At 49.8% G+C, this 130068-nt stretch overlaps 2 protein-coding genes and 1 long non-coding RNA gene across 4 annotated transcripts; 2 read left to right on the top strand and 1 right to left on the bottom strand.

The window, feature by feature from the left end:
- The first annotated feature begins 14781 nt into the window (after nucleotides 1-14781).
- On the top strand, nucleotides 14782-28957 carry LOC142602271 (uncharacterized). The gene is made up of 3 exons (XR_012835935.1): nucleotides 14782-14975; nucleotides 23241-23424; nucleotides 27845-28957. It is a non-coding gene; the product is annotated as an uncharacterized LOC142602271 (long non-coding RNA).
- A 1770-nt stretch (nucleotides 28958-30727) lies between these two features.
- IGFBP2 (insulin like growth factor binding protein 2) lies at nucleotides 30728-93877 on the top strand. Of its 2 annotated transcripts, XM_075756976.1 has the most exons (4): nucleotides 30734-31270; nucleotides 87346-87569; nucleotides 88993-89133; nucleotides 91424-93877. In XM_075756976.1, the coding sequence occupies exons 1-4, from the start codon at nucleotides 30868-30870 to the stop codon at nucleotides 91589-91591; spliced, it is 936 nt and encodes a 311-aa protein (XP_075613091.1). In that variant the 5' UTR covers nucleotides 30734-30867; the 3' UTR covers nucleotides 91592-93877. The 2 variants fall into 2 exon arrangements, with proteins under 2 accessions (XP_075613090.1, XP_075613091.1); XM_075756975.1 differs by having other exon boundaries at nucleotides 30728-31270; nucleotides 88993-91574.
- A 3264-nt stretch (nucleotides 93878-97141) lies between these two features.
- Nucleotides 97142-122465, bottom strand: IGFBP5 (insulin like growth factor binding protein 5). The gene is made up of 4 exons (XM_075756977.1): nucleotides 121122-122465; nucleotides 102387-102613; nucleotides 102091-102210; nucleotides 97142-101678 (listed from the first exon to the last, which is right to left on the bottom strand). The coding sequence occupies exons 1-4, from the start codon at nucleotides 121450-121452 to the stop codon at nucleotides 101547-101549; spliced, it is 810 nt and encodes a 269-aa protein (XP_075613092.1). The 5' UTR covers nucleotides 121453-122465; the 3' UTR covers nucleotides 97142-101546.
- Between the last annotated feature and the right edge of the window lie 7603 nt (nucleotides 122466-130068).

Raw genomic sequence — 130068 nt, 5'->3', positions numbered from 1 at the left:
GGTGAACCTTCGGGGCTGCCAATTCGGCACGTTTCCTCAAAGCGACAGCAGGGGGGAAGGTGGAGATGACAGGGAAGGTGAAGGATGTTATGGTCAGGATGCTGTCAGCTGGCAATGCTGCGAGTGACCAGCGGGCGACACTGCTGCTCTGCTGCTCAGTGTTGCAAAGCTGCTTCTTGGCTACATCTTCTCAGCTTCCCTTCCCTTCCAAGAGTAAATTGGAAGGTTTCATAGTTTCCCAACAAAAGGGCTCACAATTTAAATTACTTCTCTACACCTACTGTCGCTTCTTGGCTCAGCGTTTCATGCTTTTCCCCCTAAAATAGACTGTAACTGATTTTAGACTGAAATGGGGCTGCACCAAAAGAGATCAGGAGGTAGAAATGGCATAGGGAGGTTGGAAATGGGAGTTTTATGATCACTTGCCACCTCTAACAGAGCTGAATTTGTGTCATTGCTCTGTCTAAACCCTCTATATATCCTAGGAGAATGTGTTGCATCAACAACTATATGATTTGGCCAGGTGACTCTCAAAATTTGTTGTTTCCTCTGGGAATCTAGGGTAAAACCAGGAATTCTTAGCAATTTTCCTTACTGCTTTCAATATACTTGTTGATGACCCTTAGTCAATGTGTTGGGTTTGCATGGCAAGGTTTTGGTAGTGTGGGGGGGGCTACAGGGGTGGCTTCTGTGAGAAGCTGCTAGAAGCTTCTCCTGTGTCTGATAGAGCCAATGCCAGCCAGCTCCAAGACGGACCCACCGCTGGCCAAGGCCAAGCCAATCAGCGCCTCTGTGATAACATATTTAAGAAGGAAAAAAAAAAAACAGTTAGAGAGAGCTTTTGTAGCCAGAGAGAGGAGGGAGAAGATGTAAGAAACTCTGCAGACACCAAGGTCAGTGCAGAAGGAGGGGGAGGAGGTGCTCCAGACACCGGAGCAAGATCTCCCTGCAGCCCGTGGTGAAGACCATGGTGAAGCAGGCTGTCCCCCTGCAGCCCATGGAGGGAGGATGAGGGGGTGTAGAGATTCCACTTGCAGCCCATGGAGGACCCCACGCCGGAGCAGGTGGAGGCACCTGAAGGAGGCTGTGGCCTGTGGGAAGCCCACGCTGGAGCAAGTTCCTGGGAGGACCTGTGGACCCTTGGAGAGAGGAGCCCACACCAGAGCAGGTTTGCTGGCAGGACTTGTGACCCCATGGGGGACCCCACGCTGGAGCAGTTTGCTCCTGAAGGTCTGCACCCTGTGGGAGAGACTCACGTTGGAGAAGTTTGTGAAGGACTATCTCCCGTGAGAGGGACTCCATGTTGGAGCAGGGGAACGATTAAGAGGAGTCCTCCCCCTGAGGATGAAGAAGCGGCAGAAACACCGTGTGAGGAACTGACCGTAACCCCCACTCCCCGTCCCCCTGTGCTGCTGAGGGGGGGCAGAGGTTGAAGCCAGGAGTGAAGTTGAGCCCGGGAAGATGGGAGGGGTGGGGGGAGGTGTTTTAAGATTTGATTTTATTTCTTATTCCTCTACTCTGTTTTGCTTAGTAATAAATAAGATGAATTTCCTCTCTAAGTTCAGTCTGTTTTGCTCGTGACGACAATTAGTGGGTGATTTCTCTCTGTCCTTATCTCGACCCATAAGCTTTTTGTTATACCTTTTCTCCCCTGTCTAGAGAAGGAGGGGAGTGATAGAGCAGCTCTGGTGGGCACCTGGCCCCCAGCCAGGGTCAACCAACCACAGTCAAGAACTTGGATAGAGTTGTCTTAGGTGCTGTAGAAGCAGAAAAATGCTGGCGTCTGTCTTGGAGGATGTGAGCTTATGGCGGTGTCTGACCCATCTGGAGTGCTACAGCTATGGGAATTGGAGGAGGGTTTGATGGCAATGGAGACTTTTGACTGTTCTGTAGATGTGGCTGAGCAGGTTGTTTGATCTTGGTTGCTTTTGAAAAGCAGGTGGGAAGGGGACCTCTTTCTCAGAGCAATCTGTTAGTCCCATGAGTTTCGTTTTGCAGGATCGAGGATATAACCCAAGGGGATGGTGGCTGTAATCAAAGTGGTGTGTCAGGTGCCCAAAGATGTTTCAGGAGCCAGAAGGAACTTGGAAAAAAAGTTGAAAGAACTTGGGCCAACCATCCTCATTCTGATTTTTCTGTTAAGCATATACCTGTTTCCAAAAGAAAATAATTGCTTTGGCTTTACCCTGTTTGTGCTTCCTCCTCCTTCCTGCTCACTGCCAGTCTGTTTGTCTGCAGGGGATCATGATGCTAAGCCTTGGGGGCACCCTTTGTGTTATGCCACACATTAAAGACTGTTGGGGCTTAGGTCTCCGGCAGTTGAGAAACCTCAGCCACAGGTGTTGACTGTCCCTTCTGTGCATCCTGACTTAAAGGTGGTGAACTCAGCCCACGTGCAGGTACTTCCTCTTGGCTTTGTGTCTGTCTTAGGGATTTGACTGTAATAGAGCCTGACAGTTATAAGTGATGGGCACCATATTTTAAGGAGCATATCCACTGTCCTTTTTAACTTCCATGAACAACAAACATCTTGACCTTAGGGTATGGTCAGCTGCCTTTGTCCTTGTACACAGCAGAGTGCTGCCCATTGCCTTCCTGAGTCCCTTCTCGCCTCTTCCTCCACGGTCCTTCCCAGGGAGATTCCCACTGGCACTTTGGAAACAAGAGTGACTGATGCATGTGAGTTACTTTCCTGGGGCAGATATATCCTGGGCTAGCAAAATTTTCTAGGTCTCTCCCTAGAAAGAAAGAAGTTTTAGTGATTAACTCTATTGCTGGCTTTGCAGCTCAGAGCCTTGGACAATGAGAGAATCAGCTAGTGATGGAGTATGATGTGTATCAGATCACCATCTGATGTTACATATTGTCCTAGCTTCCACCTGCTGTTCATCTCACCTGGACGTTCAGCAGCTCCCTGTGGGAAAACAGAGCATTGCAGAGCTGGTGGTCTAGCTCCCTCCCTGGGCAGGCAACACCTCTCTGCTTCCTGGCAATGCAGCATGGCTCACAGTTTTCCTTGGAGAAATGATTCCCCAAAGGATGCTACAAAGTGATGCACAGTGGCATGAGACTGAATGTTTCCAGTGGCTCGGGGTGACAGAGAATCGCATGTTTGGAACCGGTCCCAGTGCTCTGGAAATGGGCAGTTGCCATCAGTAACATAGCCTTCCTCTGAGTATTTGGTCCTTAGCGGATGTCTTTTGAGGCACGGAGTGTGGCAGAGTTGTGGATATGCCTCAGGTGCCCTTATTAGATGCCTGGATGCATTTTGAAAATGGCTGCTTAGAAAATGTCTAATTGCTATTCCACATATTCAAAGTGGTTTTTTTTCTCTTGACAAGGCTTTGGCATGCCTTGGATTGCTAAATATACTTTCCTGTTGCAAATTCTTGGCAGGAATCTGTGTAAGGAATCACGCCAAGCAGTCTCTTCAAATGTTAACAAGCTCATCGGTGTGGCTTTCCCAGCGCAGGGTTTGTGCTCTTTTTTTTTTTTTTTTCCACGCCCCATCCCAAAAAACCCCAACCCTTCTCCTTTCTGTATGGTGTTGCTCAAAGCATATGAACTATGGCGGCTCTGCAAGAAAGGATTTTTCTAACCAGAAAAAAGTGCTTGTTTTGTGTTCAGCAGTTTGCTGTCACTGTCCTGCTCAGCCTTCTGGGGCTCCTATTGAGTTGGGAAGTTTGGGTGCTCCTGGAAAACCTAATCCATTTCCTCTCCTCCCTTGCTCTGTCTTGCTTTTTCCTCTGTTTTTAGCACGTTGAACTGTATCCTTGCATGGCAATCATAGATTTGATGTCTCTCTCTCAGTAGCCTGTTAGCAAGTGAATGAGACTGTCATGCTCCCCTTTTGTTTCCCCACCCAGTGCTTAAACTGGTGCAGAAGCAGCCCTGGAGCTGGTGCCTACAGCCGGGCAGGGACCCGCAGGTCAGAGCTCCAGGCCCGGGCTGTCTCTGCCCCAGGCAAAGGGCACTGCTGCTCTGGCCAAAGCAAAGAAAGCAGGGAGAAGCCAGTGCAGCATCTCCGAAATGCCAATGTCTCCCTAAAATAAACCTTGTCCTGGGACTCTGGCATCCATGGATGTGTCAGGCTACAAACCTCCCTTGAGCTCCACCAGAGCCAATCTTGCATAAGTATCTGGAGAGCCAAAGGGCTGGCTTTCCCTCGACCTTTGCCCACCTCTTGTTTCTTCTCTTGTCCTCTCATACTCACCTCCTGACCCAGAGCAAGTACGGTGTTGCTGTGGGAACGTGTCCGAGCTTCCCAGCATGCGGCCAGCCCCGCAGGTCTGCACGCCTGGGGCTTTGCTGGTAGCGTGCCTCCACCTGATTTCTCAGGAGCCAAAACAGGTTGGAGCTGCCCTCGCCAGCTCTGCCGTGGTGTGCATGGTCACAGCTGCCCCCTGCCCCTGTGGCAGCAGAGGGAGAGCTGGCCCGGGTCTCTTATTTGTGTGCAATTACGAGCACAATATTGCTAGGTTACACCAGCTGAGGCTTTGGGCTGCACTTTTAAAATGTGAATTCTGTAAAAGATCCCCTCGGCTTTGCTCTGCCTCCAACGTACTCTGCTGGCCTTCAGTCATCTGACGGACACATCTTGGGAGCAAGCATTTGTGTTTGGGTTGGGGTGTTAGATTCCCCACCCTGTGCTCAGAATCCTACCTGCTCTTTGTGGAAAGAGCTCAGCGGGGTTGCGGGGAAGCTGCTGCAGAAGAAATTGAGTTGTGGGGCCACACAGCCTGTGTTCATCGCGTTACAGCCTGGGACGAGCAGAGGGCTGGAAAGCCAAGGGTAGACATTGGCACAGAAGAGGACATACTTGAGACAACTGGAAGGGTAGTCCAGGCTGTGTGATGACTCTTTACTCTTTCCCTAAGGTGTTTCTTGTTCATGCTCTCTCTGCTCGGAGTGTTGTGACTTTGGCCCACTCACGTGAAAGGGGCCTGTTAACCTGGAAAGTGGGGAACTGCTCCTCATGGATCTTGTAGCTCTCCTGTTAATGATGACTTTTTTTTGGTTTATTCACCAAAATGGAATGTTTTCAGCCTTGATTCAGTGGGCTTTTCCAAAGGGACCTCTGTCCACACCAGGGAGTATTTATTTATAACTCATGAGTTTTGTTTCAGGAATTTGCTCTGTGAGCCCTCTCCATTTCTTTGATTAAATCTCATCTTGTAAGAGGAACATTTTATTCTGCAGCCCTTTCCCACCCTGAGACAAATGTCCTGCAAGTTGATGCTTTGCTCTCCCCTTCAGGCAGTTCTGGAATGGCTCCAGTTCTTTGAAAGTGTGGAGAGAGAACCCAGTTCCTCCAAAAAAATATTATTTCATGAGATATGCTAAGTGGTGAACCAAGAGTGCACTTGCCTTTTTCAATGAATAAAGTTCTCCCAAGTCACCACCTACTACTGGGCCTCATATTTGAAGGGAGAAGTTTTGATGCAGAACAAGATTGTCTCCAATACCCTGGCTGTGACGCCAAATTGCTTGAAGATAGGATCGTAGTTTCTATCAGTCATGTCTGTTTCCATTTAAGCTGTTGGATGTGAAACTGTTGTTACTTTAATGGATTGGATTTGAGATTAAAAGGCAAATCTGTAAACGGAGTGTTTAAAAACCCTTAAATGCATAGTAGTCTCAAGTCATGCAAGGGAAGAAGGGGAACAAATAAATAATCCAGGCATTAAACAACTAATTTCTAACCTTAGTCAGCTGAAAATGTATTCTTCATTGTACATGAAGAATAAAAAAGAAATAAATGCAACTTCCTGTGGCAAGCAGAAGTGTTTATTCCAAAGGAGGTCAACCTCTGACAAAAATGTTGTGTATGCCATGATAGTCCATATGAACCTCAGAAGACGACTATGCTGGTACCTATCTAAACAAAGAAAATAGTCAAAGGAAAAGATAGGAGATGATAAACAATCAGACAGGTATGGAAGCCTAAAGAAGCTGGTTTGTGATCTGAGCCCATCAGCAGCTTGGCTGTTGCCAAAAGCTTTGATTTGGATTATTATACCAAGTCAGTGCTTGGCAGCTTGAGACAGTGATGGTTTTTACAGTGAGGACCTTAAGCAGTGATAAGTCATTTCACATTGCTCACTTGGAGAATCCAAGGCATTAGACATGGTGATAGAGCTGCCGGTTGTGTTACTTCTTTTATTTCCAAAGAGTGGAGATCAGTGATCAGAGTGGAAATCAAACTACTTCATTTGACCAGTGTACTGTCCTCCCCCTTCCCACTGTTTCCTTTTTCTGTGTGTTCTCACCTTACCTGCACCTTCCTGGAGCATGTGAGATCCTTGAGGCACGGAATATCTTTTTGGTTTGCCTATCTGTGGAGAGCTGAGCACAGAAGACCCTGCCCTCTGCCTTTTACCTCGGTTGTTCATCTGTAGGATGGAGATCACCCAAGCCTTTGAGACTATGTTTCAGGAGCATTCCCTGCCATCGCTGCAGGAAGGTGGTACCTTTGTCAAAGGGAGAACTTGACATCACTTGCAGAAAATAGGGGTTGCATGGAAACGAGAGAGACTCTGGCATGTGGTCTTGCTCTAAATCAGCTGCATTTTTAACATTCAGAAGCCAACAAAGATGAAAGACTCCTGGTCAACTTCTCTACTCCCTTGGAAAAAAAAATACAAAGACTTAATAAATATTTTGCATTAATAAATTCCACTTGTCTTAAAACAAAGTTTGCCAACTACCAAAGCAGGGAAAATATTTTACATAACTCTGAGTGCGACGTCTAAAAGGTTGCTATGAGCCTGGTTTGAACAACTCTTTCCACAACCCAGAATGTGAAGGAATGCTAAGCTTCTCCCAGGCTAGGACCAAGCTTGCGTGCATTTGTGTGCTTTTCTGCTGACTGGTTGGTTTTATTGCAGTGGAAGTGGCAGCCTGGCTGCTTTCTGGTGAGTGGAGTCCAGCAGGTGAGAGGTAGACCACAGAAAAAGAGATGAAGGCATGAACATGGCCCAAAAGCTGTTTGTGAACCCAAACCAATGATGTCCCTTACTGTGCTATGGGAACATTGCTATAAAAGGCAGGAAAAGCACAGCTGTCCACTATTATTGTGTTGTTATTAATTTTTAAGGGCGGTGGTGATTAACCAGTGGAGCAGATTCCCCAGGGATGTTTCTTGGTCTGGACTACCAAGACTTTCTGATTCTCAAGGCTGGGACTGAGCACTAGCTGTTCCTGCTAACCCTGACAGGGTCTATGTGATGATTTACATCATCCTGCTCTGCTTTTGCGTCAGGCTGCGGAGCGGCAGAGATCAGCTGTGGTGTCTAGGGGAACTGCAGAAGGTTTTTCTTGCCACTTGCAAGCCTTGATCTCGGTTAGCACTTCCTGGCATACGGAATTACGAATTCTTACAGGTGGTAAAGGGAGGGGACACTTGAGCCTGAGATGAGCAGGGTGCAGCTGAAATCTGCTTTCACATGACAGTCCCAAGACCACTCAGGATTTGGCACTCAGAGAACTCCAAGCCAAGCATGCTCTTTTGGCTTTGTAGGATGAACCTCACCACAGCTGGCCAGCTTCCCTCCACCATTCCCGTCAGACCTCTGCCAGTCTTAACCTAGGTTATCAGCTTAGCTTGCAGGAGCTGGGGTTGTGTCTCTGCTCAGTTTAAGTCCATCTTCTGGTTACCTCTGCCTACTCCCTTGAAGATGAGCTGGCTGCAGCTTTTACATGCTTGTGCTTCTCCTTGAGCCTCCCTTTGCCCTGGGCCATCTGCCGCCAGCCAACCTCTTGGAGGGGAGGAGGCAACCAAAGGCTCCCAAGTCTCTGTCAGTGCCAAGGCCAGGAAACGCTGTGAGTTAAAACACACAGAAAATGAGGGTTGCAGCAACTCTGGGTGCACAAGCACAATCTGGAGTTCAGTTCCTACAAGCACTGAAGCCCCCCAGCCCTGCTGCCTGCGATGTGCATGCCAGGAAGATATGCCATGGCTAGAGCCACATGGGAAGCGGCGATTCCCTCTTGGGACAGCATCTGAAACAGTTGACTAAGGATTTATCCTGAACTGGGGTGAAAATTTATTTGTGAATCCCAAACAATGTCTCTCGCAGAGCTGTGGGAATGTTGCTATAAAAGGCACGAAAGGCCCAGCTGTCTACTATTATTGTTTTCTTGTTAATTTTTAACAATGAGGGTAATTACCCATTGGAACAGTTCCCCCCTGGGATGTTTGTTGGTCTCGAGTATTTAAACTATGAGGTTCTCTGAGCAGAGACGTGTCTAGGGCAAAGTGTACATATAGCACCAAAAACCGCAGCGTCTTCAGCCATGGCTTGTGCAAACCTACTTTCAGTTGCACTGCAGCAGTCTGTGAAGGACGCGTGTGGCCAGACATGCTGTCTCAGCAGAGGGGTGTCATCTCCTGCTGGGGTGGCAGTCAGTCTTAGGAAAACCTGGAGAGTTGGGTAGCCCTGAGTGCTTGAAGTCTTTCTCAATTTTATTGGATTGGTATTTTACAGCAGAATGTCTGCAGTCAGACTATTTCTAGCCAGCCCCTAGCTAAGAACAATTAGTATTTGTTTTAACACCAATTCAGGCTCTTAGGAAAGAGTTTCAACAGCTAAAGGATCAGCCCTTGGTCACCAGGGGTGGTGGGTTTTTTGTTTTTCCCTGCCCTTCTCACCCTCAATATACTGTGCAAGTGCCTTCTCTTTTAGGAATCAGTTCTGCAGCAAACAGAGACTTGCCACTAAATCGTATCTCAGGGCAGAAAAGCGATGCCAAGCCAGTCTGTTGATTTTGTAATGTAGGACACAGCCCCCCTTGCCCTGCGTGCAGTCATGCACAGACTCCTTGGCATCTAATTAATAATTTGCAGTTAAGCAGCGACTACTTCATTGCATCATTTCAATGTGGTTGCCAAGTGGAAAATTGAAAAGCGAGAGAGAGCCAAAGAAACGACGACGACAACAACAACAACAACAAAGGTTTAAAGTTCTAGGAAATTTCACTACGTGAGGTCAAAATTCCTTGCATGTTCAGGGGCTGGGCTGTTGGCTGGCAGGCGCCTCTAGTTAACATGGCAAGGACCTTTCTCTTCAAAGCTCTGCTCTCCTAAAGCACCTCCTGTTTGACTGGAGTTTCTCAGCGCTAAAATGCACGTGTGTTTGGGGAGGGGGAGGACGTGGGGAGAATGCAGGACTAGGGCAGGTTGAAGAGAAGTTGAATGAGGGGTTTTCTTGTGATTGAGGAGGGGACAAATGCTCTTGGGGGATGGGGACAACAGACAAGGAAGGATGGTGAAGCAGAGTTCCCACAACAGGGCCAGAAAGATGATGGGGTAATGCAGCTAAGTGATTTGCACAGCAGAGGATATCCAAGAGTGGGCTTACAGTCAAGGGAGACCTGGTCCTAACTTTTCTGGATCTTGAGGAACACATCTTGCCATATGTCTCTCCTCCCAGTCGGACTGTGTTTGGCCTGTTCGTGGCACAAAAGGGCTTTCCTCTGGGTGGAGGGTTTTTTAGCGTGGCCCTGTTAGAAAACAATAATAGCAATGTCTCATGAGTTAGGTTTTCCACTCTTTTATGCTGCTAGCCTGGGGAAGAGCTGGGCCATGCAACATTGTTGGCATAGTAAGAAGTACCACAGCTATCAACAGCTGAACTGAGCGCTAGGGCTTTTTATGCTTCTTCGTGCCCGAGGTTGTCAGAGATGTGAGGAGACGGGGCCCAAGGGAAGGCTGGTGTTCAGAGCAGCTGATGAGCTGTTTCTGCTTTGCCTGCCTTTCTTCTGTCTCCTCTTCACGGAGGAAGACTGTAGAGGCATGTGCTTCTAACTCTTCCCATTTACAGCTGCAGTAGTCTTCATGAGGTTGGCAGCTCCAGGATCTGTGTGGCTGGAGACTAGCAATTGTCTGTGGGAGGCAGGCATAAAAGATCAGCAGTCTCAAAACCACGACCTATGAGGAATGGCTGAAGGATCTGAAGAAGGAAAGGTTTTTTGAAAACTTTTTTTTCTCTACAAAAAAAGAGTTTGCTGTAAGGTGAAAGAGCCTCATTGGTTCTCTGTATCTATGGCAGACCTGACAAGAAGCGATGGTTGAAACTGCAGCAGGAGAGATACAGGTTAGCTGTTGGTGGCCAGCATCTAGGCAAGTTGATCTGCTGGCCTTACTTTGCGTAGGGGTTGGAGAAGACACCTCCGGAGGTCCTCTCCAGCTTCAAAATTCTACAATTCTGTGACAGGAACAACTTTCCCACAGTAAGGAAGGCCATGTAATGATGAAGTGAGGTGATAGTAATGTCATCTTTGGAAGTTTCAAGTTGGAGATTAGTCAAATGCTTGTCAGAAGTGGCTTGGGTAGAGCTGGCACTGTTTGGAGGAGTGAAAGCAGACTGTGCTCCTGAGCCTTCTGGCTTTGGCTTTAAAAACCAACAGGTCCTACTTTTCAAGCACTGACATATGAGGGCATCAGGCTATGCATCCTCCGTTTCTGCTTGGAGGAGCTTGAGGCTTACAGATACCTGGCATCAGAAAAGATAGGGGAACCTGAGTGGTTTCATCAAGAAAAACGCTGTTTCCCTATGTTCACTCTCCTGGGTTGGGGGTTTTCTAGAGAGGGAAGGAACCAATGGTGTGGATGACTCATGGCCTGTTTCTAAAAGACCCAATAACGCTGGGTTGAATCACTGAGCAAACACAGGCAGAGCTGCAAACAATACCCAGAAGTCTTGGCCTCCTTCCTCCGCTCTCATTTCATGATTTTATTACTAAATCTAAACCTGGGGAGGTATGTTTAACATCATGACGTATCATCAGCCAGATCTCTTCCTCTTTGCCCTGAGCCTTTGTACATGAAGCAATGATGGGAGGCCTGTAGCTTCTTGCAGTGTCTTGCTTCTGTGGGATTCCCGTGGGCTGAGTGTGACTGAATGGCTGCGGTCCTGTGGATGAGAAATGCCTCACACCCTGCTGGCATCGAGAAAGGATTACTGTTCCCCTGTTAATGCATTTGTTTAATGCCCGTTCCATGAGGCTGTTTCTCAGGCTGTTTTCCTTGCAGTATATGTCTCTGTGTGTGCAATTAGCCAAGAGACATTAGCTTAATGACTTGTGCGTGTCTGAGTTAGGCCCACCCCCATCTCAGATTGCTGCCTTTTCCCTCACCTTTCTCCTGTCTGAAGACTTTTACTTCTTTGCAGCACAAACTGCTATGTCATGCTCATCCTGAGGGTTGGAGTCAAACAGTGTCTCTTGCTGGTCCCCAGCCAAAGAAACCCTGCTATCACACATAATTACCTCCTTGACTCATCATGACTTTTATTGCCCTCTCCCCCCTTTTATTTTTGTTTTATAAGTTAGATTTTTCTCTTTCGAAGCTATTGTTTCCAGCCCTGTATTCCCAGTGGCTCCAGAGGACTGTAGTGTATTCATGCAGGAATTACTGGGGCGGGCTCTGTGGTCTGTTTTGTGCGAGAGTTCGGACTGAGCGATCGTTTTGTCTCTTCTGGCTGGTTTCTGAGCTGATGGGTTAGGCAGAGGGAGAGAAATACCTGGCCAGCAAGCTGCATTGTTCAGGAGCCTGGTGCTGAAGCAGAGAGTCCTTCATTGAAATGTAGGTCATCAGTTCATTTTGATGAACTGATTGTCTTGGTCCTCTCAAGTGGTCCACAGCAGCTGGCTGAGCAGGTAAGATGAAGGGGACGTTGATCATCCAGTCTCCTGAATAGCCCTTGTGCTAGAAGTTTTCAGGACTGCAAGAGCATATGTCACAGGGAAATATCCATCTGCTGTTCTTAACTATCAGTAATGGAGAAGCCAAGTTTATTTCTAGGCTGAATTTGGCCAGTTTTGCTGCTATACCATGGTTTGCGTTATGGTGCAGTCTGTCGGGTTGAAGAGTCCCCATCTATCTGTTCTTTTCTCCATGTGCATAATTATTGCCTCAACAGCTGGGATTGTGTCATTGATGGGCTGACTGGTTCATGTCACACTTTCAGATTTGAAGTTACATCTCTGACCCTGTCCTCCCCCTCCATCTTCTGTTGTCAGTCATTTTCTTGCCCGTATATTTCAGCTCCAAAACTCAGCTCAACAAACATGTCTGCAGAGGGCACTGGTAAAAGACAGGCTCCTCTTTCTCCCTTCCTAGCTGGACTGAAGCTTGTGCTGGCTGAGCTGGCCAGCTTCTCCTCTAGGCACAAATGGATGAAGTTTCCAGGGCCACCAGTGTGGAACTGTTTGCAGTGATCAGACCTGCACAACAATATTTCTGGGAAGAAAGACAAGCAGATCTGGGTATCTTGTGGGCTTGCTAATAGGGAAAAGTATGGTCAGATAGTTCTTTTGAACCAGAGGTTGTTTGCCTAATGCAACTTCTGGTCCATTCCTCAAATGTGGGGTGCTGTACATTTTGGATAGCAGTAAGTCACTTTATCTGCACCTCTGGCTTTGTGAAAGGTTTCAGTGGGCCTGCAGAAGTGTCAATATCCTTTCCAGTTCCTCCTTCCTTGCTCTCCTACCCATAGGTAAGGTCCTTGAAGTCATCACCTGCAGCTCAGGCTCAGGAGAGACCCATACTCGCTCCCTTGAAGGGAGCTGAGGAAAAAAGGGGTGTTTGGGTGGACCATCATGGAAGACTTTCTCTTTGGGTAGGATGTGTATGCCATAGAGCCAGCTGTTTTGGAGAAAGTGGAGCAACAGGAAAGTAAGTGACAAATTCATACCTGTCATTGCTTTTCCTCACCAATTTGCACTTCCGTAGTAGATTTGGCAAGGCATCAGCTTCAGACTTGGCACCAGGAGGAACAATCCAAATTAATTTACCTTATCCCTGCTTTAAAAACTCCAAGATCTATCAGTTTATTGTCATCCTGGAAAGCACTGTGACATTTCTCTTATTGCTGAATACTTTATTCCTATTAAAAAGTGTCACTCATGATGGTTTTTGACGTAGATAGATATAAATCAAACACATTCCTTTCTTTGATTCAATTAATGAGCAGAAGGCGTGGGGAAATTGTTAAGCTGCTGAATACTTCAAATTAAGGCCTTCAAGAACAACAAATCCCTGTCTATAATGAAAAGAGCCAAGATGTGTCAATCTTGTTTAGTTACCTGGTTATAGGATGCAGGTTTCTTTACTGATGGTTTCAAAAAGAATGTGACAGGGTAAAAACATAAGAATACCAGATCCACTAGCTCCTATTGAACCAAACCTGTACGAACTATCTCATCAGTCATGCTTCTAATTTTCTTACAGAAATTGTTTTTCTATGATGAAAACCAGTCTTTTTTTGTGAAACTGAGCACTTCAACAGGGCACATCTCTCTGAGAATTTTTTTCCTAGATTCTTCATGGGAAACTGACCAAATAACCCCAACTCTGAGGTTATTTTCTTTTAAAATAGATTTATGGGCCTTTGCTGAAAGCCTTGGAGGTTTTATTTCTTCATCCTGAACCTGAGAAACATGTTAAAAAGAGGTCAAGGATAATGACATTTTTTAGCAGGGAAAAGCAACAACATTTTAACAACCTTTCTTCCTGACCAGCTTGGCTAATTTTTCATTAAACCACTGCTAAAATCCTTAAAGAGGAACAAAACCTCCAAGCATAGGTGGCACCAGAGCCAGCTGCCTGGAAGGTTCCTCTCAAAGAGCTTGGTGATGGTGCCAAAACCTTACCAGTCCAAGCTGACCAGCCTGACTCGTTTAGATGCCAGCTCCCGTGACCCAAGCCTTGGGGTTTTTGGCCCCAGTGAGATTCATTTGCACAGAGGTGAGAAACCCCAGGTTGCACATGAGGTCCAGTTTTTCTGTACTTCTAAGGGAAAGGGAGTGGGGATGGCCATCCTGGGAGATGGGCAAGGAAGCCACCAAGTAGGGACTAGATTCTGGTCCTCATCTGCTCTGTGCATCTTGCTCCTATAGAAGAAGGTCATCGCCATGCCCACTTATTAGGGCTTGGGTTTTGTTGAGCACATGGTCTTGGGTTTGCTATCTCTGGCTCTGCTTGCAGTGTCTCTCTGACCCTTGGACCAAACAGTTTCCACAAAGAAAAATCCAGACAAGTCCCATGAAAAGGACTCTTAGGTCTTTCCTCTTTTAAACCTTAAAGACAAAGCTCCATTTGGGCCTGTGGCCATCTTTAAATAATTAGAATTGTGTCAAAAGCTGCATTTATCCCTTCATTTATTGGACAAAATAGCCTGATCTCTCTGCCTTTCAGGTCTTGCAGTAAAGCTTCACAAGTGCTGGATGTGGCTGGCTGAGCTGGTGGTGTGCCTGGCCTCACTGCTGCCATGACGTTTTGGTTTATCAGTGAAGAAGCGAGAACGTTAGATGCACACAAATGCACCTGCGCACAGGTAATTCCCACTTCCGCAAACATCACAAGCCAGGTCACCCTGCCACCGCTGGGTTTTCTCTGTCAGTCTCAGAGGGATGGAAAGGGTAAAAGGGGTGCCCTGGCTGCAGCGAGCCAGGGATGGAGGCCAGCAGTCCCATGCACGGGCCTCCAGGGCTTTAACCTCCAGACCACAGTGCTCAGCTCCTTCTGAAAAAGGACAAAGCTGTTCAGCAAAACTGTGGAACAGGGAGGCTTGTGGGCTGAAATGAGTCCAAAAGACATATTAACAGGCATGAGAGGCCTGTGATGAAATAGCTAAGGTATTAATGCAGCCAGAGGCTGGTAATGAATACAAGAAATGCCCACGTTTACCCAAGAGGTCCCAAAGGTCTCTTGTCCAGAACATTGTGATCCTTAAAGGAATCTTAAGAAAGTTAAACCACAGGGTTAGGACTCCAGGAACAAAATCTGGGCTAGTGTGGTCTCTCAGCTGCTCTGACCTCTTGACTATTTAGACCCTCTTTAGGAACTTTGTGCTTTTTAAAGAGCATGAATATTATCTTCTGGGGCTTGTCACCCAGACCCCTCTCAGATGAGGGTACCCCTCATCCCTGTGGATGGCATGAGTCTCCCACTGTGCCCTGTGGCTGTGATGCAGGTAACAAAGCTTAATTCTCATTTTTCAGATGAGGCTCTGTCACCTGGTGGCAGGGGAAATCCTGAATTACCTGGCGATGTATGAAATGCCCTTCTAGTACTTTGCTATCTCTCTCTATCTCTCAGCTGCTGGAGGAAACTATGAGGTGCAGAACACGAGCCAGTGCAGGCTAAACTGCTATCATCGCAATTTGACCTTTGCTGCTTCTCCTTGTTGGCTTTTCCCATTGCTTCTTTAGTGCACTGAGGGCCTAGAGATGGTCCATCAGTGCTGAGCAGAGCTGGTCTGCAAGAAGATGGGAGCTGGAGGCTGATGAGAGCAGATAGTTGTTGGGTGGCTGAGCATCCCTGGTGCTGAATATGATGCAAACACTGTGGCAATGAGGAAACCAAAGCAGATTTGATGGATCTCCCTCTAAAGTTAATTCCAAACCACTGCCCATCTGACCTGGTTTTTGGAAGGGCTGAACCTGCATTTTAGGAGTCTTTCACTTCAGTCAGGCACCTTTTTGACCCATACAAGGGAAACAGTCCCACCATTGGTGTGGGCAGGTCCTGCCTGTCCCCAAGGCTGTACCCACACTGCTCAACCCATGTCTGGGTGTCCTTCAGCCTCTCTATCCCTGAGAATTTGTTCTTCTTTTGTACGTACTTTTTCCCATTCAGGATGCCCCACTGAGGAAGGGCTGCTGAGTGGAGGTCTTGTTGTACGGTACTGGGCCCCTTGGCATGAAAACACCACCATGCTGTCATTATTTTGTGCACCTGATGTGATAGTCCTTACAGCCGTTCTTTGCTTCAACCATTTACAAGCTCTGATTTTAGTCCAAAACAAGCTTCCTTGAAATAAAATAGTCATTTTCCAGTCTTCCTGTAGAAGCCAAAAGTATTTCAAGTTGGACTGGACTGGCCTAAACACAGGGTGGGGAGGGAGTCAGTAGGTTGGGGACATTTTAATAATGAAAAGAAGAATGTGAAAGGAAGGATTAACCGGGTGTTTTATGTGTATTTATTGAGTCAATTTATAAGATGCCTTTTGCAAAATATCTTTAGCGCTGCGTGAAAAACCACAAAGCAAAATATTTGAAAAATTTAGACACAAAGCCAGTGTGTCCCAGTGTAGAGCCAGGCAGTGGAGGAGAACCTGGCACCGGGAGCAGCTCTCTAATCACCAGGCACTGGCAGAAGGAGATCTGTGTCCGTAGGGCAAGGTGAGCCGTCAAGGGAAGGATCTGTTCCCTGTGGGCCAGCCAGCCACTGGTGGGTCTCTGTGGGCAGGACTGGGTGGCTCAGACCATAGGATCTCCTCCAAGTGGAGACTCCTGAGGTGAAGGACCTTGTTGGAGACAAGGTGACCCTGGCTGAGGCAGGAGGCCTGGAGGTGACCCATTGCGAGCCCAGCTGGTGAGCACACAGGCCCCAGGAGCCAGGCTGCCCAGATGGGAAGCACATTGGGGAGTGTAACCGCTGCTCCCCCTGTACTGCACGATCCCTGGCACTGCTGCCCCTGCACCAGTTTCAGGGAGAGGATGATTAACAGCCTGTTACAGTAATTTCACCTGGCCATGAAGAGAGCACAGATGTTTATGGCACAGTCTCTGTTATGGGATTTTCTTGCTTGCAATTGAAGGTCAGCACGAGTGTTGACTCTGGCATGCTGCCACACTGACGGCGCGTTCCCGTGAGATGTCTAGAGCTTCCCCTTCCAGCTGCAGGGCCCTGCTCAGCCCTGCCAAGGGGCTGTCGAGTGCCGCCCCAGGGTGGCTGCCTCCCCAAACCCTTTGGGAAGTGTGTGGGATACCTATGTGGTGAGGAGCACTGTAAAGAAAGCGGTTAACGAGAGTGCTTTGCAGTCACAGGTAGCTGGGTAAGCTCTTGAATGGTGGACTTGTTTTGGACAGGCATGTGAAAAATATTCTGTTGAGGGTTTAGCTGAATTAAAGAGCAGGTGAACTCAGAATGAATTACAGGACCTCCATGATGCACCTTTCTCAATCTTTTTTTTAAGGGTGACAAGGAACTGAAAATGGGTAGAGCAGAAAAATGACCATGCTGATTGCTTTGAGCCATACAAGATACATTTTTAGCATCTGTAGTGTAGTTAATTTCCTGATGCAGTATTTTTCCTGAAAATAGTTTACTATAATAAAAATGAAGGAATAGCATGCCCAGGGGACAGTGATTAATCTGCTGTGCACAAGGACATTTCTTCAGGGGAGGAAGCATACCCTCAAGATGAGGTTACATTGCAGGAAATACTGCTCACTAAAATGCCGAATGAAACTTATTTGAAGAGATAACTTTGTCTTACAAATCTAACTTGTGCAGTATCTGCTGTGGCTTAGGCTGGGGGAGATGAGTGAGATCAACAAAACATCGTGAGTGGGGTGGGCTTCATCACTTCCTTCCCTACAGTCAACCACTTTCCTCTCTTCCAGTGACGAGGAGAGTAAGATACTTAAAAAAAACCCAAGAGAACCAGCTCATAAAACTACATCTGTTGGCAGTGAGGCCCAAGGTAGGACTTCACTCCTGGTTTTAGCTCTTGCTTTTCTCAGCTGACTGGAGCTCAATGCACAAAGTAGTCCTTTAATTGGCTGGGACAATTACTACAAATAATAAGGCTTCAGGCAATCTCTGTTGCGAAAGTGGTTTTGTATAGGTGTCCCTTAAGAGTGGTCCAGGATCCTTCAGGTTGGCTTCCCAGTGGAAAGAAGACCATGGTGAAGTCAGAGGTGCTCTAAATGTGATCCATTTTCCTGATGTATGATCTGCTTGTCCACGTGTCGATCTGTTTGCCTCAGTCTTGGAAGAGAGGTAATAACAAGAATTATGAAGCCTAAACCTTCTCTTGGGATCCTGAGTGAGAAGCACGGGCTGATGCACCCACACCTCGGTGTGAGAAAGACAGCGTCACCTGGCTTTCTGTCGCATGGTTTTCAGGTATTATTTGGAGACTGTCCTTGCCTTGAGGACTTTACTAGCTAAGAGTAGAGCTGATTTACAGCCTGGGTTTTTTTTCAGAAAATGTGTGTGCCCAAAGCAGAGAGGCACTTGTGTGGAAGATGTTAGAATAGGAGCTGATACTTGGCACTGCTGCAAAGCATTGCCGGAGGAGCTGGTTTGCATGCAGGAGGATTTGACCTTGAACTTTCTCCTGCAGTTCAAGCCAACATCCTCTACCCCCTAGGCCTGAAAAATGTTCCTCCCCTTTGTTTTAAAAATACATTTGTTGTGTCTAATGTTTCTGGCTGGAGCAATGGTACAGACTTTTACCCGCAAAGCTATGCGGGTCAGGGGTGGGGGGTGATGTGATTTGTGAGTGGCTTTAGACTGAGGTCCCCAGTGCACCAGCAGAGCCGTTCTTTTCTGGGGATGGTTTATTGCCATCCCAGGGGACGGTGGCTTTATTGTCCCACTGTGAAGTACAGCTCTGCTAGACTTCCCAGGCCTACACTAGGCTGTGGCAGCCACAAGCTAGCTGTGGCATCCATGCTGCCAGTTCAAGACTGGGTTTGAAAGCAGATACCCAGAGATCTCACCTGCTCGTGTTCAAAGGACCTGCCAAAGGGCTCAGGCTCCGGGTGTCTGTCCAGGACTAGAGCACTGTCTCTGATCCTTCCAGAGCACATGAACCAGATGTTCATGTGTGAATAACGTGGCTAGCAGATGAGTCCCATTTTGGGGACAGGCTCAGGTAGAGTAGTCATATCCCCTGCGATTCCATGAGCTAGGTACAGAACAAGGCATGGGCAGAAGTGGTGATGGAGAGGGTTTGTCTGCCTGTGCTCTCAGAGCTGGGTGCAGAGGTTGCAGCCAGACCACCTGGTCCCCAGCCGGAGCATCTCAGCACCCTGGCCCAGCTGCAGACTTGTCCTCCTTGGGATCATGCACACGACCTCCTCCTCCCCAAGTCAGTCTAGACACTGGGGAAGTCCAGCTGCCTGCAAACACCCCATCCCACCAGCTTCCCGGACAAGCTGCGCTGTCCTGGCTGGCTTGAGTAATTTGAGAGGACTCCAGTGGAGCATTTGGCAGGCTGATGTCTCACAGTTCTTCCCAGTTCAGACCAATGTGGTGCACTGGTTTACCGAGCACTTCATACTGCTCACTGTGCTTTTGGCCTTCTTTGAGTAATGACTGTGTTTATTGGCAAAATGGCAACATGCGTGCGGTGACACCCTTTGTCCTCATGTGCGAGGTTACTGTCATGCTGGAGTGGGAGGATCTACTTGCTTTTGCAGGAGAAAAGTGGGTGTCGAGGGCAGCAATGGTGATTTTGCAAGCAGCAGTGTTGGGTATAGGAAGCTGCATGGTTGGGTCCCATCCCTGCCACACCAAGGTGTGTCTTCCAGTGAATTCCCAGCCGTGGGGGATCTGCCAGATGTCCTAAGAAAGACTCTACCTGTCTGGGAGGTTGCAGGCAAAAGAGTGGATATCATGGCACCATGTGGATTGCGCTGAGTTTGCTATCAAACCTCTCCAGGTGCTTATACTACCATTGATTTTTTTTTTTTTTGATGTGAATAGTTTGTCTAGAGAAGCTGCATTTCCCCACAGACCATGATTTAAACCTCGTGGGAGCTCGTGTGCAGGCTGCTGGTGGTGTATGTACACAGGAATCCTGGCTGGCTCCCATGCAGTTTCCTGCCCTGACCTGTCCCATGAAATTAAGAGATGCAGAAGCAGAAGATCTCCTAGGAGATCTTTTTGTGTTTATGCTCTGCTGTGTCGGGCTAGCCCACAAAAGCCATCGGGCTGGGGGTTGTTTCTTCAGTGGCTAAGTGTCTGGAGGAGTTTGAAAGTTGGACGTCTTCTCTTAGCAGCAGTTGTGCCCCTGTCTCCTCTCTACGGGGCAGGGCAGTCCTGCTTGGACAGAAGGATGGCAGTACCCTCCCGACATCCACCTCTTGCTCTCCCAGGCACATTAATGCAGCACTAAAAGCAGTGTTAACCTCCTTCAGAAAAACAGACACCCAACTCTTGAGAACCTGAGCTAGAAAAAGCTTGTTTCATAGAATCATAAAATCATAGAATGGTTTGGGTTGGACAGGACCTTAAAGATCACCTAGTTCCAACCCCCCTGCCATGGGCAGGGACACCCTCCACTAGACCAGGTTGCCCAAAGCCTCATCCAGCCTGGCCTTGAACACTTCCAGGGATGGGGCATCCACAACCTCTCTGGGCAACTGTTCCAGTGCCTCACCACCCTCACAGTAAAGAATTTCTTCCTTATGTCTCATCTAAATCTACCCTCCTCCAGCTTAAGGCCATTACCCCTTGTCCTATCACTCCATGCCCTTGTAAACAGTCCCTCTCCATCTTTCCTGCAGGCCCCTTTAGGTACTGGAAGGCTGCTATAAGGTCTCCCTGGAGGCTTCTCTTCTCCAAGCTGAACAGCCCCATCTCTCTCAGCCTCTTTTCATTGAGACATTGGGCAATTCAGAGAGGTACAAGTGGCGAGAGGACGACGTTTCTTCTTTTTTTTTAACTCACCCTCCATCACTTGCTGTATCCATCGCAGTTTCTAGCTCTGCCATACGCCTGTGTTCAGCTTTTCCCTACCCCCTCCCCTCGCAGTTCCCAGTGCATGCAGCCCTGCAGAAAGGCAGCACTGGACTGTAAAGGAGCTGACTTTAGCCCTGGTGCTCTGGTGTCGGGCTGGGCTGGCCGAGCTGCCGGCATCCGGCAGAGGGCAAGCGAGCTAAGGGAGCAATCCTGTCCCGGGAATCCCTCCTGCGCTGCTCACAGCGGGTCCGGAGCAGCAAATCCAGGTAATTGCTCAGGAAAGATCCTTTGGGATTGTTTTGGGCTCACAGCAGACAAGATCACATTATACACCGCCCCCCCCCCCCCCCCCCCTCTTTTTTCCCCCTCTTCACCTGGCTGCATCTTGCCATTTCTCCTGGCCAGTAACAGCATATTTTATTCTTTGCTACATTGGTGTCCTGATTGGTATCTTATATTCAAATTTTCTAGCTATTTTCCAGCCTTACTAATGTGGCCAGATACAAGAAGTATTTTTTTGCCTGGTTTTTGTTTCCTGTGTCTGTTTCCTGCTGTTTTGGAAGCCATCTTCCTCTTTTTCTTGGTCTACTTTGGAGCAGAAGCACTTGGATCTTCAAAGCTGATTCCCTGGAAGAGCTGCTGTTTCCCCAGCCTGCCTGCTATAAGCAAGGTGCAGTTCTGTCCAAGATGTGCACAAACATAGCTCAAATTGTGCTTGCTGCTCCTTTACAGCTATAGCGCATCCATACATTCACATTGTTACCTGTTACTGTTCTAGCTGGCAGGTATACAGTCCTAAAAGTGCTGCAGGACAGGAGAATTTTCCTAACCAAGTTCCCTTCTTTCTGAGGATGTGCACTGTTCACCCTTAGACTTGGCTGAGGTTTAAGACTTAAGCTTTAACCAGCAAATTAAAAAAAAAAAAAAAAAAAAGGCAAGTTTGAAGGGAAGCAGATATTTCTGTCGTCTTTTTTTTTTTGGGGGGGGGGCGGGGAGGTGTTGTTTCTTGTTTGGGATGCTCTCTTTGTTTTCAGGACAAATTAATGTGTGTACATCATTGAAGTGATTTAAAGTGTGGTTCAGTTCTCAAAAGACACTGCATAAAACCAGTACCAGTTGTGCATTTGCTTTCTTTAAAGGGTCAGAATTGGGCTGTACTTGCTACAGGCTAGGAGAGTCAAAAATGCTGGAGGAAATAATGTACTCATTTGCCTTTGAATGCCTATAGTGCACAGGCTCCTGGGTCTCTTAGGCTTCTCTAAAAAAATCCCAGCAATGACGGTAAGTAGGCTTTACTCCAGCTTACAGCTGTTCTGGTAGGTAAAAAAAGCGAGTAACAGGTTTATTGCCTAATATAAGGGCTGTATTTGCTCTTGACTGCTCCCCATACCCCCTTGCAGCCACACCAGCACCCGCCGGGACTGAATTGACCCATGGGAGAGGCAGATGCTGGAGGAGAAGGATAGATCCAGCATGGAGCAAGAAAGTGGATTAGCAGGTTCAGGCTGGGTGGATATCCCAAAAGCCAGGGTGTTGCATAGGGTTTGGAGAGGTAGATTTGCATCCTTTGTTTTAGAGCTGGTGGGTGAGAGAAAAGCTTGTTAGAGAACAGCTCTCTTTGGTGGGATGGGTTTCATCTGGACTCTATGAGAGACAATAAACAGGAAGTCATGCAATGACATTTTTATAGATCTGCTTTGCAGAGTTGGGCTGCTCTTAAAATCCAAATTTAGTTTATTTGAGTGGGAGCGTCCTCGGCTTTAATGTCCACTTGTTTTCAAAGCAACGTGATAGAGCTTGGCTTATGCAGCTATGATGTCCAGGCAAACACATGATGTGGCTCCATCCTGTTATCTTCCTAAAAGCCCCCTGTCTTTTCATTGGGCTACGTTGGTGCTTGTGCTTTGAGACTTTAGCTGTAGTGTTTTTGTGAAGGGTTAATTAGTAAGCTATATTCTGCAGCAGAGATTACTTCATTTTAAGGTTTAAGTAGCTTTGTCATCAGGCCAGTAAAATATTCTTGGAAACAGACACAGAGCTATAAGCCTAAAATCACGCTCTACTGCTGAGTGAGACACCAGAATCTTTAATAAAAGGTCTGGTTAATAACCAGCATGTGATAGCAAGCGATGAGGAGAGGCTGCGGGCTGGGTTTACTCAACCTGGAGAAGAGAGGGCAAGAGCTAATTGCTGTATTTGACTCTCCAAAGGGAGGGTTCATAGAGGATGGAGCAGGTCTCTTCTCAGAGGGGTGCCACAAAAGGATGAGAAGCAACAGGTACAAGTTGCTACGAGGGAAGCCCTGTCTCAAATCTCAAATGTTCACAGAGAGAGTGGCTTAGCCCAGAGAGGCTGTGGGATCTCCATTCCTGAAGATACACAAAATTGGACTGGCCAAGGCCCTGAGCAACACCCTCCAGCTCTGAAGGGGACTTCTGGAGGTCTCTGCCTCAAGCCTCTGCTTTGCACAGCATGTTTGCTTGTGCTGTGGGGGCCCAGGAGGTACTGGTTTGTGGGGTTACCTGGGGGCCTTTTCTTGGGCAGTGGTAGCCCACCTGTGTTACTTTTGCCATGCATTTTCTTTGGTAGGGTGTTCACGTCAGCAAGGAGGGGGAGAGCTTGTTAGTCCAGCTCCTTTTGTGTAACAGGAATCAGTGAGGATCCAGAGGGACAAGCCAGAAACAAGCAGTGATTCTTGGACAGAAGGTCCCAGAAGCTGTCTTGCTTGTGGGCTGAATGTCACTGCTTGTGTCCACAGGCTGGTACATATAAACATGCTGAAGAAATGCAGAGACTCGCTGCTGTGGGAGTGTCCTGCAAAGGGAAACCAACCTGCCAGGCTGCCTGGCTGTCTCAGCAGGGCTGCACCGGTGCAGGAGGACTCACCACGTACCTTGGAGTGAGATCATCCAGATCACCTCCTCCCACACCTGCCTTGACAGGTAGAGTGCTTTAAAGCATATGATTAAATATTGTGAGTTGAGGCCCTGTTTTTTTCTGCCAGCTTCTTGGTTAAGTACCATTATCGGTAGAATGGCTGTGATACTCTACCAGAGATGTTCAGGTGTAGCTGCCAGCAGAAAAGGACATTTTTATACGGGGTTGGTTGGTTCCTCAGTCCTTCTCCTGTGCCTTTGCTGAGGAGGGCAAGGGGCTGTGTCTGGAGGCAGAAAGACAGAGCTGGTGTTGCCCCAAGGTGCCCTACAAGTGGTCCCTGCCTTTACCACTGAGCAGGGACAGAGGTGGGACAGAGCTTGTCTAAGGCCAGGGGAGCTGTGGGGTGAGGACCTGTTTCTGCAAGATGCTCTGTCCCCTCAGCTCATGGCTTCATCTCCGTCTGCATTGGCCACATCTCCAGAAATGAGTCAGACCCAAGAGAGGTGCAGGCACAGGACCAGGGAGAAGAGACTGAGGAAATTCTTGGTTTAGGAGTTGGCAGGGGGTCAAAGGCAGCACAGCCCCATGTGCTCCCTAGTTCTGGAGTAGCTCCTGTTCCTCAATAGCCAGGAGGTTGCAGGGGCCTTGGGTTTCCTTTATGTTAGAGATAAATATCAGTGCACCTTCAAATACTTCTCTTGCCCTAGGAGAACTCCGTGCTCTGGGTTAAGAACTGAATGGTCTGTCTTGTCCACGGCCAACACAAGACTGTTCCCTGTATTTTTTCCAGTACTTGTTTTATTTGTCCCACGAGACGAATAAAGTTACTTCCCCGAGGAGGCTTTGACACAGGCAGCTAGAGACCAGCAGCTGGAGTCTTTTCTTGACATGTAGTCGCACCACACTTTCCTTTCCTTCATCCTGTTCCATCCGAGCACTTTCCGCAGGCTCGTGTAAGCAATCCCTGCTCCTCCTGGGGCTGCAGCCCCTTTCCACTCCATTCCTGCATGCAATGTTGTTACTCAAAGCAGTATCCCAGCGTGGTGCCTAGGAAAGAGCTGTTTTCTCTCCTGAGTAGGTTCTCCAAAGCTGTTATTACTTTTCCAACAGCAAATACAAAGCAAGTGGAAATGTTGGCTGATGCTGCTAATAAAATTCTTAAGCATCTACGTGTGCTTTGAAATGCTTTCATCCCGCTGCCCTGTTCAAGGGGTACCAGACACTGAGGGAAAGCCTGTCCATGTAAATGTCAAAGGGATCTTTGGGTTCTCATATTTGTCAGGGGGATCCTGCCCATTTCCTGTTCCCACTGTGTTATGGGGCTGGGAGGCAGTTCCAACCCGCTCTGAGGAGCTAGACCCTCTAGCATCTGGGCTTGCTGAAACAAAGGGATTTTGAGCCTAACTTTTATCTGGGGATCTAAATCCTGATGGAAACCAAGGGGCATGTCAGCAGACTCAGTAGGCGTAAGCAACGTAGTGGCTCTTACGCCTAGGCCCATGAGTTTGTGGGAGCACTCCTACCACTGAAGGGAAACCAGGTCTGAGTGGCCTGGAGAGGGAAGGTCTCTGAGGCCAGAGGAGCAGGTCCTCAGGCAAGAAGCTAGGGCTGTTAGTCGCCAAACCTAGAGAGTATTAATCCCTGCTCTTGATGAGTTTAGGGCGGGACTTTGTGATGTCTGAGAAGATGCTGAAGTTTTAGGGTCTTTGCAAAGAGGTGTCCTTCTGAAGACTGCAACTGGGAAACTGCAATAGAGAAACTGAGGGTAGTACCAGGTCCTTTAGCCACCCGACCCCCACTTCAAACAGAGATTTGATTAGAGTAGGAATATCTTTGCAAAGATGCGCTGCTACCTTGGAGTGAGATAAAGGCTCTTCCTTCCCCTCCCTCAGCTACATCTTCTTTGTCCTCGCTGGGTCCTCTTCTAACAGCAATGAACCCTGGTACCTGCTGAAGTCAAGGACATTCTCCACACAAATCCTCTCTGCTGTTATCATCCCTGTAAGCCGAGTCACTGTGCCTAACCAGCCTAGGTCAATATTTAACCCTTTCTGCATCACCACCTCTTGGTCAGCTGCTTGGTTTCAAACTGCTTTGTACACTTGAGACTAACGAAGGCATCTTTGAGGGATAATTGGGGATTATCCCTCCTTGGGAGCAAGGAGTTTGACTACCATAGTGTCCAAATCCACAAGCCTCTGCTGTGTTTGGCAACTACAGACCAGACAAACTTGTGGCACCCTGCCTCCCTCTCCTGCACCCTTGCCAGAGAGCAGTGGTGCCTGGGAGATGGGCAGGCATGAAGCACCTGGCCCCTGAGCCTGAAAACCACCACTGCTTTATGCCTTCCAGCTAGTGGGTGGTTTTAGCTCTGCTAATCTCTAATCAGCACTGGAGAAATCTAAACAAACTAGCCTGGACCACTCCAAAGCATTCCTAATTACTGGATCAGGCTTGTAGATAATGCTTTTAGGGCTGCTCTAAAAACATCTCAGATAGGGTAAGTGTAAAGAAAGTGGTCTATAATTGACCCTGCTGCTGACATCTGAACTCTGGCCAGGCTGATGCACCTGGGGAAAACAATTTGAGGATGGAGAGGGAAGCCTGGGGCATCAGGCAGGTTCAGACCTACCTCTGAGCATGACATATGGAGAAATAATACACAGCAGAGCTAAGGGTGCAGGTCAGAGCTGCAGGACCTCGCGGGGTACCCGTGCTCCTCACACTGGAGTGAGCCAATCTCTGGAGAGCAAGTGCTGGGGGGAGCATGAAACATGCTGGAGGAGTTGCGGGGAGGGGGGAGGACAAGAGGCTGAGGTGTAATCACAGGGCAAACAAAAGTGAGTCACCACCAGGAGTGAAGGCTGGAGGGCAGGGACAGGCAGAGGGTGTGCTGGAGAGAGCATGCAAAAACCCAGGTGGTGCAGCTCTGTCCCTGTCTTGTGTGGGAGCAGGGGGAGCGCTCAGAGCCCGCTGATTTCTCCAAGTGAGAAAACACGAGCTTTATTTCAGAGGAGAGCCATTCCCGCTTCCACATTCAACCCCTTGTGCTGACCGAGCCTGGTGGGTGAGCAAAATTTGGTCTTGCACCACTTGAAATTTTGCTCCCTCCTGCATGCCCTGCCAGCACCAGGTAAGGTTTGCGGCAAACCTCTGGGCACCTAACCCTGAGGAGGAAGAAGAGGTGATGCTGATAGAGCATCAACAGAAACAACAGCTTATTTCTGGGCCATTCTTTTGTTTCCTTGAAAGCTTGCCATTTTCAGTGCGCTTGCCTTGGGGAGCAGTTAGTACTGTGGGAGGCTGGCCCAAATGTGTCTCGCAGTGCCTCCTCCCTGCAGTTCCCTGCTCAGCTCACTCCCACCACCGTGGTTCGGTGGGTGAAGCTGCTGACTGGGGTGTCTGGAGTCAGGTTAAGTTTCATCCTCCCTGCTCCTGTGGCCGGGGATGGGGCAGCATGGGGCTGGAGCGTTGGAGACCTACAGCCCTACAGAGCGTGTGGAGGGGGACAGGGAGCCATTCTGCTCCCACTACCGACTCACCCTGACCGTGGACACATCCCCCTGCTGCTCCCCAGGAGGGATGGTGGTGAGGGAGGGCAGACCCCTGATGCATTTTGCTGTGAGTTGGTGGCAAGTCCCAGGTCCTATCCCCTTGGGAAACCTTCACTCATGGCCAAAGTCTGCCAAATCTCCAGGGAGAAAGCGGGATGCTGGCCACCAAATACTCACATGAGGTCCAGCACACATCCTTGCAGCCTTCCCTTCCTCATCACCTGCCCCTCACCCTGCTATGGCTGGGATATGGGAGGCTTTCTGCAGCCTCACCATAATGCACTTTGTGTCAGTCTACTGAAACTTTAAAAATAAGAAGACTGTTTTATTCTTCTTTCCTCTTCCCCCCCCCCCCCCCCCCCCCCATTACCCACTAAGCTAAAAATGAGGGAAAGAAAAATGCAGGAGGACACATTGTTTTCTCCTCCTCCACCCGGAGCTGTAAAATACTTCTTAATCATTGGGAGCAAGAGGATCTCTGTGCTGGGCCTCCACTTTTTGTTTGTGAGTTTATTTTTCCTAATTCATCCTTGACAAAGGACAGAGCCATAAAAGAATCAACCAGCACGTCTGTGGGAAAAAACTGCCCTGAAAAGGGTCGGAGGAATACTGTAGCATTTCCAAACAATTCCAAGGGCTAAAGCCTCTGTGAGATGCAGCTTCAGCTATAACTTGCCTTTCTAGGAACAAGCCTACATCTGTTTGGCAATGCCATATTTTGTAGGGTAAAATAAACCCTTGAGAACAAACAGGCCAGCTAATCCAGAGGGGTAAATGCCTGGGAACAGAGCTCACTTGTTAATCCTAAAACTGTCAGCAAAGGCCCACTGGAGAAATTATAGCTGGCCATGGGCACTCAAGCTGTTTTCCCTCTGCCTCCCTGCCTCCCCCCCATCCCCACAACAGCTGTAAAATCTTCTTTATTGTTCAGCTCCTCTCCCGGCCGAGGGCTGCAGCAGCCGGGGCAGGGGGAACATCTGATCCATTGTATCTGCACTGGTGTTATTGCATTGGTGACGGACAAAGAAAATGATGGCAACAAAAGAAGGAGAACAGCCCGAGCACCTACTAAAGAGGCATATGAACAGGAAATCCTGGCTCGTTCCCACATCTGAGCTGCGTACGGTTTCTTTCCCTCCAGGATCATTATGTTTAATGTCCTCCTGCAATTCAGGCAGCTGAGCCGACAGAGCCCCTTCCCTCCCCCTCCTCTCTCCCTTCCCTTCTCTCACCAGATTTTGAGCCCTCCCTGTGGAAAAATGATTTGCGCGCAAGCAGCCTGCACAATGGTGCTCATAAGGAATTTGCCCCTGCCAGGAGTTATTAATGGTACCCCGGTAAATGCCCCCAGCAAAACTGGTCGCTGCAAGCATCAAGTGCCTGTTGAAAAATCGAGTTTAAATCATCCCTTGGGGAATGACCTATTGGCCACCTAAAAAATGCAGGATTGGTTCGCTGTATAATTAAGTTCAGGCCATCTCTCGTGCTTACACACGCAGAAACCCAGATGTCAGCTTGGTACGAGTCAAAGTGCCGGGCTGCTTTTAAAGCACCAGCAGAAGACAGACCGTGGGGGCATAACATTTGCCACTGGAAGAAAAACCTGCGTTGAATACTTGGAATATTTAACTGACTGCAACAGATAATTAGCCAAACCCTCTTACACCTCCAAATATAGATTCATTAGTCATATGAAAATATCTCATTGGAACCAAATGTGAGTCATTAGTGAAGTCAACGGCGGATCATAAAAAAGGTACCGAGAGCCTCCTTCCCCCCATCCCTGAGAAGTTGTGAGAGTGCGGTGAAAATAATTCGCTCCATTTTCTATGGAACATCTGCTGGCAAATCTGTTTTAAAGGGAGGCTTTTGAGGGGCTGCTTGTGTGCGGCACTGTGCATCCCATTCTCCCACTTTGCGATTTGTGGGAGTAATGAATGCAAAGTCTGTGCTGGGCTGTTTTATATATATGTATATTTTTTTGTCGTCTTGAAGAAATTCCCTTGAGTCAGGCTAAAATTTGGGTTCTGTAATGCAAAAGGGGATTTTGTAATGTGAAGTGGAACAAAAATATCTTTGTTACTTGCTTCTAATTTCAGGGGAACATTTTTGTTGGCTTGGAGTTTCAGTGTCCCCTACACTCAGAGCAATGAGTGCTGCAACCAGCAATGAGTGCTGCTGCCACAGGGACCCCAAAACTAACTGTGTTCCTCCAGAAGTGAAATAGGGACGGTTAAAAATCACTGCCCAGCTTGAGCGAGGTGCAAACAAGCAATGGTACATTTTAAAAAATAAAGCAAATGGGCAGCTCTTCCGTGATGAGCTATCCGCAGCACGATGGGCAGCCAGAGAAAGAGACCATGCTTGCATAAACTCTTATAAAACCCAAGTTATTGCTTGGGAAGACCAGGAACCGGGATGGGACTGTGTGCTTGGTCCCAGGATGTATCACAGGGATTTCATGGAGCCTGCTGAACGCCACAGACTGTCATCCCACCCTGCGCTCATCAATCCCACAAACAAACATGTTGTTGTATAACTACTCCAGGGCCATGAGTAATCCTTTGCCGAAAGTTGTGCCTCACAAGTCATCAACAGCAGCATTATGCATTTTTCTTAATTTGAAAAAAACAAAACCAAAGTAACAAAAAACTGCAGCAGCAAATATTAACTTTAAATGCCCCAAAGCTGACATTCCCTCGGCTGAGGGAACACAGGCTGCCTCAGTGCCTGACTTTAACCATACGCACAACGATATTTACCGAGTTTTCCAGCTTCATTAGCTCGGTTGCATTCCCTTGGCTTTGTTGTTGTTTTTTATTAGTGAAAAAAGCCACCTCTATGTAATACGCCTTGTACTTAATATCCTCTGGGTAGCCTGTGAGAGTCGGGCAGCAGGGAGGAGGAGCGTGATAGGATTTGAAATGAGTATTTCACATCAAAACCGCAAAGCCCAGGGAGCTTTGCCTCTGCACCCCTAGTTGTACCCTGGCTTTTGGGCACCCTCCTGGGGCAGTGCCGCAGGGGAGGCACTGAGCCTGCTGCGGGCGGCTTTGGTCTGGCAGTGTAACTGCCCTGTGGGGAGCCAGGCTGGAGATGTGGGCAGCCCTACAGGCATGAAGCCCTGCATCGCCAAGGGGCATCACCCGACCTGAGGGTCCTGCTCCCATGGAGGCAGGGTGGCTTCCAGGCCCAGCGTTTGGTGGATGGCAGGACTGTCCATGAGCCAAGGTTTTACCCCCCCAATCCCCACGGTGAGACCTGGCCTGAAACCTGGCCTGAAACGTGGCTGCTCGTGCCTGGCCTGGCACTTCTGGGGCAGCAGGGTGAGAGTGGCCCCCCCACCTGCCTCCCAGCCCCCCTCTCGGCTCTCTCTGGGGGTGTGGAGATCACCCAGTCCATCCCCCCCAACCCCCAGCACTGGGTGTCCCTTCAGGGCAGGCCCCCAACCCTCTTGGGGGGTAGGATCTCCATCCCTCCCTGTACTCGGTGTCTCTGAGAGGCAGCCCCAATCCCCACTGTGGGGCAGGCCTCGAGTCCCTCCTGTGAGGCAGATCCCCATCCCCGTGGGGCAGACCCTGACTCCCACAGCAGCAGGCTCTCGCCCCGTGATGGTCAGACCCCCCATTTCCTCTTTGGGGCATCCCCAACCTCCTGTGCGGCAGCCCCCGACCCCCTCTGGGTCTGATGCCCTGTCCCCTTTGGGGTAGCCCCTCCTCTGCCCTCCGGGACAGCCCCGACCCCCGGGGGGTGGGGGGGGGGGGGGGGGGCGGGCACGGGGGCGGCTCTAGGACCCGGCGGCGCCGCGGCGCGCCCGGCCCCGCTCCGCTCCGCGCCGAGCCGCGCCGTGCCGCTCGGCTCCGCTCCTCTCCGCGCCGCGCCGCGCCGTGCCGCGCCGCCGGGGGGGCCGAGCGGCGTGTCCACCTGCCGGCCCCGCCGCCCGTCAGTCCCGCCATGGCGCTCGGCGGGGTCGGTCGCGGCGGCGCGGCGCGGGCCGCCTGGCCGCGGCTGCTAGTGGCGGCGGCGGCGGCGGCGCTGGCGCTGGCGGGGCCGGCGCTGCCCGAGGTGCTGTTCCGCTGCCCGCCCTGCACGGCGGAGCGCCTGGCCGCCTGCCCCCCGGCCGCCCGCCCGCCCTGCCCCGAGCTGGTGCGGGAGCCGGGCTGCGGGTGCTGCCCGGTGTGCGCCCGCCTGGAGGCCGAGGCGTGCGGCGTCTACACGCCGCGCTGCGCCGCCGGCTTGCGCTGCTATCCCGACCCCGGCGCCGAGCTGCCCCTCCAAGCCCTGGTGCAGGGGCAGGGCACCTGCGCCCGCCGCCGCGACACGGCCGAGTACGGCGCCAGCGCCGAGCGCCCCGCAGGTGAGCAGCGCCCGGCACCGCGCACCCCGCGCAGCCGGCACCGGGGACCGCGGGTCAGGCACGGCGCAGCGAGAACCCCGCGCCGAGGACGGGGCACCGAGCGCCCGGCGCGCTGCGTGCTAGCTAGGGACCGGGCACCGCGCACCGGCAACTGGGAACCGGCGACCTGATGCTGGGGACGGTGCGTTGTGCACCGCGCACCGGGCATGGGGCACCGGGCACCACGCACCCGGGACGGAGCGCCGGGGGCAGCGCCGGGGCAGCGGGGCAAAGGGGATCCTAAAGGGGGTCCTCCTGGGGCAGAGCGACCCCTCGGGAGGGCAGGGAAGGGGGATCCCTGCGGGAGAGGAGAGAGACTAGGGAGGGACAAAGGGGGCAGGAATGAGAGGGGCGCTGGAGGCGGGCAAGGAGCGTGAGTGCATCCCTGGGAGTGTGGGGAAAAAGGGGTATTTGGGGGTGCAGATACCCCGGGGTTAGAGAGTGATGTTTCCTTGGCACGGAGCAGGAACCCCAGGGTCGGGGTGTAATGAGGGGGGGATGGGGAGACTGCCCCGGGGGACGGGGTGGAGGTTGGTGTCTTCTAGAGAAGAAAACCCATGGGTGAAGTCTGGGGAGAGGCAGCTGTGGGGGAGTCCTTCGGGGAGCAGAGGGAGGTGGAGGTTCAGATTTGGGTTTGGTGGGGGAATAAAATCACCACGGAGGGTGGCGGATGCCCCAAAGATATAGGGAGAGGCGGCATGGGAGGACCATGTGCTGCCTGGTGAGAAGGGGGTGGCTGAGGGACTGCGGGGGCCCTGCTATGTGGGGAACCTGTTCCCTATGGCTACCTTCCCAGCAGAGCCCACCTTGGAGTTGGGGTGGCTGCTGCCGGCTCTTGTGGGGGTCGTGGCCCCCCTGGTCCAGGCACTGGGTGCCGGGGGAAGCGGAGCCCTGAGGATGGGAATGCCAACAGGCTCCTGACCTGTTGCTGCGATTGCTGTGGGAGGGAGCGCTCCTGGGGATGCCGATACAGCAGGGGTTTTATTAATAGTTCCTCTCCCTTGCGATCAGCTACAAGCTCGTTCCCTTTCTGTGGGATGTTGAAAATTGCCGAATCAGAGTAGAAACCAGCACTTTCTCCTTTGAAATCATCCCTCCTTGACTTCTGCCTCCTTGCTGGTTTTGCTCCCCTGGCTATGACTGGGGCTCTGACCCTGTTTGCATAACTAGTTCAGCAGCACGACTTTGAATAATTCCCTCCCTTCCCTCTTCTAGAGGCTTTATTTAAAAGCACTCTGAACCAGGCTCTTCCTCTTGGCTTCACTCTGCAGGAGGATGGGAGCGCAGCTGGGTACCTGCGCACACTGCTCCGCTCGAGGAGGAGAGATGGAGAGAGGGGGATGAAGAAAAATCATCAGCAGGGAAAACTTTTGCACGTTGCAAGCTGCTGCTTCCGTGCACCCAGGCTGCAACTGCTGCGGTCCCCACTCCTGTCCCCCCTCCTTTGCCCAGCTGCAAAGGGCTGTGGAGAGCTGGGAGTCTGGAGAACACGTTGATGTGAAATCTTGCTTGACTACAGAATATGAGTGTCAAGGGAGTGAATTTTACACTCTCCAGAAGAAGCCAAGGGCATTTAGATTTAAGGAATCTGGCGCTGACTTCCAGGCTTTTATGCTTTTACAAGAAGTTGGGGGGTGGGGGTGGGCAGAGCATTGCAGTGATGGGTCGAGGTGATTTTCTGAGTTAATGCTGCTTTTTTTTGCTTTTATGACCTTTATTTCAGAATTATGTTACTTCACTGAGTATTTTGCTTGATTTTATTATCTTTATTTCTTTACAATGGATGTGATTTATTTGACCATATCTCTGTGTGTAATACACACACGTAAATAGCACAGTTTAACGTATGTGGTGCTCTGTGATGTCCATAGGGGGTGAATAATAAAAATACTGGCACGTCCTTAACCAGCGTGATGTGAAACATGCAGCTGGAATATTCACAGACGATCATGTCTTGGCAGAGGAGCTTGGACATCCAGAAAAGGGTTTGCTTTCTTCAGATTACAAAACTTTTAACAGGTTGTTGTAGCCATTAGGAAAAAAAAAACAAAACACAACACCAAACCAAACCAAAATACAAAACAACCAAACCCACAATGAAAACAAAACCCGAACCTGCCAGCTTCACTTGATACTCTTCTGTTCAGGCTCACATTGTCGCTTCCATCTGCAGCGTGCCTGCAAAACATACGAGGGAGAGTTTGCTTTTCGTTTAAAGCAGTGACAGGGAAAGCAGTCTGGCACCCGAAAGAGCAGGGATTGGAATTCCCTTTCAAATGCTGATGTCAAGCTAGTTTCAAGAGTGCCCCTAGAGCAGGTTTTTGCCTGCAAAAGGCAGGTGTTGAGGCTCTTTTTTTTTCTTTCTTTTCTTTTTTTTTTTTTTTTTTCCTTAAATGTGCTTAAAGGTATTTTCCCTTTTTCCCCTTTCCAGCTTGAAAAAGGCTCCTTTGGTCGATTCAGGACTGGAATGCAGAGCTCGTGCTATTCCTAAATTAAGAGGCTGGCAAGTTTTTTTGTCCCTGATGAGAGGCAGAAGGATTGCCCAAATGAAACAAGGAATAAAACTCTGCAAATTCTCCTGCTGTGGCTCCAGCATTGTTTAGTCTTCCACTTAGGTCTGTAAAGCCAATCCTGAAATGGTTGTAGGCGGAAAGTAACATAAACCACCATGTAACTAGGAAGCAGGGGATGTTGCTCATTGCACAAGAGGCTTTGGGTATTTTGAAGATGTTGGGAATGTTGGAACAAAATAGCAGCAGTCTGTGGAAATCAGGCTGAGAACTTCTCCCCCCCGCCCCGGGAGGTGAGTCCACTAACTCCCGCCAATGGTGGGAGCGAGACAGAGGCTCAGCACCTCCAGGGATCAGGGCCTCTGAAATAGTTTCAATGCCACAGGACCACACTCTTTTACAGTTTATTTCAGGTCATCACCTAACGAACTTTATGTACTGCCGACTGGAACCGCCTGCGCTGGGGACAGAGGGTTGTTATTGTGCGCGTGAAGCTCGCAGGGTTCATGCCAGTCTTGAGTGTGTTTATTCTTTCAGCACCTCAGCGAGATCGGCACACTGTTTTTTGCAGATGGTCTAAATGATGTGCCCGAGGTCTGCCAGGACACAGGGAGCAGAGTGAGAGCTATCTGTACATCATGTTAGCAGTCTGTGTCTTGGCAAATCATGTCCCGGTCCCTGACAGCCGTCTCCTCTCCAAGCAGGTCTAGAGTGGTCCAGGACTCAGTGGGTCCTGGAGACACAATGTGCTTTGAGAGGCATTACAGGTACCATTGGGGTCTCAACCTCTCTGGTCTCAGCTGGAGGGTGGGGATGCTGCCTTCTGCTTTGGCCATCAGGAACTGGAATCATGGTCTTCTCCAGGTCTCAGCTGCAATGTCCTTCTCCCTTCCTTCTCCTGAGTTTAGCTCTCACCTTGTGTCAGAGTAGGCAAGCTCAGGAGCTAATCTTGCAGAAAGCCAGCCCCAGGAAACGAGTACATGGTTTTCTGTCAGATCAATGACCTCAACGGGCTCAAGGTGCAGCAGGGTGCCAGTGCTGCTCCAAGGGGGAACTTGTGCTAGGAGGTGGAGCAGGGCAGATCTTAGCAATGTCAGCAAATGTCCTAAATTGTCTTGCCCAAGTTATGAGAATAGCTGAAGAACATCTATTTTCTCCTAACGGAGACAAGGTTCTAGGAATAAAACTTGTTCCACTCTGAAAAAATTGGTTCTCAAGCCACTGTTCAAAGCTGATCAGTTAAGGGGTCTTTTTTCCCCTTTGCCAGTGCAGTTCAGTTGGGTTTGTAGTATTGTTTTGTTGTTGGCATATTTGTACTAATTCAGTGGGATCTGCCTCAGAACCCACTGTTGGCTATCGAGTCCTGCTTTGGAATCTCATTTCTTTATTAAAACAAATGTGGTTTTTTCAGTCCATGCCAGTGCAAAGTAAGCTTTCCGAATGGAAAGAGAGCTGTGCAAAGAATGCAGCCCTGGGCAAACTTGAACTTGCAGGGCTGGGGTCGCCTCATTCACCTGGTCAGGGACTCCACTTTGAACTCCCATGATATAAAAACAGCATCAAAATAGTTAACTGTTAAAAATGCAGCTTGTTTTAGCATCCAACTAAAATCCTTATTTGGGTAGCCCCAAATGCCACACATCCTTCCTTATGGGTCAAATGTCAAAACCTCCATTTCCCCTTGGGAGGCAGCTGCTAAAAGACAGTTTAATGTATTGTTCCAAAACACAGAAGATTCTGAGGTTGGAGGTAGCATAATATAAGTGGAATTTTAACAGCAACTTGAAAACCATGCCAGTAATACTATGAGTGCATTTTTCACATCCAGTGAATTGCCAGGAAGACTTCTGCTTTTCTCCTGCTTTTATAAGGAAATGAAGCATCCGTCATGATCTGCGTGTGCATGTGTGTATCTGTCCTTCTGCCCTCACAACTTCTGACCCGTCAGTCAAGTTGGCCAGATCTAACTCAGCAGTGGATGTCCTGAGGGCACTGTGTTGCTAAAAAGTGGGTGAGGGGTAGAGGAGAGCCAGGCTATGAGTGTCCCCCTCGTCCTGTGCTAGATGCCTTTTGAGGCAGAAGCACATGAGCAAGAGGGAGGTTAATTATGAGTGCTGCAACCAGGCGTTCAGCCTGGCTTATGCAAGCTTGGACATTCCTAGACACCAGCGAAGCCAACTGCAAGAACCAAATCCACAGCAGTGTGTTAATATAGTGGCTCTGCCTAGGATAAACTTTGCAGAGCTCCTTGCCTTAGAAGAAATTATGAAAAGTGAAATGCAAGTAATAACAGCTCTAAGGGTGATACATGAATGAAAAAACCACACAGTTCATCTGTCCTCGCTGCCTCTGGGCAGTAGGTGGACCAGGTCTTCAAGCTCCTTTGTGGCAGCTGTGTCTGGTCAAGAGCTAACCTGGTTGGGCCCTGGGCTGGCTGTCATCTGTAAGTATTACGACAATAAATAACACCTTGTGGAGCAGCTTCTTGAAAATAATGCTACCCCCTGCCCCAGTCCCACTAGAGTTTGCTGTGGTGGGGGTGATGGTGGTGTGAAAGTGGTCATTTGGAGGGAGGGGGAAGCCTGGGAAGATTTCAAGGCCCTGGCCCAAAGGAGAAATGTGTTTTCATGCTGTCCCTTGGCAAATGATCTGTTTCCTTCTTGCTCTTTGCAGTTGTTTCCTTTCCTCTGGGTTTCAGGCACACACTCGCTGAGCATGGTATTTGTCAAGGGAACAGCAAGAAGCCCCGTCTGTGAGAAAGTCCATGTCGTTTGTTTTATCCACATCCAGGAATTGAGCCGAGATAAACAATTTGGGAGGCAAAACAGTGAAAACTGGAATGCAAGAGGTGTGTTTGTGTATGGCTCTGTACTAGACCTGGCTGCAGTATTAGCTGGGGCTCATTTATCTGCCTGATGGGCAGCTGTCGCTGTTATCCACAAACACGGCTGGATTTGTGAGGGCAGGGTTTCATCCCAGAGGCCAGCAGCACTCCTGTACCTGCTTTTCTTGATCACATGTTCAGCACTAAGGGGCTAGGAGGAACTGTGTTTTCCCTGGTGGATTTTTTGTGTTTCTGCTTGGATTGGGCAATTCCAGCTTTCTGAGCATGGTCACATCTGCCTTCCCTGCTGGGGCTCTGATTCCTTCAGGGAGAATCTTTTGCTCTAGGCAGACAAAGAGGAAGGTCAAGGTAAAATGTAAAGATGCTTTTAAAGCATTTCTGTTACAAGAGGAGGGCTGAGCTTGGTGGTGTACTGAGTTTCCAGGTGTAAGAATTCCTGGTTTCTTTCCTTGAATCAGGATGAAATACGTAACTTCGATCCAGTGGCTGCTTAGCAGATCCGCTCCATATCAGAGGGACACAAAGCCATTGCCATTGCACACGCTTCCACCCATCTTCAGTCCTGGCTCTTCCTTGGGGAGGCACTGCCTGAATCAGTGCGTGTGTGACTGGTTTTGAGGGTGTCCTTTAGCAGCACATACTGAACACATTGGGCCTGGCTTTGCAACGTGTCCTTGCTGACTGTGTGCATCTGCCAGAAGAGGCAGGTTTGTCCTCAGTGGAAGAGTAAGGCTTTGCCTGATGGCATTGGCCTTGTGCAGAAAGCTGTGTTAGTGCCCCGTGACTGCCTGGGGAGGGAGGTGTGTTACGTGTGCCTTCGCTGTGTGCCGTGCATGCTGCCTCAGGGGTGCTGAGAGTGCTACGGGATTTGGAAGCTAACCAATGGTGCATGCTCCTCGTGTTGACTTGGGAGAGAAGGAAAAAATCCTTGCTGGGGGTCCTAACGTTGTGCAGATTATTCTTGGCTGCCTTTCATCCCTGCTGAGCTGATCTCATGGCAGTTGTGCCCCACTCCCTCCCTGTCCTGGGGCGCATCCTCGTGCTCCATCATACAGGTCCTTGGACCCTGAGTGAGCCATGATAGGGAGTTAACCCAAGCAAATCTTCACTTTTCTGGAAGGATGAGTTTTCTGCCAGTTTAGCAGATTGCAAATCCAGTCTTATTACTATTTCCACAAAGAACAACTGCCTTCAGCAGACCGAGTCTTTGCCTTTGAAACATCTTTGCCTACCTTCAGCAGTCACTGCCAGCAAGCTGGAAGGTGTTTCTCATTCACGAAGTGGCCAAGTGTGACCTCATTAAACGTGTGAGTTGACATCTAATTACAAGCAAACATGATGTGGTGGCTATCCTAGGCAAAGGCTTAAGAGAAAGCGGTTAGTGCACGGTTATCGGAGCTTTGCTGCAGCCCAGCATTTGACAGCTTGTTGTAACTGCATTATTGATTGTCTTCTGTTCGGTGTTTTGCCCCACACATGATTTAGCTAGATACCAGTGGGAAGATAAAGTCTCTTGCTGCATCAGCTTATGGTAGAAATAAATTGTTTTAGCAGGGAAAGGGTCAGTAATCACATGCCTTTCTTATGGACTGGAATACTGGGAAACATCAGGTCACTTTTATAAGCTTTAAACTATCCTTTGACATTGCAGCTTTTATTCTGAAGAAAGCTGCACTGTGCCTCTTGGCTGGTAAGGGAACAAGTTCGCTGCCTGGTGCTCTCTGTAGTCAAAGATCCCATTAATTCTGCCAGCCGCAAGGAATGATTTCTTGGTATTTCTTTCTGGACTGTAATTGAGAGTGACACAAAGCACTGGTGGGAATTGGACCATGTTGAAATCCCTGCTTTTCCTTACAATTTTCTGCAGATCAACCAACTCAGGTGGGATGAGGGAATTTCTAATGCTCTGCCCTTGAAATTAATAATGTCTCCAACACCTTACTGGTTGGAGGCAATTTTAGAGAGGAGTTTTTTGTGCCTCGTTTCAGCTTGTCCTTGTAGCCAGGTGATGCCTACAACAGTGATGGGCTGTTGCAGTCACTTGCATGGAGTCATCTATATGAGAGTCCTGTAGTCCTACAATGTCAGGAAAATTCATGAAGCTTTGCTCAGTATTTTTGCTCGAGACCACAGCAAGATTTCCTTGGTAAGATCTTGCTTTGCAGACTTCAGCCAAGGCAGTCTGTTCTCAGCTCTTCTGGCTAGTTGTAGAAGACCCAGTCCATGCTAGTGGACTGCTCTTGACTTGGTGAGAAGGTTGTCTGATAACCTTCCCACGTTTTCCTCTTGCTGTGTAAAACTAGAAGAGGGTGGACACCTGATGCCCACGTCTCAGGAGTGCTTGCTGTTCAGTCTGGGGGGGACTGGTGGGTGCAGTGAAGATGATTTTGTGGTTTGGAGTGTCCTCCAAGACTTGGTAACTCCAAAGATCAGATGTGTGTCCCCCAACATGACCTGTCTCCTATAGGGTAGGGAGTGCCCCGTATTTTAGAAGTCCCAAATTTTGCTCTCAAGGGGAGCAGAATAGATCCTGGGCATCCCCAGTGAAGGCAGAAGAGCAGAAGCAGTGAAACTGTCCAGAATCTGACCTTTTCTTGCATCTGGAAAGTTGCTCAGGGGTCACTTTCTGTTTGAATCCAGGAGGTTTTGTCTATGGTGCTCAGCACGCCGTTTCGCTGCAAGCTGAGCTGGGGGGAGACACAGGGTTTGCGACCGGCGCGATGGCAGCCCTCCCACACAGCCCATGTGGAAACACTCGTCTCCCGTTGCTTTCAGCGGGCGAGCGGCTCGCCTCCATCTGGTGCTGTTTCATCTGGCACTTCAAAAGCAAGCAGAAGTGGGGAGAGGAACTCAGGTTCAGTGAAGAGGAATGGCATCAGGAAGAGGAGGAGGACCGAAAGGGGTGGCCGGGATGGGACTCCATCCTCACGTGCCGTTGGAGCCCAGAGCTGGTGCTGGGGCTCTGCCCCGTAGCCCCAACAGGGATGTGGAGCTACCGAGGCTGTGGAGAATCCAAGGCAGCTGGCTCAGGGGCTCCCCAGGGTGCGTGGTTTGTGTCCTCCAGGTCCTGGCTGCTGGGAGAGTTTGGTGTGGAGGTTGTAGGGTTGGAGTGGTTGGCCACCATGGTGTTTCTGTTTGCAGTGAGGCTAACCCAACAGCCCCAGGGCTTTCTGTGGCTGTTTTTCGTTCCTTCTGGTCCTCCTGGCTCACCCTCCAGTTCCTGTGCTAAAGACAAATTCCAGTTATATTGGTGAATTATGTCTTGCTTCTTGGGGACCCTTGTCAGGGGTGCCGCAATCCACCCTCCACACGGTAGCTGCTTTGCTCTTCTAGGTTTGAAGCTGAACCAGTGTGAGGAAAATGCTGAGTGACAACACCACAACGACTCTTACCACTGCTTTATGAAGGTTGGAAGAACTGTATCAGGCTCCATCCCGGGCTCTAACAAGGCATCTTTTTGGCCAACGGGTCAAGGACAACATTCCTGTGGTGGAGCCTTCTCTCTCTCTGTACTACTGGTCTCCAATAGCCATTCTTTTCCTAGCGTAGTACCCATCACTAAGCAAGGGCCATGAGTTTGATACGATCCCTGATGTGTAGAGGGCACTTTCCTTTCTTCTGAACATCATATGAACCAAATTGATATAATTGCAGGGAAATCACTGCTGCACCATCTTGATCTGACTGTGGTGTGAATGGACAGATAAATGATCTGACGTGATGGAAAGTGGGATGGGGAGGCCTAAAGCAATGATTTTCCATGGTAGGGGACCTTTTCCTTTGGCCATGGTGAACAGCGCTGTGACCACTGCTTGTGCAGAGGTGGTTTTGGGAGGATTTTGTTCAGACTGTTAGAAATTAGGGTTGTTACAGGTAGTCCATTACATAGGACATTTGGGGCAGAAGGTCGGGATTTCTAGTGGTGTTCAGGGAATATTGCCATTCCTGGGACTGGATGGTGGGACAGCACTAGAAGTACTATTTAAAGGCTAACCCTCTAATCCATCACTGAATATAAAGATCAGTCCAGAACTGGGAGACAAAAACGAGACTAAGGCAAAATGGTGCCTTCTTACACAACAGGTCAGCTCCCTGTGGGTATTCTGAGTAATTTTATTGTTGTTGATTTTAGTGACTAAAATAAGTTTATTCCATGCTTTTTTTCCCTGCCAGGCCTCACAGACCCTGTCACCCCTATCTTGCAGGGAATGCGACAGATTCCATTAATTCTTGTGCATTATTGAGGGATTTCAGTTGATGAGATTCTTGCCTGGAATTCTCAGTGGAGGAGCTCGGCTTCCCACTGCCTGCAGATGGGACCTGAAAAGCTCAGCCTCCTAGCATGCCCAGCTGGGTGGTGGGAATACAACTTCTGACATCTCCAGGACAAGTTTGGTACCCTGCTCCCTTCAAGGCACCTGTCACTGAGAGCATGGCCAAGGCTGGGCAGGTGGAAACAGTTCGTTTGCAGAGCTTTGAAAAATGCCGAAATGCCTGATTTGGCCTGATTTTGGAGGTCTAGGGAGGTCTAGACCTCTGTGCACATGACGGGGGCATGCTTGGTCTGGGGGGCACTGGGAGGAATTTGGCATGGAGCCTTCTGAGGCAACTGTCTTGTTTAGTAAAACTCAGGCTGTGGGAGTTGGTGTGAGGAAATAACAACATCCACTTTGGTTTCTGCAGTCTCTGTCCCAGGGGCTGGTCGGGTGTTGCAGGAGGCCACAGGAATCCTGCTTGTGACCACAGCCAGATTAATGGCCATTTTGGCAGCTTTTCAGGAGTGAGGAATTTGGCCACTTTCACAATTATGGCTAGAAATTCCACATGAATTAATTAGTTTTATTATGGGACATGTCCTTCCTGCTCCTCCAGGGCTGCCTGAAACACTGAGCTCATTACATGAAGAAATGAAAATAGTACTAAAAATAAGAACTGGTATCCCAAGCCTTTGTGAGGAAACACACAGAGTATACCGACATCCTCCACCGGACGTGCTTCCCAAGCTGTGGCTTTTGGCCAGATGAGATGTAAACCCAAGTTTTAGATCAATTGCAGCCACTAAAACGCCCCAGCCTGCTCCATGAGGGTGTCTTCTTTCCGGGTCTTGGCCCCTACTCAGCTTAAGCCATTCATCTAGGCTTCTTAATGACTCCCACAGTTTCAGTTTGATGCAGTGTTCAGATCTCACCCTTGGATGTTGCACAGTGGAGGCTGCATGTCTTCAGCCTCCTCTCTCCATAGGATGGGTTTCCATAGCATTATTCCTGTCTTGCAAGGACACCGTTTGCTTCTATGGTAGTAAAGTGCTTGGAAATACCATTAGGAAAGGGTGCTCTGCATTTGAGTTTTGGTCAAGGGTATGCAATAAAAATGACAGCATGGGACTTTAGAAAGGTCTGCTCAAGAGTAGTCAGAATAACATTAGACTGAGTAAATATTTTGGGAGCTCAGGGTTGATAACTTTCCCTTGCTTACGTTTGTGAGGAGTCAACCCACCTCTCACGTGGCTTTTAAATAAAGGTTGTCCATGGACTCAGTGTGCTTCTATTTTAATCCCTTTTTAGAAGCGCTGATGTTGTCTTGAGATTTGCCTGCTGGTAAGGTTCAGGTGTGCAAAATGCACACTTCTTGCCGGTCATTCCAGTGTTTGCTTTACGAATATTACTTCAGATACTTGGGTTTGGACAGGGGGTTCTCCTTTTGAGTCTAACCCCTCCTTTCTGCTCTGGCCCACCTTTGTGAACTGGGACTTGACTTGTTTGCTTTCTTCCCCCCTTGGTTTGGATGAAACGAGTTCAACATGGCAAAGCTGAACAATGAGGTGGTAAAGTTCCTGCAGGTCCCACTGCACAAAGTGTGGTTTGTTTGGTGCTCAGCCCTCTTGAGAATTGTGACCCTCATCCTGCAGGGACTAAGGCCAGCCGAGCTGACAAAAGGCTGAAACACAAAATTTTCAGCATTAACAAAATGTGCCCAGTAAAAAAGAGTAAAAAATGACACGGCAGATATAGATTCTTTTAATCTCAGACAGTTGGAAAGCTTCTGTCTTTCTAGTAATGTTTGTTATTGATTTCAGTCATTGCTTTCCTCCATTTTTCTGTTTACTCTTTTTATCAGGCTGGTTTCAAGGATTTGTTACGTTAACCCCTGGCCATTTGGCTGGCCCTGCACGTGCTGAAACCGACCTTTGCAAATTCAGACCACCCCAAAAGCGCTTGGGCAGTGCAGATGTGACTGGGCAGCAGACCAACCTGGCCAAAGGTCCATCAAGTCCTTAATCCTGCCTTAGGTGGTGGCCAGTGGTCTGCAAATTGGGAATTTATAAAAAGAGTATGAAGTGGGCCTTGCGAGGGGAGAACAGTGCTATGGAAATCCATCACACTGCTGACACCATTCAGCCCACGATTTCAGGGATTTCCAAAGCACAGCCCGGTCTGCTGGCCACTTGCAGAGGCACCTTCTTTGTTGGGTGAGCTGCCCTCCTGACTTCTAGCAGTGGGGTTTCAAGTGCTTGAGAAGCCATGCAACCCCTTGGCTGTGTACATCACTGTGGTGTCTTGAGGCTTTGGGATAGGAAGATCTCCATGTACAAGACCAGTTTGGGGTTGCTCTTACAAATCCAGTTTGCTACCTGTTCCCATCTCCCGGCACCTCATGTGTCCAGGAGCAACAGCTGTGGCGAGAAGGGAGGTCCCATCACCTGGGCTGTGCTCAGCGGAAACACAGTCTTGCCCAGATCTGGTTTTTCCCTGAGTTACGTTCTGGGAGAGTTCAGCCTCCGGGTTGTGGCTGGCAGCGTCCTGTCCCCTGGAGCTGATCTGCCCTAGCAGAGCTGAAATGTCCCAGCTGACCTAAAAGGCTGCTTGCGATTGAAATGCAGCGCCTCCCTATAAATATTTAACTGAGTCTGTTTTTGTCTGGGTTTTTTTCTAGTTCTATTTTCCCTGCCTACGTGGGGATAGTCAACTGAATGTATATCCCCTCCATGGCATCCTGTGGTGAAGCAGCATTTTTGGCAGTTAAATTATGCATCTTGCTTGTCTCCCGCCATTACCCATGGTCAAGACTGACATCAAGCTCAGTGTTAAGTGTGTGAATGCTCCTGTGGAAATGTTTGCAACCCACTGTGGGCTGCCCACTGCCTGTGAACTACATCCTGAGAAACTCTGCACAGTCTGCAGTAAGCTTTTGCAGCTTTTCTCTCGAAGCAGTGAAGTCCCATAAGATTTACAAAACTTTTTTAGTGGGGGAAGTTCCCAAGATTTTGTCCAAGAAAGAGTTGTGAATGGGTGGGACTTCAGGCTGCGTGGCAGAAAGTGTTTGCAATGCAAGACTGCAGTTAGTGCGGTAACACAAGAAGGTGCCTCTGTGAGCAGCCGCAGACTGGGCTGTGCTTTGGAAATCCCTGAAATCGTGGGCTGAGCAGTGTCAGCAGCGTGACCTGAGCTGCGCTGACTGCCTGACGCCAGTACCTGGGGCTTGTTGTGCAAGGTGTGCAGTCTGCCCTGTACTGGAGTAACCCCGAGCTGGGTTGCTCTCTTCTCTCTCCAGCCGTGGAAGCATGCACGGTGCCTGGAACCGCAGCCTGGCAGGGACTGGGACGTTGCAGATCAGATGCTGTCCCTGTGATGGAGCTGGGGAGTTCGGCTGGGGGTGTTAGCTTCATTGCAAGAGCTGTGCCATGAGGTAGGGTCGCTCACCATCGCAGCTCACCATGGAGAAAATGCAATTTCCCTATTGTCACAGTGGTGAACAGCTGCATTGCAGAGCCTGAGACACAACGTTGGTTCCCCTTCACTCCAAACCTGGCCTCATGCGGCATAGGGGCTGGTACAGTGCGGTGCTGCCATCCTTTCCTGCCTTGCGTGTCATGGGGAGAGTGGGGCTTCGCTGTTTTCAGCTGGTGAGTCGGACCAGAGTTGCAGGTTTCCCCTTTTTCCAGCTAGACACGTGCACCTCTTTTAAGGCAGCCAAGGCACAGAGCGGGTGAGACTGAACCTCCCCGAAAACCCTGCAGGTCCCCAAGGAGCTGGTACGGGGACCTCAGAGCGGGTTTAGACATCAAAGTTTGGGCAAACATATGCTGCAATGCTGCGTGGAGGGACTTCTGTCCAGGGGCTTTCCTGTAGGGAGACATACCCGGGAAGCAGAAAGAGCAAGTGACTAAACATCACGGTTACATTCCTGCCATCTGAAAAGAACTCCCTATTTTATTTTGGCTGTGAAAATTAACTTCCCTTTTCTCCTCCCTGAGCAGTCGAGCTGGCCTCCGGCGGCTGTGCTGTCCCGGCGGATACACAGGACGGTCCAGGTCAGGCTGAAAGGAAAACTCTCCTACTGGGGGCTTTTCACTGTTGTGCTCCTTTCTAAAGAAAATGTGGAGGACTTTCCTGGCCCTTGTGAAGGCCAAGATGCAGGTCTGTAGCTGGAATAGGGTAGGCCTGGCCTCATTTGGGAACTCATCAGGGTATTGAGCTGCTCGCTTCCCTCCTGCATCTCCTGTGCTGCTATCTGAGCTGCATGAGGTGGGGGCTGGCATCCGGCTTTGTGTATTTGTGTAATTAATCTCATCCCTCCCCGACTGTGGTTCTGCTGCCCCCAGCCACAGACTGGCCATGGGCATCTGCGTTTGGTCTCTGCTGCGCTGTGAAAGCCTCACCTGGAAGTCAAGGAAACTGAGGTAGCGTACCTCAGTATGCTGGGTGTGTTGTTCTTGGGGATACTTATCCTTTGGTCCTGGAAGACTGGGATCAAATCTCAGGAGAGCAAGTTTCTTAGCCTGAACAGCTTGCTAGTTGCTCCAGTGTTGAACACTACAAAAACCACGATGGTCCCACATGTTGCTAGTTTGAAGATGCTAGGGTGAGGAAAACACTGAAAAGGCTCCAATGCAAAATCCCCTGGGATTTTTTGGAGTTTAATACTCTTTCCAATAGCAGAAGCCTGGACTTTTGTGGGATGAGAGCCTGATGGGTAAGGAATGATCCATCAAGTGCTGCACTCAGGAGAAATCAAGAGCTTGGTCCTGATTTGCAGAAGGCTTTTGGGGGCCTTCTGGGATCATCTTGGTGCCAAGAAGAAACTATGCACCATTACCATTATACCCACGCTGACCATGTGCATTCAGACCAGCATGTTCATCCCAGCCCCTCTTGCCTTCTTCCTTTGCTGCTGTTTTTTTCCCTAGAGCCCTGTACATTTTTCCCATTGTGTTTTTTTGGTCAGCAAATTTATTTTTTTCCTGCTATAAAGTGCTGTGCTCTCTTTCTTCCTCTTGTTTTCTCTTCCTGCATTTCTGCCAGCCTCATCTTCTCTCCCCATGCCTGCTCTCAGATTTACTTTGCATATTTTCAGCAGGGTGCTAGCAGGCTCATTTTGACCTGTCTGGCTTGGTGAAGACCTGCTGAAACCTGCCATTGCTCCAGAGAGAGCATCCATCAGGGGCTGTCCCTTCGGGGTGGGAGGGTCAGGCACAGAGCAATGCATCAGCATGTTTGGGAGCTGTGGAAGTGACACGCTCGGGTGTTGGAGTACGATGAAGTCCACATGTTGGTTCCTGCTTGGGGCTGATCATTTTGGTTTGGCTGCCAAGCCATTAAAAAAAAAAAAAAAAGACAAAATCTAAGGTTTTATTCAGGTAGCTTTGAAATATTGGCATTTCTTCTTGGGAGCACAAAGGAACCTCAAAACAAGCTTGCAAAGATTTTGAGGGAGATCAGCAGCAAAAAAAGTTTACCATTTGAGCACCTTTAAAGAAAGCAAAGGGAATGAACAGTCAGACTCTCACAAGTGGCCCTAAAGAGCATGCCACCAGTTTACCCAGTGACCTAGGATGTGTGAAAAGTGGCCCCAACCTCTTCGCGAGATGTGAGCACAGACTGTCTGGGCTCCTGCACAGTAACACTTGGGTCTTTCCAAACGATGGCATTTCAGTTCACGTAAGCAGCTGATGATGTTTGGGGAAGAGACTGGAGGAGTGCAGGGATCTTGCATGATCATGCTCCAGCAGCTGCAGGAGCCCCAGGATCTCTGACTCAGTAGGTATGGATGAGTTTAGTCCCTAATGGCCGGGCTCTTGGTGGCTTGTGTTTTCATTGCTCTTCCTGTTCTTGCTGAAATTGTGCCATAAATGTACCTCCTCGGTGGAGTTGCTGGTACGCAGGCTCCCCTCCACCAACCAGCCCCAGTACTGACCATAATCTTCTATTTCTTTTCCTTCTAAAAGGGCCGAAAAGAAGCCTTGGGTTTCACCATGAGCAGACCTTTTTGACTTGGTTGTTGTGATTAAACACAAGCAAAACCAAAACCTGGAACATTTTCTGTATGTCCGGGTTTATTTCCTTTTTTCCAGGTCATCAGCCAAACCAAAAGGCCCCAAACAGACCCAGGGTGTTTGCACTGTCCTGGTTTTCATGCAAATGCACAGTTGCTTTACAAAAATGTGTGCAAGAATTTGAACTACTTTGGGGTTTTCCTACTTGCTCTCTATCTCAAGGGCATTTGGAAAGAGCTTCTCTTCTCTTGCTGCTGTACTGAGATGTTCTAGCCCTGGCACTCTCCCTCTGAGATAAGGCAAGGAGAGGTCATCAAGAAGCTATGCAGAGAAGCAGCGTGACTGTGAACCCAAGTGGACTTTGGAGCAAAGCTCAACAATGAAGGTTTTTTTTCCTCTGGATGGGTTAAATGTCTGCACCTGTAGCCACCCCTTTCCCCCCCCTCCTTCAAACTGAACAGGGCTTTGCTGGAAGCCCATCCCAAAGCTGGGGATGGTGGCTTGCCGTCACGTACAGCGGGGCAAATCCAGCACCTGGTCTGCACTTGGACCAGTGCCTGTCCAATTTCCAGAGGATGGAGGGACAACTCCGCAAGGAGAGTTTTCCCAGGTTGTGGCAAGTTGAGTGACCATCAGGGCTCGTGGACTGAGACGTATGCGGACCTTCATCCCTTAGCTCTTTTTTTTTCCAGTTACCTGAGGCGCTGTCTGTCTCCTCAGCATGCAAATCCCTCTCTGCTTTGCATCGCCTGTAATTGAAACCGGTGCAAATTGCTTTCCTCCGCCACTGATATCCGTTTTCTGACTTAGCGTTTCTGCTGTTGTTGAGTTTTGGCCTTCACCCTTTAGGGGCTGGCACCCACCGAACCCAGCTGAGAATGTGGCCCTTTGTGCTGGGGCTGTTTGCGGGAGCTGGGGAGCTTTGCCTTCCCCGCTGCGAGCCTTTTTGGCTGGCGAATGCGTGCCCTTTTCTGGTGGGGAGGCATTTAGGGGTGAGGGGGAGGTGAGAGCGCTCCTTGTGCTGGAAGAAAAATGATGAATGACTCTCTTGTGCTTCTGAACAAAACCAGGAAATCGGAGCGGGGGGGGAGGGAGCAAAAAAGGAGGAAATGAGAAACAGTAAAGAGGCCTCCCCCGCCTTCATATAAGCAATCACTCCACAGCATCTGGAGCCCAGTAAAAGAGCCATTCCCAGGAGACGTCGCACTCGCCAGCCACACAGATCTCCTTTATTGCAAACTCCCGGGGCTTGCACCCCCACCTCCCCTGCGCCAGCTCGGAGGGCGACCCGCACCCGAAAATGGCTTAACAAGGGCAAACCAAAGCTCAGTTTCCATGGCCGTCGGCACCGGAGATGCGCGTGTCCGGCTCGGCTGGCAGTCCGCGGTTTGGATCTGGCCCGAGGATATGGTTGCGTTGCTGTCGAACTAGCCGGAGCACCCGACATGGTGTTTGTGCTGGCACGCTGCCTTGCAGGAGGAGGGCTGACAGTACCTTGCTGGCGTCACGTTACAGCCACGCAGATGATGTGATACTCTATCTGGCGTGAAATCTGCTGGAGTGGAGTTGCCGCTCCTGCCCTCTCCCCTGAAATTGTTTTGGATGCATTAGATGCAGCAGAGATGAGCGTGGAGTGGGTCACTGGCCATCATGGTTTGGGTCTGATTTTAAGCACCCTCAGGATGGAGTTAGCATCTTGAGAAATCCTGACATAAGCTATTCAGTTAAAACGCTGCGGGCATACATAACTGGTGGGGCTGGAGGTGATGGCACTCCTGCACGAGCCATGGCCGATGGGGTCTCCATGGGGAGAGTGGTCCGGCAAAGCTCTGCTGCAGCTTGTTCTGATGTAGCCATATCCAACCTCCATCCCTGCATGGTGTTTGAAGCATACTGTGGTTTGGTGGCTCAGTTTGAAGAAGCTCCTTTGCTGTTTGTTAAAAAATATATCTGGTAGGGACCTTAACAGGCCAAACTCTTCCTCAGTGTAACCTCACTGGCATTACTGGGATCCTCTTCCTGTTTCACAAATGCAGTGTCCTCAACGTGTATCTCTGCTTGGTATGTTCCCAAAGGAGCTTCCTCTCGAGGGGCTGGGGAGAGGGATGGCTGGGCACGTGGAAGGGGTTGTGAGTGCTCATGGGGAGGAAAAACCAGAAACACCCTAATTGCAGAGGAGGCACAGACACCCTGCCGTTGTAGGGAAAAACAGTGAATAAAATTAAGTTGCATCCTTGCAAAGTGGTATCTTCAGGTTTTCCTAACTAGTTAATGGTGGGGTTGGTGGCGATGCTAGGGATTTGACTGTTTGGCTGGGGCAGCCTCCATGTAAGTCAGCTGAGCTCGAGAGGAAAAGCGACATTGCTCCTGGGTTTAGAGCAGCTCCCAGGGTTGCTCAGGCTCTAGAGGGGGTTGCTGAGAGGGACAGTGTTGTAAAACCCCTTAGCTCTTCTGCCTCAACCCACAGGACAGCACCTTCCTGAACTTAGTCTACCTCTCCCCTGGTGTCCTCGGTGCTGGGTGCTTGAGGAGGGTGTGGGAAGCCAGGCAGTTCCTCCACTCGTTCCACTGCCTGTGTGAACCCCGGGGTAAGCTTCGGAGTGACCCCTGAATTGTACAAATTTGGGGGCAGTGATCTAAGCCCTGTCTGCAAGCTTATGACTCACCCCATGCCCCCTTTGGGTTTTATATGGGTGATGCTTTCAAAGCAGGGTCCTTGGGCGGCCAGGGAGGGGTTATGCTGAGTCAGCACTTGTTGCTGCTCCTGTACCAGACCCTGGGCAGGGGCATGAAGTTTTGGGGAAGCCCCAGAGCATCACAGCCTCCTCCGCTGGCTGCCCCTGTGTGAGGGGAACCTTGTGCTCTCATTAGCACCAACTGGTGGCATTTGAGCCTGGGGAGTTACTTTCTTTGAAAGTCACTTGATCTGAAGCCCTGGGCTGGTTGGCTGGGTCACTGCTGTATTTCTGTCCCAAGCCCTTCAAATTAGCTGGGTCCACTCAAAGGGAGAGAAATCTTTGGGCTCATCTTCCTTGGGAAAAGCACTTGAGGGAAGTCTGACTCCTCTGTGGTTTCCATAACACCACGCTGAGGTGTCTGCGTGTCCTGATGTCTTACTAATTTGCCAGTGATGATTTTTTTTGAGTTATTTTTAACAGGCGCATTGTGCAACTAATGGGCTTTTTATTGTGGTAAACAAGCCGAGCTAGGCAGGAACGCTGCCGAGGCTGGACTGGCAGGCTTGCCTCTCAGTGCTGTAGAAATAACTTCTTCACTTTTTTCCTTTAAAAAAAAACAAAAAAAAAAAAAAATAGAGAAAACCTGTGGCTCTCCTGCAGCCTGATGTCGGTGCTCCCACCAGTCTCCCCCATGGAAGTAGCGGCAGAGGAGCTGAGGTGCCTGCTCTGCACCTTATGGCCTGATTTTTGCATCTGAAACTGCTCTCTGCTTTGGTTTAAGGGGCTATAACCTTAGGCAGGGAGGTAATGGCTTTGCCCACTGTCTCTGGATCGTGCAGAGCCCAATCCTGACCTGGCACAAAGAGCTCCTCCCTGCTGGGATGCTCAGGGCTGAATGCATGGAGCTGGTGGGTCTTGACAGGGTCTGTGGAAACCCCCCTGTCTCTTATCATGCTTCTTGCTTGACGAGCTCAAAACTGGCTGTGGACACACAGCATTTCAAAACCCTCCTGCGACGGGAGTGAGGTTGTATTGGAAACCTGTACAATCAGGGGAAACGCAGGTACCGCTGCAAAGTGTGTGGCCGTTGCCTTCAGCATGCCCGGTGGTGCTGGGTGTGTGAGCCCCGACCCATCACCTCGGGGCTGTGCTTGGGGCACCGGGGCTCACCCCAACCTTGGACCTGCCCACGGGCTCAGCCTCCGTCCCTGCAGTGTGTGTGCCACCGCTGTCCGGGCTAACCTCAAGTGAAAAGTAGCAAACTTCAGTGGCCAAGAAAAGAGTGCTGACCTATTTTGGACACATTTATATTCAAGTTGCTTCTCTCTGTCTCTGTGAAAAAGCTGTTGTGACTCCAATACTTTAAAAAAGTTTTTCCCCTCCCATAGCTTTTGTTTTTAACAGGATATAATCTAGGACTAACATATGTATTTTCCAGTAGCTGGAATAAATGTCTTATTATCTTTTAGTTTTCTTGCTGAAACAAGGCTTTTGGCAAAGCCAGCTCTGTAATACAGCTAAACCTTTGGTTGCGTTGTGCCTCAGTTTTTACAGGTTCTCTTTTTATTTAAAGTCTTTGCTACATTTCAAAGTTTTCAGACCAAAATGGAAAAAAAAGTTGAAAATATGTTACTGCTGTCTCTGATTATAAGCCACAATGAAGAGTCATCTAAAGTAGGGTCACAAAATTATGGAAAGCTGTTGGTTTTAGTTTCTGGTGTGTGTGGTAGGGGTTTTTTTGTTTTGTTTTGTTTTGTTTTAAGGTATAATTTACTTCTGTCACTTTCTGGCTGTATCACTTTGCTGAAATCTTGATCTTCTCCTGAAAGGTCTCATTGGTGAAAATGTTTTTTAGGGTTATTTTGTCTTGTTTTGACAGCTAGCTATTCTCCAGCTTTATATGCTGCAGTTCACGGTTAATTTCTGATGTCTTTTAAATTGAAACTGTAGTGTCTATGACAAAATTGTATCATTGGAATATTCATAAAATTTGAACAGCTCGGTCAGTGCAGCCATGTGCACTAACCCTAGCTGGATACCTGTCATCATGCTTATTTTAGGACTTGCATTTCTCACTGTCAACAGTAGGAATATAAGTTCCTACTTAACCAGCAAGAAAAACAAAAGCAAATGCTATGGATACGTCATCCATATGAATGAGTGACAGTTGGTTTAGTCCATTGTATTCCAGGAGTTTTCCTACCTTAATGTAAGAGCTTTTGTGTGTGTCTGTTTTCTTTTCTTTTTTGTCTTTAAGACCTGAAAGAGCAAGGATGAAAAAACTGGGAGTGGCTTGATTTACGGAAATTGCAAACCCTTTGGCTTCACTAGCCAAGCTTGCAAATTCACTGAACCTACCAGCCTTACGCTTAACTAGCTATGCCCTATGTGAGTGCATCTACATGAAGATCACATCCAACCGCCAGAAGGTCAGTGGGAGCCTTTCCATCATCCTTGCCCGCAGCTGGATTTGATCCAAAGTATATCAGAAAAGGATTAGGGAAGTTTCTTTGTTGTGCAGTTGTGGTACGTGGCTTTTGTCTGTCCTATCTATGTTCCTGTTTTCAGAGCGTCTGACATGAAATTACCAGTGTCGTGTGCCCAGACAGACACACAGCCACATATACCCCCACGTGCTCTCAGATGTCTCTGTGCATCAGTGTAGGTGGATTTGGGACAATCCCATTGCACTGTGGCAGAAGGGCTGTGCTTGCCTTGTGGGCTCCTAAGGCTGATGGCTCCGTGGCTGCCATCAAACATAGCTGCTTCTTGACAGTGGCCAGTCTGTGACTGTCCCCGGCTTGCAAGGCTTGTCCTGTGCAAGGTTTTGGAGAGGAGGACTGGAGTCTGTCTTGGCCCTACATGCTATATTGTAAGAGGTTTTTCCCCCATGTTCCTCACTGGGCAGCCAGATGCTGTGATGCAGTCTGAGGGTGCTGAGTCTGTGCGTGGTCTTCATCCAAAGTCACCAGGGAGTGGAGAGCTGGAGGCAGAGCACTCATGATACAGCAAGGGAGAGTTTTTTAGCCTCCTTCAAAGAGGAACAGCATTTGAGATCTGTAGCCTCTGATCCAGGACCTTGTACTGATGCAAAACTGTCCTGAGAAGCTCAGCATCACTCTTAGCAGGAGTGGAATATGACATGGCCGAGTGAAAGCTTCTGTGCCGTATGCTGGGGTTTGAAATGCCAAATGCTCTTCAACTTTCAGTGGTTCACGTCCGTTTAAAATTGTTTGTGACCTCTGTATGTTAAAAGAATTTGTAAAGCTCATCTGAAAGGAGGTAGGTCTGAAGGTGAAACTAGTTCCTACTGCTGCTGGGATCAGAGGTATATAACAGCTCTGTGTCCCAAGTGGTGTGTTACTTGGGTTTGGTTGTTCAGACTTGGCCATGGAGAGACCAGACTATGAACCCTGCAACGCAAAAGAAATTTTTTTTTTTTTTAATAATTTACATGTGTGTAAGTGGTTTCGATGGACACCATTTCTTTGCTTTCAGTTGAGCAGTTTTAGGTAACCGATCCCCTAACAAAAAGCATAGCTTAGAGAAATGATGGGCTCCAGAAGAAATGCTTTTTTTGTCTCCTGAGTACCCTCCATAGACTGCTGGAAATGAGCAATGCTGTTGGCACCTCCTGGTCAAACCTGCTGGGGTGCTTTCACATCAGAAAGGAAACCAGGAGTTTACCAAACCCATCTGGGATCTGCTAGATTAGGCATGGTGGGAGGCTGCCGAGTCTGGATGCCCAGGGACTCTCAGGAATTAATGATGTGTATATAGTCTGGATTAGTATTATCTATAGAAGGTTTAATGCAATACACTCATTGAGAATTGAAATGCTCCTTGTTCAAAGTAAGCAGAATACTCCCTGCAAATAAGAAGGTAAACTCAAAGGAGGGATGCTCTGCATTGAGTTGGCATGGTTAACATATTTTAGCTACTCTACTCTGAAAGTGAATTCAGATTAAGCTTCCCCTGTGTACACAAGTGAGTCGAGGGATTTTGTTGTGCGATAAATTGATGCAGTGGAGCGGAAGCTGTAAAGGACATCTGTCCTGAGCACAGGGAGTGTCCCTGGAGCTGGCATTAACTGTCCCTGACTGGCAACATTGGCAGAGCTGGGGATGGAGAACACTTTGGGGAATGCATTGGAACTCCCACTTCAGTGCTGAGCCCTCATATATCCTATACATGATACATCAGGTCTGAGGCCACAATTTGCCTATACTGGAAGGTCACGGAGAGGATTTTTTCCTTTTCTAGTCCCTTACAATCCAGTCTCTTGTACTTTGGCTTAGTTATCTTCATGGTGCTGGTGGTCTTGCACACATGTGTGTTGGCTCCACACCTTACAGACCAGAATATCAACAGGGTAAATTTTTTATAAAGTTACTGGGGCAAAGTTCTGGTAGTCTGAATTGTCAGCTTTTTGGAGAGGTTTGGATCCAAATCTGAGACTTGGGTGTTCTTCTTTCCCTGTATTGCTGCCACCATATTTGTCTCTAAGCAGGAAGACTCTGATTAAATTACAGTGCAACTCTGTTAATGTGCAACTATGGCAGCTCCCTTAAGTTTCATATTAATTTTTATTTTTCATGTGGTGAGTAATCATGCTCACACATCCAGAGGACTGAGGAAAGAGCAGTGCACAGCAATTGCTGGATATGCATTTCAAAATTCCCTGTGGAAGACTGTCTAATTAGATTTAATGAGCTGGCTGGTGAGCATGCATGTGCGTGTGTGCTTTCACCACCTCTCTCTCGCTAACCGGATCAGATGTGTGTCTGAGGTAAATTGGATGAGTACATGGGAGAGATGTTTTTGCCCTTGCAGAGTGCAGGTTTGAAGCAGACTTTTACCTGTGTTTCTCATGTCTGTCTCAGAGCCAGCTGTAATGAATAGCTTCCATCGTGGAGGTGAAGCATTTGACAATGCAGGTGGTAAATTGGAAGTGAGGTTTGCTGTGGTTTCAGCTGCTTAGGTGAGGAGGGATGGGAGCAGAGCAACTCTGATAGCTGATACCCCATCCTCTGTAATGTACTCCCAAGAGCTGCTGGTGCAGGGGGGTAGCAGAGCTACAACAGGTCACAGGACCTGTGCCACCAAGCTACTGGGGAAGGTTTTAGTTTAACTAGAGACAAACGGTCGGTGAGGCTGGGATTTCAGTGGGTGAGGTGGATAACAACCATCAGGTTAGCACCTTGCTGCATCTTGGGTCTATGCCGTTGGCTGTTTTCCTACCCCTCCATTGCTGGAGACAGCCCTGAGTTGGCTGTGTGTAATTTGGCTTTTTTGCAGGGGTCATGGCCATGGGTCAGTGCTCTGTTTCCAGGAAGGACCAGTCTGGGTGGAGAGCCCTGCCAAGAGGGTGGCCATTTTAATGAGGGGTTTCTCTTTGTGTTTTTTTCCCTTTTTTTTATTAATTAACCTTTGTTTTCTGTCAAGAAAGCTGTCCCGAGGCACGACTTAGCGAGGCAAACATGCCCGGACAAAGGGAGCATTAAGCTTGCACAGAAGGAGAGGAGAGGGTTACACCTCTAATTACTTTGTGTGAATGTAATTTTTTTTTCCCCTCTGGTGACTGATGGGTCTTGAAAGGACTTGCTGGGGTTGTTGCATGATTCACTGGGGCAGAGCGTGTTCTGGGCTGAAGCTGCGGGCTGTCTGGGCCTCGGATGCCGAGGGCAGGCAGTGCCCTTATGCTGGTGTTGCTCACGCCTGAGTCAGCGTTTGTGCAGCACATCTGCTCCTGATCTGGGGGTCAGGCCATGGGTTTTGCTGCTTGCACCCCAGCGGAGCTGGACAGGAGAATGGAGAGGCTTGGTTCTGCCATGTGAGCACCGTCTTGAGCAGGGTGGTGTAGGAACATGTGGAGCAGCATCCCCTGGTAGCAGTGTGGGTGCTCAGAGCCATCCTGAGCAGATGTGAAGCACTGAGCTGCAAAATTGCTTCTGCCAATCAAGGGGCTAGAGAAGGACACAATCCCAAACCCCGTTCATGCATCCCTACCCCCAAATAGAGACATAAGCAGGGAAAAAGGGATCGATGCTCTCTCACCCTACCAATGAGCAGCAGCCTCTAACTACCCAACCTTCCATCCTGTCCTTTTCTTTGGTATTCAGGCCTGGTCCTGGAGCTCATGATAGACATTCATTTTCTCCTGAACAAAACGGAACCTGGGTTTGGCTGGGAGGGGAGTTAGGTTCTCATGATGTTTGCATGGGAAGCAAGAAGAGGGAGGAAGGGGAACTGGTGGAAAATGACAAAAAAGCAGTTGTGGGGCTGGTGTTCAGTGGATGGGAGGAGAAGCTGGGGCTGCCTAGGAGAGGGGAAGAGAAACTTATGGAGTGGGCTGCAGTCCTGGCCTCAAAGCCAATAGATTAGGAGGGCTTGGCAGGGAGTTTGGGATATGGTTTTAGGAAAACAGTGTAAAATATGATGTGGAATTCAAGGAGGGAACTCCAAAGCCAGTGGGCTTGGCTCCTAAAGATCCCACTGGAGGGAATGCATTTTAGCCTGGCTTCTATAAAGGTTTTCCCTTTCCCACTAGTTTTTGGATCCATTGACCAACTCACTGCAGGTGGGGTGGTGCAGCGGTCTGACTGATGATTTCCTTCCTGAAAGTTTGGTGAAAAACACTGGCCAGGTAGAGGAAGAAAGGCCCTTCTAGTGCCCGCTTGGAGAGGCAGGCTGTAGTGTGGGCTCAATTACCATATTAGACATCAGGTTATCTACATGGATGTTAGTGTCCAAGATGCACTCATGCGTAGCACTGCTCCTGAGATGGCTGGCTCTCCCTTTGGGAAACAATGCACTTTCTGCACCAAAGTCATGCAATCATTTAGATTGGAAAAGACCCTTAATGTCACTGAGTTCAACCATAAACATAATGCTGCCAAGTCCACCACTCAGCCATGTCCCTAAGTGCCACATCTACATGTCTTTTAAATACCTAGAGGGATGGTGACTCAACCACTTCCCTGGGCAGCCTGTTCCAATGCTTGATAACATTTCCAGTGAAGAAATGTTTCCTGACATCCAGTCTAAACCCCCCCTGGCACAACTTGAGGCCATTTCCTCTTGTTCTATCCCTTGTTACTTGGGAGAAGAGATCAACTCCTACCTCACTACAACCTCCTTTCAGGTCGTTGTAGAGAGTGGTAAGGTCTCCCCACAGTTCAGGGACGGTCTCTACCCCTTCTTCCACCTCCTAATTTCCTAGTCTCACCAGGTGAAATGCTTTGGACACCTGCTACTCCCCTCTTGGGGACTGCTGGTCACTTTGGCTGCTGCTGAGAGGATACTGTCAGCCCCAGGGTTTTGGGATGGCTGTTGGTCCTGCGAGGTATGGACACCTTCCTGTGCATCTCAGTTGGCCATGGTAGGAGACAGGATGCAGGGTGAAAATGGGCCTTTGGTCTGGGTCAGTTTGGCTGCTTTCAGGGTTGTATGGGAATACAGTGAGACCAGTATCTCCTGGGGCGATGTGGCCAGAAGAGATTTTTGCAGGGTTAGTTTCTGCATATGGAAAAAGCGTAACCCTGCCATAGCAGCTGGGAAATGCAGGGGAGGGTGCCCTTCCTCGTGCTAGGTGGTTCCAGGTTTGCATCCTATAGCTTGAGAGATGGGGCTTCCCCACCTCTGGGCATGCCACTCAGTAAGTTCAGTAGATCTTACTGTTGGCACTTTTCCCCTGCTTTTCCAGCCTTCCCTTCTTCATTTCACCAGTTCCTCTTTCCTGCTGGGAAGTGATCCCATGCTTTAATAAATCTCAGTGTTTTAGGGAAAATATTGGTCAGCAAATCTTTTCCCCCCTCTGCTATGAATATCTCTTACATTGTCTTCATTAATGAAAAATTTTAGCATCTTTGCCATTTTGAGCGTATTTCTTATCCAGCTAGCATGAGGAAATCTGTCTCCAGTGTTGTCTGTTTGGTTGGTTCCCCCAGGTCTTCTCTGCTGATGGAAGATCAGTTGCATTTTACAGCTTGCAACAGGGTTATAAGAAATTTTTTTTATTTTTTTTTGGGGGGTGGGGAACCACCACCAAACCACCCAACTGTCTGGGGGTTCTTTCATTAAGTGAAGCTGAGGGACTGCAGCAAACTACCTCTTTCCTCTTTTGCAGGAATCTCTTTTGGCTTGAAAGGAATTATTCATGCAGTTACGCAATTCATGTTGAATTTTCAATTTGTCACAGTTTTCCCCTGCCCCCTCCCTTTTGTCCACCAGCCCAGCTAGGCTCCTGCTGAGTCTCTTCATTGACTAACATGCTTTAGAAAGAGTCCTAATCTGTAGGTGCAGTCCTGATCTGGCAACCCTCCCTTCTCTGAGATCTCTGCTTGGAGCAAGTGGCTGCGGTGCAGAATGTGGGTCTAGAGTCTCTCCCAGTTTAAGGTTACCCCTGCCGGGAGGGACAGCCATCATTTTTCATCACAAATTCTTTTCTGAGAGGCTGCAGTTGCCTGGTGTCTCAGTTCCCTCCCTGCATCCATGTGGGAAAGCCACTAGCATTTCCAAGCGGTTCACATTCCTTGCAGGAAGAAATCTCAGCAGCAGAGGACTGCGTAATCTGCAGCCATAATCTGAACGTGGTCTCAGCGCAAAGGTATTAGGAAAAGTTCAGGAGCCTTCGCTTCAGTAACATTGGCTCAGATGGGCGGTGGCTGAGCTCAGTGTTTTATTTTGCTCAGAAAATTCAGATGCGGGATGGAGGTGTTCCCTGCTTGTCCTGATGTAGGAGAGCTCTGCCATTTGCAATAGGAACCTGAGCTGCTGCTGGCACCCGTTAAATCTCAGGTAGGAGCCTGCCTGTGCTACGCATCAGTTTAAAATCATAGTTTGGCACAGATTATTGCTTCGTTAGTTCTATCTAAAAATAATCCTCTGCTTCCAGGGAATCTGTGTGGGGTTTGAGTCTGTGTAGGCATGAGCATCAGTGTCGTGCAGGGCAGAGGTTTCTCCTGCTGGCAGAAGCAGGGCCATTGAGCACAAGCCTGCTCTTCCTCCACTCCAGTTGTGAGACAAAATGGCTTAACCTAAATCACCCCAGATGCTTGAGTTTCTTATGAACAAAGTGGAAGCGAGGGGCTGGATGTGTTGAGACTCCTGGGAGCACTGCATGTGGGTGGCTGTCGTGGCTCAGCTGGTGGCCCGGGAGGCTGCTCTGAGCGGGGTGCGAGTGCCCTGTGCTGCCCCAGGCGCACTTCCACCAGTGCTGCTCTCGGCTCGGGGGATCCTGTGCACCAGCACCCTGGTGGAATGGCAGGGAAGGTTCCTCCTGCGCCCTCGCTCTCGCTGCAGGGCCCGACGGTTGCAGAATATCTGCAACAGGAATATGAGGATGGGGTTGTCCTGAGAAAACGGTGAGTGTGGCTCCTCATCACCTTCACTCCCATGTGTTTCCCCCCCCCCCCCGCCCCCCGGAGGAGAGGGGGTCTGAGCTGTGGGGTGGCCTCGTGCTGAAGGAGCCATGCAGTGGGCGATGCCTGGGCAGCACCGACACGCACGTTGGCTCTGATTCATGGCAGTGATGCAAATGTCTGTGGGATGTGGGCTGGAGCTGAACTGCTGTGAGACGGGACAACATGGATTATTTTTTTCATTTTACTCCTCCCATTCAATACTTTGCAAGGATCAGTGGAAGGGACTACAGATAAAGCTAGCTGTTGCCATCACAAAAGCATTTTCTTTTGACTTCCTAAAAGCTCCAGCAGAAAAAATAATAAAAATTCACTTGCTGTTCTCATTTCCAGGGTGTTCATACCTTGGAGATGCACCAAGATGGTGGAATAGGAAGATCTAAGGGAGGGTGTACATCTCCTGGGGCTGTGGTCAGGAGTCTGAAGAAGTATTAAAAAAAAAAACAAAACACCAAAGCAGAACAAAGCCAGTCAACCTCTCCCTAAAGACCACTTTTGCTGCTTTCCCTTGGTGCAGCACAGGCCTTGAACCTGACACCCCCGTCTTTCCCTGTGCCGATTTCTGTTACTAATTTCTCTTGCTGCAACAAGTGTTAAAATCCCAGCTGCTAAGCAGCAGGCCTGGGCTGTGTTTCAACCCCCCCGCCCCCCTTTCCCAGGGGCTGTCGACGTGCCTGTGCTTGCGTCCTTTGTGCTGTGTCCTCCATCCTGACGCAGCTTTTTCCTTTCCCCTTTCCCTCTGCCTCTCATTTGTGAAGGCTTCAGGCTGGGGATGTGATGTGTGGTGGTGTTTTGTTGTTTGGGGTGTCGTTTTGGTTGGGTTTTTTTTTTGGGGGGGAGGGGAAGGGGCATGCCAGCCTTGACAATGTTCCTTGAAAAGTGTCCCAACCTGAAGAAAACAGAAAATTAGTGAAAATATTTGAATTGCTGACTAATTCAATGGCTTCTTGGGTGACGTGGCACAGGGGCCAGTACTGCTCCTTGCAGACAAGACTAATTGGAGTTGGGAGGTCTCTCCCCTGGAGAAGGTGCCCCTGAATTCCTCAGCTGCAGTGTGGCCAGCCCAGCCAGCTGGCAGGGTCCCCCCTGACCTGCTGTATATTGGGTCCTAAAGTTGCCTTAAGTGAATTCAAACTTAATTCCTCCTGCTTGATCTAGCCTCGTCCCCGGGTTTCCTCCATATGGGATATGCCAAAGTCAGAAATATAGGAACACCTCCAGGCCTGGTGTTTGGGGTAGAACATCCCATTCCTACGTGCAGGGCTGCCCATCTCTGCCCCTTCCCTGGGGTGCTACCCCACTGGGATCGTGCATGCAGGGACCACGTCTCCGTCTCCTTGCTGCAGCAGCTGGGGGCAAGCAGTGAGCAAGCCTTGCCTGCAGGCTTTGCGAGGTGAGCAACTGGTTTTCTGCTTCCCCGTGGGCTGCTCTGCAATACATCTGTCCCCGCTTGTTTGTGCCACCGCCTGAGCCCCAGGAATGGGGAGAGCAGGCGGGATCCCCTGTGCTGCTCCAGGACCTGACACCAAAGCTCTCGGCATTTTCACTTAGTGCAGGCGAGTGCGTGCATGTGTTTTGTGAGGCTGGGGTTCACTGTGCCTGTTCTTTGCCTCTCCCCCACCCCTTAAAATTCCCAAATCTTGCATTTTTGATCCCCGTGGTGTGCATGCACGCTTCATGTATCCACAGTGCTCTAAGCATCTAATTACAGTCAAAGTGCAGATCCTTCCCCCTTAACATCTCTGTGGTGTGCCATGCCATATTAACTCTGTCGGGAGGGCATGTGGGTGATGAAGTGCAAACATGGTCCTTGTTTAGCTCTTGCACTCAGTAAAGACTCCTCTTTCTTGTTTTAAAGCATCGTACTGGCTGTCCCATTTTGAGGCTGGCTGTCTTCCAAACAAGCCTTGTGTGTGGGCACGTGTGGATTATCTTTGTCTCTATGGCTACCCTGAAAACTTTTGAACCAGAAAATTAACTGGAAGGATTGAGCTCTAAGATACTGGTTTTCCTACAGCTTTTATCAAAATAGTTGCTGGGTGGTGGGACTGTACCTTGCTCATGTCTCCTGATGGATTGTAGCAGAAACTCAGCCAGTATTAGACACCAGACAACCAACAACCTACATCTCAACCACAGTCTCAGGAAAGAGCTACATAAAAAAAACCCAAAAAAACCAACCCTTAAAAATCAAGCTTTGTTAGCTCTATCACTCCAGTGTATTAATATTAATTAGGTCATTTTACTAATTACCTGTTCATCTGTATGTAAGGGGCAATTGATAGCTTGCTGATGGGTCCCAGCTGGAAACTGTAGAGCATGAGAAACAGACCTTGAGAGTCACGTGTGGGCAAGAGGGGGTTGATTATCACCTCCAAGAGCTCTTGCTTGCTAGGGTTTTAAATCATTTTGGCAATCCCTAAGGTTGCATGTGGGATGGAGAAGTGCTCTCGCTGATGAGGGTTAAACATGTGCTTTTTAAGAGAGAATTAGTGCATGTAAGCTATTCACTGCTGTGTGCTTGCTAAGAGCTGCTGTCAACATTTTGAGAAGATAACAAGTAACAGCAGTTACCAATATCATCATCATCATTATTATGTTTTGGCTTTTTTCAGGCACCTCCCCAGTTGGGGATTTAAAGATGTTTCTAATTAGTCAGTGTTTTTGGCTCTGGGAGATGACTTGCTGCAACTCCTGTTGCAGGGGTGTCTGTCTTCTGGGCTTCTCTGGAGCTTATCCTAGGGTGAGCATTGTCTCTGCTCCCCTGGTGAAGGTCACGCACTCTGTGGTGAACATGAGGAGCTAAAGCAGGGGACTGGAAGGGGTGCCTCATGGACCACCTTGTGTTATCACATTTCCTGTGGGTGTTAGGTGTCTTCAAGGAGAGACATTCATTTGGGACTCATTGGCTTGTCTTGCACCATCAGCTGGATGTGCCAAATCCTCTGCCTTGTTCAACTGCAGTGGTACGCAGCTGCTGTCTGGCATCAGGAATTTCTCCAGCTCCACCTTAATTCCGGGTGCTTCTATGCTAGGCTGGACTTTGGGGATAGGCAATGCTCAGGGAGGAAGGATTTGGTGGTAAGCAAGCTTATAGCCTCTTCTCAGTCTTTCTAGACTGACTATGGGAGTCAGGTCTGATGGGTGACTTTTCAGCCTGTTTTTAAACAAACATAAGTCGTGACATTCTGCATGTTTCAGTTGTTCCATTGCATTCTCAGTGTAATAATCTTTGAAGCCATTTAAACTATTTGTTACTCATTTTGTGAAAACTGGCAGAGATGAGACCCTTTTAATATTTTGAATTTGATGTCACAGAACCACACGGAAAGCATTCATCCATGCTGGTCCCCTGGACAGCTCCTTGGTTCTGCTCCCAGGAGGACCCACCAGTTCATTTTCATTTTTGGCACAAGAGATGCTGAAAATGGTCCCATCCTCCCTCAAGAGTATTCTGGTAGAAATCTGGCCATTTTAAGGCAATTGTTCCTTTCTGTCTTGTCAAGCCTTTTCTTTTCTATTCTCTGCATTGTCCCCGAGAGCTGCTGCTTCCACCCCTGCTGATGGCAGGCTAACATCTATTGGATTATCCTAGTTCCTTCCTCAATTCCCTTTTTCCAAGTGTTTCTGGATCATGCAGCACAACCTTCAAGTTCAGAGTTAGCAGCTACAGAAACTGGTGTAGTGCCCAGAGGCTCATCCAGGTGGGAATCCTTGTTATGGAATGGGTTTGGACTGGTACTTATTTGGCATCAGAGCAGAAGGGAGGACAGGGTCACAAAATTAACATTGCTCTTGGAAGACAGACAGCAAAGCCTTGGTCCAAGATGTGGAAACATGGAGAGGAAACAAAGAAAAGAGGGAAGAGCGTCCTTTCCTAAAACGGGAGTTGTTGCTTAAAGCAAGGAGTGAAATAATGTTAGATATAATTGATGTTGTGGCGTAAGTGGTGGAGACAAGGCAATAGAAACATGGGATAGCTGCCTCTGGACATCTGTACGTGAACAAACAGCTGTCTCAGGAAGAAATTCATTTGCCCTGGGAAGAACTTACATCTGGATGGGGACTGGTTAGGGCAGGTTTACTTAAGCACAAGGTTGCATCATGCAGCCTTTTTTCCCTTCCCGTAGGCCATCTGGGGATTTCCTGGCCGATCCTGTTCATGCTGCTTTCCCTGAGTGCTTGAGATATATCTAATAGGTGCTTGTGAACAGCTGTGGTGGAAGAGCACAGGGCTGGCCTAGCTTATTAAGGGAAAATGGGTTCAGAGCAGCTAAGGTGATTTGGGGGCATTAATCAGTGCCTTCAGTGGAAGATAAGGGTTGGGTTTTTTTTTCTTTTCATTGCAGCAGCCTACTGAAGGCACCGATGGATCTGGTGAGATAGGTAAATGCATTCATGGAAGCAATGAAATAAGATTCTCCACTGCCTTTGGCAAGAGTCCTTTGCCCTGCTGTGTTGCTTCAGCAAGGATTTCTCATCTTCCAGTCATTAGTCATCCTCTTGTTACTTTATTTTGTGGAAGAGATTATAACCAGCTGAGGAGACAAGGCAACATGAGAGACCAGGCTGCATCATATACCATTGTATTGTTCCTTTGTCTTTGCCTTGTCCTCCTTCCAAACCCATGGCCATCCAGACCATACAATGGAGAGCAGGCAAGAGCATTCTTTATGGTGGGAGGAGCAGCCAGTCCGGACTTGCGCAAGTCAAGTTGCCTAACCCTGGAATTATGCTATCCATTGTGGAAAAAACAAGGGCTGGAGTCTGGAGCCTGGGAGTCAATTCCCAGCTCTGCCACTAATGCCTGCATGATCTTGAGCAGATGACCCTCAGTTGCTCCAGCTTGTCTGTATGTAAGCATTGCAGTAGTGCAGTATTGACTTTGGAGAACTTATAAACCTTGATGCATTCAAGGAGAGTGAAGGCTCTGGGATGGAGGTCTTCTCCATAATATGGCTGGTTACTGCAGCCTTTAAGGCAGCCAGGCCCCAGGAGGTTCAGCAGGAGCAGGTGGATTCTAGGGAGCTCATCTTCAGGACTTGAACCTGAAGATCCGTATTAGCTAATTCAGTCATGAAGCAATGAGATTAGGGGTGCTCAGCTCTTCCTTTAAATCCTGACTGTTTTTCTTTGATGAAGAAGTCTTTAGGAGACAAGATTATCTCTAAATGGGTTTGTTCAGCAAATTGTATGCTGGGACTCTGTTGTCCTGAAGGGACCTCAGGTCAGCACGTTCATCTTAAGTGATAACAATAGCATTTGATGAAGTGGCTCAGGTGTAGAAATAGATTTATCACTTCTAAGAGGCAGAGTCTGATCCAGGGTCTTACGGTTCTTTCAGGACCAAACCTTGGTCCCTCTGAAGATGTTCACTGACTGGGGAGCTTGTTACTGCCTAACTTTCCTCAAGGGCAAGTTGGAGACTACTGTTGCCTCTTACGTGCCTAGACTCACGTGTGTTTTGGCACGTACGCCTCTTTGATATGAAAAATGACTGGGTTGAGAAAATGCAAATCACTTCTGCAAAACTGCTGATTCTTGTTGTATGGGAGGAATAAAAAAGATGCACCCAAATCTTTCCTGAAAGTCCCAGGTTTGAGGAGTGTCCAACCTCTGCCACACTTAGTAATCACAGTGCCTGGTGCCAAGCAAGAATATGAGTTTTTCAGCAGGTAACAAGGGGATATGGTTAGGTGGATTGTGTTTGGTGCTGCGGGGAAGCAGCTGTGTTTCCCCCACCTTGCTGGGTCGTTCGGGGTGGGAGCCACATCAGGGTAAGCATCCAGAGGCAGCTGTCTCTCCTGGGTTTCTGCATGGGGTCAGCTTTGCTTAATCTGCATAGCCTGAGATAAAAAGCAAGTCAGATGCACAGCTCAGGGTTAATGCCTGGGGTTGTCTCAGTTTGGGCAGCTGCAGTGCATGAGGTTTTTTGTGAAGAGGCGATCTTTGGAGTGAGGCAGGTGAGGTAATTACCACAATCCTTTTCCTCTCAGATTTCACTAAACAGCTCCAGCCTTTGCAGGGCTGAAGAGAGAAAGAAACCTGACTTTTTTTTTCTTTTTTTTCCCCCTGCCTTTTCACTTTAACTTGTATGTGCAGAGATAATAGTGTGGCAAAATAAAGTGGAATTATTTATGTGGCACTAAAAGCATGGTCAGTGTCAGAGCAAGGGACTTGTACCTAAATATCTGTTCAGTGTGGCTATATGACTGTCCTTGCCATAGTTACAAGGACTTCTATCTGCTGGCTTGACGCTAACAGTCATTCTGTCAAGGATGAGATTTTTATGATCCTTTTTTATAGATGTGTACTGCTGGGTAGACTGATAAAATTACTTCCTCAAGGTCTCTTAAGAAAGGGGGAAGCAGGGTAGGAGGGCTTGAATCCAATTCTCTTGAATCTCAGTTCGTGAACTTGGCCCTGAGATGTTTACAGGACCTTTCTGGTGTCAGGATTGACTTCCCTGAAGTCAGCTATATTGCACCAGCGTTAACTGCCTGAAGCAGATTATGGCCAGGGCCACATTAGCTGCTTTCAAGGACTTTACTATGAAACAGAGTGCACAAATATTGGAGTGGGAGCAGGAACAAAGACAGTACTGAAAGCAAAGCTCTTTGGCCTCGCAGTCAGTAACAGAATGGGCACTGGTACTTAGTCTACCAGAATCCATTTTTGTCTTAGTCTAATTCATTCTCTTTCATTTGCATTTTCCCTTTTTTTTGGATAACACTAGTTTTGATGAAGAAACATGCCAGAGCCTGTGATTTCCACGACAAGTCCATTCACAGTCACTCACATTGGTCTATTTGAGCATTGTCTCAAAGAAGAGGACACCAGTAGCAAAGACTTAAATGATCTTTAGCGAAGGGTTTTTATGGTGGTATTTTTGTGTGGTAGTGTTTTTGCTTTCTTTAATAGTATCCTCAGAAAGGAGGAGGGTCTGGGTTGCTGTGATCAGAAGTCAAGGCTCCAGAGTTCATGACACCACAAGCACTAGCATGTAGACTATGTGGACTGGTAGTTGTGTTGTCCTAGCTGTAGTAGTCTAAAGACATAGGCAAGACTATGTGGGGAAGGATAACCTCTCTTATCAGGCTGGTGGCCAAGCTTTCAGGTACACAAGTTGAAGTCTGGAACAGATATTGCAATCTTCAAAGCTACATTCAGTGTGAGAGCAAATACTCTGAGCTTAATGGGGTATATTGGTCAGGTAGGTTGTTGGAGAGAAAGGTAATTCATACCTGCATATGAGAGGAGTGTTAGCAAAAAAAGTGAAATTAAGGAAATTACCTTCTATGGGGAAGAGGGAGAAGAGAATTTACCAGCTGTTGAACGTTGGATTAGCTGAGGGGATGCAGGACAGAATTATAGCAGGCAATAAAGCCAATCTCCCTGTTGAAACCAGGATTTCTGGTATCTAGCAGAGTTATAAATGCTTGTTTCCAAGCTTGCCTTTTGAAGGTGTTTTATGGGCCTCTTTTGAGGGCCACAGCTTGAGGGGTCAGAGGCTGCTCAAATAAAGGGACGTGCCTTTTAGTAGCATCAGTAACTGAGTTCTGGCACTACTTTCCAGAGGATGGTGTGAATGCTCAAAATTTCAGGGTGCTCAAGGAGAGAATGGGGAAATTAATGTTTGAGGAGATTTTAACCCCCAGTCTTTGATCTCCACCCACTGTTGTCTACTGTAGGAGATAAGGCTAAGTGGACCTGTGGTCTGAGCTGGTACAGTTGCTCCTGTGATGGTCTGGTGGTTTTGAGAGACATCCTGGTGATAGGACCACTTGAAGGTATTCACAAAATACTTCAGGAGACTGCAGTTCATTTAAGTACCCTGGGAAACAGCCATGGGAGGATGGATGGATAGATAGATAGAGCTTCAGACTGTGAAATGAGGGGTGGCAGGGGTTGTGTGGATAGATCTCTCTGTAATGTTATTAGAAAGATAAATGTTACCAGAATAATATTGCTGTGGGAACTTAGGAATGTATCTTAATATCTAGGAATACACATTGGCAAACACATTGTATTAATAAAGTAAAACATAGATATTCCTGGATATGATAGCCCAGATTTTTTTCATTAAATAGTAACAGCACCAGCAAATGGAGGTGCTATTTTAGGTTTTGTTTTGGTAACTAGTGTTGATGTTACAGGAGGGCCTGGTTGTAAAGAGGAATCTTGGACTCAGTGCTCATAAAATGGATTCCTTTTAAATTAAATGGAAGCCTAAACAAAAGTAGGTCTGGAACTGGGATACCTGTCTTTGAAAGGGCAAACTTTGAAAAATGAAAAAACCTAGTGGGTGAAGTCATCAGGGCAGAGAAGCATGAGAATTTGAATGCAGAGGATGCAGACCCTCTCTCGAATTCAGAGGTGCAGAAACTATCATCTGGACCAGCGATCCCAAACAAAGGAGGAAAACATGGCAGGAAAGGGCTCCAGGCTGAAGCCAGTGAATAGCCACCTTAAAAAAGATAGCTGGGATTAAACAGAGTCTGTAAGGAATGGAAAAAAAGACTAATCGGCAAAAAAGCAGTATCTTAGAGGTCAGGAGGGGTAGGGATAAAATGAGCATTGCCAAAAGTCAAGCTGCGTTAGGCCTGGCAAAGGAAATTAAAACAAATAGCAACAGGTTTCTCAGCTATATAAATAAAAAGAGACTTGAAGCCGCTGTGCAGTGAGGACCAACTGGAGATTAAAGATGATCTAGGTATGGCTTCGGTATTAACCAAACTTTGCTTTAGTGTTCAGTACAGTTGGAGGGGATGAGACATGGAAGCCTTGAAAACTGAGGGGAGAACCCAAAAGTCAAAGAATTAAATTGACTGAAATCAGACAGCAGAGGCCAGGAACATCGGCCTCACTTTCTGAAAGGACCAGGACAAAAAAAAAAAAAAAAAAAAAAAAAATCACTGTGTCATGTATAAAGATTTTTAGGTCATGGTAAATAGGAGACAGGGACCCAGTATTTCAGATTCACTCCCCCACCTTTGGCATTCAAACAAATACATACCCATTAATTCAGCCTCAGCTGTGGATGACACTGGCAGATCTGGAGGACAGAGTAACAGAGGACTTGAAGGTAAATGCCAAGCGGATGAAGCAAAGGTGGATTGTGCCAGGCTGAGCTGCTACTTTTGTCTGGTGGGATTTGGCTGCAGAGGACCCCAGGGATAAGAAGTGAGGTGTTCCTGGCTGTGGGTTTGCAATGATGGGCCTGGTGGAAAACTGTAGGTATGAAGGTGTTAAACACTTGTGCTTGTGCTGAGTTAAGCTCATTGTCATGGAGAGAGAAAGATCAGGAAGAATCTTCAAAATGTGGAGGGGTGACAGGGTCAGGAAAGGGATAAAACTGAATAGCACAAGAGTGCTGGGATGGGCAGTGAAAGATGAGGCTGGAGACTTTGAACAGGATTTTGCTAGCAAAATCTGTCAGTGGACAACTAAGATTTGTGTGGTTTAGGCGATCCCAGGGTGAGGGTAGACTGCCGCTCGAGTCCTGCTTTGCAAAAAACACCCAGGCTCAGCCTATATCCAGAGAGAACTGTCCCACTGGGAGAGGGAAGTGTTAACCCCTCTGAAAGCAGCTGGCAAGCCCTTGGCTGCAGTCATGAGCTTGAAAAAATGGATGTGGGCAGGCACAGGTGCAGGGATGAGCTCCAGGGGAAGTGGGAGCCTGTGCCACGGGGAGTGCTTGGCAGGGGAGGACTTGGCTGCTCCCTCGAGATACAGGAGGGAAACAAAGACGGGGAGGGGAAAGAGTGCCGTGAGCTAGAGAAGAGTACTGGCACAAGGACAGCATACTGTAACTCAGCCCTAATAATATCCCGTCTAGAAAACACAGCATCTTCTGCTGGCTGGAGCACTGTCCTTCTAGGACATCTTCTCCAGGTGAAAACTTGAAGGCAGGGCAGATGCTTTGCTGTTCCCAAGGAAGGTGGTGTGAAGTGGCTGATGGCAAGTCCCACATCCAATGGTCAGGAGGCGCTTGCACTAACACCAGGGAGGATTTTGGTTTTGCCTTAAACAAGACTTTTTTAAAAATCTTTTTTAGTTCTGTTTGTGGGCCCAGTAGGTTTTGTCAGTGCACAGGGAAACATAGGGCCAACCTTGCCATACTAATGTTTCTTCGGCTTAGCAAAAGGGAATTTTTGTCATGGGAGAGTGGTTGTTAAAAGATTGGTATTTATCCACCAAATTCAGAATAAAATTGTGCTCTCAGAATTTGGGTGTTGTTCAAAGTGCTGTTGGATATAGGCTAAAGCAGTGTTCCTCTTTCACAATAAGTTACTGTACTAAATTTTCAAAAGGAATGGAGATGTAGAGATTTTTTTGCTGTCTTTGTTAATACTGTTTTCTAGGTGCAGGACCCCAGTCTGCCTGCCTGTTTTTTTTTAATAAATAGATTTTCTTTTAAATTGTAGCAAACCAAGCAGCATGACATACTCTGACCTAAAGCGAGTTTCCATGTATTTATTTATTTATTGCTCAGCATTTCAGGGTAACAGAAGTGTCGTGTGTGTTTGTTTTCTGTAGGCTCTGGAGTTTGCCCTGCAGCCAAACCAAATTACTGCATCTTTGGGGAAAATTGAATTGAGGAAATCTGTACTTTCAATGAAAGGGGATTTGGGGAGTGGAGAAATGGCAAGTGCTCAGAAAGTGAGTATTTGCAATGGGGACATGGCGGAATATTTTAAAACAAAGCCCTTGTACAATGCCAATAACTAGATAATGTGGTAGAGTTAGGAAGCCCTTGACAGAGAATTGTTTGCTCAAGAGGAGGTGTCAGGTACGTTGCCTGAGGCCAACAGCCCAGACAGAAAGAGGGAAAAGGATAGCTGGCATCTCTGGTACTTGAATTGCAAATGAAACAAAAACTGGCAAGAGAGAAGTTGAGAGGTCTCATATGCCTTTAAGGCCTCCAGAAGGCTCTTCCCCAGCTTACAGTGGTCCTTTGTAGATTGCTGTAGAGTGATTTATTCCTGTGACTCAGTGAGGGATGGATTTTAGGCGTTTGCTTCTCCCCACCTCTGAGCTCCCCCAGCACGGCCGTGCTGCCTTTGGGGCAAAGGAGCAAGATGCACTTCAGACTATTTATGGCTCATTCTACAGTTTCATTCTGGGAACATCCCAGGGAGGCCGATGGCTGTTTCAGCGCCAAATATTCATCAGCCTTCTGCCATTTTCCAGTTAATTTGTCTGGATGACTTCTCCGATGACTTCTCACATTTTCCACCACCTGATGCTCTATTAAGAGTTTGTTCCTTTGTCCGTCTCTGGGGCTGTTTCGTTGTATCGATGCTGCCTCGTTTGCTGTCTGATTTAAGGATTTATGCTAACCCCATCAGTTGTGACAACTGATCATGGTTGCTTTTGCAAGGAATCATCATCTGGAGACCTCCCTCCTGTGCTCACCAGCTCTACAATAGCAAGTCTGATCTGAGCAGTGCCCTTTTCTTTGGTGGAGGTATTTGGTTTAGGGGTCAGCCTATGTGATGTTAGGTCTTCTCCTAGGTGCATCCAGCTCTGGTACTCTCAGGTTCATTTCTCCAAGCTTTAAGGCCAGAAGGATGGTGTCCCATCCTCAAGCCTGACTCCTCATCCAGTTCAGATCACAAATTTTTGCCATCTGAATTGCTGTTTTGACTAAAGTACTGCAAAAAACCCCCAGCTTTGACTTTAAAATCACTAACAAGAGGAGATGCTATCACAACTCTTCAGTAAACTGTGCTAGTGGCTAATTATTGGGATTGTCCATGTCTGTCTCATCTGGTAAATCTTCAGTAACAGTTGAGTATTTGCAAGAATCATTAATTCCTTTCTGGTCTTCATAGTTAACTATAGGGGAAGTAAAATTTTCCCTGGTTGCTCTTTTTCCATTTTAATATCTTATCTCACCAATTTATCCTGTTTTCCTCTGTGGCACTCCATTGCATTTGCATTTTAGGAAAGAATAAGAAGCTTGTGGGGAACTTTCTCTGCATGTTTTATTCACTTTTCATTATTGATTAGCAGTTTCCATTCTCATCTTCTCTTACACTCAATAAATATGTTGCACCATCAGTTTATATCATATTTTGCAGACATCAAGAAGCAGAGTCCTGCCCCACTGATTTCTGGGCTTTCTATGTATCTCCTGTGCTGCTTGGGGAAGGCAATGGGAGTGGAGATGACACAGCTTTGCTGGGCAAATACTGGAGGTGCTGGGTGCATTTTGCCCCTTTGGAGCTCACTGTGTAAATGGAAGATGCTCCTCACTCCTCCCTCAGAGAGGTGAGGACATAGGTGCTGTGATATTTCATGTGGAGAGAGTGGAAGTACTCTGATAATTCGCTTGGCATGTCTAAAAGAGGTGGCCCATGCAGTGCATTATGCAGTCTGATCTGTGGACAGAAACAGCTGTCACTGTTAAAAACCCCACTGATCTTTTGTTCTCTGTGTGTTGGGCTGTTGTGTGACGAGACCCGTGGATGAACTTCACAGGGCTTGCTCAGCCCGCTGCATGAGAGTCCTCCTCTGCTGGGATGGAGGACCCAGCCTGCTTCCACTGAAACCCAACCTGCCAACTCTGCTGTCTCGGCTGCTGTAACAAATCCTGTCTTTGAATGCTCCCTCCCTACAGAATTTGCATTACTGCTCCTGTGAGGTGTTAAAGGCCACCAGTAACTCTTCACTGCTGACTACAACCCCCTCCCTCCAGGGCTACCTGTTTGCTGCTCCTCCAGGCACACTTTCTAAGTGAGTTGGGAGGGAGGCTTAGTGAAATGAGTTTAACTCTGCTGTTACAGCTTTAGGGATGTTTCTGGTCTGGAAGAGCTGGATGGTGAACAGATCTGTGACTGTATAGGGACCAACCCAGTGAAGCCTATAGAGATGAGATGAGCCCGAGGATTTTCTTTACCCTGGTATTCAATAGGAAGAGTCAAATGCAAACATGATGATTGCAAGCGCATGTGGCTGTCCATCTTGAGGCCCGTTCGGTGAAAACTGGATTTATATGTTTGCCAAGAGAAACACACTTTTTCCCCCTTTAACCCTCAGCAAGCCTTCCAGCTTTAGCCCGGCCGACATCATCACAGTTTATTTAGCAAGGCAAAGCACAGCGAGGCAGAGGGAGTGGTGTGAGAGAGGCCACGGCTGGGCTTTGAAAGGCAGGGATGGGGCGAGGGAGAGAACAATTAGGAAAAAGCAAGTGTTTTGGTGCAGAGTTTGAGTGGGACTTGTAATGTTCACAGTGGTAAACAGCCGGTTAATCAATGCCAGATCGTCTGTTGGATGTCCTCTTAATTACTTCAGTGTGTGCCAGACACTGATATCCTTGAAACCTGAAAAATCTCATTAGAAGGTGCTTTCATTGGGGCCCAGCCAACATGCTTTGCAGGCTTTTGAGAAAGAGCAGCCCGTGACGAGAGCGAGTGCTGATGGGCTGGGGCTGTCAGGGCAGCGATGGGGGTGGCACTGGGGAGGTCTCTCCCCATGTTGGTGTGCCCTGCACAGCTCGTCAGGAGCTTGCGGTGAATCCCTTGCTCTGGGGTGGCGTCCCGGCCCTCCAATTAGACAGGCAGCAGTAAGAGCTGCTGCTGCTGTTTTCCATGTGCTTTGGCTTTGTTCCTGTGCCCTCGGCTTGTGCCAAGGCCTTCTGTATTTGTGAAAAGGCTGGGCATTTTTCTTTCTCTTTAAAGAGGAGGTGTCCTGGCTTCCAGCCCCTCATGAGGGCTGCAGTTGATTTCGGAGGCATGATGGAGGTGTGCGTGGCACACAGCAGGTGCGTGTTGCTTTCTGAAGGTCACCCCTTGATTAAGGGGTCTTCAAAACCTGTCTCAGCAGAACATGAAGACCTGCATTTTGGTGTTAAGTTCTTTCTACTGACTTGTTCCTGTGGGCTGAGATGGAAAGCTATGGAACTGTGAATAAGGGAAGGAATGAGAAGATCACTATTTTTCGGTTTCATTCGGCATCCCATGAAAAGATCAGGCAGGGCACAGAATTGAACCATGAAAGTCATTGCTGTAGAAAGTTGGAAATGTCCTTGACATAAATGACTTCTAAAGGGAAGTATAGAAATTCATAGAGGGATGGGTGAAATATGAAGATCCATGTGCAGCCTCTGGCTCGGAAAGTCCCTACGCCATGGTTTTCCAGAAGCAGAGGAAAAGATCATCCTTACGCTCCTAACATCTGCTGCTGACCACAGCTGTAGCTGCTGGTGGATCATGGAGATAGCAGCCCGGTGCTGGAAGAGCACGCTGGTGCCTTGGCAGGGAGACATGAAGAAGAGTCATGCGCTGGGATCTCAAACAAGCTGCGTGCAGCTGGATGGGTCTGCTCTGCTCCTCCCTCAGTGTGGATGAGCCTCTGCATCATGGTCAACTTGTATTTTGGACTTGTGACTGGTTTGGTCTCTGCACAAGGAACCGCCACAGCCCTCTCCCTCTCTGTGGCAAGCATCGCTGCAGATGCCCTCCACTGTCTCCTCTCCATGGCTTTCATTTGAGGGGGGGGGGTTAATGGGTGTTGCATGCAAGCCATACTCAGCTCATCGGGCGCGTGGACCCTGAGTGGAGGACACGCAGTCAGCGGCTGTCGTCGTAGGTTTTGTTTTTTACAGACCTGCAGTCTCTAAACTCTCTTCCTTCCCCAACTTCACAAGGTGAGGTGTCCTTGTGAGGATGACTTGGGTTGGTGTTCCCATGGGTAGAGTCTAGCTGGGTTCAGTTGGAAAGCCTAAAGAGGGATTTTTTTGATAGGAAAGGTGTGTCTGCTTTATGCATGTGAGCCTTCCTGGAGGAAGGCGAGAGGACTCTCAAACCCGCAGCAACACCCACTAGCAGTTTGTGATAAGAACTGCAGAGCTTAATTACATTTTGACCGTCTTTCACTTCACTATTCAAATGTTTCTTCTCCTGGGCTTGAAGTCTTGTTGGACTGGGGCAGGAAGGACCTGGGGAGCTCATTCAGCTGCTGCTAGTATGTCTTGCTTTTTGCTTGCTTCAGGGGTGGCTTTTGTGTTTAGACATCTGAGAAAAGATACCAGGCAGCAGGGATAAAAGATGGTTGGGCTCAGCAATGCAGCATGAAATCAAACTGGAACACGGCATTGGGAAAGCTGACAGTGCTTTGAATATCTTACTCTTGTGGGAAGGGAGACAGGCAGGACATCGACGCCTGCTTCCATCGGAAGAGTTGAAAGTCAGAGCTTACAAGGAGGGATCAGAGTGATGCTGACTGAACAGGACTCCCTTGTGGGTGGGGGGCAGGAGAACAAGTAGCTGATGATCAGAGCTGCCCATTTGGGGAAATGACTGGTGGGGGTGAGAAACATACCTGGTGGGTACAGAAAGCAAACGGTGTCACTGAGGAGCTTGCTTCTGAGTGTCCGAAGCAGATTGTGGGGATTGCTGCATCACAGCTATGATTTTATCTAGGTGCTTACCCTGAAGCTGTAGTAGTCCTGGTTTCAGCAGGTCATCCTGCTTTTAGCAGGTATAAAGCTCCTGGGCTGCATGTATGGGTTGCATCCTATGTTAGTATCAACTAGCATAATGCATCTGCTGTGCATTTGGTGCTCAGAGAAAGCCAGGCTGCCCACTGAGCAGTCCCAGCCATGGCCCCGGAGAAATACTGTCTGAGGCAGTGTTTTTAAGGCCAGGCTTCGGAGACGCTGCTGGTACCTGCCCATGCCAGATCATGGCCTGAAAGTTGTGGGAAGATGCTGGGCACAGGTCCCTAGAAGGGGGCCAGCCATGGTGCCCCAACTCCTTCCCACAGAAGAGACCAGTCCTGTCGTTCTTCCAGTGGCTGGGAAGCACTTGGGGTGGTTTAGTGGGAAAACAGCCAACTTTGCAGCCAGTACTCCTCTCCGTTCCCAGCTACTGTGTGCCTGGCTTCTACTTTCACAGGGAAACACAAGCATCTTCCAGCATAGGAGCTGGCAAAGGGACTTGCGGGTAACCTTTCCTCTGTCTGGGGGCATGAAGGACTTTTGCGTTTCCTGGAATGGATTTCAAGCGCCCCATGCATCGGATGCAGGCTTCCTGAGCTGGGCTTTTCTGTTGTTCAGGCCACCTGGAAGGATATGCCAGAGCAGGCTCGCAGCGTGATTGTTTGTGAGTGGTAGCTGGCACTACGCAGCCTGCGCTGGGTGGATGGAGGGGGACGTGCGGGCTGTGTTTTGATTCTGCTTTTCCTGTTTGTTGTAACTTGGCAGAGGCAAAGTTTCAGAGACTGCAGGGGCAGCAAGATCCTTTTTCTTTTCTTTCTTTTCTTCCTGGCATGTACTGTGACACCTTCTGCCAGTAACATTTTTTAAAATATTTTTTTCCAGGGGAAACAGAGGCAGAGTGGGAGGGGAGGATTGGTGTGCTGAGGTTCTGCAGCTTTGGAGCACATACACCAGAATATTTAGGATGGGGTTCATTGTCTATAGGGGAGACCTTCTGAAAAGCAACCCCCAGTGTGTGAGCAGCTGTCACAGCGGCTTTTGTTCCTGCTTCAGGTGGGATTTCAGTACAAAAATTTTAAAAAGGAAGAAGAAAAAAAAAAGCAAACCCAAACTGCACAAAACCCTCTCCCCAAGGCCTGTTCAGAAAATGGAGATAAAGCAGCAATAAAGTCAAGTGCGTAATTAAGCCAGATGTACGTGCTTTAAAGCACTAACAGATGTGGCAACCGTGGCTCTCATGAAGTGGAGTTTTGCAGACCAAGTGCGATGGAGGCGGGTGCATGTGCCTATTGCTTTTAACAGGGAATGGTGCAGCAGCACTTTTGTTCTGGGGGGCGATGAAAGCCCTCAGAAGGTATGGGGGTGCTTGGGGCTAATGTTTCCTATTGCCCCTGTGGCTCCTGCCATCTTGCCCCTGGGTTGGCTGCAGTTATGGTGCTTTTCAGTTGCAGTGGTCTGTCTGAGAGCAGTGAGGGTGGGTTAATTATAGCACTCCAGGGCAATTTTATCTTATGACAGATTCTCACCTTAGTCCTCCCGGGAGGTTGCGGCAGTCCCCTGGATGTCCTCCTTCCCCAGATCCTATGCCTGGGGAGTTACATGGCCTCAAATGACTGCCACATTTTGTTTTGTAAATTTAGGGGTTCAAAGATGCAGCTGAAAGCTGTGAGATGCTTTTGGCTGTAAGAAGATGGATAAAGGCCAGGTAAAATCTGTTATTCACATGCTGTACACCACCTGCAACGTACAGGGTGAGTGATACCTGCTGCAGAGCAGCCAGCTGGGTTTTGGCTGAGGAGGCTCAGCTGGGCCACGCTTAGACCATGTGCAGGGCTGGTTTGGAGAAGGACTTAAACTTACCGGTATGCCACAAGGCAGTCAAAGCTGTCCAGTGTTTTGAGATGAACCCCATGCAAACACCCATCCCTCTTGAAGCCCGAGGATTCTCCTGCATTTTCTTGCAGAAGCTTGCAAGCTTCTTGTCTGGCTTGTTAACACAGGCATGGGTAGCTTATTGTAACTTGGGGACCACCCCACCATGTACCATCAGCTTTCTTCTTTAAAGGGCTCTTTACCACAAGCCTGGGTATCTTCCAAGCCTTTAGGTGGTACCTGGATTCTCCCACCAGGAGAGGGGTGCTGTGTAGATCAGGGGCACGGCAAAAACACCAGGGCACTTGGTGCTGAGCGTGCTGGCTGGATGTACATGAAAAGGTTTCTGGAGCTGTTTGAGCAGAAAGCTGACTGTTGCACGTCCAAGCTTCCCTTCCCGTGGTTCAGCTGGCTTATGACATCTGTCTCCATCACTCCGCGTTTTGTGGCAGTCTGTTTTTTAAGCTTTGTGATGCCTCCCTCCTCCTTGGGAATGCAGCTGACTGATCTTCCCCTTTCTTTTCTTCCTTCCTCTACCACAGTTTTATGACTCTCTCTTCCTGCCTTTTCTCAGTGGGAGTCTGCATACTCCTGAGGTTGGAGCTTGGGCAGCTTCATGGGTGGCCCAAAATACAGAGTCGTTTGGAAACAAAGTGAGATCCAGCCCCTTTCTCTACAAAGACAAGAGACCAAAGCAATGACACAGCAGAGTGAAGCAGCAGGCTGCCTTGCACTGTTTCCCTCCCACCTGTGTGGGAAGAAACTTCCCCTTCTGAAGGCCAAGTGACATTGATCTGACCATGCTGTAGATTCTGGAGGTTGGAAGTCACTGAAGGACTGACCATAAAGATAACTTGCATTACGTGGAAGTGCATGACTGTTGAATGCCATAGACAGTTATTACAGATCAGCCGATCTGCAGTAAATTGTTGCCTTCTGGTAGCCTGTCCATGAGTTTGAGCCCTTCATGGCATTACTGCATGTGCGTGCATGTCATTCAGCAGTGGGACACATCCACAAGTCCTAATTTTGGCCAAAGTCCCGTTTATTTCAGTAGCAGTGTTGTATCAATAGAGACTTCATGCCTAGATAGTGGCAGTTGCCTTATTTCAGTAAATGCGCATTGTATGTTAACTAATAAACGTGCATAATGTACACATGCAATACCAGGTTCAGTCCCTTCTTGTGGTGTACTCTAACATGGGGGTTCAAATGCAGCTCTGCCCCTACCTGGGAGAAGGATAAAACAAGGGTTAAAGAAATCTAGCAAAGCGACTGCAGAACTGAGTCAAATACTGCCCCAAGAACAGATGAACAAAGTACTTTGGCATAACCTGAAACACTGCAATGTTGTTTAGCTTGAACATCAAATGAAGAAAAAAACCAAACCCCACAATCTGTGAACAGCTCAACTTGGGGGTTAAATGTGGGTTATGGCAACTCGGTAATAGCCCCTTGGGGGGGGAAGGATAATGTCTGTGAGTGCTGGAGGCAGCTGGGAGGTTCTGGTGGGCAGAAGAAACTCACAAGTGAATTACAGCAGATAGATACTGCTTCTTTCCACTTACAGTTCAGTGCTCTGGCTTTACTTGGAGGCACATGTGCTTTGTCCCTGGGGAATGCAGGTTTCTGGGGAAAAAGCAGTCACAGGGTTGGCTTTGAGGGCTGGTGCTTGGCTAGGGGCTGCATGGGGACAGTAGGTCCAGCAGACCTTGAGATGACACTGGTGGTAATTGCTGTTGGGCTCTGGCAGGGTTTCTGAGAAGGTAGGAAGGAATTATCGTAATAATAGTGCATTTTGAAAAAGGCAGACTTCAAGGAAATGCGCAATGAGATTTGGGTGGGTGGTGAGGGGAGCCCTGGACTGAGCCACTGTCTGGAAAATCGACTGTGGAAAAGTGAGATGTTATTTAAAAACTAGTAATACAAATGGCTGAAGTTCATTCCATTTGCATGCAATAGTCATAATAACTGGAGAAGCCAATGTGGCTAAGGGAGTGGAGCAATACTGGAGATAGGCGAGAGAGCTCTTGCAGGCAGGGTGGGGCACTGCTCTGACCTTTTGGGGGTTTTAAGTCTTTTTTGCTTTACTTGTAGTATTTTTTTCCTCCTGATTTTGAAGCTTTTCCACCTTTCTGCAGGGTGGAAGGTCAGACTTTTGGCTGGTCCGCACACAGCCTTCCCAGATGTGCACAAACACTCTGCAGTAGGCTCCTCTGGTCGTACCCTGTCCAGAGCTGTTTCCCCACCAGCTATTGATCTTCACGGGGGTTGTGAACAAGCACCAAAGGGCACAGTTGGGCTTCCAGAGCCAGACCACATCTTTCTGGTGAGCTTAAGCCATCTTTGACGAGCCAGAACAGACAGAGGGCATTGCCAGAAACAACCCCTAGCTTCTCATATGATAAAGACCACAAAATTTCCCTCAGTCACCTCTCCTTGGAACCAGATGTCTTGTATTTGGCTAAAGCACCCTATCCAAGAGATGCATTACATGGGTTTGAAGACCCCGATGGGTGGATATGAGCACTTCTTCCAGTAGCACATCTTCCCTTGGTGACAGTTTTAAATTGATTTTTGACAGTCTGTCTCCAGCTAACTTGGTGTTTGCTTGTCACTGCCTGCACCTAGAAATGTAATCATCTTAAAATAGGAGAAGAGTCTGAACAGGTCCTGTATATTACACTTTTTCCAAAAATGCATGAGGGAGGCAGAAATGTTCAGTGTGAATGTGGAGAGGAGTTCCTTGTTTGTGATAGTGTGTCCCTCAGATCAGCAGTCCTTCATCAGCCCTTTCTGGCAGGCTGCAGAGTGTCATACCTGGGAAATCAGCCTCGTTAAGATTCACAGCTCCTGTAACTCGGCCAGGCTCTGGCTCTCCTGCAGGAGAGAGAGGTGCTGCATCCCAATGGCAATCAGAGATCATCTAGATAATTAACGTGCAGGCACCCTCATGGAGGCTGCGGGAAGGAAAGCTCTTCTGTGCTATGTAGTCTAGCCTGTGGGATGCAAATTGGACTTGGGGTCAGAGAAGAGCCGATGTTTCCTAAAACAAACTGGGGAAATAAAGGTAACTCAAACAGCAGTAAAATCAGTAGGAAATGAGTGAGGTGGGTTTGTAGTCTGGTTTCATTCTGGAAATTCATAGGAACTGAGGATTTAGGAGCTGAGCTTATACTAGAAGTCAGTGTAGGCTTTCTGGGGTGGCTGGGGCACCGAAGACCACACGGATGCATGCGAGTGACCAGGGGAGGACAGCAGAGACTTGGCCTGGTAAGGTTAATGGCTTATTTCATTCAGGCAAAAGCCCCTAATGACTAAGTAGCAGCTACTCTGGAGATTTTACAGATGGGGTCAAGGTCAAATCAGGAAGCTGCAGTGCAATTAATTTAAGCTTGGAAGTGTTTTTAAGTTAATTCATTTGGTTCTGCTGGGAAGGTCGCAGCTTTGCGGAGGACTAATCGGAGAAGTGCGTTGAAAGGGCTGAGATATGGTTCACTAACAAGGGGGAATGCTTTTTATGGTGGCAGGAAGCTCGGAGAGCCTCACTCAGCAAAACCTTCCAAACAAGTTAAGGTCTTTCGCCTGAGCTAGCTGCCTTCGTGCATGTTGAAGTTAAGCACATGCCCAAAACCACTGTCATCAGCCACAAGATGAGACCCTCTGGCTCCTCAGCTTTTAGGCAAGTTGGAGAGTCTCTGCTGTAGGTGCACGTTGGGATGCTCAGCAGCCCCATGCTCGGGGGAAGAAATGGGTGGAGAAGAAAAAGCAGGATTGGAAGTGAAAGTTGGGTAAGTAAGGGGACTTGAAGCATCCCCCTGCATTTTTGAGGAACCTGAACAGCGTTTTCCCTTATCGTTCTTGGCACGGAGTGAACAGCTGGCGCGGGAGGGAACAGGATGTTGCAAACACCACTTGCAGGCTTGCTGTTGGCAGGAGGAGGGCCGGAGCAGACCTTCCCCAGCAGTGGTTTGTGCTCTGCTGGGTCCACACAGAGTGGGCTGGTGATGTGTTACACAGCCCCATCAGTTGAATCGTTTGGAAAGAAAGCAAACCCTGCTATTTTATCTCTCTTCAGTCTGGCTGCACGTTTCCCTGAAATGGTGGAAACTTACTATTTTTGAGAATTCTGTTCCTGTTTGAGATGTAGTTGGCATTTGCTGACGTGCTTGTAGATATATTGGGAGGCAGAGGAGGACTAATAGGGAGACAGGCAGTCATGCAAACACATGCACGTGCAGAAACACATAGCGGCAGGCTGGGTCATTGCACAAGTCCTGACTGCTTGGGAAACCAGTCTACAAATATGATTTAAAAAAAAAAAAAAAAAAGACTGTTTGAAGTAAAGCCCAGGGGAAGGGACATCTCGGTCCCTCTTCTTCCCTCATCTGACATCAACTCTATTTCAGTATCAGTTCTGTGCTTGCTCCAGGGTGCCAGAGGAGTTTGTGTTTGATGGGGCACAGTCACGTTACAGGGTACTGCGCACTGGGTAAGAGGTTTTTCTCTGGCTCTGGACCTAGGTGGATGGAGGAGGGAAAGTTGTTCTCTCCAGTCACCAGGAATGGGCAGAGAAAAGAGAGCGAAGCAGGCTGCTGAAAGCTGCGCTGCACCGAGTCAACGTCCCTGGCACTTTGCAGGAGCATAAAGCATTTCCGGCGGGATGCCCGAGCCAAAGGAAGGCACTGGGTGCCCCTTGGATCACCCCTCGGTGCCAGCTGCTCAGGGCAGGGAGAGGAGCTTGCTAAGCAACCCCTGGCCAGAACATGCTGTTCCCTCCCCAGTCATGCCCTCCTGGCTGGTAGAGATGGGCTGAAAAGATCTCATAGCAAAAAATAAAGGGTGTTTGCAGAGCCCCAGGGCTCTCGGCCCCAGGGGGTCTCAGAGATGGGTTTGTGGATGGGTTATCACAGAGGTAAAACAAGCTCTTGGAGACTGATGCAGGCATTTTCTGGCTATGATGTGCAATTGCTTTGCTGTTACTGAGCAAGTTGGTGTGATGAAATAACCCTGGGGAGTGCAGTCAGGCAGAGGATCCCGGGAACCTGCCCTGAGGAGCTCCCTGGCAGATGGAGAGATGCTCTGAGCTGATCTCCATCTCTGTGTCTCATGGGAGCCCATGGTTCTGAGACATTTGGGAGATGAGCCTTCCTTCCAGCCCTCCCAAAAGCTGGATGGCACAGACAGACCTGGGCTGCCCAGGAATGCTGACTGTGTGTCCTCTGCAACCAAGTCAAGCGCTTAAACGTCCACATGTCACCTGCACAGAGCTGGATGAGGCGAAGCGGAACAGGCTGCTGACTGGGGAGAGGGGACCAGGAGGAGGTATGGGGGTTTCCTGTAGTTGAATCCAGAAAGGGCTCATGCATGACTCTGCCTCAGTTAGGCCTGTCAATGGCTGTTAAACCCAGTCTAGATGCAACCTTTGGTTCCTGAACTGCTGATTTCCAGGAGGAGAGCTGGGGAGGGATTGCTCTGTAATTGTGTCATTTCTTGTGTTCCTCCCCGAAGCATCCATTATGGGCCTCTGTCAGAGATGATGTCCTGCGGCAGGGAGGCTTCTTTTCTGCTGTACGTCCCTCCTGCATCCCTTCTCCTCCCATCGCCCCCTCTTTGACATGGCCCATTTCTCATGCTCCTTCTGTGGCATTTCCCAGCCGTGCTTTTTTTTTTTTTTTGGTGCAAAGTGAAGAGTGAAACTTGAGCAGCTGCTTTGGTTTTGTCTGCCTCTGGAGAGCTGCGTCCAGCCCAGCTTGATTATGCCTGGGGCCAGACGGTGTACCGGTGCCCCCGCGTTTCCCCTCCACTGCCAGCTGAGCGCTGATGGATGCTGTGCTGTGGCTCAGCGTTTTGCAGTTTGGCAGCGGTAATCGGCAAACCCTGGGTCCTTTTTTGGGTAGGATGGGCCAGAGGGCCTGGGGGGGACTTTGTTCTTGGCAGCTTCTGCTGCGAGGAAATTGCAACGCTGGTATAATCCCTGCTGGCAAATGTTTTCAGAGGTATCAGAGCTCCAGGTCAACAACACCCACAGCAGAGCTATTGCACAGGAACCTTTGCCCAGGGCTCTCCTAGAAATACTTTGGAGACTGATGAGGCAGAGGTCACCAGGACTGAGGTCGGGGTTTGTCTGCTCCTTCCCCACCTTTCTGCAAGTAATTCTCTGGCCATGGCTGTTGTACATATTAAAGGTCAGGTTTAAAGGCCCTGTCTGCTCTCAGGCTGTGAAAGAGAAGTGCTGGGCTCCTGGCAGCCTGGGACAGACAGGTCTGCTCCTTGAAATAAAAAGTGACAAGTAAAACCCAGAACAGGCACTTAAATTATCCTAAAACGGTAGAACTTGTGGCCACAAGAGACTAAAAGTGGAAGGAAAAACAACCCCCAAAAACTAGATGAGACATGCAAGACTGCTCAGTGTGAAAAATCACTTTCTGGATGCTGCGTTCCTGCAGCCCCAAGTGCTGTCGGTCCTGTGCACGGTGCAGTGCCAGGGCAGGAGCGCAGGTTCCTGGGTTCGCTCATCGATTCCCTGTGTGGCTTTGGGCAACACTCTCAAGTTTTTTTGTGCCTGTATTTTTTACTGTGTGCAACCCAGGATGAACACCTCTCGAGGGTAATTAATGAACTGCGAAGCACTTTGATGTTTTCAGAGGGAAAGTGCTGGCTAAGGGAGGCTGTGATTGCTGCAGGAGGGAGATGTAAGCCCTGTCTAGCCTGGGACATAGCTGGGACCAGAGTCTAGCAGGGCTCCAGGCAGGTTGTTGAAGGCCACTTGGGTGAAACTTTATGTGGGTCTGGGACCTTAATCAGTAGTTTAACACTATGCAAACATTCCGGACAGATAAACAAATGCATGTGAAACCCTGTGGGCAAGCTGTTGTCAAAGGAAAAGTAGCACAGAGAGAGAGAGAGAGCAGCGATGGAGAGGGTGGCTCTGGTCCTTGGCATGGTGCGTGTTCCCCGTGATACAGGCTGGCCCTCTCGTGCTAAGTGAGTGCTACTGGCTCAATCCCGTCCCGCAGCCCAGATACGCTTCAGGGCTCTTCAAAGGGATAAAGATGTATTTTTAACTTCAGGCAGCTGCCTTTGTTTGTGTGGTGCTTTTTTCATCTTCTAGCTCTGGAAGTGGCAGGTTGTTTTTAAGCCCCTCTGTTTCTCAGCCGTCTCAGTGGAGGTGCCTAGAGGTCTCAAATCAGATTCCCAAAAATTTCAGCACTGGAAATTGGTAGCCGCTTTTGAAACTGTTGGCAAGACTGTGCAGCTCCCTACAGACGTTAGCTGATGGCCATTTGAACATGCTTTTACCTCAGCCAAGTCCTCGCCCCATTGAAGCAAATGGGAATTTTCCTTGAAAAAGGCCATAAAGAAATCATTTTCTTGGCATGGAGAGAGGTGTTTCATGGGCTCCACATCAGTGTTCAGGAGAACTTCAGCTATCTGCTTTGATTCCTGCCACACTTGTCCCACCCTGCACAAAGTGCTCTCTACCTTTTGATCCAAAATAGCACAGGAGATGTTTTCCACATGCCATAGGAAAATGGAAGAACTATAAAACTTGTTTTGGAGTTTGGCACCAGTCCGTTCACAGATATATTTAGCGTGAATTGAAATTGGGCAGCAAAAGGGCGTTTGCCAGGATGACAAATGAATTAGGGTTGTATATCTGAGGCAATTGCATACCTGCCCATCCCATTGCAGTAGGGTTGATGGGTGGCTTAATTGATTCATGTATAGTCATAAGCAAGCACGCACAATTTGCTTCTTTTGGGCAGTGTTAAAAAGCATTAGCTGGCTGTAAAAAGCATTGTTTGGCTCACGGCATGCTCTGTTTTCTCCCAACCTCGAGGCTTGATGTCTCCAGTCGTCGGTTGTTGCTATCTGGTCCATTTGCTCTTTGAAATGTGGTCCATCACACCTGATGCTCAGCCTCCTCCTGTGCATGCAGCTTGTCTGTAAAGGAAATCCGGGTGCTTTGCACATGGGGCCAACTTCTTCTGTCCTGTCTCTCTTCCCCAGTGATTGAGCCATCCGTGCAAGCCCCAGGTCAGGAGAGCTCCTACTTAAGAGCAGCACTGGGGTTGGGAGAGGGGAAAAGCTGTGATGGGGCTTTGCCATTAGCCCCATGTGGATCAAGCCAGCTCAGTGGCAAGGTGATGGTACAGCTTGCAGTTGATAGCAGCTAGACCTTCCCAGCCTCTACTCCAGGCTTGCTCCTGTGATGGTGCCTGGGGAGCCAAGACCAATCTCTCCTGTCCCTGGGTGTGTTCATGCACAAGGGCTTGCACGCTCTGCTCCCATCGGTGGTTTTCTTTGGGCTGATATTTGTTAGCATTGGAAAGTGGGAAAAATGAGTGAAAATATTATCAGAAGCAGGTTTTGTGAATAAATCAGCTGACAAGAGGCTTACCAGCTCGCCTTCGTTTACTAGCACAGTGCTTATTTGGGCAGATGTCTATATATTTTAGTTGGAGGCAGGAAGGAGTGAGAATCGATGGGGGAAGGCACCACTTCCAGTTTACTGCTTTTCTGTCAGTTTGTACCATCGGTTTTCTGAATGAAGCAGGGGACTGCAATGTGTCTGAGATGCTGCCCTGCTGCTGCACTTGTTCTGCTGTTGAGAGCTCGGTGGGACACCAAGGAGAAGAGCACAAAAGCCTGTTGGAAGGCTAAAACCCCCTTAAGAAGCTCATTGAGGATCAGAGCCTGGCTGGTCTTGCCCGTCTCTTGCACGGTGCTTTTTCATTTGATCCTGTCTGAAGGGCGGCCTCATGGCCTTCTCTCTTCTCACTATGTGTTTCTAATTAACGGGGAGACTGTTGTATAAACAGAAGATTCCTGCTCAAAATATTCCTTGTCCGGCTCCTAGGATGACAGCCAGATGGCAATTGCCAGGCAGCAGCCCAGACTTTGAGCTCGCCCATCTGGCTATCAAACCTGGTCCCAGTTTTCATCTGGAACCAGTATTGAGGAAAGTCATGAACTTTGCCAGATTGGTTTTGCCCCGTGTTTGCTTTTCAGTTGCTACCTAAGCAGCTAAAAACCTGCAGACCAAATGCATTTAGTATTTCTGGGAAGTGGGACGATCCCAGTATTGGGAGATCTGAGGCCAAAATGGTGAGGAAGTTCAAAAGGATATTGGACAAATCCATTGAGGGATGGGTCTGTCAGTGACTTTTAAATCCTCTGGGTCAGATGCAGTCTCCAACCATGAAAGTGCTTTTACTGCTGGTCTGCAGCACAGATTGGGAATGGTCCTTCTGGCGTGTGTCCCCAAGCAGCTGCTGATGGTCTCCCATGGATGGTGTGCTGGGCTGGGGTGGCTCTGTGATCCAGCCCACTTGGTCCATTCTCTTACCATCGGTCTGCAGGCAGCCGCATGTTTGCTGAGTAAGTTCAAACAAAACTCTTCTTACAGTTTCCCCTGTGTGAACCTGGGGTTGTCACACCTGAAAAGAGCTTGGAAAGCTGTGGCAGAAATAAAACACTTGCTATTATGATTTTTCACTCTCTGTCATGACAGTAGAGCTATGCTCTGACAAAACGTCACGATGCAGCTTCTGAAAAAAAGGAAATGTTAAAATCTGTCAATGCTCTGTGTGCTTGGTCTTCCAAGAAGCAGGAGAGATCCATAAATTAAGCATTGTGACATGAGCTAAAGCATTGCTTGCTCTCCATTGTGCACAGTTTGATGTGATTTCTTCACTTCTATGTAAGTGCCTCAGTTCTGGAGGGCTGAAATCAGAGGTGCTGGAGAGAATGCTGATGTTGGGAGGCTGGGTGCTACAGTTCCTCCTTGGCATATGCTAAAAGACACTTCATGTTTGTCACCACTGTAGAATCAGAGCGGCCTGGTCTGTCCCTGTTGTGGGACCTGTGGAGCTGCTGAAGAACTTGTACATACAGAGATGTACTTAGTCTGGGTTATTGCAGTGAGAGGTGATGTGTGTGCCTAGGTTGAACCATAATCTGGGCTGGAAAGGACCTCAGGAGGTCTTGGTCCAAGCCCCTGCTTGGGGCAGGGCCAGCTTCAATGTTAGATCCAGCTACAGTTAGACATGCTTGCTCAGCCAGACCAGGCACCAAGGAGGGCTCAGCTGTCACTTTCTGGGCTTCTGGAGATCTGTCCTCATTGTCACCGTGAAGTCCAAAGGGACTGGTGTCTGCGGCATTGTGACCGTTGTGTCCTGCTTTGGCAAGGATTGCTCTCAGAAATGGCACCCAGTGAACTGGCAAACCACACAAAGCAGAGAGTGGAGGAGGTGGAACAAGTCCAGTGATTATCCCCAGATTTCTGCAAACTGGTTTTGAAATGGCTGAACTGGCTGGGGGTCTTGCAGCTTGCAGCAGTGGCAGAGTTAGGCCCAGGACATGTGGGGCATCAGAAGTGGCCAAATGCAGAAGCAGGGAGGATAAATGAGTAATGCACTGTATGACAAATGATGTGAAAGACAATATGGCGAGGACAATCGCTGAAATGGTAGGATCTCTGAGGGAAATTAGGGTGGCCATAAAACAGAGGCAAGGTATTTTTGAAAGCAGGCCTGAGAATTTATTTTAGCACACTAATATTGAGTAAGTATTCCTGGAGATACTCTGGGGGATGATAGATGGACTCAAGGTATTTTACTAATCACTGTGGTTTTAAGTTTTGGAGCCGAAGTACACTTGGCATTCCTAACCCAACTGGACTTCTGATGGGAAAATTACATTCTTTGGGAAGTAATTTAGAAGGTCAAAGAAAAACGAGAAAGAACTTCTCCAGCAGCGATTTCCCCTGCTCTCTAAACTGTCTTTTAGTGTGGTAATAACTCCAGAATGAAAGGATCTATTCTCACCTTCCAGATGAAAGGGCTAATGCAATTTAAAATTTTTGCATGGAAAGATTTTATGGCTTGGTAACCAGCCATGCTTGAAAGCGATCCAGGATGGGATGAACACGTGAGAGAGCGCCTGGCTGAGCTTGACCCTTTCCTTGTCTGCCCTGTCCTCTGCAGATAATGGCGATGACCGGTCCGAGAGCATCCTTGCCGAGAACCATGTGGATGGCACCACAGGGATCCTGAGTGGAGCCGGCGGGAGGAAGCCCATGAAGACGGGCATGAAGGAGCTGGCGGTTATGAGGGAGAAGGTGAACGAGCAGCAGCGGCAGATGGGCAAAGTCGGCAAGCCCCATCACAACCACGAGGACTCGAAGAAGTCGCGGCTGTCGGCGGGCAGGGTGAGAGGGCAGAGGGGTGCGGGGAGCTAACGGAGGCAGCTGCAGGCTCACCAGGGAAATGCTGAATGCAAAAGCCTTGGTGACATTGTGACATTTGCAACAAACTGTCTTAAAAAGGGAAAAAAAGAAAAAGAAAAAACGGGGGAGAGGGGGAGAGGAAAAAAAGGAAAAGCAAACATTTGTTTTGGCCTGAAGCTAGGGCTGAACACACCATCTGATGAACTTTGATGTGCTGGCAAGGAGGTGTTATTTTCATTGCAGCTTCACCTCCTGACAGCAGAGCCGGAGAAGGGGGGTCCCGCTGGCTCAACACCTACCTCCGCAGGGGTGCGAGCGTGCCCTTTGCCTGCCCGACCGGCTTTCTCACACCCTTTTTCCCTAAGCAAGGCGCAAGGGGATTTGGGGGGTGGGAGGGTGTCTGCCTGCTGCAGGGCAGCCCCAGTCCAGGTTGGGGGGGGGGCCCAGAGCCCCTGAGGATGGACTGTGGGGCTGTCACGTAGCTGGGAGAGTGCCCGAAGTCCTCCCTGTCCCCTTCTTCGCCGTCCCCGTCTCTCTGCTCTCCGGTCCTTGGCCGTGGTTTCCCTCTAGTGGGCAGATTGGTCAAGGCAACGAGATGGGACGGAAAGCCACCCTGAAAGGTCTGTAATACATAGCCCTGTAAACATATAGAGTATTTATATCCGAGGAGTGCAGGGACAAAAAGAAAGGGGCCTTAAGAGTCCTCACTCCTTCCAAGAAACAGGAAAAGCAGAGGTTCAAAATAAGGTGCAGGCACTATCAACTTAGAGAGCTCCCACACTGCTGCTGCTCCTTTGTATAAAACCCCAGCAACTACAAAAGCAGAGAGGTGTGGGCTCACTCCGGCTCACATCAAGCGTAATTCAACCAGGCTGCCTTGGCTGGGAGCCCTGGCTTGGGGCTGCTGTGGAGCAAGAGGGGTGCCTACTGAGGCTGGCTTTGCTGGGTGCTCTCGTTCCTGGGGCTTTCCCTCCACTCCCATGGGGTCCCACATGCTTTGAGTTGCACTTCTAGGCCAAAACTGCATCACAGGTGTGGGATCTGGGCTATGCTTATGGAAACCATCCTGGCCTGTCTGGATTAGTCCTGCTTCACATCACTTGTTACCACCAGTGGGACCCATGGGAGCATCTCTGAGGCTTCTCCTCCCCTGTGTCACCAGGACCTGTGACCTGGTGTCATGTTGGCTCTTGGCCATGTGAGGCATGTGGGAGAAATGTGTGCATCTCCCCATGTGTATCTCCGCACATCGGCATGTGTGGATGTGCCTTTGGGTGCCTGCACATGCACACAGGTGTTCATCCTTACTGGTGTTTCCATTGTCCAAAGTGTTGACATTGTGAATGGTCCCATTGTCCTGATGTGTTTTTTTTGTTTGTTTTTCTGCTTTCTGGGCTCTTTTCAGACCCCTTGTCAGCAGGAGCTGGATCAGGTCCTGGAACGTATCTCCACTATGCGGCTGCCAGATGAGCGAGGTCCCCTGGAACACCTCTACTCCCTCCACATCCCCAACTGTGACAAGCATGGCTTGTACAATCTCAAACAGGCAAGTGGGGAGACCCAGACTCCCAGGGCTGGCTGTACTCCCAGCAGTTGCCCTCGGCTCAAAACACATCCCCCCCGATGCACAGCCAAGGGGGGCACGCAGCAGCTGAGGGGTGGGCTGATGTCATGCACATGGTGTGAAGTGTGGGGTAAACAGCAAATGTCGCATGTGGCACGGACAGGTTTAGTAACACCCAGGTGCATCTGCAGCCACAGGCAAGCAAATGGAGACGTGACACCCATATCCACACGTGGCTGCAGGCAGCCCAGAGATGGGGAATCAGTTTAGTTCAGAGCCCTTTTGTCCCTGTGAGAGCTCCTTATCTGCCTGGGATTATTTTCATGTGCCTTGAGCCAGGTCTTGTCCTGGCTGGGCCCCACTACAGGGGAAAAGCGGAGAGGGTCTGAATGCTGGCCAGTCTTGCAGACAAAGCAGAAAGCACTTCTCCTGGGGTCAGGAAGGTTTCTAGCACATTTTACCAGTTTTTCTCCACAAATCGAGGTTCATCCCACAGCTCCAGGAGGGATTCCTTCCAGGCAAGGTGGGGGTTTGGGTACAGCTTCCTTCTGAAAGTATTTACAGGACCCAAAAGGACTCAAATGACTTAATGTATGTCTGAATTTTGACTTCTTGGCTTCATTCATGCAAAACCAGCAGGTGTCAGTGGCTGAGGCATGGGAAAAGAAATGCCAGGAAAAACCTCTTGGCAGCAAAATACCAGGGTCCAGGGTCAACTGGCAGCCACGTGTGAATAGTACCTGGATATGAGCCCCCCTTATAGCCATGCATAACTGAAATCTTGGAGGGGACCCCAGAAAACCTGCTGTTTTCATGCTGAAGCCTTTTTTTCAGGGCTACTTCTACCCCTTGATTAGCAGCATTAAAAAAAAATAAATAGTATGGTCTGAGATAATCTCCCTCCGTCCCTTCTCTCCTCCCTGTCCTGACTGGACCTTCACCCCCTGCCTCCCCCTGAAGAGCCCCACAGGCTGGCTGGATCCCTCAGCATGAGCACACGTGAAAGGGGTGCATGGAGCAGAGCTGGCAAATTCCCAGTAAGGAGATGAGCTGTGTCTGGGGACTGAGCCTGGTCAATGCAGCAATGTGTTGTGTACAACAAAAGAAAAGACAGTTTGTGCTGCTCCTTGTGCCTGGGAAACAAGTCAGCCTGCACTGGAGGGTGCAGATGGGTTACATGCTGGTCACTGCTGCAGAAAAAAAGAGAGGGGGCAAAAATTGCTTTCTCTTCTTGCCCCCCACCCTGCCCTGGCTAAGGGCAAACAAGGCAAATGTGAAGCAATACTCATTTCCTTCCATCTGGGTTTCTAGAGCTGAGTATCAGCTCCTTTGCATTTTCTGGAAATCAGATGCCAATAAAAGCATTCCCAGTTGCTCCTACCTCCTATGGGCCAGCACTTGGGCAGAGGGTGCCGGATGCGTTCTGCTCCTGAGGAGGCTTTTTGTTCCCTTCTCTTTTTGTACTTTTTATTCCCATGAACAAGGCTGCATTTTTTTGCCTCACTCCAGCTGCACAAAACGGTCTGAATTCAGCTCTATAGAGTGCACGCAGAGCCCAGCCTGCTGGAGTAACCTCTGTGTCTCCCACTATGTCCTGTTCAAAGATGTAGCTGCTGGGAATGGAGGGATGAGCATCAGGTTCAAAGTGCATGCAGCCCTGCTAGGGCAAGAGGTGGATGATAATCATTAGGGCAAGAAACTTCTCTCTGACCAGACTAGGCTGTGGAGGGGGCAGAGTCCAGGCCTGGATGCACCATGGTCCCTACCTCTGTGCTGGGACAGAGTGAGACCCTGTTGGAACACATGTTTGGGTCTGACCATGGAGGCCTTGCTCTCACATTTGGTTTGTTTAGCCTAATTTGGAAGTGAAATCAAGCTTATGCAGCCCCTCTGTCAGTCTGTCTTCTCTCTCTTCCTGCAGGGATTTTTTGACTGTGTGGGTGCTTTCATCCACAGCTGATAGAGGGTGACGCATCTCGGGGACAGTTATCCTTGTGGTTCATTAAAATCAACTTTTTGGTTCCTGACACAGCCCCTGGGGGAAGAGGTCCAGCCGTCAGCCTGGACCCTTGGAGCAGTGATGCTGGTGCAGCACAGACCCTGGGGTGTCCAAGTGCAGCATCCCTGAATCTTGCCTAAATCCAAACTAGCACCAAGTTGCTGGAGAAACCCCAGCTCTGCCTGTGTTTGGACTTTGGGTTTGTGGGGCTGGAAAGAGGGTTTTGTCCCCCAATTTCCTCAGCTGATGCCTGCCCTCTCCCTCTCTATGCAGTGCAAGATGTCCGTGAATGGGCAGCGTGGCGAGTGCTGGTGCGTGGACCCCATCCATGGGAAGGTGATCCAGGGTGCACCCACCATCCGTGGGGACCCTGAGTGCCACCTCTTCTACACAGCCCATGAGCAGGAGGACCGGGGAGCGCATGCCCTGCGGAGCCAGTAGACAGACGTGATCCTGCTCGCTGGAGGTGGCTTGCTGTGGCCCCAGTGCTGGATTTTACATGGGTTTCAGCGTGTCTCTTTAGGCTCTGGAAGAGACTGGGGTTGGGTCCTGTGTGCTGCCCTCCTTCCCCTGCTGCCCAGCTCCTGGGGAGGGGAGGGATAATGGGAGGGGAAGGGCGGTGGGGGGGTTGCAAGGAGAAGGGACTGCTTTCCTATAGTCTTTCACCCAACGTAAGCCAGAGAACTGGTCTTTTTTGCTCCTCGCCCTGTGACCCTGCCCTCCCTGCTGCTTTGTGGCATCTTCCTGCACCCTCCAGCACAGAGCGCCTTGTGCTCCCCAACACATCCCAGGGGATAAAACCCCTCGCCGTGGGCGGGAGTGGTACAAAAAACAAAGGAAAACCCCACACTTTCCACCTCTTTCTCTCCCTTCCCCGAGACCAAAGACTGTAAATACTGCGTCGCCTGCCTCTTGCGTCCTGCCTGTCCCCTGCGCCCCAGCCCGGCCATCGGTCTTGGCATGGGATGTGGTGTGGGAGGGAGCGAAGGAGGAAAGCCGCTGGCTGCCCAGCTGGAACATGCCAGTGTGGTTGGGATGCGTCCCCCAAGGAGGCATCAGTGAGGGAAAGAGCTAAGGATGAGACAGCCCACCCCCAAACACCCCTGGGTGCTTTTCTTCCTGGTGCTGGGGCACAGCCAGCCCGACAGGGACCCGGCTCTAGTCGCTGGTCTAGGAGGATGGGGCCTTTGGGTGACACCGAAGCTAAATGCTTGATTTTCCAGGGGATTTGAAGGGCTATTGCCCAGTATTTCTTAGGATCAGCTTATGATGAGGGAGCTAAAGTGAACTTGCTGGGGCTGGGTGGAAGGATGCTTGTGTAGATTTAGGATAACAAGCCAGTGAATGTCTGTCTCTTTCTCTCTCATTCAGTCTTTCTTTCTAGATAGGAAAAAACCCATCTAAAACCTGCACTCCCAAGCAGCTGCCCTTGTCCCTCCATTTTTGCTTGGGACTGGAGTGAGCATCTGCTATTCAGCACACACTTTTTCTTTTCTTTTTTTTTTTTTTTTGTAAGTAAATTACAGTATATATCTTGCTTTGTAAAGGCCCTGACACACATGCACCCCTCTGCCCACGTACACATTTGTATAGATTAAATCCAAGCGATTCCAGGCACTCTGAGAGGTTTTGCTCTGGACATGCTGCTCTGAGGAGAGATGTGTCTCTGCTGTTATTTCACCTGTTGATTTCTTTCTGTACAGAACACACCAACGCCGAGAATAAATAACTTCCCCCATTGCCTAAGCAAGGAGATTTTATTATTTTCTTATCTTTTTTATTCTTTTTTTTTTTCTTTCCCCTTTTTAATATGGGTCCCATTTGCAGAGCAATTGCAAAAAAACCTCTCCTTACAGTAAAGTCTCTGGCTTTCCTTAAATGAAATCCAGGGGTGGGGGTGGTGGAATAAAGCATCTCCCCATTTCTGGTAAATGCTTCTGAGTAGCAAACAGCCTCCAGATCCCAGGTCCTCCGTGAGGTTAGGTTGAATAGGGTGGAGGGAGGGGGTTCCTCGGTGAGCATGGGTGCTGGCTGGGAGCTCCCTGTGCTTGCATGGTGGGGACCAGGCAGCAAACCTACCTGACCATGACTGGGACCTGCAGGGATGGGACCAGCCTCTGGTGACTGCCAGCACACCCCAGAAATACCAAATGGTGCTGGAGAAACACCACATTGGTGTCCCCACTGCTGATAGCCCCTCGCCTGGCGACTCTGATCTGTAGAAGGAAAGGCAAAAAACCCAACAGGCTCTGGAGGAAGGGGAGCGCTGGGATTTGTTGCTTTTTTCCCCCCTTCTTGGCCCCACATTTCAGATCCCAAGTGTGAAGGGCACAGGTGGGCTCTGCAAATTAAGCCCTTCACGACTTTGCAGGGGTTTGGATGTGGCAGTGGAGGAGACAGGGAAAGGAACCCCTTTGGAAAGTCAGGGATGGGGATGTGTGCACGTGGATGTGTGTGAGAGGGAGTGAGTGCACGAGAGAGAGAGAGAAAACACACCTGCATGCAAAGCCAAGTAACTGTAAAAATGATGCTACCTGTTTTCTGTTAACATCTGAGGGTGTTCTGCTTTTTCATGTAAACCTTGCACATGCTGGCTCTCATCTGCAGTTTGTACTTTTTGGTTTGTTTAGGAATCAGGAAGTTTTCTTTTGTGTTTCTCTTTTTCTCTTTTGGAAAAGCTGAGCTGCATAAAGTTGGAATAAATTAAATGGGATGCCAGAAAACTCTCATCTTCCCCCTCCCCACTCCACTCTGTTCATAGGACACATTTCCTGATGCATCACACGCAAATTTGGGCCTCTTCAGCTTTTGTCGTGGGGTTGTTGTAAACACCGAGCCCAACAAGTGGCAATGGGAGTTGGGCCTTTCATCATTACTGGTACCAGTTCTATGAGCAGGGAGGAACTGGTGTCGCTCATCCACAGGCCTGCTATGTTCCTGCTCTACACGTCATACTTTGTGAGTCTGCAAAATGCAACCATGCCCTCGAGTCCTCTGAAGTCAGCATCTGGCCAGCATGTGTGCAGAGACCATCTCCTTACCTGACAGCAGCTAGGTTTGGTGGAAAAGGGTGGATGAGTCCTGCTTGGCTGGGCAGAGAGGACGGCAGCGTGAATGTCCTGTCCAGCGTGATGCTCATGAAGCTCCCTGAGGTGCCAAGAGGCTGCACAAGAGCAGTGGTTTCCTGCTCCTTGAACAGGGGAGCAGCTTCGCAGGCAAGGTCCTTCCTACCCAGCACGGGGACCTCAGGGACCTTAGCAGATGCTTGGGCAAAGGCTATAAGGAGAAGGGAGCTCCACTCTCTCCAGCTTCCCAGCCTTGGTATTTCAGGGCCTTCTTGAGTGGCAGTTGCATCTAACCATGCTGTTTATTAGCCAGCAGGTGGACCTGTTCTCCATGAATCATCCACGCTCCTTTAAGCATCTCGGCATGGTTTTGGTCTCCTCTGCACCTCATGCAAAGAGTTCCTTGGCTGAGTGGGGCACTGCAGGGAGGAAACCATCCATGGGTTTCCATGGAGGACCCTCCAAGGGCTCTCCCCTTGACTTGCTCAAGGAGAACAAAATTTGAGCCAGCCAAAAAGCCAGCCTTAGTGTTTCCTTGTGAAGCCTTTGCCCAGAACGGGCTGCTGGGAAGGTGCAGGGAGGCCTGGACTGTGTGTGGGATCAGAGCTTGGCTGAGCTGCTTCACTCATGGGGCTGTGGAGATGGGTCCCTTGAAGGTCCTGCACCAGGGTGAAAGGTGCTGCCTAAGGGAGCATGGTGGCACAGCTTGATGCTTGGGGCACCATGGGGAGACAACAATAATAATAAAAAAAACCCCAACCCACACTGCATTCAATTAAAATTGCAGCCTTGAGGGTGAGGCTCCATGTGGCCCCCAAATGCCAGCACCCAAGTGACTGGTTTCCCTTTGGCCTTCCCAAAGGAACGCAAAACCATGGGGCTGCTTCCCTATCTGTTTTTTCCTACCCCATATCATGATGTTGAGTGGGATTGATGTGTGCCAAGGGAGTGGGCAGTGGCGGGGAGCACCAGGACAATGCATGGGGACAGAAGGCAGCAAGCACATGGGGCTGCAGGGGCGGGGGGGAGGATGGGCAGGATGGGGGGTGGGATGTAAGCTGGAGAACATGGGAAAAGGAGCAAAATTAACACTGATTACCATCCCGTTTTCTGCCCCTGGGGGAAGCTGAAGGCAGCTCAGGAGATGCCACAGGAGGTATGCCAATAGCACTCTGGGCCACCAGGATGCTCCAAGCCAGGTGCTGCCCAGGGAGGGCTGGGGGTGGAGAAGTGCCCAAGCCCAGAGTCAGCCATGCCTGGAGCTACACTCTGGTGCAAGGGCTAGAGGTGGCCTTTGCACCTGAGTCAAGAGCCTGAGGGGGACAGGAGCCCTCAGCCCAGCAAAGGGGGCTTGCAGCTGGCCAGGCTCCTTGCAGAGGGGCAGAGAAACAGCAGTAAGGCAAGGGGAAAAAAGAGCTTCTGGTTAGGTTTTCCCAGGGCTGCAACACAGCCTTGAAGGCTGCAAGCGCGTGTGCACGTGTTATGGGTGTCACTGTTTGGATCCTGGCTCTTCTGGGGCTTCTTCTGGGCTGCCTTTGTGCCTCCTGTACTCTGGGTGATCAGGTGTGTGTTTGGGCATCAGGACCTGGCCAGCAGCCCGTGGGGTACTAGCTGAAACCCTGGAAACTCTGGTGTACATACACAAAACTATCTACACTGGCAAACTACAGTTTTAGTGCAGCACAAAAATTATACACTAATATAAATAATATAATTAAGACTGTATGCTGTATCTATGTACAGCAATAGCTACCTATATATATGCATATAGCTTGTGGATAGGAGTATGACCTACTAACCCATTAGCTGGGGGTAAAAAACCCAAACAACACTAACCTTTTGGGTGGAAAGCCCATTGTCAGTGCCTGTGTGGCTGAAAGCAGCAGCTGGGCAGGAAGGGCAGGCAGCACGGGCAGCGCAGGCAGCACAGGCAGCGCAGGCAGGCTTGGCACGCTGCCTGGTGCCGGCTGAGACTCCTGCACCGTGGGGTGCCCAGGGGGATTGGGCCCAGCCTTGCGGTGTGGTGTGGGGGGACAGCGGGGTGCAGACTCCCCCTACCTCACTCACTTGGGCCAGCAGGTTTGGGCCCAGCTGTGCTATGGGGTGAGAAAGCCGTGGGGGAGCAGGTGGCTGTCCCAGCTCCAAGTGGTGCAAATAGGATGGGGGATACGTGTTGGCACACCCACGGACCCCAGTGGGGGCCAAAGGGAACCATTTTGCCTCCCATCCTACTCTGGGCACATGGGGGTGATGCTGGCAGCCAGTCGAATGGAGGGGATGGGGGACACAGGAGGAGGGAGATGAGGGGGCGAGTGGGTCAATGAAGGGTGATGGCTGCATGGGCAGATCCAGCACTGGGGAGGACACAGGGCAGCAGGAAGGGCTACCAAGGAGGGCTACCATGAGGTGTCTGAGGACCACAGCCTGGGCTGCCCCAAGGATGTCACAGGCACGTTCCTGCACACTGGGACACTGGGACGAATCTTCCAGCTGCCCAGAGAGATCTGAAGCTCAAACACCATGTCTGATCCCAAACTGTGGGGCTCAATTGGGGATAGCATCTAGGGGCTCAGCACCACTGGCAGCCAGGCAGTCTACCCCCATAACCCAGCTGAACGTGGGTGCTGTGCCCCACTGCCACATCCATGCAAAGAAATCGCTAAAAAAGGCAGGGCAGCTCTACTTTAAGGATGCTCTAAACTCAAACTTGCAATTTTACCAGTGCCTTAGCAGATTGCTCCAGTGTCAAAAGCTCTCCTAAACTATTGCCACCTCGTTACCCCATGCCCTGTACCTCCTCAGCACCTCTGTGGAGCTGGCTGAGCCTCCCAGGGGCACAGCGCGGCTGGCCAGGGGATGTTCGGGGCTGGAGCAGCTTGCTGGCAGGCCCCGGCACAGAGAGGGTCCACAAGGGTCAGGCACAAGCTAACTGAATGCATAACTTTATTAAATAAATGCTTTGTCATGAGAAAAGACAAAGATCAAAGAGTAACATAAATTATAAGTTGAATAAATAGTATACAGCAATCTTCACTTTTTAATAAAATGTGAGATTTTTTTTTTTAAGTACAAAATGCTAAACAGAGCATTAAGCTCTTCTTCCATTGTCAGTTTTTCACAAACTGCTTTTTTTTTTCCCACCAGTAAGATTATGAGTATTTCTTGTTTACTGGAAAAAGAAACCACAACAAAAACAAAACAAAACGAAACAACAGAGCTACCGTATGTACGTAAAGCTATAAAAAGCTACCGTAAAATGTGTAGTGAGTATTGCTTAAAGATAAAAACCAGGCAGGAAACTCGGAATCTGGTGTGTTTTAACAACTGTGTTACAACGGTGAGTAACGCGCGCGGTGATGTCTGTCCCGATGGCAGCAGTGGGGGGGCTGGCAGGGCTGGGGAGGGGGGGCACATTAGGCAGGGCTCCTAGCCAGTGCCAGGACAGCGGTCTGGAAGCGAGGTGAATTGTCGGTTGTTAAATATACAATGCTCCGTTTGGGAAAAAAAAAAAAATCAACAATAACAACAACAAAAAAAACCCCCAACAACAAAAAAGTTTTCATGGGGAAGAGGGAGAAAAAAGAGAAGGGGGGGAGATAGAGCAGAGAAATAGTGCAAAATGCTCTTGTACTAGTGGTTTTCAAAGTCCACTGCAGTACAGACGAGGGGTAGCCCAGCCGCCGAGCGCTGCTCCCTGGGGAGATGTGGTAGAAGGGCTGTCCTGACCCCTGCGCCATCCTTGTTCTCTCCTTCCCAGCTCACATTCCAGGTATGGGTGCAGACTCAGTGCAAACACCGTAGTTGGAGACACCCACCCACCCCCCCCCCCCCCGATGCACAAATTGCCAGCACTTCCCCATCTACCTCAACCCACCCTTACTGCTCACCCAGCCCTCCCCAGCTCCCAAATCTGCCCCTTTTGGTATTCTCACCTCAAATGCAAAGGAGTGCTGCTGGGTGCTGAGAATGGGAGCACCTCATCACTGCCGCCCCGGGGGGTAGCCAACCCCTCTTGAAGCTGCTCTCACCCCCCAGCCCAACCCCGGTCCTAAACGTTAGTGCAGCCTGCAAACAGCCTGGTCCTGCTGGGGATCCCGGAGAGAGCAGGCAGCCAGGGCATTCCTCAGTGCCCTGCTCCAGGAGCCAAGGTGGTTTTGGGGGTGATGGCTGCACAGTCCCCCTCCTTGCCTCCTCCTTCTTCCCCCAGGTTGGTGGGGACAGGACAGGCGGTGCCATCCCAGCACTGGATGTGCAGGCAGAAGGGAGGTTGTGTGGGATAGATTTTGGTGCTCTGGGCTCCTGGGGCCATGATTGAGACTCCCTTTTGCAGGGGGAGGTCAGGGAGGCAGCCTGTGTCCCCCTCCCAGCTGACCCTCACCCTGCAAAAGCATTAGCCCGAAAGACAAGGGTCATGGGGAGCTGCTGTCCTTCAGCCCACTCCCATCCCGCCCTGGCAGCACGTCTCCTTTGCAGCCAAAGGCTTTCAAGTTTTGGGAAATCAAACAACAAAACAAACAAATGAACAAAAAAAAAAAAGCAAGAAAGAGAGAGAAGGAGGGAAGGATCCTGGGGAAGGTGGTACTGGCCTACAACAGTCAGGAGGTTTTGCACAGGGATTGGCGAGCAGAGGAGATGAGAGACAGCGGCAACAATGGCGACTTGGGGCCCTTGGGGTTGGCACAGGGTCCTCCTCCTCCTCCATCTGCTCTCTTCACCCATTCTTCACCCCACCTTTACTGCACCATTAGCCCCCCCCCCCCAGTCAAACTGACCCTGCTCCATCAGCCCCGCTGAGCCCAGAGGGGTCCCTCTCTCGGCCCCAGCACGGTGCTCCCCTTCACCAATACAGGGGTCACTTCGCTCCTGCAGGTTTTTCTGGGGGACAGATCTGTTGTTGGTGGCACCCCCTTCTTTTCAGCAAGGGAAGACACTTCATCCACAGCTCCAAACATGCCCCACCATGGGATCTCCATGAAGTCCATCGGCAAAACTCGCCCCCACCATAACTCCAGGGGAAACAACCACAGGACATCCAGTCCTGCCCTCAATCGGGGCAAGTATCCTTGTGGGGGGACTGCAGGATGCTTTGGGGAGTGATGCTGTGCCATGGGAGGCTACAGGGGTGCCCAGTCCGTGATGGAGAGGACCCTCCGCCAGAGCCCCTTGGCATCGAATCCCCCTTGTCCCATCCCTGCTGGCTAGGACCCGCTGGCGCTGCAGACCCCCTTTCCTCCCTGCCCAGCTCCGTCAGGCTCAAAGGGGCTTTTGGGGGTGCAGACACCTTCCCCCTGAGATTGGCTGGGTCCTTTGGGCAGTGCTGGCTGCCAGCTCCAGCCGTGGCAGTGGGATGTGGTCCCCAGTGGGTGTGTGTTTGCCCACTGGGATCGGAGCGCCCAGACCCCACAGCTCGCTTTCCTTTCCTTCCTTCCTTTCGTTGCAGGATCTCCTCCCAGCACCAACATCCTGGAGGCCCTTGTCATGGGGAAATGAGAGGCAACAGTCCCAAAATCAAATGTAAAAAAAATAAAAACAACAAAAAAGTCAGGCAGGCAGCTGAGGGCTGTCCCAGCACGCCTGAGGCAGTGGGTCTCCATGGCGTGGTGCCTGCTGTCACTCAGCAAGGAGCTGGATCCCAGGTTAAACGTGAGGGCCAGTCGCAGGATCATACTGCAGGGTGGCGGGAATCAGCCATGGCAATGTGAGCAGTATCCTCAGTGTGAAAGGATGGAGACCAGCATTTTCCTACCCATGGGAAAGGCTATAAACCAGCCTTAACAAAAATCCAAGACAAAACAAAGTGTAGGTTTGGTTTTTTTTTTTTTCCCCTGGAGCAAACTGCTTTTTTGGCTGTGAAAAAAAATTAAAAATATATCTCCATAGTTGGTCTTCCTTGTGGTGGCAAAGGGTGGTGAAGAGTTTTGGCCCCGATCCCCCTGTCCCCACACAGGGATGCTTCAGTGTGGACAGCAATGGAGTATCTGCGGTGTCAGCTCGGATGCAGTCCTTGGCGTTGGCAGGGCCCTGATCCCACAGGCACTGATGCTCCTCCGTAACTCTGCTCCCGTGTTCAGTCTGGCAGGTTATTATGCTTTTTTTGGGAGGGGGCAGCATCTCTCCCCCTGCTTACAGTTAAGCCCTCCAGATTGCAGGTTTCGAGGTGAAATTTTGCAAGGAGGAAAGCCACGTCCGTGCACACACACACTCGCACACACGCACAAATGCTTCCACACCTGGATGGACAACAGTCAGAGTTCCACTTGTCCAAAAAGATTTCTGACCTCCCGTTTGAGAGGAACTGGATGGGGAAGGTTGTCTTTCGTTTTTGGATGATTTCTTTTTGAAGTCCATGAATATTTTTGGGGGGAGGTATTTGTGCCATTGCAGGAGCTGTGTTTCCCTCCCCAGCTCATCTCCAGACACGAAGCCAGCAGTCCCACTCCTCCTCCCAACGTGTCGAAATCTGCCTGGACCTCGGGCTGTCATTTGAGACTGAAGTCAAATCAAGTTGACTCGAGTGAGTCCCAGCGATGTGGGGAAGAGACTCTGGAGGACTGCAGCGAGGAGGGGGAACACTGGTGGCCGCAAGGTTTTCTCTCGAGACCCTTTAGAAAATGACTGGCTAAAAAAAAAAAAAAAAAAAAAAAAAATTAACCCGCCTGAAACCCGTACTGGAAAATCACCAACTCGGAGAGGTTCCTGCATCAGGGTGGCCTCTGCTTGCAGCAGGGGGGCACAGGTGGCGTTGGGGAGAGGCGCGGGATGGCGGAGCGGCCACGGCAGGTTTGTCTCTGGCTCTGTCCTTTCCTTGCTGAGTCCTTGTTGTCAAGAGGCTGCTGTAGATTCCGAGTCCTCAGTTTCTTCAGGGTTTGCTTTTTTCTTTTCCTTTTCCTTTTCCTTTTTCTCTTTTCTTTTTTCTTTTCTTTTCTTTTCTTTTCTTTTCTTTTCTTTTCTTTTCTTTTCTTTTCTTTTCTTTTCTTTTCTTTTCTTTTCTTTTCTTTTCTTTTCTTTTCTTTTCTTTTCTTTTCTTCTTTTCTTTTTTCTCTTTTCTTTCTTTTTCTTTTCTTTTCTCTTTTCTCTTTTCTTTTTTCTTTTTTCTTTTCTTGCTTTCTTTTCTCTCTTTTTACTTTACTTCTTTCTTTCCTTTTCTCTTTTTTCCTTTTTCTTCCTTTCTCTTTTTTTGTTTCCTTCCTTTCTATTTTTTCTTTTCCTTTCTTTTTTTCTTCTTACATGAGATGAAAGGAATCGGAGTCCCGGGGCGCGGGGAGGTGCGGAGGGGAGGGTGAAAGGGAGCCTGGGTAGGTAGTGATGGGGCAGAGGGAGGGGATGCGACTTCACTCCACGTTGCTGCTGTCAAATGCGTGGCACTGCAGGTCTCCGCTCAGGTAGTCAGTCCCTGGCAGCTTCATGCCGTATTTGTCCACGCACCAACACAACCCACGCTTCCGGCCTCGGGAAGGCTTGCACTGGGGAGACACCCAAGGGCAGAGATCAGGAGCTGGCCACCAGACGCCCTGCGGCTCCCTCGCGCTAGGGATCCGGATCAGCCCTGCGCTTGGCCCCTTTCACCCCAGTGATGCAATCCCCTGGGTAGGACCTAGCTCCTGCTCTCTGCTTTCAGCACATCTCCATCCCCGCTGCTACCCCAGCCCGGTGCCCTCTGACTTTTCCTCCTCCCACACCAGCTCCTTCAGGCTGCTTGCCTCAGACCAGACTGCGCTCGGAGCCACCAGCAAGGCCACCCACCAACAACCGTGCCTGGAGATGCTCACAGCAACCTCCCCACCAGCCCAGCAGAAGAAAAACTTCCATCCTTTCCATCCAGAGCAGCGGACCCTCCCTGCGTGGGGAGCATCCCTCTGTGGGGCTCTTTCTTACCTGCTTCCTCTTGTAGAAGCCTTTTCGGTCGCAGTTGGGGAGGTGGACGGCGCGAGGGACCATCCGCTGGCTGCTCTTGAGCTCCTGCAGGGATGCCTCCATGTGCCTGCGGCAGGGGCCCTGCGAGCAGGGAGAAGATGGAGCGTGAGAAGGGGAGCGCCCTGCAGCAAGCCTCCAGCTGCAAATGCCCCCAGGTCCCCTGTCCCCCCCATTGGCACCCACTCCCCAGGGGGATGAAGCCTTCCCGCAGCCCCCTGCCCGCGGGAGCCCCGTGGAAGGAAGGCGAAGGCACCCACCAGCTCAAACTCTTGCCGGAGCTCGGGGATGACGACGCGGGGGTGTGCCGTGTTCTCCGCCATGCCCACAAACTTGGCCAGGGTCAGCTTCTTTCTGCGGTCCTTCTTCAAGGCCTCGGCCTTCAGCTCAGAGAGGCGCCCATGCTTGGGCCGGTAGGCCTTGGGTGGATAGGTCTCCTCTGTCATCTCCGACGTGGTCGGCTCCTCGTGTTCTCGGGACTCCCGTTCTGGAAGGGAAGGGATATCAAACTGTCCATGAGCTGACTGCGGCTTGCTTTTGCATGGAGAGCCTCCTGCCCAACCCCAGAGGACATCTTTGCACCAGGCAGGACAGGAACAGATGACCAAAGAAATCCCTTTCCCAGCTGCTGCCTACAGCCCTGACTTTATCCCACTGTGTGGGACTTGGCATGGCTTTCGTGTGACCCCTTGAGCTCAGGACAGGAAGATGTCTGAGGGCACGGAGGAGCTGGGAGTCAGGATGGACGCCTACGTACAAGGCCACCATTGTTTGCAGTGTGTCAGTGGAGGACTGGTGGGAGGATTATCCCAAACCCAGAAAGGACCAGATGATACACAAAATGTGGCAGAGAAGCCCCTGTTTAGCCATGGTAGAGGATTAAGTGACAAATTCACACCAACCCCGCCTTGCAGATGCAAGAGTAAAAGCCAGGGATGCTTGAAGATGAGACAACTCCAAAGTAAAGGTCAATCCCACAGCAAAGCCACCATGCGGTTGGGCAGACACTTCGGCAGCGATGCCGAAGATGTGGCTGACAAGTGCTGGGATCTCCAGGGTCCTCAATCTGCAGCCCCACGCTCATGGGACCGAACCAGCCCTTGTCCGCTGGCATCTACTGAGCAGCTGGCAAAGCCCAGGGTAACGCTGCCAAGCGGTGCTGCCTGACCGTAGATGCCACCAATAGTACCGATGGCAAGGGAGGAGCACGTATAGGCTCTGCCCGCGGCAGTTGCTTTCCTGTACACCCCCTGGATTGCCCCAGCATGACCTGTGCCAGCAGGATGCAGTCAGGAGCCCTGTGCGGTTATATATAGGAGAGAGCTGGTGACAGTCTAAACTTAGATGACTTGTGACATTTAGTACAGCCACCAGAGTGAAAAAGGATTATTTCTGGACTAAATTTGAATAGAGTTTAAGGCTCCTGAGGCTCCCGGTCTTCCAGTCCCTGGTTCCCAGCAGCCTGGTACTGATGCCAGGTTTGTGCTGGGGTCAGCGGGCAGGCACAGAGAAACCCACTGTGGCGGCAGGCAGAGCACCAGGGCAGCTGAAATCCCTCCCTGCACCATGTCTCCCGCAACTTCCATGCCAGTGAACCCCGCTTGTCCCCTCCGCAACACTACGGTGAAGACAGCAGGGCACCAATTCTGCCCCTCCTTCTCCCCGCAGACTGGCAGCTCCCCAGAACCCAGATGCACTCCCATGGGGAAGGAAGATGGCTCTGCTGCCCAGGGGTGCCCTGGGGATGCCTGGCGAGGGGGGACAGAGGCGTTGCTCAGTGGCAGATGGCAGCACCAGCCCATCACACACAGCCCCAGCGGGGTGGTCTTGGAGGTGGCCAAGGGGACAGGCTGGTCACTGGACACCCAAGCCTGCCACGGCTGCCAGTCTCCCCTCCCTCCTTGCCAAGACAGACCTGCCTTCTCCCAGCAAAACTGGAAAGTTTTCCATGGCCACTTATTTTATTAAAGCAGACTTTATTTCTTCTCTTTCCACAAGACCCGAATTGGGTCTGCATCCCAGACTTAGCATCCTCTTTACTGCCCACAGCAATGTAAATAACCCCACGCACCGTCCTCAGGACTTGCATGTACCCCCAGGATGGGATTCTCTTGCCATTTTGCCCCATGATGCTCATATGTTTGGGGTTTTTTTCTTGCTGCATGACTCAAAGGTCCCCACAGGTTGGGGCTTCTCTATTATAAGGGAATGACAGACAAGGGATAGTGAAGAAATTGATTAAATTGGGAATGATCTTGTCCCCCAGGAAATTACACTGTACAAGGTGCAGTAGAAGAGCATCCTTTGCTACAAAGATGCTGCAGCAATCTGAGGTTCGAAGGGAAACCAGAGACATCTGCAGTGACTAAGCCCCTCCACAGCAATGAAACACGCTGTGATCTGTCCCAGGAATCCCCTCTGGCACCGACTGCCAGGGACGGACATGGCAGAGCCAGGGCTTCTCCCTGGGCTGCGCTACGGTAATTAAGGGGAGGGGAGGATTCACACCAGCACAGGCAACCCTGCAATAACACAAGAGGGGCACAGCTCATTAACTCTGCAATAACAAATATGAGAGGCACAGCTACCTGGGAAAACCTAAAATAACAAACAAATGGGACAAGGCAGCAAGGATTCAGTCAGAAAAACAGTACGGGGTGTCCAGTCCCCGGGACTTGTGGTGCAATGGGTATCTGCAGCGGCTCAGCCTGCTCATACGGTCAGCAGCTTCAGCCTCCGCAAATGCGTTATTTCTCTGCTTCCTGCAAGCTGCCAGCCAGCCAGAGTGGGCTGGGAGCTGGGCACTAACATGGAGGCCTTTTGGCAAGGGGAGATGGGAGCCGCAGGAGCCCAGTGCTCTGCAGAGGGAGCCAAGGGCTGGTGTGCACTGAAAGCTGCCCAGCTCCCAGCCCAAGTCCAGTGCTTCCTGCGTGGCTGAAAAAGCACCTGGAACTGACCCCTTTCGCCCTGCCCGGCATGCATGGGTCCCTGCTCAACTAGCGATACGACAAGGGTGGCTGTGGTGGGACTCCTCTGTCTGCTGCTCAGCAGTGGTGTCTAGTTTGAGTCTTTATTTCCCAGTGAGAACCGCATGGATGCCTTGGAGGGATCCCTTTCTTCCACCCTCTGATGTTTTTTATAGCCTAATTTCCTTCAGCAAGAAGGAAAATTCCTGGCTCATGTACTCGAATATCTGTTCCCTAATTTGATACTAACAAGACGATTTTGACAAACTGAAGGGCAGAGTTCTCTGACACACAGACTCCTGACAAGCTCCGGGCAGCTGGTGAGGGACCTTCCCCGTGCCAACGCAGAGGGACGGGCAGAGCCGGGGTGGGCAGCACCCACACAGTGCCCCCACTTCGCCTCCTGGCCGCCTCATCCACACCAACCTGCAGCCGCCCACTGCATCCAGGACCAGACACCCATGTCAGCATCTCCAGAGCCCCTGCACCCGCCTGCCCATCCTCACCCACCAGCTCATTCATTAACCTCCATCTGCCACCCCAGGGCTGGCTTGTGGCAGGGAGCACTGACACGGCTGCACCTCTGCTCCCGAGGAGGTGCTGGCAGGAGCAATGCCCCATTTGCCCCAATGAGCTCTAACTGTGCCTGTCTGAGACTCAGGAAGGAGGCTGGAGTTCCTCCTCCCTCGCTGTCAGGATCTGGCCCACCGCACAGCCCCTTCCTACCTACTCCCATGCACCTTGCCAACCCGGCGACTGGGTTTCAGGCATAGGCAGGAAGGTCCTACTCACCACGTCTCCAGCCAGGGGACAGTGGGAAGCAGGAGGTGGGTGGCTCTCACATCTCCATCCCTTCTCCCCACTCCTTAGGAGGAGGTGACCTCTCAGCAGAGGTCCCAGGCTCACTGGTGACACAGAAGACTGACATTGCTGGCCAAGGCAAGGATGCCTGGCTAGATTTGAGGTGAGACCTGGACTGTAGTCACCTCAAGGGGATGTTGACCCTACAGCCAAGGCAGCATACTGAACTAAATTCAGAGCCACCTCATGGCTTCATGTCTGGTCTGATGCTGTGGTGCCCATGGAAGACCCAGGGAAAGAGGGGCGAGCATCTGGAGAGGCTCCTGACACAAGTCCGGCCAGAAGGACTGTGGTGGTGGTGTCCTAATACATGCAGGCTCCCATCAGCCCTGGGAGGCAGAAAATACCCATAGCAGAGCATGGGCTGTTCTCTGCCCCAGGGCTAAGGGCTTAGTACCCTCTCCTCGCTCCAGGCTGGCCAGAGGGAGCTCCCTAGCAGGAGCCATTTCCAACCCTTTCACCCTGCCCCTACACAAGGTACATGGAGTAGCAAAATACCAGGCACAGTTTCTGGGAAGCTGCAAATTGCTCCTGTGCAGCTGCCTGCTGTCCTTGACAGACATCACCCAGAGCAGCCTGCACACCTTCCTGGGCCTGGGCCAAAACCTTGCCTGGGTGCTTCTGTGCTCCAGAAGTTTTGGACATGTGTGAGGTCCCCACAAGGTGCGTGTGTGTGTTCACACGTGGGTGTAGGGCGTGTGAGAACACTGCCTCCCTGCTTGCTGACATGACAGAGAGGAGCAGGAAGCTTGTTCCAAATGGCTAGGAGGCTTGAATTTTCATAACACATTTTCATCGGTTTCTGGCAGGAAGGTAGGAAAAGTATCTATTGACTGCTGCTGCTAATGATGCGTGCTCGTTACATCCGCAGCCCACTGCTAGAGGACTTGCTGTCCTGTTCAAACACCCAAAAAAGAAGTCACATGTACCTAAGACAGACAAGCACAATAGCACAACCTTACTAAACAGCCCTCGTGATTATTATCATGATTATTATTATTTACAGCACGAGCACAAGCATAATACATCGCTTAAGCAGGAAGGTGTTGGAGAAAGACTTAACGGGGATCTCAGTTAAACCTCTAGCATAAGAACTACAGCAAATATCACTGGTGGAGACCTTGAGAAGTTGCCCAGTCTTTCCTTTGCCCCCAAACTCACCCATCTCTGTTCAGAGGTGCTCGTCACAAGGTGGAAATTAAGGCTTACGTTACCCAGGAGCTGAAACATCGCTGCTTAGAGCGCAAGTGTCTCCCACTATACAGTGCAGTGCAACAGTGCACAAAGTCTCTGCTCTCCACCAGAGGAGGATTTACCCCCAGGATGAAGAGCCACCTCCCAGTATTCCCATGAAGGGAATATCCTCAGCTGCAGGACTTCACAAGTGATCCCCCCACTCTGCTTTTCCAACGGGCTCCTTGTGATTTTGGGCCCTGGTGGCAGCTGTCTTTGGAGGACCCCGCTTTCTGTCCCATTGCCGCTTACAACAACGTGGCATTTTCCAGACCTAGCTGGGTGATCTCTGACACCTTGGCTTTCTTTTTGAGGGGAAGGACAATATTCTGGGATCAGACAACTAGGCAGCTGACACTGGCAGCAGAGAAGGGAAAATATTTATGGGAGAGACTGGTGGACAGAGGGAGGGATTTTTCTCTGGTTCCCATCGATCGGGACCCTGAAGTGCTAATCAGAGCCAGATCAGGATGCTCCCTCCAAGCTTCACCCGTAACAACAGCTGCCCGGCACAAACAGCTGCAGATACCTATCTACAGTGGCTCCGTTATCTGCCCAGCCCCATGCCGGCTTCTTACGTCTTCCTGATGGACTTTATGCGCACACGCAGGCAGAGGTAGTGAATGCTGAAATTAATGTTTGTCTTCTTCCCTGTACCTGCTGGAGGGACAGGATTCTCCCATTTCTCCTTCCGCCCCCATCCTTTATGGTACTGGTTCTTGCTGGGCAATGCTTAGCAGCTTCCCTGGGCTCCCTGTGGCTGGGAGAGGAAGGCGCATCAGTGCTGCCCCTGAAAACAGCTTTTGCACTTGAAAATCATGTTAGAGATTTACCTATTTTTCTTCAGATTGGGTCTTATACAGGAAGTCTGTGCTCAGGTCCCTGGCTAGTAAAAAAACCCCATCGTGCATTTCCTCCTGCTGCCCTCCCCACTTGTCCCCACGCCAGAGGAGGGGACGTGCCTGACCTATGTTGAGACCTCCTGGGATGGGCAGGCAAGTTCCTCCCCAGCGTGGACTTGCACCTGTGACCATGATGGCAAAATAAAAATCCCTCCCTCCTGGTCTGTACACAGGGACAGATGCTGTGTTTGCATTCCTGAAATGCAGACAGGGAAAGGATAATGCAGGCAGGGAAGGGATGCAGAATGAGGAGGGTCATCTCATCTCGCGCCCTTTTGCAGCTGGAGAGCACAACTGAGCAAAAGCATTCCTGAGTTCCCCAGGGGCCACCGGGATCAGCCCAGACAGAGGGGAGCCTTCACCGCCCTAACGAAGAACAGCTCATTTATGTTCCTGTTGCAGGCGCAACACCCCAGCACAGAGGTGAATGACCCCCAGCCTCTCGTCACAGCCCCGTGGGGGTGGGCAGCGGAGCCGGCTCAGGCATGATGCCCAGGGCCAGGGTCACTGCTCTGGACCACCGCCCCGGTGAGGTAAGGCAGTGATCTCAGGCGGCCGCCCAGCCCGAGGATGTCTGGCACCCACTGGAGGAGGAGCAGCCAGGGCCGGGGATTGCAGGCTCCAGCCGATCCCTCCGCTAGCCCCAGGCGTTGGCTGCCGGAGAGCCAGCTGCAATGTGCCTTGGACTTTCGACGAACTTTTGTGCTTTGGTGGGGACTTGACGGCAGGCCGGCGTGGCCGGTCTGGTGGGGACTGGCGAGGGAGCACGCTGGTGATGCTCGCAGGCGATCAGAGACGGGGAGGAGACACCACACACCGAGAAGGACAGAAAAACAGCAGCCCTGCTTGGACTGTCACCCCATCTCCCCCAAGTCCCGGCAACATGCAACAGGCATTTATGACAGATCTGTGTCAAATAATGCCTGTTCTCTAACACAGAGGTGTTGGGGCTTCGCTGGATGGCTCAACTCCATGTCTAAGTCATTGCCGAGATGCTGCACCCTACAAATTGTGACCAGCCCTATCATTTGGCTTGGGCGCTGATTTTAGGGTGGAATGACATATCTCTGGAGGCTCCAGTGTCTCCTCCTGTGATTCCAATGGTCTCACTTAAGGTCTGAAGTTAAGAAAGATAAATCTCACCACCCCTTCAGTACTGATCCCCTTGCAGCCTGTGGTGCAGCTCTCATGGGCAGCAGGGCCAAACTATTTTACAGGCACAGGAGCAGTGGTAAGAGCACCCATTTCCTTTGTGATTTGCAGAGTGTGGAAGGAGGTCTTTAGCAGTCAAAGCACATGGAGCACCCACAAAAACACCCACTCTGCCTCACCATGCCCAGTCCCCTACCAAAGACATATGATCAGAGTCCAAATAGTCCACAGCCCAAAAGCCACACAAGCTCTTGGAAGAGAGCTCTGGGCTATCCCAGTACCTTAAATCCCTGTGACAGCATGGTGAAAGTTGCTGGGACCTCACTTTCTTGTCCCACAGAGACACCTTTAAAGAAAAGGATGTGGATCTGTGGGACCAAGCTCAGAGAAGAGATGGAAAAGCAACCAGAGGGCTAGAAGGACTCAACCCTAGATTAAGACTTATCTCCACTTTATTAAGCCAAGGCCCAAGTAGGATGCTTGGGAACAGCTCAGGAATACCTGAAGAGCCTCGGAGAGCAGGAATGGATGGCAGAGGAATGTGCTATAATGTGGGCTTTTTTTTTTCCCGAAGTTATTGTTTGGGCTTTGCTGAAGTAGCCTGGAAGACCAGCTCTTTCTCAGGAGATTTTTGTCTCCTCAGCAGAAACCTGCGGATGCAGATTCTGCTGCATCAGCCAGGGCTCACCTGCAGAGCATGAATATCAGGTGCTTGGGCTGCCCCCAGGTTCACATAGGATTCATGGGAAAGGGAGATCATCGTCCTGATGACCTCAGTGTCCTCATACAGAGCTGGATGGGGGAGAAATGCAGCTCAGCATGTGGGAAAGGAGCTCTCAAGGGAACCAGCTCATGTTTTGGTCTGCTCTGGAAGCGCGGGGCCTATCTGTAGGAATGGATCTCTGGGTCAGCACCACTTCTCTGCAGTGCCAGCAAGTGCCGCGTAGGTGGGAGAGGTACAGCTATGGGAACTTGAACTGTAAGGAAGGATCTGCACTGCTGCGTGCCAAATGATACTTTCCTGAGCTGCCCTTCCTTGCTACAGCCACAAAATAAAACTCCCTGGGAGCAACTCTCTAGAACAAGGAGAAAAGCAGGTTTAGAGATGGGAAGCTCCATGATGTAAGCTCTTTTCCTACATGTAGCTAGCTGTTAGTTCAGCAGGCTCCAGGCATCTATGCTGTGGTGGAAAAGCCAAGCTTGGCCATCAGCTGGAGGGCTGGGCTGGTTCTGACCTGGGATGTACAAGCAAGGACTGGGGCTCACTGCTGTCTTTGACCTGTCTCTTTCTCTCCAGAGAGTTCCTAAACCTGGCTATGATTAGTTCTCAACAGAGGCTTGGTAGCTAGCAATGCATATACAGGGCACACCAAGATCAGGTGAAGGTCTGGGCCTGTGGTGGACAGGCAGTGTGACCAGTGACTTGGGGATCCCAGCAACAACCATTTTGGTGCACAAGGGAACCCAAAATGTCCTACTAGTAAAAGAGTTGGGTAACTTTCCAGAGTTTCTCCTTCCAGTAAGATGATGAACAAACATCCATCCATTACAATTAAATGATGTAACGTGCACCATCTTGCAAAACTGCAGGCACTCTGTTTTTAGATAGCTGCTTGTATCAGCCTGACATTTCCTGAACAAAGTTATCGTCCAGGGAACTGAACTGGCAAGTGGAGGGGAAGGAAGTATTTCAGGATTAGATTTACATCAAGAAGCTCCTGTTGCTGATGCACTGATGATAGGAAGATAAAACATATTTCCTTCACATCATCTGGAGACTACAGATGTTCCCCATTCCATATGCTGAAACTGCAGAAGAAGCTGAGAGCTGAACTGAAGAATGACCCAGAGAAATCTAAATAAATCATCTTTCAATATCATAGTGACCAAGACGTATTTTTACTTCCTGGAAAGGATGAAATCATTCGGTATTTCTTAGTCTTGCATCGTTTCCAACAAAGCCACCCTAGCGGCAGATTCCATCAGCTGTAATAAAGGCAGCAAAAAACCCACTAGCCTGCCAAGGAACTAAGAGCAGAAAAGAGCAAAGAAGGAAAACTCAGGGAAGAAGATTGTATGACAGTCTCTGTCTAACTGACTGTAAAGGTGAGGAAAATCTAAAGTAACTCCTGATAAGCATCATTTAATTGTTTATCAGAAGTTTCTCTGTAGGATTTATCTGTGCAAAAAGACAGGAAAACCCTTCCTAGAAAACAAATATATTATCAGGTCTTCTGAATGAAAACAAAAGGATGTGAACTGCTCATCTGGCCACCAGGTGGGAAGGGATCACCTGAAAAAAATCTTGCTATGTCTTTAGAAATGAAGGAGGTGTGATGGGTTGGAAGAGAAGCCTAATAGCATCCATCAACTATCATTATTGTATGAGAAAAAAGGGGACAAGGAGGGCTTTTTCGGATGAAGGTAGCTCAACAGCAGAGGTGGAGGAAACATCACTAGGGAGTAAGAGTAGGTAGCTTTGCCCCCTTGGACTATTTTGGGCCTGTCTCCAAAATTCAGATGAAGGCAGGTGTCAATATAGACGAGATGTCAAGAAACCTGGACTTGAAAGCAGGATGCTTCCAGGACACTGATACTATTTTGATCACTGAAACCCAAACGTGACAAATCATAGGAGAGCCAGGTGCTAAGAAGGCCTTTGAAAGAGAACCATAACCAGGAAGAGTGTTGCTGGCAGCCATCAAAAGCTGGGATATCACTGTGGATATTGTAGCATTTTACCCTGAGAACAATGTGCAATTAAGAGGAAACCCCTTTATTAAAGGAGATGATCCTGAGAAGAGGATGTCCTACCAGAGATGTAGCTACTACAGGTTATGCTAAGCTTTCTGGCCTGCTTATGGATGAAGGTGGCTTTTGCCTTTTAGTCAGGGTTTTGATTCTCATTTAGTTTCATACCAAGCAGAAGCTTTTAACAACTGGCCTACTGGGACTGAATCTGAGAGAGGCTGCTCCTAATGGAGGCTGGTGGTCTCCATCACATGATCCATCCTCACTTAAGTCATTCAGGGTCTCTGTCAGCCTCAACAGCAGCCAGTAACTGGAAGAGCCAAGAAAGCCAAACCCTTTGCCTGTCCCAGAGAGAGGTGGAGGCACGTCAGGTGGAGTCTGGAGATGCATCTGTGTCAGGTGATGGACAAGAACTGGTCCAACACCGCAAGTATTTCAGGTGTGCAGCTGTGATTGCAACCTCCAGCCTAGCCTGGATTAATTTCTATGCGTTCAGCCTGACTTTCACAGCTCTGCCTTAAACCAGATGGAAAAGATCTGTGAGATCATCCATTGCTCATCTCTGTGTCAGTACCAGATGACACATCGTCACATGTACCATCCGACCTGACTTCTATGAGCTCTGAGTGATGACATTTCCACCTCTGCCCTCAGGACTCCCTTCTACTTTCTTAACGACTCCTTCTCTCAGAAGGCCTTTGCCTGAAGTAGGCCTGGCCATTATTTAATCTCTCAGTCCATCTAAGTAGTACCACAAAAAAGTACCAGAAGTTTGATGTTCGTACTCTGACAATACTGATAAGCAGAAACTTGCCCAAACTTGATCCTAACGGATGACTCTTGCCTCTCCTAGCCATCTCCCTCCTTGCGCTGTACCATTGCATACACTAACAAATTCCCTTTGGTCCAACACGATGCAAAGATGCTTTTCAATGTGAAAAAATACCACGGGTCCCTTGATGGAGCAAAGGCTGCAGACCTCCATTTTGGGGTCTGAAACTCCAAGAAAGACAACTGATGCCACTTAGCCACAGGTCCAGAGCCTTTCTGGAATGATAAAATTCCTGCTGCACTTTGTTGGTTTTCCTGCAATCTTAAGCCACCTCTGCTATTACAAAACCAGATAACTGAACATGGAAATGGTTATGAAATAATATGGTGAAATTTCACCCGTTTCTGCTATTTCTTCAGGAAAGCAGGAGTCACAAGTGAAAGCAAAGTGACTGTATGCCACTTTGTGTTTAGACATTATTAAGATGTATTAAGACATACATGTGGCTGTGGCAGCACCATAATTCACTGCTGGACAGGTATAAGACATGCAGTCCCTCCCTAATAAAACTTTTTTTTTCTTTTCCAGCATCTCCTTTAAATTAAAAAGTGAAAGCCAGGTTCCATAGTTGTCCACTGCCTTATTTAATTACTAGATTTTCATCATTAGTCCAACGCATAATATCTGATTTCTTAAGCATGAATAATAAATAGGTCTGTTGATTTAATTGTCTTCTGAGGACGAATCCCATCTGAATTTGGAAAAAAAAATATTTCTACAAAAAGAATTATGACTATTGGCCAACTTTTCCCCCAAAGTTACCTTTAAGATACATTCCCTCTCTTGTTTGGCTAGGGGATCATTTCCTTAAGTATCTGTTAAGATTACCTTTTTGCCCTTAAATAGCAACCAGACCAGTTGTCTCCATCAGTGAGCCAGCTGTGTCCATCCAACAAGCAAACAAACCAAACTGCAATAACAGCCCTCAAGGCAGGCAGCTGCTAAGAGCTTTCCAATCCTACTGAAGCCAACAGTGTCTTCAGCTTTGGCCTCACAGTCCTTCGAGGACTGAGGTAGCTGGTTCCCACAAAGGGAATTAGGTGCCTGAAAGCCTATGATGCTGTGGGCCTAGCAAAAAGGTGCTCAGCATCTTGCAGGATCAAGCCCTGCCAGGCTAATAGGGAACGATGTGCCAGTTTGCTGTGGGGGGTACTGACACCCCATTTCCACATTCTGCATGAAAGAGGCAGTACCAAAAGGGTGGAGGCACGGGGAAAAATTATGGGAATATCAGAGGGGTCTGGAGAATGAGGGCAACAGTGTGAGCAAGGCTTTATGGAAACACACATAAGTGCCCACTGACTCCTCAGCCATAAATTTAAGGTGCCTCCTCAAGATTTAGTCTGTTGACCAGAGTGTCTCTGCAGCCAGGGAGGCCTGGACCTTCCCTGCAGGCATATCTTAAGGCAGGTGTGGTCTCCCAGCCAGAAGCTGATGGTTAAAAGACATGGACTGATAGGCAGTTAGTGCACTTGTCCTGGAAACATCATAAAGAGACAGAAGATCCACCAAAACATGCTGAGAAATGGCTTCCTTGAGAGCAATTTTGCCCAAATCAGACCACTGAGAGTCCCAAATTTCTGCGAACACATTACGCTGGCTTCTGCTGGGATTAACTGCGAGCCGTGGATTGACATAAGCACTAAGGGGTCCTCTCAGATGACTAGTATCAAAGACCCACCTCAAAAATAACATCTTGCTGAGCCTTGGCTACGCAGCTGTAAGAATAGAGGGTGTCTTGTGGGGATTGAGTGGTGAGAGGATGGGGGATTTCACTCCTTCATCACCAGATGCGACGGTGACCCTTCCCAGATGGGTAGGCATCAAGCAAGACCCATGCCCAGTGATCTCAAATGGGCAGCCCCAGGGTCCGGGAGCGCTGGCACACCTGCCACCCCACTCTGTGACCCACGGGCAGCCCTGCACATCACCCCGGGGAGACCTGGCATGGAGGCTCTTGCTAAATGGGCCTGGGGGGTCCAGGCGTTAGAGGATGGCAGCATGTGGGATAAGGTTCTTGCTCCTCCTTGCCAGCAGAGCCTCCTCATGCTTTTGGCTACACCTGTCCTGAGGATAAACAGAAAATATCTATATTTTTACCTGTAAAAAATCTCCTTACAAATGACTAGGTGGTTATTTTGCTGGCTGGCAGTGAGTTCATCCAGGACAAACTCTTTGGATCATCTTTGACCTCTGCCTGCACATGTCGTCAAGTCCTGCTGCTTCCTCTTCCTCAATGCTGGAGATTGTTTCTCCTGCCCTCAGCTTGCCACATTTCAGCAAATTTGCCATCTTTTCCCAATCCAGTTCTTCTTTCCTGCTTTCCCAAATGCCAGTTGTCGCTGCCTAGGCAAAGAGAAGTTTGCAGGGTTCCAGTACGCTCAGTGCCCCTGGCACCACCTCCTCTACCAATGCCACCAGGTACCGCTGCCTCCCGCACATGTCCTCCAGTTCTGGCATGCAGCAGGAGGATCGACTGCCCTCTGCAAGCCACAACTTATCTGCACCTTCACTGGGATATCTGTCAGGGTATTTAACTAACGTAGACTTAGTCCATCCAGACAATACAACCCACCTCCAAACATGGGGGGTGAGTTCAGATCCACACAGCTGGCCGGGAGGAATATCTGGCCTCTATCTCCTTCCTTGCCTCCCCTTGTTTGATATGATCACCTGCTGCACCTCATTTCTCAGCCCTCCGTGGGAGGATAGCGTAGGCCGGTCTGTACACCAATATCTGATCTTGACGGCAAAATACCAATGTGCCAGTCATAAGCAGAACCACTGCACCTAAGAAAGGTTTGTGTGTGCTGCCTGGAAACCATTCTGCCGCCAGAGACAAAAATGCTCCGTGTGTATGTGTTTGCACACATTAAATGTTTGTGCAGGCATGCGTGGGCGTGTGAACACGGGTACATGTGTGTGTGAGGCTCACACACATATCTGCCTTGTGCATATTAATCCTGCTGCTCTGCAGCCCACGTCGAGGGGCAGGTGTGTTCCAGCCAAATTCTGCTTTTATTTATGTCCGACCTTGAATTTGCACTACTAAGTGCTTGGTAAAAAAATAGTCAGGATTTGCTGTGCCATGGGCCCTTTATCTCCCTTGTGACTTAGGTGAAATGAGCTGCAACTGTTCTTAGCAGCCTGCCCCAATGAGCAGAGGAGGATGAGCCCCAGAGGGGCTGAGGGTCCTGCCCCCCTTCCCAGACTGCTCCCAGACTTTCCAGTTTGAGTGAAGAGCGCTGGGAACCACCACCATTATAACAGCTCCTGCAGCTGCTCCTACATCTGCGACGCCTTGCGATCCAGCGTGGGTAAAACTTCCAGCAGACGTTAGGAGGAAGCAGAGTACCACGCTCCGTGCAAGGCAGCGCCTGCTCGCTGCTTCTCCTCCTCTCCTTCCTCCCCGGCTGTCCTGATACACGTGTGCCAAACTACGCGACCAAAAGAAACTAGGGGCTGTCCCAAAGCTGGCACAAAACGTACCTGAGCTCTCCTACCCCTCTCTCCTGAGCCTGATGGGACACCTCACCCTGCAGTCACGCGAACGCTTCCAGACGCACACGACTGCACTCACGCCACCAGTGTGCCAAAGCTGCGACAGTCATCTGGGCACAGGGTGCTGGTGCTTAAATATTGACATGAGGAGGCACGCAGCCTTCCTCCAGCATCCCTCAGGTTTGCAGAGGCTCCCATTTAAGGCTAGCTCCTGCTCTCGGCTACGGTGGTACAGGCTCTGGAGGGGCTCCCTTCGTTCACCTGGAGCGGGTCCAGGCTGACGGCGCTGCACGGGAGCTCGGGACCGGCTCTATCGCTCACGCACGCAAGCACGCACGCACGCACAGAGCCACGTCTTTTCTCTGGTGAGCTCTGCTGGCACCCAGCAGGAATTTCATTTGTATCAACTACTTAATATTCTTGCTCCTTCCTTAGAAACCAGGCTGCTGAAAAATCTTTCCATCCAAGGCCCCTCCTTTCCTGTTTGAACCACCCCATCCCTCCCTCCCCCATACACACACACCCCGCAGAAACCCGGCTCTCTTGCTGGCACCTGATGGATTTCACCTTTTTTTTTTTTTTTTAAATATATTGTTATTGTTATTGAAACTTCAGATCAAAAGAAAAATGGAGATTTTCCTGTTTCGGATCCGAGGCTTTGCAGGCCTGTTGCTACTAGCTTTTGCCTTGACAGCTCGGGAGCTGGTTCGCACAAAGGACCTGCCGCTCGGCACCAGCCAGGTCCCTCCCCGAGCCACACATGTTGGCAAGCCCGCGCGTCCCAAGCGCCCCGCTCCCACGACCCCTGCCCTAACCCTCACCCTCGCCCTGGACCTTGGCGTGGGGCTGCCCACCTGCCCCGCTGCATCCCCATCGCTCGCCCATGGAGCCCCGCATCCCCGAATGGAAAGGAGAAGTGGGGTGGGGGGAATATGCCGGGGAGGGATAAAGGACTGCACCGAACACGAGCCGCAGGGAACTTGGGCTCGGCAGCACTCCTCCTCCGCCTACTTCCAGCTGACGCAGCAAAGATGATTTTCTTAGGGCTAATTCTGCAACACCCCCCACCCCCCCGCCCGCCCCTTTCCCCTCCTGGTTATCGTTGGCTCACAGTTTCGTGAGGAAACTTGCCAAGTCTTGCTCGCTTTCTAGAAAGAGAGCAGGAATGAGAGAGCAGGAATGAGAGAGGAGAAGGAAATATTTGACAACCTTTGTTTTTCCACGAGCCTTTTTAGGGCAGCAGGCTCCAATCTGTGCCCTCCGCTCCCAGGCGCTCGGCCTGACCTTGCTGTCTCAGCAGGAGGAAGTCTGGCGGGAGCACGGGGGAGAAAAATGGAAAGACGTGGTGTATTTCAAAGGAAACCTAAACAAAACAGAGAAAACCCAGAATCCTGCAGCCTGTGCCATAAATGAAGCTCATTCATGGTTTTTTACCAGGAACAGTCAATTACAGCCGTGATATTTGGCTTTCGGTAAAGGACAGTGTCTGACTGTTATGCCAGGAAGGACTGCAGGGACCGTCCCGTCAGTACCTACATATCCGTCTACTTAAAATGAACCTTACCAAAGCTCTTTAATTCCACACTTGCTTTCATTTCCGAGCCTTCAGCAAACTAGGAGTACATCCTGCCCAGCAGCTCCGGCATTTCTCAGTACTGTTGTGCCCAGCTTACAGATGAGGAAACTGAGGCATGGTACCTGGAGCATCTTGTCCCCACGCGAGACATCTCATCTACAGGAGAGCCAAGCCCGGCCTCCCAGGCTTGGGCTCTTGCAATACTGCTTGCTGCTCTCCACCTCGACTATAAGGAGGAAAGCATCTGTGATTTTAAACTCGGCCAGCGCAAGAGCAGAAATAGATAGAAATGCAGTTTGATCTAGTCCTCGCTGCTGTCACATAGTTTATTTTGCAGAGTGCTGATTCTTTCTCAGCGGTTCACAGCTCAGGGCCAATTTTGGTCATTGATAGATGGGAGGGCCAGGCCAGCTTCCCCAGCGCACGGGCCCTGCACTGCTGGCCAAACTGGCAGAGGCCAGAAAGTTCAAGTCAAACTTAATTTCTTTCCTTGCCTCGTTGCTTAGAAACATGCCTATGAAAATATACTTTGTTCTCACACGCTACCAGTCGAATGCCAAGAGAGTTTTTTCCTTCTCCCATCCTCAGGAATTCCTGATTTATTTTTTATTTCTTTTTTGCAATCACACAAATCTCAAGAGGAGCCTGCTCTCCTCACGCGGCTTCTTGCAGCAGCCTTTCCGATTCAGGCTCATCTCCTGGCTGCGAACAAAACCCATCGAAAAGAGCCCCCTGCAGCACTTGGAGAGTCCAAACTGGAAGTGCAGGTAGTGCCAGGGGGTTGATTTTGCAACAAACCCGCAACCTCTTTCCTGTCCCTCTCCTTGTTCCTTCAACGGGTGCTCTCCATTCCAGGAAAACCAAAAGCAGTGATGTTACGAGGGGACCAGCCAAAGCTTTCACACAAAGCACCTGCCAAAGGACCAGTTTCCTTGGGAAGAGCGAGGCAGGTGAAACGAAAGGAGATTCACGCTGGGAGCCAAGCCCCCAAGCTTTTTCGAGTGCCTTCGGTCTGCATGGGGCACCCTCGGCCTCACTCTCCCAGCCGCCGCTGTGTTTTGGCTGCATAGCTTTGCCTTCCTGACCACACCGCCTGCCCCCCAGCCGCGCACACACACGCGCAGAGTAAATAAACACCGGGAATGACGCGCTCCGGGATACTTCACATAGCTCCGTTGCCAGTGGGTTATTGCCCAGCTTCCTGGGCTCCACGGCAGGAACGCGGCTCCTGGCTTCACCCTCCGCTCCCTGCACATGTCCCCTCCCAACCCTCACCCTTTCCAGCTCCCCTTCGGAAAACCAAGCTCAGCTTTGCTGTTTCTGGATGATTTTAAGGGAGTTTGGACATTTGTTGTCATTTGAGGGAGGGGGAAAGTTATACACACAGAATTTGGTTTTGCTTTGAAGGATGGAGCGTAGCAACACAACCGCTGCCTGCAAGCAGCAAAGGGGAAAAAATAATAAAAGCATCGAGATTTATTAGGTGCTAGAAAGGAGAAACGGATTCCCATTGTGCGGGTATAAGCACAAGCTTGCTAACAAGCAAAAATGACTTTTTCATGGACCAAAAAAAGCGGGGGGCTTGTTTCTGCGATTTTTTTGCCAAGTGGTTCCCCGTTCCCCTGTGCATGCAGACATCCTCCCTGCCTCTCCTTCACACTGTGGCAGAAATACAGATGTGTTTGGAAGGATATAGGGAAAGTGTCCTTGCACAAGCTACAGGATCCAGAAATGGGAGCTTAACGTGTGCCAAAGCGAAGCTTTCTTTCGCGCTTTTGTCACGTGCAAGGTGCAAACATTTCAGAAGCTTGGCTTTGCATTGCTGTTTCCATGCCAGCCTTCATGCTTGCTTTTAACATATTCTTTCTGATTATTAGCAACACCATCATTATTTTTTGCTTTCACAGATTCTGTGTCCCTAATGCACCTGCACCTCTCTGGGCTAAAACCCATCGCCCAACAAAGATGTCCAGCAGTGGGCAACCAGGCAGAGCAGGCTGCAATGATGGCAAGGAGAAAGCCGGAGGCTGAGCAACAAACCTTTGGGGGGAGCTGAGGATTTTGGGGATGGGGAAGGTGGTTGCATGGAAGTGCCCTACCCTCTCCTGTATCTCAAGCTGCAGAGGCCAGCTCAGGCCCCAGAGCGAGATGGTGGATATGGTGAGAGAAAGGGGTCAGGGAGAGGGTGAATACAGGGATGCAGGAAAGATGTAAAGGGTGCAACTGGGGAAGGACTGGGATGCAGCTGTGACTAAGAGGGTGCATCTGGAAGGTGGGGGAAGAAAAGCTTTCCACTGAGGATGGGACAACCCAGAGGTGATGATGGAAGGGGGCTGGGGGAGGCTGTGAGATGATGCAACAGGAGGTTTGACCAGGGCATGGATGGAAAGAAGGATGGGAAAAGCAGTGGGGGGCACGGAAGAACAGCTAGGGGGATCGAAGAGTACCCGCAAAGATGGAAAAGCAGCTCTGGGGGTGGAAGAACATCCGGAAAGAAGGAAAAGCAACTGTGGGGGGTGTGGAAGAGCAGCTGGAAAAACAGAAAAGTAGCTGGGAAGGTGGAAAAGCGATAGGGGATGGCAGAGCAGCCAGAGGAAGTGGTGATGGTGGAGAAGCAGTAGGAAAGCAACCAGGGGCTTGGAAAAGCTGCTGGTGGAGTGGGTGGGGAGGGGAAGAAATGGGGAAATGGCTAGAAAGATGAAAAGCAGCTGGGGTGTGTTGTATATGTGTGTGTGAGAAAAATCAGGCAGAAAAGATGGAAAAGTAGCCAGAAAGATGGAAAAGCAGCTGGTTGCGGTGGAGGGGAATGGAAGAGCAGCCGGAAAAGCAGAAAAGCACACGGTGGGGGAGGGTGGGGATGGAAAAGCGGGCGGAAAGATGGAAAAGTAGCCGTGAAGGCGGAAAAGCAAGCCGGGGCATGGAAGAGCACCTGGGAAGATGGAAAAGCAGCCGGAAGGGTGGGAAAGCAGCCGGGGGGGGAGCGGGGGGGGCGGAAAGAACAGCCGGTGGGAGGGAGTAGAAAAGCAAGCGGAAGATGGAAAGGGAGCCGGAAAGGGGGGAAAAGCAAGCGGAGGGGCACGGAAGAGCACCCGGAAAGAGGGAAAATGTAGCCGGGAGATGGTGGTGGGGGTGAAAAAATCAGGCGGAAAGATGGAAAAGGTAGCGGCAAGGGGGAAAAGCATCCGGGAGAAATGAGGATGGGAGAAGCGGTGGTCACTCACCGGCCTTGGCTTGCTCGCGGTAGCTCTTCTCGCTGAGGCAGACGGCGGTGCCGTGGAGCAGGGCGTGCAGCGGCTTCTCCTCGCCCTGGCGCGGGAGGCAGCGGAGCCCCCGGGCGCAGCGCTCGGTGTAGACGCCGCAGGGCTGGCCGGCGGGCAGGGCGCAGGTGAGGCAGCAGCCGCAGCCCGGCTCCTTCACCAGCTCGCAGCCCAGCGGCGGCGGCGGGCAGAGCGACAGCGCCTTGCCGTCGCAGGGCTCGCACTGCACGAAGGAGCCCAGGCACCGCGACAGCCCCGGGCAGGCGCCCAGCAGCACCAGGAGCCGCAGGAGCATCGCGGCGGGGATGCTGCGGGATGGGGCGCGGGGGGCTGCCGCCGGCGGGGGGGGGGCGGGGGGGCGGGCGGTGCTTGCTTTCCGCTTGCCCCTTCGGGGGCAAAAAAAAAAAAAAAAAAAAAAAAAAAAAATTAAAAAATTTCAAAAAAGAAAAGGATCTGAAAGCGCAGCCCCTCTTGCAGGCGTCCCACTCTGGGGTTTATTATCGGCGTGCGAGACCCTCCTGCTTTTCTTTTGGCGTTGGGTGGGGGGGGCGTCTAGGTTTGCTTTTTGTCTTTTTTTTTCTTTTTCTTTTTTCTCCTTCTTTCAGCTTTTTCTCGCCTCGAAAGGAGGGATTCGCACCGCGATCCGCGGGAGCGCAAAAAAGAGAGGGGGAGGGAAGAAAGGGGGAAAGGGAGAAAAGCCTGCAGGGGTTGCACAGCCTACAGGTTGCAGGGGGAGGCGTGGGGGAGCAGGGGGGTTTGGGGAGGTGGGACGGCGATTTCACACACTCACGCAGGCACACACACACACTTCCCAAAGGGCTGGGAGGAGGCAGATTGGGAAGGGAGCAAAGTTCCTTGAAAACCAGTGTCCTGCTATTAATGCATCAAAGCAGTCAAGACGGGGGGAGAAAAACGGCAGGAGAAGGAAGAGGGGATGCAAAGCTCCCCTTCCTTCTCTCTTCTTCTGCAAGAGGAGAAAAAAGTCTCTCCCGACGCAGCGAGCTGCTGGGAAGCTTGGTATGAAGCAAAGTTGTGTTTCGATCGGCTCTGTTCAACCCTCCCGCTTTCCTCTTCCAAGATTTGCAAAGGCAAAAAAAAAGCGGAAAAAAAAAAAGCCAAAAAAGGCAAAAAAAAAAAAAAAAAAGGAAAAGTTTTCTGCAAAGTTGGAGTGTTTTGTTGCAAAGCCTGCAGAGGAGCGGTAAAAAACAGGGGGAAGGGGGGGAAAAAATAGAGGGAAAAAAAAAATCCACTTTGTAGATCTCCCAACACTTTTCCCCTGGAGAAGTTTCTAAAGAGACTGAATACTGCAGAACAGGCTGTCTTTTAAATAGACTGCCTCTGGCTGCCTGCCAGCCCCTCGCTGCAATTTGAGATCCCAATGACACCTCAGCTTGACTGGGTGCCAGCAGCGAGGGCCCTATCAGTGCACACTCGAGCCGTGGGGGGTGGGGTGCGCAGCTTCTGACTTCTGGGCTTCAAACCCCGGGCAGTGATCAAGGATAATATTATGAGGAGAGACACGGGGTGGTGGAGGGGGATGGGGAAGCCGAGGTTGGGGAGGGGAGAGAGATTGGGGAGGAAAAAAAAAAATAATAAAAAAATTCAGATCTTCACGGTTTAAGAAAAAAAAAGGAGAAAAGTGATTGCAATTGGGTTGCACGGCAGCCTGCGCTGCAGGGAGTCTGGGAGGGAGAGGTCAGGGCTCTGAGTTTGTGGAGGAAGGGGGGGGATTGTGTTAGCAGGGCCTGATCCTGCACACTGTACCTGGTGCTGGTGGGGCATGGACCCCCATACGCTGCCTGGGCAGCTGGCGGGCTGGGGACCCTCAGAGAGGGGGGGAGCCGGTGTACACACCTTCCCATCATCTCCAAAGGTGAGCGCAGCCGGGAGATGGCTGGATGCATGCCAGGGAGCCACTCTCCGCCCGCCCTGGTCGGGGAAGGAGCCCTTTGTGTGTGCAGGCGCCCAGCTCTCCTCCTGCCCCTCTGCCCCTGAGCGAGGGGTAAAAATGCAGTGAGGCTTTGCCCAGTGCCAGAGTGCACCCGTGATACCCCCAAATAGCAAGGGTTAATGCAGCCGGACGGTGAGCAGGAGGGAGGGCTGGGCTGCTTGTAAGAACTGTGTTAGATTCCTCTTTGGAAAAGTTCACTGTTGCTTAGGGCATGCCAGAAAACAAGGGGAATTTTGCCATGTGAAGTCCAATTTGCACGTTTTAGCTCATTCTTCTCCCTCTTGCCCTGCACGAAGTGAAGAGGGAGAAGGGGAAAAAAAAAAAAAAAAAAAAAAAAAAGCAAGCACTTTGCAGTGCTCATCCTCTGTCTTGGACAGCTTGGGGTTTGTTGTCTTTTGTTCCACCGCTGCATTCCTAAGGGTTAGAGCTCTCCCGGCCGTGGTCCTTCGCACTTGCCTCCCTCAGCGCTCATTCATTGCTAGGAGTGGGGAAGCTGGAAGCATGGCGAAGGGAATCTCCAAAATTGCAGTGTGCAGCCCCATGGCCCTCCCAGGCAGCTGTGCACAGGGATGTTACACCTGGAGCAGAAGGACGAGCTTGAGCCCAGCTGGGAGGAATGGCTGAGCGAAGGGGGGGAGTTCGTTCGCAAGCACAGGGTTATCTGCCAGGGGAGTGGGAAATGAAAATGGATCAGCCAATTCTGGGTGAGGTTTACATGCGATTCAAGTCAAACCCCCCCCCCCCCCCTTCCACATATGCACACGCTTCTCCAAAGCCTCATATTCCCCGGGTTTCTGTTTAGATCAGTCATCCATGCAGCTGCATTGCATGGATTTTGCCACTAGAATGCACCCTTATCTATGGTAAGAGGACGGATGGTTGCTTAAAAGCATTAACTCCTTCTTCTCCAAAATTTTCAGGCTTAAGGCTTTTTTTACACCTCTCAGGTGTTCCTTGTTTCACTGCCTTCCTGCCCCATGTGGACGCTGTAGTAAAGATCAACTCCCTCCTGTCCTCCCCTCCCTTTTCAAAAGTAAATCCCCATTTCTAATCTTTTTTTTCTTTTCTTTCTACCAAGAGGTTTTCCAGAGGTTTTTATTTAATACCATCTGAATCTCTGCTTAGATCGCAGTTAACTGCCAAAAAAATAGGCACCCTTAAGGTAAGAAAAGCCACCCGTAGGATTTTATCTAGAAATGTTTTTAATGGTTTCTCCAGTTGACACTTCTGACTTTTACAGCATATCAATTGCATCCTGCCGCTCATTTTTGCGAGAATCTGCCGCCGGTCTCAATGGGTGCTTTGCAGAAAATAGCACTGGGCAGACAGCGAGCACTGTTCACCTGGAGATCTGGAAGCACTTTGTGAGAGGGCTTAGGGCAGGAGAGAATTTGCTTTCCTCATTCTCTCCTCCACGCCTTAAGAAAGAGTGTGCCCCGTACATTATTACCTGGTATGGAGAGAGCGAGAGTACCCAGAGGGGTGGAGGGGAGGTTTCACTCCCACTCCAACCTGCGAGACACAAAATGGTGAGGCATGTAGAGAACTGCCTGCATCGAGCCCAGCTGCAAGCCCTGGCATTGGGCTTGGGCACAGCTGGATCGCCATAGGGCAGAGATCCTGCAAGGGATCCCTGAGGAAGCTGCTTTAATTTAGGTTTGCCCAGGAACTTTCTCCTGGGCTTTCAGAGGTGGCCAAAATCCAGGTGGTGTGAAGTTGTCTAGCGGCCACCCTCATTTCAGTCCTACACTGTGCTGTGAGGACCTTCATCCACGAAAGCATGCCTGGAAACTGAGTCATGTCCTCAAACGTAACACAAGGTTTTAGCCATGAGATGTGCCCTGACGGTGGGTTTTCTCCCACATTATGAAAGTAGTCTCAGCGCTGCAGATCTTGGGGCTACCACCTGCATTGAACCACTGAGCCCAGCAGTCAGGATGAGTTGCAGATGAACACCTAGGTCCATGCTCTTCATGAGGAGTATTTTTTTGGCATCTTTTGCTGACACTCCAGAAAAACCCCACTACCCTGGAAAGCAATGGGCAGTGTGCAGCGTACAGCTGGTCATGAGCTGTAGAAGAGCCTGCAGCTAATGAAGATCACGTTTCTCCTGGCTTGTGCTCTTCCAACGGAGATCACAATCATGTTTTATGTTTATAAGACATGCTTTCTTATTTTGGAGCAGCAAATAGAGAGCGTTTAGAGGAAACCAAGGTTTCTATTAGCATCTTCTAAATATTTCATTGCTACAGGCTCCATGTGTTACATATGGCTCTGTTGCAAAAAAAGAAATAGCTTATTTGGAAAGCAGTTACTGTTCTTTACATCTCAGATACGTCACACTTCATTACGATACTCTCTGTAATGTGCAAAAGCACTGACTTTCCTGGGTATGATAAAGAGGATGTAACATACGCTTTAATCAGTTTGGACTAATCTGTGTGTTTTGGAGGCACTTAGAACATCAAACAAGTTCAGGCAATCTAGAAAGATTAAGAGCTGAATCACAGATACAAGAGTGAGATTTTTTTTTTTCTTCTCTCTCCAAACCACTGTCCAGTTTGTGTAGATCTGAAATTCACTAGCAAAATAATGCCTATACAGCATAATGGTTTGGGTTTTTTCATGTGCAAGTATAAAAAACAAACACCAACAGTTTGTGAAATCAGGGCCAGAAGCATCGTTATGAAAATAGCCAATATTTCATCCTTGGAGGGAAAAATAACAAGTGACAATAGTGGAACTGATGGGCAAATCTGAGACAGCAAGTGCAGAAAGGGAAGATGGGCAACAGCAGGCGTGCAGATATCGACAAGATATTTCACTTTGCATGGAGACTGGGTGAGTGTCAGCAGAATGTGATTTCTTCCCAAGATATTTGTCGTTTCCCTTGGACAGTGCCTTCTTACTTGCGATGGTACCCCGACAAGCGTTCACAGCTTCATGCTGGGAGCCCCTTTCAGCAGGCAGGAGCAGCCCGTCCTGCAGCGGTGGGTGTAGTAGAGCTAGTGAGGGCTAGGTGGCATACTGGATACATTGGAGAGTCACCTCCAAGGACTTCCACATCCAGCAAGGGCTAGGCTGAATGAAATTATCTCTTTGCAAGCAGCTTTCTGTGTCATTAAAAAAACAAAGCAACCAATGCTTCCAGTGAAGACAGCATCAATGTTTTGCTTTCTAACATGCCTCATGGGGGTATCAATTTTAAACCGCATGTAGAAATGGAGTCTCCCCTCACCAGATCAGCGCCTGGGTGTTCTGCGGGGCTGTGTTGGCTCTGTTTCACATTATCAAGGCTCGGCTGCCAAGATTTCCAGCAGTGACTGGTAACTGGGGTGCCTCCATCTCCCCGTGACCCACCCGAGTCGGCTTGCAAGGTGGAGGGATTCAGTAAGGGAGGGACATCAGATCCTGAGCATCAGGAGGTCCTCAGAGTCTTTCACAACGACCGAAGCATAAAGGCTGGATGTTTAAATGATAGAGGCAGAAATGGCTCAGGGGACAAATTCCTCTTGCCTGAGCACAGACAAAATTAGTTTCTTCTGCTAACGGGGAAAAGGCAGATGTTTCATCATGAGCAGACAACAGAGGTTCTCCTTTGCACCTTCCTGGACGGAGCAGAGAGCAGGCGGCTCTCGAAGGAGCTGAGAGCAGTCCCCGACTGCGGGGCGAGCGGCTCCACATCCCTCCCAGCACACGTGCGTGGCCCAGCCACGAGTGGGTGCTGCGACTCTCCCACCCCCCCCATCCACACGCACCATGGGCATGGGTCTGCATTAGGTCATGAGTTGTGCTGCCCTGGGGCATGGGGAAAGTGCAGTCTGGCTCTGGGGAGGAGGCTGGCTCTCTTCCAGAGACTCTGGATGACCAGGGATCAGTTGCAAAAGCAGCTTCAGTTTCCCCTGTCTGTGCAATGGGGCTGATGAGGCTTCTGTATTTCGGAGGGGACTGGGTGGGTTTAAAGGGCTGTCTTTGAAAGTGTTTGGAGATCTTGTCGAGGCGCTCTGGAAATATCCCTGTGATTTGCTCGCTTTCCACCTCCACCTTCCCCCACTCCATGCTGCCCACATTCTTTTTTTGTTATTAATTGTTTTAGATTCAGACAATGCCTCTCCTTGGCCTCAGGCAGACGCACTGGCTGAATCACTAAAACACTTTAACACACATCTGCTGAGGCAGCAAAAACCGGTATCTCTCTCTTTTTGTCTCTCTTTTTCTCTGTCTCTCCAGTATCACAGTCAAAAGGTGACCAAGACACAAAGTAGATCTGGAAACTGGATGAAAAAGGAAAGTGCTCCCAGCTGAAGTGCAGAAAACACCTGCATCTAATAAAGACAAATGAGAAACATCATCAAAAAACAGAAGAAAAAATGGTATAAATAAAAGGAAGAGTATAAATTCAGATGGTCTCTGGGAAACTTGAACAGATGCCCCAGCCTGCTGTCTTCTGGAGGTATTGTCTAATTATTTACCTTGTAGTGCAATGAAATACAGGGGGTTACCGTGTCTCTCTGGCATAGACTAAGGAGCTTTAGAAACCTTGCTCAGCAGATGGGTGCCATGGTGATGGGTGATCCAGAAATACTATAGATTGTTGCTGTGGTGGGAGAGGGGCATCTCCTGGAAGAAGCAGTTGTCCTCAGAAGGATGCTTCTTTCTTCTCTGTTTTGCAGGTTCTGCTGTGAGCATTAGGATAATGATTTAGTGAGAAAATACACTTGGAATTGACCGAGAATCCAGAGATCCCTTACAAGGTGTGCTGGGTGTGAAGTGGGATATCCTTTGCCTCTGTGATCACGTACCTGCTGCCTGGCCCTGTGAACTGGCAGTAAGCGGTGCTTTATCTGGAAGAGACCATAGAATCATGGAATGGTTTGGGTTGGAAGGGACCTCAAAGATCCAACCCCCCTGCCATGGGCAGGGACACCCTCCACTAGACCAGGCTGCCCAAAGCCCCATCCAACCTGGCCTTGAACGCTTCCAGAGATGGGGCATCCACAACTTCTCTGAGCAGCCTGTTCCAGTGTCTCACCACCCTCATAGTGAAGAATTTCTTCCTTATGTCTCATCTAAATCTACCCTTCTTCAGCTTAAGGCCATTCCCCCTTGTCCTGTCACTCCATGCCCTTGTAAACAGTCTCTCACCATCTTTCCTGCAGGCCCCTTTAGGTACTGGAAGGCTGCTGTAAGGTCTCCCTGGAGCCTTCTCTTCTCCAAGCTGAATAACCCCAGCTGTCTTAGCCTGTCTTCATGGGAGAGGTGCTCCAGCCCTCTGATCATCTTCGTGGCCCTCCTCTGGACTTGCTCCAACAGGTCCATGTCCTTCTTATGTTGGGGGCCCCAGAACTGAACACAGTGCTCCAAGTGGGGTCTCACGAGAGCAGAGGGGGAGAATCACCTCCCTCGACCTGCTGGTCATGCTTCTTTTGATGCAGCCCAGGATATGGTTGGCTTTCTGGGCTGCAAGTGCACATTGCTGGGTCATGTTGAGCTCGTAATCAACCAATACCCCAAGTCCTTCTCCTCAGGGCTGCTTTCAATCCATTCTCTACCCAGCCTGTAGTTGTGCTTGGTATTGCCCTGACCCATGTGCAGGACCTTGCACTTGACCTTGTTGAACTTCATGCGTTTCGCACGGGCCCACCTCTCAAGCCTGTTCAGGTCCCTCTGGATGGCATCCCTTCCCTCCAGTGTGTTGACTGCACCATGCAGCTTGGTGTCGTCAGTGAAATTGCTGAGGGTGCACTCGATCCCACTGTCCATGTCTCCAACAAAGATGTTAAACAGCAACAGTCCCAATACTGACTGACCCCTGAGGATCACCGCTCATCACTGGTCTCCACTTGACATTGAGCATTGACCACAACTCTTTGAGTGTGACCATCCAGCCAATTCCTTATCCATCAAGTGTCCATCCATCAAATCCATGTCTCTCCAATTTAGAGACAAGGATGTCATGCGGGACAGTGTCAAATGCTTTGCACAAGTCCAGGTAGATGATGTCAGTTGCTCTTCCCTTCTCCACCAACACTGTAACCCCGTCATAGAAGGGCATCAAATTTGTTGGGCACAGTTTGCCCTTAGCGAAGTCACGTTGACTGTCACCAATCACCTCCTTCTTTTCCATGTGCCTTAGCATAGTTTCCAGGAGAATCTGCTGCATGATCTTGCTGGGCACAGAGGTGAGACTGACCGGCCTGTACTTCCCTGGGTCTTTCTTTTTTCCCTTTTTAAAAATGGGTGTTATGTTTCCCCTTTGCCAGTCAGTGGAAACTTCACTGGACTGCCATGACTTCTCAAATATGATGGATAGTGGCTTAGCAACTTCATTCGCTAGTTCCCTCAGGACCTGTGGATGCATCTCATCAGGTCCCATGGACTTGTGCACCTTCATGTTCCTTACATGGTCTTGAACCTGATCTTTTCCTACAGTGGGTGGTTCTTCATTCTCCCATTTCCTGCCTTTGCCTTCTGCACCTTGGGCAGTGTGGCTAGAGCGCTTGCTGGTGAAGACTGAGGCAAAAATGTCATTGAGTACCTCAGCCTTCTCCATATCCTGGGTAACCAGATGACTCCTGACTGTGGCCATCAGCTCCCTCCAAGCTGCTGTGCACGTTCATTCCTGAACCTTTGCATAGCGCCTGAGGAGTTGGCATAAAAATAACCTCCTGGGCCCTGGTGAATTTTTCTTTTTTCATCTTTCAAGCACTCTGGATTCCCTCCTACTCTATGCATGAGCCAAGATGTATTTTGGATTTTAATTTCCTTTTGCATTGCCACTTGTCTGGAAATGTTCTTTTCTGAATCAATATCACCACCTGGAACACACCAAAACCTCTCTCCAAAGGGCAGGGAGGTGTAATTTTCATGGAGAGCCCCATGGGTGGGTGTCTGGCTGCACTATTGACAGGAGTATGGATGGTTTGGAGGCTTTCTGGAGATGAGGAGACATGACCTCTA

Source organism: Balearica regulorum, chromosome 6, assembly GCF_011004875.1.
Source record: "Balearica regulorum gibbericeps isolate bBalReg1 chromosome 6, bBalReg1.pri, whole genome shotgun sequence".
Taxonomy (NCBI): domain Eukaryota; kingdom Metazoa; phylum Chordata; class Aves; order Gruiformes; family Gruidae; genus Balearica; species Balearica regulorum.
This window is presented reverse-complemented; position numbering and strand designations above follow the sequence as displayed.

Coding starts and splice junctions, on each gene's coding strand:
- IGFBP2 (XM_075756975.1), top strand. CDS start 30,868: ATGGCGCTCGGCGGGGTCGGTCGCGGCGGCGCGGCGCGGGCCGCCTGG. Junction 31,271..87,345: donor CAGCGCCGAGCGCCCCGCAG/GTGAGCAGCGCC, acceptor TGTCCTCTGCAG/ATAATGGCGATGACCGGTCC. Junction 87,570..88,992: donor CGCGGCTGTCGGCGGGCAGG/GTGAGAGGGCAG, acceptor GGCTCTTTTCAG/ACCCCTTGTCAGCAGGAGCT.
- IGFBP5 (XM_075756977.1), bottom strand. CDS start 121,452: ATGCTCCTGCGGCTCCTGGTGCTGCTGGGCGCCTGCCCGGGGCTGTCG. Junction 102,614..121,121: donor CCGCGAGCAAGCCAAGGCCG/GTGAGTGACCAC, acceptor CTTCCCTTCCAG/AACGGGAGTCCCGAGAACAC. Junction 102,211..102,386: donor TCCGGCAAGAGTTTGAGCTG/GTGGGTGCCTTC, acceptor CCCTGCTCGCAG/GGCCCCTGCCGCAGGCACAT.